Source organism: Adiantum capillus-veneris, chromosome 8 (assembly GCF_014529385.1).
Source record: "Adiantum capillus-veneris isolate H3 chromosome 8, ASM1452938v2, whole genome shotgun sequence".
In the NCBI taxonomy this organism is placed as follows: domain Eukaryota; kingdom Viridiplantae; phylum Streptophyta; class Polypodiopsida; order Polypodiales; family Pteridaceae; genus Adiantum; species Adiantum capillus-veneris.
In genome coordinates this window covers 143157488-143285409 of record NC_140938.1, presented here as the reverse complement: position 1 = coordinate 143285409, position 127922 = coordinate 143157488, and the positions used below count along the sequence as shown (strand labels likewise).

Sequence of the window (127922 nt, the reverse complement as noted above, 5' to 3'; positions counted from 1 at the left end):
AAAGGGAACCACCACTGTTACTTAGAGAAGTAGGAGTTGAATAGGTGCAATGCAACCATGGCTCATGGCTTCTTTCTTGATGCAGATAGATGATGAATATTAGTAAACATGACGATGCACAAATGGGGTTATATTTGGACTCTACAAATAGAAATTTTTGGTATAAGATGCATAAGGGAGCACTTTTGCATCCACAAATGTTTAAAAATATCATCATGGGTCCTTTATTTGAAGAGAGAATATGAGTTTCTCAGCAAAGTACAATACAATTGTGGTAGATTTTTGAGGCTAGGAAAGACGAGTTTAAGTCTTCGTAGAGTTGGTTAGAAAGGCATTACATATAGAGCTTGGAAGTAGCATGACCATGAAGATCCAATGGAGAATCATAGAAAACGACAAGAGCTAAGTTATACACAATAATCTAGCTTCAAGAAATCAAGAACAAAGACTTGTAGGTTTACACACTTCATTTCAGGAGGTTGAGTCCTCACAAAAAGGCCATCATAGAGAGAAAATACGCCAATGATCATACACTCAAATGTACAATGGAAAAAGTGACAGATTAGGGCCATGCTTGCACATTTATAGAGATCATAAGATAGGTAATTAAGAATAAGGTAGCAAGGAGAGATAATGCACCAATCCCAACATAAATGCCCTATCTACTAGGAAGAGGGATCAAGGCTTACCAAGGATTGAATGCTATAGATGACTTTTTGCCATCACTATTGTTAGGGCATGGGTCCCAAGGAGCAAGGCTTAAAGGCTACGAGCCTACTCATGGGGGCCTAACAAATAGAAGCCAACATATAGGGATTGGTCAAGAGAAGTGTGTTGTCTTCACTCTCTACTTTGGTTATAAGACTAGGAGCTACATGGAAAGGCATGCTCCTCCTACCTCTCTCTTGCACTAATATCAAAGAAAGGTCTTCCTCTCAATAGTGGGCAAAGCTACCATAACTTGTCTCCATGTATTGGTATAAGAGTCTATGCACGTGTTACCGACCTTTATCACATGGGGGTACAAGATTTTTTATTATGTAGCTTGGCCTCATAGCCCTATCATGTGCACTACAAGTTCTTTTCTCCTCCACTATGTTGTTGGTGCTGCCATATACTTATTCATGGTTTTTTAATGAAACTTTCACACTAAGGCTATATAATTAAAGCCCTTCAACACAAAATTCTCCAAGAGACCCTTCCCAATGCTTCATATCCTTGGCATCGTTGTGCATACTGAAGAGCACAAAAATTGTGAAAAACGACACAACAATATTTTTTTCTGTTAGCAAGGTATGAATAATTATCGACATACTCTATCAATAAATTTTTTTGTTAGCAAGGTATTGTTGTTGACATACTCTATCGCCTGCTATTCCAATTTATTACAAAATTTTTGGTTCAAATATGTGACAAGGCCGAAGCCTCCAAGCCCCAATTGGGGGGTTTGTGGGAGCAATAGCCCCCTAGGCAAGGGTTCCCCCGAGGATAATTTTAAAGGAATATTTCCAAGATACTCCCTACATGCCATTAGTATAATGGCCGGTGGTGGATCGTGGGTGTTGGTCGATGGCTACTAGTGGTCGCGGATGGTGCGTTGGCATAGTCAATACCACACATGCCACTAACACACAAACACACCTCTACGATTCACCCATATCACTATATAAGGAGGCCATCTTCATGAACCAGAACATCCATATTGAAGGATAACCAACCTCTTGTATTCCTGCCTACTAGCTCTAGTTATCTATATCGCCATCTAAGCTCTACCTTGAGAGCGCATGGGTGGATGATGCCATCACTTTGTAACATTGCTGATTTAAATTTGATTTTCCACTAATCTACTTTGCATCATATCTCTGTCTACTCTCCTTGCTACATGATCCTATTTTGTTCTACATTTCTTACATGGTATTAGAGCATTAGGTGCTCGTAGCTAAGATTGTACGAGAAGTACTTGTATTAATCTGCAAAATCAATCCTTTATTATGTTGGTGTCTTCAAATTTTGTTGTATGTGCTACTCTGCTACACATTCGTCCACCAGCCTTCACAGAAGGCAAGCTTGATGGGCACTAACTACACTCTATAGAAATTCAAAGTTTCTACAATTCTTGATTCGTATGAATTACTCGAGACAATGTTAGGGCAAAATGGGGCTGACATGGAGCCTATTGCATAGCTGATCTGAAAAATCCAAGCCTTGTAATATCTCCAGATGATTCTCTTCTATGTGCCTACAAGAGAAGGAATACAGATGCATTGTGTGCCATCGTCATGTGTGTAAGTGACTTTGTTCTCACTTTGATTTAGCATACCACTAAAGCACATGAATCTTGGAGCATATTGGCTTGCCAATATGAGGCGCACAATCACACCATAAATCAAAATCTAGAAAATCAACTTGCTGCTAAGAAACTTGTTGCGAAGAGAAGGTGGAGGCCTTTATCAAGCGAATTAAGGATCTCCAAGATCAATTGGCTACTCTTGGTGTGGCTATTTCTCTAGAAGATTTAGCTCGACGCTACATTCACACACTTCTAGCTAAATATGATGGTCTCATTATGGCACTCAACACTCAAGTTCATCCAACCCCTCTTACATTTGAAGAATTGAGTGCAATGTTGCTCAAAGAGGAGCAAATAGGAGCTATAGCTCAGGACTAGGGATGACGGGGGTGATACTATTTCACAGCCAGCACAAAAGGCAAGGGGACTAGATAAAATGTCTCTAAGACGAACGAAGACCAAAAAGAAGAAATTTAAAGGTAGTTGTTTCTATTGTGAAAAGAAAGGTCATGCTGTTAAAGTCTGCAGAAAGAAGAAAGCTAACAAGAAAAATGACACCATGAAAGCTTCCTGGAAGGAAAGAGAATCCACCAACAATGTTAAGGTAGAGCTTAAAGTTTGGGCGGCCATAGAAGAGGTATTCTCATCAGCAAAAACTATGTTTGTTGGTGGAGCACCCCAACAGATGACTAGTAAGAAAGATTGGTAAAGTTCCTGGAAGCCTCTATAGAAATCCATTAGTGTAATTGTTGTTATGAAAAATGCATAGCAAAAGAGTCCAAAACAATTTCTTTTCTAGTAATTACAAGTGAAACTAAGCAACTCTCAAATGTATTGTATGTGCCACAAATCAAGAAGAATCTACTCTTGATTGTTGCAATCCTTGATCGTGGTCTTCAAATTTGTTTCAAGCAAATTGGAGCAGAAACCTTGGATTTTGAGGACAATACAATGGAAAAGGTAGTCATGCCCAACAATCTTTACAAGCTTTCTACGCTTACTGTAACTATAGAAAAAGGTATCTCTTAGTTATGGCATGAGAGATTTGGTCACCTATATCTGGGATGATTGCACACATGCCTCTAATCTCAGATATGAAAGAATGAAGTATGTGAGGCTTGCATCATGGGCAAACAACAAAGGAAGGCATTTCCAAGAGACTAATAATCGAGCATAGTCTCCTATAGAGTTAGTACATGCGATTCTCTGCTGTAAAACTTTTACTTCTGCTTCCTGTGGATCTTTCTTCTTTTTGCCTTTAGTCGACAACTTTAGTAGAATTATGTGAGTGCATTTGATTCATGGGAAATCTAAAGCTTTTGGAAAATTAAAAGTGTGGCACAAACTTGTAGAAACTAAGATAGAAAAGAAGGTCAAGAAACTTCACACAGACAGAGGAAGGGAATTCATTTCAAATGAATTCAACAACTACTACAACAAGTGTAGCATCAAGTGTCACCTTACTATTGCTTATACACCATAACATAATGGATTTGTGGAACATCACAATCGGATTGTGGTAGAAATGGCACAATGCATGCTCAAAGACAAGGATATTTCAAATTCCTTTTGGGCTGAAGCAATAAATACAATATTTTATATCCACAATTGAAGCTACACAAAGGCTTTGAAAGGAAAAACGTCTCAAGAAGCCTATTCTGGTCAGAAACCTTTGGTCTTGCATTTCAAAAGTTTTGGGTGTCTCTGTTATGCACATGTTCCTAATTCTGTAAGAACAAAAGTTAGAAGCCAAAAGCAAGAAGTATGTCTTTCTAAGATATAGTGAAGAGTTCAAAGCATACAAATTCTATGATTGGCAGAAGCAAAGAAGATACAAGTTGCGATGTAGTATTTGAAGAAGGGCCACATTAGGTGGAGAAAATAGGTTTGTCCACTTTCTCGTCACATGAAGAAATAACCCAGCGTGTGCCAAATCAAAGTCAAGAAAAATTGAGGACGAGGAGTCATCTGATGATGACAACTCAAACAAAGCATGTTCTAAAGTATATCAAAGGTCCTTTGACCATGGAATTTTATATGGCATTGACAAAAACACCCTAAGTGGCTATTGTGACTCTGATTGGGCAGGAGATTGTGATTCTACAAAGTCACTTGCTAGATATTGTTTCTCACTTTGTTCTGGAGTGTTTTCTTGGATTAGCAAGAAGCAACCAACCATTTCTCTTTCTTCAATAGAAGTAGAGTATAAAATTGCTTGTTTTGTATCTTGTGAAGCAATTTGGCTCAGGAGAGTTCTCACGGACTTACGTGTTCCTATTGATTCAACAACAACACTTCGATGTGGCAACTAGAGCTGCATGTAGATTGCAAAGAACCCTATCTTCAATGTACGCACAAAGAATACTAAGGTTCAATATCATCATGTTCAAGAGCTTATTGAGGATGAGATTGTAGAGCTAGAGGATTGTCCTACAGACAATATTTGTGTCAATATCTTCACCAAAGTTCTTAGGAAAGACCAACCACTTTGAGGGGGGACGTTAGTAGACCTGTAATGCCCACCTAGCAGCTTTTCCCACTATAATGTATGTTGCACAATTTGGAAGGCCCTCATATGAGGAGAAGCCAATAGTGCAAATATATTTTGTGGATTCCAGTTGCACGTTGATGAGGTCTTTATTCGTGATCACGGATGGTATGAAGAAATTTGAGGAGATAGTATTCCTTGCTATACTAAGGCCATATGTGCATGCCATAAGTACTATGGCCGGTGGTCAATGGGCAATGGTTGGTGGCCAATGGTCAAGGAGGGTGGGTTGGTATAGTCAATACCGCACATGCCACACACACTTCTCTATAACCCACCCGTAGCACTATATAACGAGGTCATCTTCATGAGCAACAACATCCATATTGAAGGATAACCATCCCCTTGTATTTTTGCTTACTAACTCTAGTTGTCTATATATCCATCTAAGCTCCACCTTGAGAGTGCATGGATGGATGAAGGCATCACTTTGTAATAGTGCTAATCTAAATTTTGATTTGCCACTAATATACTTTGGATCATATCTCTCTACCTACTTGCTACAAGATCCTATTTTGTTCTACATTTCTTACAAAATTTTGAAACAATTGGCGAGTGCTAGTATCATTGCTCATAATCTTGGATTGCTCAAGGAGAAAAATTTAGAGATGACTCTTTTCTTTTAAAAATATACAATGCACCATGGCTTTAAGATTGCCACTAACTCATCACTTTGACTTTGAACAAGGCTCACCAATTCTTGAGCAAGTTGATCCTCCATTTGTTGCCCACATAACTAGCATAGAATAGGATCCTACTTATGCTGAGTAATTTGATTTGGTCAAAACCAAATACTTTAAAGTAATTTAGGCATATGCAAATGCATAAGAGACATATTTCTTTACTACGGCCAAGTCCCTTAACCCAAAGGGTAGGGTCTTCCAATGAGGAAGATCCATGATAGTATATGGACCCAAAAGAGGCAGCTTAATTACTCCCAAGAGTATGAAGTCCCCCAACATTCGTGGCAAGGAAAGAGATTGCAACAAAGACACGGTGAATAGACCAAATATTTTAAAGTACTTTAGGCATGTACAAATGCATAAGAGACACATCTTTCTATACTACGGCCAGGTCCCTTAACCCAAAGGGTAGGGTCTTCCCATGAGGAAGATCCATTATAGTATATGGATCCAAAAGAGTGGCTTAATTACTCCCAAGAGTATGAAGTCCCCCAACATTCATGGCAAGGAAATAGATTGCAACAAAGACACGGTGAATAGATTTCTCAATAAGTGAGGAGATATCACTTGCACGTGTCATACTCTAGATGTAATCAAGGCACTACAAACAAGCTTTGCACTTGAAGGCAAGACCTAAAAAGGGCATGCTTTCTCCATGAGGCTCATTTGTTGTAGTGTCAGGCCTAGGGTAAGACCGGGCGGCAAGCCAAGCGCCAAGACGGACATGCGGTCAAGAGGGCCCTACTATTAGCAAGGTAGGGCCTATATAGGGCATGGTTCAGGTGGAGAATTTGCATGCTCCAATCCCCTCATTCTCACATTGGTATAAGAGCTCAAGGGAGAGGGGATGGAGAAGGGGGGAAGCAGACACAATGGTCATGGTGCTTCGCATGGCGATGCACGTCTCTCTCTCTCTCTCTCTCTCTCTCTCTCTCTCTCTCTCTCTCTCTCTCTCTCTCTCTCTCTCTCTCTCTCTCTCTCTCTCTCTCTCTCTCTCTCTCTCTCTCTCTCTCTCTCGTGAGGAGTCCCTTGGGGGGATTTGACAAAGAACAGGGGATGCAGGAGAGATCTCTCGCATGGCGGTGGTGGGTTCGATAGGGATAAAGGGCATAGGAAAGCCCCCTTGCATGCAAGAGAGGCCAATTTCGACTTGCATGAAATTAGCCGAGGGTAGACTCATCAAATGCGCACTGAGGAGGGCAAGGCGGTTTGTTTCTACTACAAGGGCAAGGGAACGCCGCAAAAGGGGGTGCGTCGATTATCTACTGCTCGACGTTGTAGGTCTACCATCATCGACAAATAACCAAATATTTTATTCAAAAAAAAAACAATTGGGCGCGCAGGGGTACCCCACCCTAAGGGACAAACCCGATGCAAACTTGAGCATGCACGGGTCCAATCAAGTTGCATGCATTAGCATGCAAGGAGTGCGGGCAACAGGGTCACACCTCGGAGTTTGTAGGTAACAAGGACTTGGAATCGAGGAATTGCAAGTGAGGTCAATTGTTTTGAAGGTAGAGCTTCAAGGCAACCAAGACATGCAATCGTGTCTAGAAAGTGCCGCCACATTTGATCAAGCTCTCAAGGAGGGCGAAATTTGAAGCATGAAGAAATTTTGATTTCCGAGTGATGGCAATTACCTAATTGATGCAAAATCCATGCAAGACATAGTGTTGGTTGTGTATCGTGATAGACATGCAGGTCACGACCAAGTGAGTATAGTCTTCATTGATTTGCGAATTGGGCAAGACCCTAGGCTGTATTCTATGAACCACGCACAAGTATCCGACAAAGAATTTATCCCTTATTTTTTGTATTGAAATGCGTTCGATTATTACGACGGTAAGGCAAGTCGGTATAAGGACTTCATAACGAATGCATGGAATTTCAAGTTATTTGGAAAATTTCTCACAATATGTTGCATAGCCCTGTCATGCAATAGAGGTGAGTGCACTTTAAGCACTCCAAGCACAAGCACGGCTTGTGACCGTTACCATCAATAATTAAAAATTTTGTTGCATACATTATTGGCAAGGACCAACGATTAGTTTGCAAACCCAAATCAAGCACAGCTTGAGTAAAACTCGCCTCTCTAGCATCTCAAGGAGACCGGCATGGCCTATTGCTAGATTTGAGGACGAGTGGAAACTTGCTCGGCATGGCCAACAACTTGTTACAGCTTGAAAAGTGTACAAGGGTTTCTCTATTTTCATGTTCTGGATTTTCATTTTGTCTAGGAAATTGTTCCTAGGCAAAGTTTTCCAGAGGTTCCGTCGCTCAAGACCAATCTATATGGTCAAGGACAATAGTAATCAAGCCCAGCAGTTACGAGATACATACCTTGCAAGTATTTTTATGTTTTTCACTATGTTGTACAATGTGACAAGGTCAAAAATCAAAGGTACATTATGGTACATGTTTGATCTACGGAGCATGGCTCCATAAATTTTGTTGGCCATAGATTTTATTGGTCAATAACCATACCTTTTAGGAGCACGGCTCCATATTTATGTACATGCATTGAGTGCCAACTTGACAAGCAAATGTTGCTTCGATCAAGAGGAGATTGGTAGTTAGATGACATGTGATATTCAAGATTCTCTATGAAAGTTTAGCAAGGTCGACTCTCTTTGCTTTGACATTTTATTGTCAACCAGAGTACCTGTTAGCTACGAGTACCCAGGTTCCGTTCTTTTCATCTTCTAGATGCACTTATCTGAAGCAAGGGCTCATATTGCATTGAGACTTCCCACGTTGGGATATGCTATGAAGCATACGAACTTGGGGGGAACTTGGCAACAACAGGGGGCGGGGACTGGGGGCGGCCGCGTGGCGGGGTCCAGGTCGGGGATAGGGGGCGGCAGGGGTTGGGGATGGGGATTGGGGGCAAGGCGGGGATAGGGGGCGGTGCACCAGTAGGCCATGCGATACGCGGGTCTCGAGGCCACCGTCCACATGGCAGTCCATGTGGACTGCGGGTGAACCACAGTCCACGTGGATTTCCACATGGATGGCAGCCCCCTTGACCCCATGTCCGCGTTCCCCCTTGACCCGTTGCCCCACTTGACTCCTTGACCTCTTGCTTGCGCCACCGTTGACCCTGCCCGTGCCGTGCCTCCCTTGATCTCCTGTGTGCGCCGCTCTGCCCCTACCGCTCCCTTGACCCCCATCCCTGCGTCCACCCTGCCTTGCCCGCCCGTGCGCTCGCCCTTGACCCCTGCCCTTTGACCCCTGCCCCTTGGCCCTACCCCACCCTTGCGCGTGTTGCCCCCTTGACCCCCGCACCTGCGCCACGCCCACCCTACCCCACGCTGCCCCGTGCTCCCTTTGCCCATGTCGCCCTGCACCTTTGACCCCCACCACCGCACCACCCTGCCCCCCTTGGCCACCACCATGCATCTCCCCCCTTTTCTTTTAATTATAAAAGCTCACTCTCTCTTTTTTATTTTTTCCACACTCCTACTCTTTCTTAAGAGTTAGTGATCTCTATCTCTTTGAAAAGCAAACCTTTTTTATTTCATTACCTCACACCTTTCCAAACCTTCTTCTCCCACTCTCTCTCATTTATTTCTCTTAAACCTTCTCCTCACACCTTCAAACCTCTTCTCTTACTTTCACCTTTCAAGCCATAAGCACTCTAATTAACAAACAAAATGCCAATTTTAACAAGAAAGTGGTTCGACTCATTCGCGACCTCTCTCACATGGAGGAGAAAATGTTCATTGCATAGGACGGCAACCATCGGCTCCATGCGTGGAAAGATTGGGCATTGCAGGAGCGGTTGGATGAATTCTCTTCACCAAAGATTGAGTGCACGATTGTGAAGTGCGACCTTACAAAGATGGCGAAATTTTTATTGGTGCTCGGCATGATCAACAAGTAAGTTTCTTCACACTTCTATTGGCGTACTTGATATTATTAATTGTTAATATAATGTTTCATTAAAAAATAGGGTAACGCGAGTCCATGCGCCTCGCACCACTCCGCATGACATATTTATGATGTAAAAAATAACGCTTGCGGACCCACATTTCTTATTACAAAAATTTAATGAAGAAGATAGGGTGAAAGCTTATAGGGCACTTCATAGGACGACAATGAATCGTTCAAAATGGCTTAGACTACCTATATCTTTGCTAACGCAACTACTATGGAAGATAATTCTAAATTTATAATACACATGCATTAAGTACATGGGGTTTTTCTTGAAAATCAGTTTGATTTGGTGATTTGTAATGCAAGAAGAGTTGGATGCAATGTATCAGCTGAAAAGTACGACAAGCACGAAAATGATTACAAGGCAAGCTATGGTTTGGCTGTGAAAGAGACCGACAATTTTTTTGTGCGAAAGGCACTAGAGATAGCAATCATAGTCAATCTCGAGAATGGAACATATTTTTTTTTAAAAATGTATCTTTTTTGTGGGTTGGGAAGAGAAGGGTTGCAAAATGACCCCCTTTAGACTCTCCGAGGTTGCATGGGCACAGATTAGTCATTCGAAGTAAGTACTATCTGCATTTGAAAGCATTATTTGTTCTACTTAATTTATTAAAAATGTTATCCAATGGTAAATTATAGAAAATATCGCCTGATCGATATATTGGCCAAGGGCGATGCGTCGTTAGTGGAGGCATCTATTCCAACGCATGAGAAGCCCTTCTCACAATGGTTGAGAATGCACGTATATTGGTGGCAGCGAATGCACGTATATTAGTGGCAGCTTGAAAGGTGAGCGTACTAACACTAGAGTTTGGGGTCTTATCTAGTATTGCTACATTACTAATACTTAATGTGCAGGGGTGTATTGAGTGTGGCCGAGAAGATGGAGGCCAAGAACTCCACGTTAAAGAAGTTACATGCATACACCGCACGTGATTCTGGCATGTCTCTTGGCAATGCAATGGAGGCTTTTTGAAAAAAGCACTTTGGCAAGGCTTTTGTGCAGTGGAAGCAAACCATACGAGCCACACACAACGTAGAGGAGTAGCCACATTTTGCTTGTACTGTCTGACGCATGCTATACATATATTGAATTGGAAGTGTCACCACATCAATCAGCCTCCCACCGATGCCATTTCTCCTTGTACGACCAAGCGACGTCGAAACCCAAAAACTGCAATGGACAGACCTAAACAAGGTAAGAAGAGAGCATGACCAGTCATAAGCAATTTTTCAGAGTTCTCAAAGGAGTTTCAGAGCGGAAGGAGCGAGCATGAAGGTGGCGGGTCAGATTATGAGCAAGGTGATTCCAAACATCACTTGGAGTCATGGAGGACTAGTCCTTTCCAAGCTTCGAGATCCCAGGGTCCCAAGCGAACCATATCCATTGCTACTGGACAAAGCAAGGGCAGACACCTAGCTTCTTTTCGGCCACCCGAACCACTTGACTCCTTTCCACTAGGTAAGAAATGCCACCATAAACAAATGCTTGTTTTGACAACAACAAAATTGTGGTACCTAACATTTCATTAAATTTTGCGTTTGACACAATTTTGGCTCACTCTAATGCACAAATGGCAGAAATTATAAGTGTTGGGATAGTCCCATTACATCTCGTAGTACTTGCTGATGTATGCCATCTACAGCAGGCTATCATGGATCCAAAGATTTCTTTTGAGTGAGTTTATGACACTTTTGGCATCCACTTTGAACTTGATAAACACTCACTCAATCTTCTTTTGTATGGTATTTACGTATTGTAGGAGCCTTCGAGTGATCCAACGTTTTATTGGGTCTCTCTCACACTCCGGCAAAATGGAGCCTGATGAGCTGCGACTTGCGTGGGTAGACCTTCCCACACATTGCAAACTTGATACCCGCATTCGTGGCATACCCCGAAATGTCTGCTAATGTTTGTGCTTTTGTAAACATGTGGTTGTTGGGTACCTTCACAAAGGTTGGGATGCAGTTTTAGATAGTCTTGCAAGTTGTGGTGGCTTGGCAATGGAGTGTGAGCATCTACAATGACAGTGCATCAGCATTGACCGAGAAAAGAATTTATTTTTGGCACGTATTCAATTGCAGCAGCGGCTTCCTACTGGTCGAGGATCGACTCTTCATGTGGGCGAGGTATCACGTAGAGCACACTCACAGTCACCCCCATCTCCTTTACGACGTCGCCAAGAGTCGGTTGTGCTATTTGCTCGTCCTTCGAGTAGATCTTCAGCCATAGTTCCAAGTTGGCTAAGCTATGGTCAACAGCTCTATCAATCACTATTTCCCACACTGCCCATGGGGCCCCCACCTGCACATGCCCTAGTAGCCCAGCCCCCACAGGATTTGCGGCCACTGAAAACTTAAATCTTGACTTGTATTGATTACTACATATTAACTTATTCTTTATGTAATGGTACACCTGAACTTACTGAATTGGTCATACTATGTTTTGATTTTTTCTTTTGATATCAGTATGTGGTTTTTTTTTTTGCAATCTTTAAATGTTGAACAAAATCAAATTTCATTATTATGGAGTGTTAATCGCTAAAATTGATTTGTTGCGAACATTTTTTGTGCATATATTGTTGTCCGGTTGATGGCATGATGCTTGAATAGAGTGTGTGTGCTCTGCGATGGGTATATTTTTCATGTTTGTATACAAATGTGCATGTGTATGAGTGCTCATAAGTGTGATAAAATAGAAGGACACTTATCACCTTGGCGGTTAATCTTGTTGCCCCACATATATCACAACATTTGAGAAGACAAGTCGTATGTATGAGTGAGAGGATAGTGAGAGAGATTTATAAATTATGAATGTTTGATCGAGAGAGAGAGAGAGAGAGAGAGAGAGAGAGAGAGAGAGTGAGATAGAGAAGCTGATGACGATGGAGCAGAAGAAGCTTGGGTGGTATAATGATAGAACCATTTATCTTTTTTTTAACACGCATACAACCATCGGCAAAGCACACACACACTTGAGAGAGAGAGAGAGAGAGAGAGAGAGAGAGAGAGAGAGAGAGAGGCCGACGGACGATCAAGAGAGGAAATTAAGTTGAGAAGGGAAGAAGAATCTTTTTGAAATCTACTCACCAGATTCCAAAAAAACGTTTGTCGCTAAAAAATACTCGCCAAAAAATTACGTTTGGTCAGCGGATCCTACGTGAACTCTATGGGTCATTGAAACCAATAGAAATATGATGCTTCATCAAGCTAACTGGTTATTAGCCAATGGATTCTATTGGGAAGATGTAGAAGGGGCTACACATGCCTTATACACCTTTCTATCGTGTGCTTCTATAGGTAGTTGTTGGACATCATGTGTGTATCTATGTGTTCATGCATTGGTTTGCTTTAACAAAGGTTAAATTGTTCTAAGATTTTGAAGGTTCTACAACAATCTTGTAGTGATAATGTCGAATATGGATATGTTTTGGCATGGGAATGGCGGTATGTCAAGCATATGCTTTAATTCTTTGCATAGTTCTGGTAGGCAGATTATTGTGGTGTTACATATCATCTCACATATATGTTGGATAGTTCGTGCAAGGAATAAAGAAGGTTTTAGAGTTTCTATGTTATCCTAGGAAAGCATATTTTAGCCACAAAAAATATTTCAATGTGCATCCAAACCAATAGATTTCACCATTTTTATTCATTAAAGCAAATAAAAAACTCAATCTCAATCACAAAACTTAACTTTAATTATTTTTGTAGGCTAGATTTGTGCTTTTAGCTTGCCTACCACCCTCTCACGTTTGTGCTAGGTGACATGATGTTTTTTCAAAGCCTCCATTGCACTGAATAGAGGATATATTTGGGTTGTTTTTAACATTCCTATCTATAAAGAAAATTGCAAATTCACCCACAATAATAGAATATAGGTTGTTCTTATATGCTGAAATTGTACATTCAATGTGATTACTAACGCCCTCTTTATTTTTTTTGTTGTGTGGAATGTTTGCTAGATGTTGCTCAGGTTTAGCTTAGCTCAAAAAAGTTTGCCCGGAGTTTGGATTTTGTTGTCCAAACAAGATGAAGTTTCCTATTGTGGTACGGAGAAGTAAATGTGGGGGACATGTTATGTGCAATAATAGTGTGTGTCCCATTAAAGCCCATGGTGGTAGACAAAGCGAGACAACATGGACAAAAACATTAGTGTATGCAATCTGATAGTCGCTATGAAAACATTCTTAACTTATCCCAAACATCAGTATCTTGCCCCTTAATCACTTGTACCTTGTAGCTGTGGTAACTCATAAAATATGGTAGACATGACTTCTTAACTAACTTAGGTTAAGAAAGCTATGAGAAGCAACATCATCTACTAGGATTCTTTTCTTGGTTTTCTTGATAATGTCGTACCTTGTCACTAACTCATGAGGTCTAATAGGAAACTTACCTTGGTTTTCTTGATAATGCCATACCTTGTCACTAACTCATGAGGTCTAATAGTCTACTAGTCATATAGTATTCATGCTCCTTAGTGTGCAATACTTCTACATTGGCATATTTGGAGGAAGATTCAAGATGAAGGAACTACATCGTGTGCACTATAATTTCCATTCCCATCCCTGTTGAGTTTTGCTTGGAAATAAATTTCCTAATATGTTTTTTGTACTGGCTTCAAAAGAAATAAACTTAATGCATTACTATGATGCAAGATACACCACCAAAACGTTAAGGAAAGTACAAGAGTTAAGAAAAAAAGTGAAACTTGAAAATAGATACAAGGCATTGTGATATTCATGTCCATTACCTATCTTTTATCGTGAGTGAATGTCTTTTGACTTTTAGCTTTTAAAGTCCTTTTGTTTTCCACTTCCTCACGAGAAGACTTCGCTTTCTGTTAAGGTTCTACATATCTTCACTTTACATGTTTTGGAAGAGTTTTTCTTTTTGTGAAATAGTGGCGACCTAATTGGAACATTTTCTATTCGAATGAGTGTCGGCTAAAAAGTTCTAAGTTTTCCCTCTTAGCTCTCTCAAAATCTTTACTGGAGAGAGTTCCTTGAGCCCCCTTGCCTCTGTTACATTAGATTTACCTTTTTCTAATGACTAGTATGAAATGCACATCAAGTGTCAATGATAGTATGCACTTTGCAATGTCTTAGCATGATGATTACTTAGATAATCATGAATGTGTGCATGAACAAGTGCTTACGTAGCCTTTTTTCTTTCTTCTTAATCTCGAGATTGTCCTTGAAATAATCCATGTACTTGATTCAAATCATCTAATCAATCAAATTTTAAAATGAAATCAATGATGAGACCTATACTAGTTTAGTGAACAATGATGGCTTTTTAAACATGAATCACAATCAGACCAACTCTTGTCCTTCTCACTAATAGAATATCCTTGCAAGTCTCGTTTATAGTGCCTTGGATACATCTAGAGCACAATCCATATGATTAAATATCTCCCAACTTGCTGAGGAACAAAATTGTCGTGTTTTGTTTTAGTCTCTTTCCTTGCCACAAAAGTTGGGGGCTTCATACTCTTGAGTAATTCTGCCTCCTCTTTTGGGTCTAGAGACTACATGTGAGACTGGGGGGACTGGAGTATGCAACTCTCCACGTGACCATGCCCTCTATAGATAGGCCCTACCTTTCTAATAATAGGGCCCCCTTGACCGCATGTCCGTCCTGGCCCTTGGCCTACCACCCGGTCTTACCCTAGGCCGGACATTACTCCCCCCTTGGAAAAGCGTTTTTGTCCTTGAAAACAAAAGTGGTTATATCTTCATAAGAACCCTAATGTTTTCCACAATGGTATCCTTTAAGGATCCGAGTGTCCATTTGATCGGAACATGGTGCTGTAGGAGGCTCAATGAAATCAAGCATAACATATTGACCTTCCACATTCTTGTCCCTTTGCAACCGTCTTGTATAACCGGCTCATATCCAACATAGTGTGTAAACTCCATTTAGAACTCACATAAGCATGCTAAACGAGTTATCACAACAAAGATGTACCTCAGAGAGTACCTCTTTTCACTTTCCATGAAAGTAACTGGCTGACGTAACTCGTCAACAAAGTATAAGTCCTTGACTTGTTATCTTATCGCATCAATAAACAACCCCACATTAAATAGTGTTCAAGGTTGAGAACCTATCGCCGACTTAAACGTGAAGAGACTAAACCTAGTCGCAAACATGCTTCACCTCATGGTAAACAAACTCCAACCAGAGTGATACATGCTTTCTTATTGGATTGCTTGGTGCTAATGTACGTGCTTCAGATATCCTTTAGCACAAGATTACTCTTATAATGTGCCTATCCTCTTTGGATAAATGACAATACTAAGGTGTGTTTCCCTATCGTTTACAAATAGTCATCCGAAATGAGTAGTAAACAGGGATCACAGTGCTTGACAACATTGTTGAGGAATCAACAATGTTATGAATAACCATCTTGGTTAACTCGAAAGATTAACAAGTACCCAAACCGAGCCATGACCTCGATTGGTGATTGTCAGAGTTATGTCATGCATGTGTATGCTGCTCCAAATCAACCTTTGTTAAACACTAGGACCCATAACACTTAGTGTGCATGCATTTAGCAAAAATAGATATGAACCTCAATATCCATGATCATACTTGCCAATACTTATGGCGAATGTTATGCTCGTAGCATACATGAAAGAGGAGTGTAAATAATTTTGAAAAGAAACTAAATACTGACTACTTCAATCATTTGCAAGCCTTGCTGAAACGTTTGAACCATAAGAGAATATGAAAATAAGTCACTTCTAGGTACAAACAATCAAACATTTTCATTAAGAACACATAGCCTTTCTAGATGCATAAACAACCATCCGTAAATGTTGTTTAGCAGCACTTGTAACATTAACAAGTTGTTCTAAGTATCAGACAATTTTTGGCCACTGAAATTGTTCCTGATACGACGTTTTGAGAATGGTCTATAAAACGGATTTGATAAGCACCTAGGGACTTTGTCACAAAACATAAGTGAAATAGCGGGCGTCAGTGTCAGTCCCAGAGGCTCATTCTAGTTTCACATGACCTTGTCATGTGCCTGGCAAGAAAAATGGAAGCAACATATACATTCCATTATGGGAACACTTAATCAAAGCATATATAAACATGAAAAACAACCAAAGTTCATACGGAGATGAAGTTAGAAACGTACCGTGGAGTACGAAAGCCTGGCTTCAAGGGGCTCAATACTTACACAACTTGTCAACTAAACACTGAAGAGAAATTAGTGAATAGACACAAGTAGTTACCTGATTAATATTGCCCGCGTCTTGGAAATCTAAAACCCTTGGCAGGTTCCAAACGATATGGTGATTACCTTGTGGTAAATAAAAAGATCTTTCTGTGAAAGTACAAGTGTGAAGGTTCCAAGAATTGACCATCAACACTTAGTGAGTGATTCTCTCTCTCTCTCTCTCTCTCTCTCTCTCTCTCTCTCTCTCTCTCTCTCTCTCTCTCTCTCTCTCTCTCCGCGCCACCCTGACCGCTCGCATAGGGTCGGTTCTTGTGGAGAGAGAGAGAGAGGGGGGGGGGGGGGGGAGGGGGAGCGGAATGATTCACGCGAGAGAGAGAGAGAGAGAGAGAGAGAGAGAGAGAGAGAGAGAGAGAGAGAGGGATGTTAAGTATAGAGCGTGATTTACCCTTGTAATTTTCTGTGGTAAAAGCGCACATTCGTAAGGCCCCCATTATGAGGAGAAGCCATCATGCGTGAAGGAAAATCACTCGCCGGAAACCAAAATTTTCACGACCAAAAATCAGGGGCAACTTTAGGGGCCTCGGGGGCGAAAGCCCCCGAGACTTTTTTTTTTCCCTCGTCGAAATATTCCTTTTCGCCGGAATATTATGGCCGGACGGCGGCCGGAAAGTGGTCGGAAAACAACCGTCGGTTGGCCGGTGGCCGGTAGTCAATGGCCGGTGGTCGGAAGTCAATGGCCGGTGGTCGGTGGCCGGATTCAAAAGCGGACTTGTCTTCTCAAGGGTGGCCACACATGGGCGGATTGGAGGGTCCGATTTGGACTTATCTACACAAGGGCGGCTACACATGGCTGCCTCTAATGAGAGAGGGCAGCCCTTTTGGCCTATAAAAGGAGGCCATTTCTACACACATTTCATAGTGTGAAGTTGATGCAACAAGGTGAGTGTGAGGTGGTGAGAGTGAAGCAAGGCGGGAGCTCCATTAAGGGTATAATCCCTTTGTAAACTACTTCTTGTTTTGAAGTACTAAAGCCATTGAGTGGCTGCTTTCCCGTGGACGTAGCTCACATTGGGTGAACCACGTATATCGTGTGTACTCTCTCTCTCTCTCTCTCTCTCTCTCTCTCTCTCTCTCTCTCTCTCTCATTAAGTAATCTACTCAATTATCTATTTAGCTACGTCTTATTTCCTAACAAGGGAGGGAGGGAGACATAGGGCAGGAGAGAGAGAGAGAGAGAGAGAGAGAGAGAGAGAGAGAGAGGGGGGGGGGGGGGGGGGGGGGGGGGGGGAGAGAGAGAGACATAGGGCGGGTAGAGAGGGGAATGCAATTTAAAAAATAATAATTTTAATATGGATTTGAACAATTATTAGATATTACTAATAACTACTAGGATCAATCTAAAATGCTCTTAAATCCTCTAAACACAGCTAAACACTTTCACTCTCATCTTTTCAATCTCCTGCTTATCTTTTCTACTCTACGATCATGTCATGCACCCTTTTTTCGAAAGGGCTTTTCCCTTTACCAATGGGAAGATTATCTTTGGGGTTAAATATCTATAAGAGCATGTTGCTCCACATGCTTTGCATGTAATAATCATGGTTGGGAGTGAAGAGTTTACGGTGCCAATGGAGAGGAGTTTTATGTTGTGGATGAATCTCTCTCTACAAAGTTCGTGGTGCTAGTCAAAGATGACACAATTTCAAATTCAAGTGGCATGGCTGCTCCCTTGGTGGATGTTTCCAACATATACCTTACTAGTCCAAGAAAGGAACAACTCTTTGGAGAGAAAGCATTGCAAAACTCTATCGAGGTAAGGAGTACAAATAGTATTTTGTCATTTTTTAATGCAATGACGAAGCCCAACACCTTGACGAAGCTTCTTTCAAAGGTAGTGGAAATCAAAAAAGTGTCAAAAATACCAAAGGTGTACAATGGTAACATGGTGTTTGAGTTTCCACCGACCCTAGGAAAGATTCATCCAATGGATGCTATGGAACATAAGTATTATCCACACCATTGGACCAAACCTCAAACCTCAAACATCGCATCTCCTGGAGGGTGTCGCAAAAGTCAGCGTGTAGGTGCTCTAAAATGTCTAAATGAAAGTTGTCCCAAATTGATTGATTTTATTTCAACATCATTGACACACACACACACACACACACACACACACACACACACACACACACACACACACACACACATATATATATATATATATATATATATAGAGAGAGAGAGAGAGAGAGAGAGAGAGAGAGAGGAGCTTGGAAGGCATAAGAGATAAAAATACTACTTTAAGTTTATTAATTTCTAACCACCATTGATAGAGAGAGAGAGAGGGAGGGAGGGAGGGAGAGAGATAGTGGAACTTGAAATGGCATAAGAGAGAAAGAGAGGATCTTAATTTTGTTGATTTCTCACCATCATTGAGAGAGAGAGAGAGAGTGAGCTATGTGCCAGCTCACTCCCGGCGGGATTTGTTACCATATACATGTGGTAGTGGTGTGTGAACACACTTGGGACCGTCAGGGGCATTTTTTTCCTCACTAGGAGGTTTTTTCCCCCGTGCATTGTATATACAGCCATCACTCTAGGGCTATCTTATCTTTCCATTGCACACTAAGAAAACCTCTCTGTAGTGTGTCTTGAGCTTTCTTCGTCTTTTCCAAGCTATGTGTGTTTTCCTACAACCCTAATTCCAACAGGATAAACGCACAAGGTGCATAAACTACATGTGCTAATTTTTTGTAGCGGACATGCATGGCCTAGCTATCAAAGAACTAGTTCATGTGCTACATGACTCTTCTACGAGTGCCTCAAGGTAGGAAATTTCTCGATACACTATGCAAGGCATATCTTCAACAAAACCAAAGAATACCCAGTACGACTAATTTCTTTGGATTTAGTGAATCTTTCTCTTCTTTCAATGGGGAGATATGATTGTTTCAAGATTAAGTTGTGAATATGATTTCAACTTGCGAGGATCTCTTGTTACCATATACATGTGTGTGAACACACTTAGGACCACCGGGGCATTTTTCCCCTCACTAGGAGGTTTTCTTCCCCGTGCATTGTATACGCCCATCACTCTAGGGCTATCTTATCTTTCCATTGCACACTAAGTAATACACTCTCTATTGTGGGCCTTGATCTTCCTTCGTCTTCTCCAAGCTGTGTGTGTTTCCTGCAACCCTAATTCCAACAATTGCGTCCTCCTAGGCTTAGTTGTAGCTCCAACACACGCCTACTCACTTTGTTCGATTTTTGTGAGCTTTCGCAAGCATTAGCAGGTCAGCAAATACTTTGGGATAGTTCGTAGAGCTTAGTTTGCTCATATTTTTGTCATTTTGTGCAAAATTTTTGTCAATGCCGTTTTTGCATAACAGGTCCCTTACAATCTTCTACCACTTGTTCTATATAGCACGTGTTGTTCCCGCTTTGTTTGTCCTCTTTTCGGGTAGTTTTTCACAGTAGGTGCAATATTTTCCATGGCTGACAACAACACAGATGCCGTTTTTTCATAACAGGTCCCTTACAATCTTCTACCACTTGTTCTATATAGCACGTGTTGTTCCCGCTTTGTTTGTCCTCTTTTCGGGTAGTTTTTCACAGCAGGTGCAATATTTTCCATGGCTGACAAAAACATAGATGTGTTCAAGATATTTCCTCCTAAGGATAGACTGGATCGAGACAATTACCCTGTGTGGGTTTATATGATGCAACATATTTTTGTGTCAAAGGGTGCCTGGAATATTATGCAAGGAATTGATGTACGTCGTGGTTCTAAGTATATAGGCGATGTTCGGGATGTTGCAAGTTTTGGTGGTAGGATTGTTGTTGCCAGAGTTGTTTTTCCTATGGCTGAGCAAGCTCGTTGGGATGTAAAAAAAGCGCATGCTCATGATTTGATTGTGTTGTCTGTGAAGCGCACTATTACTCCTCACATTTGTTCAGCAAAATATGCAACACAAGGTTGGGATATTTTGGCTCGTCTTTATGCAAGTCACAATGAGGCTAAAATTGCATTGCTGCGTAAAGAGCTGGAGTCCTTCGTCTTCTCCAAGCCGTGTGTGTTTTCGTGAAACCCTAATCCCAACAACTCTTGCTTTGACTATAGCATTGTATCGAGTGTGTCTATAAAGAACATTTTTTGGGTACAACCTAACTTGTGAATGACAAAATTATTTAATGTGCCGATGGTCACTTTTTGGCCTCTTTACACTTGGGATTTCAAGGAAAGACCTTCTCAATTGCCAAAGGGTACTGACTAAGTGCATCACACCAATCTGTGTACAATCACTATTGGTAGCATGGTAGCCTTTTCTGGTCTCACTTACCTAATGGTTTATGTAGTTTGTTTTTCGAATTTGACCAAGGGGTTCATATCGACAAGGCAACACCAATGGTTTTTCCTAGTTGTGCAACAATGTTGACCAAATTGTTTTGATGTACATGAAAGATTAGAGGTTATCTGGGACGGATTAGAGGTTGGTGTACCAGGTACCTTTTCTGCTAAATTTTCCTTATCCCTATTAAATTTTCTATGATGGAACCGCAAGTCCCCTTTGGGTATTTTTTACTATTTTCGTGGTTACCTCTCTTAACGTACTTGATGGATGCCACATTTACGGATATCAATATAAAAGACAAATTCCACATATGGAGAATATGAGTCTCTAGGACCCACAATGACACCTTTTTTCCCATGTATCTGTCGTGATAGAGTCCCTAGGTGCTAGTTTAATCTATTTATTAGGCCATTTTGAGCACTGGTATTGAGAACAATTTCAATGGCTAGAAATTGTCACACACCTAGTAAGACTTGTTAATGTAACGAGTACTATAAACAATGCTAAAGAAGGGTTGTTTCGGCTTTTTTAGGTTGCAACTTTGCATTACTATTATGCACCTAACAAGGTTGTGTCTTCTAAAGGAAATGTTTCATTATTTGTACCGAGATGTGATTTATGTTCACTTTATTATGGTCGAAATGTTTTAGCAAGGCTATCTCAAAAATGCAAGGGAAAGTATGTCATTCTTTTCAAAGAGCTATTTCTATAAGCATAACATCTATTTCTCTCTCTTCAAACACACTCTCTCTATCTATCTATCTCTTTCTCTTCTCCCCCTTTATTCTCTCTCCCTATATATATATATATATATATATATAGGGAGAAAAGGGAGAGAGATGGGGGGGAAGAGAGGGAGGGAGGAGGTATATATATATATATATATATATATATATATATATATATATATATATATATATATATATATATATATAGAGAGAGAGAGAGAGAGAGAGAGAGAGAGAGAGAGGGGGGGGGGGGAGCGGGGAGGGGGAGGGGGAGGGGGATAGATGAATAGGGAGAGAGAGAGATGGGGGGGAAGAGAGGGAGGGAGGAGGTATATATATATATATATATATATATTCATTTGTTTATTTTCTTTTCCCATTCTGTCTTTTTCTCTCTCCCCCCTTCTCTCTCTCTCTCTCTCTCTCTCTCTCTCTCTCTCTCTCTCTTTCTCTCTCCATCTCCATTGCTCTTTAGTGCAGCCATTTTTAACATAGTAGACAACAATTCACTATTTTGATCATAAATTCTTCATCCAAACCTTGATTTGGGTGATTTATAGCCTCAATCAAAGAGTACGACCCTCTCTATGCATTGATGTAGAAAATTTTAAAGTTATGGAAGGATTTTTTGTAGTAGAATTTTTGAAGTGAACAAGTTTGGAAAAGTTGAATCTCATCTCTTGTTACACTTACAATGTCTTTCGGAACTCGCAACGGTTCTTCTAATTCAACAAGGTCCACAAACATTGTAGAAAATGATCCAAAATCTCCTAAGTGTTAAGATAGCAACACAACCACTTGATCATGGCATACTTGGTATCGTTGCAAGAGACCATAAACAAGCAAGTTGAAGATTTACGTGCACTTGCAATAGAGAATGGCACGCTAAGGGTTCTTGTTGTTGTGAATGAGAATCTCAAGAGAACACTTGAGATGCAAACAATATGTTTGATACAACTTGAAGAGGAAGTCAAAGAATGTAAACGCTCTCTTGTGGAATTGAATGATTTGAAGGAGCGCATAACAAAAGTGGAACATGACCATGTATTGAAAGAGGAAAAATTTGACACCATGAGCCAGGATGTATGCGACATGAAGAATATATGCACAAACAAGTCGTGGACTGATGTATATGGTAGCAATGTGATTCTTAATTTCTCCCTCATACAAGCTATGCCTCAAACAAAGAATGTTGAGAATATGGATGTAGAGGAGTTGAAGGAACGGGATACACTCTAAGTAATACACTCTCTATTGTGTGCCTTGAGCGTCCTTCGTCTTCTCCAAGCTGTGTGTGTTTTCCTGCAACCCTAATTCCAACATCTCTTGCTTTGTCTATAGCATTGTATTGAGTGTGTCTATAGAAGAACATTTTTTGGGTACAACCTAACTTGTGAATGACAAAATTATTTAATGTGCTGATGGTCACTTTTTGGCCTCTTTACACTTGGGATTTCAAGGAAAGGCCTTCTCAATTGCCAAAGGGTACTGACTAAGTGCATCACACCAATTTGTGACAATCACTATTGGTAGCATGGTAGCCTTTGCCGGTCTCAGTTACCTAATGGTTTATGTAGTTTGTTTTTCGAATTTGACCAAGGGGTTCATATCGACAAGGCAACACCAATGGTTTTTTCTAGCTGTGCAACAATGGTGACCAAATTGTTTTGATGTACGTGAAAGATTAGAGGTTATCGGGAAGGATTAGAGGTTGGTGTACCGAGTACCTCCTCTGCTAAATTTTCCTTATCCCTATTAAATTTTTTGTGATGGAATCGCAGGTCCCCTTTGGGTACTTTTTACTATTTTTGCGGTTACCTCTCTTAACGTACTTGATGGATGCCACATCTACTGATATCAATATAAAAGACAAATTCCACATATGGAGAATATAAGTCTCTGGAACTCACAATGACACCTATTTTCCCATGTGTGTGTCGTGATAGAGTCCCTAGGTGCTAGTTTAATCTATTTATTAGGCCATTTTGAGCACTGGTATTGAGAACAATTTCAATGGCTAGAAATTGTCACATATCTAGTAAGACTTGTTAATGTAACGAGTACTATTAACAATGTTAAAGAAGGGTTGTTTCAGCTTTTTTAGGTTGCAATTTTGCATTACTATTATGCATCTAACAAGTGTGTGTCCTATTAATGAAATTGTTTCATTAGATGTCATTTATGTTCACATTATTATGGTCGAAATGTTTTAGCAGGGCTATCTCAAAAATGCAAGGGAAAGTATATCGTTCTTTTTGAAGAGCTATTTCTATAAGCATAACATCTTCTATTTTTCATTAGTCATGGAAATGCAAGCTCAAATGCGTTTTTTCTAAATGCACACACACTAGGTGTTATGGGCCCTAGCATTTAGCAAAGGCATATTTGCAATGACATGCAACCTCATGAATTTGATAGCTTATGAAGCTTTTTAGCACCACATGTGCAGTACCTCTATGGGATTTATTGTGGTTCTACCAACCACCATACACCATCATGGATCTGTATGGGTGCTTATAGCTAGATCGCCTAAAGTTTGTAAGTTTATTCCAATGAAGTGCACTCTTTAACCAAGTCGGGTGTTAACAATCTGTATTGATTATATATATTACCCTACAATTTTTTGAGTAATGGTGAACCCATGTTTATCAGTCATTTCTGGAGGACTGTGTGTAAATGGTTGGGAACACAACTCAATATCAATATTGTCGATCATCCCAAGATGTATGGGTAGCTTGCAAGTGTTCATCAAGTGCTAGAGTGTATGTTAGCGAGAAGCAATTGAATTGGAAAGATTGTGTCTTTAGTTTGGAGTTTGTTTATCATGATGCAAAGCATGTTAGGATTAAGTTTAGTCCCTTCATGCTTATGAATGGTTTCCAACTTCTATCACCAGTTATGGTGGGGTTGGCTAATGATGAGACATGTTAGTAAGTCAAGGACTTTGTCCATGTTCATATGGATATGTTGAATGTTTATCGTCGATGAAATAGATACAATAACTATAATGATGAGATGTTGGCAAGTCAATTTCATGAAAAGTTAAGAAGGGGTATTCTTACGTGTTCCAACACCTTCAAAAAGTCTGAAAACTGCTCATTCATTTGGTTACCTCTTAAGTGTGGTAACTCATTCATCCGGTTTGAATATAAGTCGTTTCCAAAAACGCTCACAAAGGGACAACAATGTAGATAATCAAGATGTTCTTGTTGCTTACATTGAACCTCCTATTGAAGTGGATAGAAATGGAGCGAGCTTTGGAGTGATCTTTTTTTAATATATTGCTCAGCTGACCAAATTTATTAAAAAAGGCTTGCTCTAAAAAGAGTTTTTGTAGCAACCTTTTTTTTCTCCCTCTCTCTCTCTCTCTCTCTCCCTCTCTCTCTCTATCTATCTATTTATCCTCCTTTTCTCTCTATATCGCTCTCCCTCCTTTCTATCTTTCTCTCTCTCTCTCTCTCTCTCTCTCTCTCTCTCTCTCTCTCTCTCTCTCTTCCCCTTTCTCTCTATCTCTCTCTCCCCCTCCCTTCTATCTTCCTCTCTCCCCCTTCTCTCTCTCTCTCTCTCTCTTCTCTCTCTCTCTCTCTCTATATATATATATATATATATATATATATATATATATATATATATATATATATATATATATATATATATATATATATACCTCCTCTCTCCCTCTCTTTCCCCCCCCCTCTCTCTCTCCCTTCTCTCTCTATTCATCTATCTCTCCCTACCTCTCTCTCTCTCTCTCTCTCTCTCTCTCTCTATATATATATATATATATATATATATACCTCCTCTCTCCCTCTCTTCCCCCCCCCTCTCTCTCTCCCTTCTCTCTCTATCCATCTATCTCTCCCTACCTCTCTCTCTCTCTCTCTCTCTCTCTATCCTCTCTTCCCCCCCTCTCTCTCTCTCCCTTCTCTCTCTATTCATCTATCTCTCTCTCTCTCTCTCTCTCTCTCTCTCTCTCTCTCTCTCTCTCTATATATATATATATATATATATATATATATATATATATATATATATATATATATATATATTTCTCTCCCCATTGTGTCTTTATCTCTCTCCCCCTTCTCTCTCTCTCTCTCTCTCTCTCTCTCTCTCTCTCTCTCTCTCTCTCGTGCTCTTTAGTGCATTCGTTTTTAACCTAGTAGACAACAATTCACTATTTTGATCATAACTTCTTCATCCAAACTCGGATTTGGGTGATCTATAGCCTCAATCAAAGAGTACAATCCCCTCTATGCAGTGATGTAAAAATAGAAAATTTTAAAGTTCTGGAAGGATTTTTGTAGTAGCATTTCATGAAAATTTAAGAAGGGGTATTCTTACGTCTTCCAACACCTTCAAAAAGTCTGAAAGCTGCTCATTCATTTAGTTACCTCTTAAGTGTGGTAACTCATTCATCCGGTTTTGAATATAAGTCGTTTCCAAAAATGCTCACAAAGGGACAACAATGTAGATGATCAAGATGTTCTTGTTGGTTACATTGAACCTCCTATTGAAGTGGATAGAAATGGAGCGAGCTTTTTCAGAGAGCTTTGGAGTGATCTTTTTTTCATATATTGCTCAATTGACCAAATTTATTAAAAAAGGCTCGCTCTAAAAAGTGTTTTGTAGCGACCTTGTTTTTCTTTCCCTCACTCTCTCTCTCTCTATTTCTCTCTGTTCAAACTCTCTCTCTCTCTCTCTCTCTCTCTCTCTCTCTCTATCTATCTATTTATCCTCCTTTTCTCTCTATATCTCTTTCCCTCCCTTCTCTCTCTCTCTCTCTCTCTCTCTCTCTCTTTTCTTCCCCTTTTCTCTATATCTCTCTCTCTCTCCCTCCCTTCTATCTCTCTCTCTCTCTCTCTCTCTCTCTCTCTATATATATATATATATATATATATATATATATATATATATATATATATATATATATATATATATATATATATATATATATATATATATATATATATATATATATATATATATATATATATATATATATATATATATATATGCCTCCTCTCTTCCCCCCCTCTCTCTCTCTCTCCCTTCTCTTTCTATTCATCTATCTCTCCCTACCTCTCTCTCTCTCTCTCTCTCTCTCTCTCTCTCTCTCTCTCTCTATCTATCTATCTATCTATCTATCTATCTATCTATCTATATATATATATATATATATATCTTTCTCTCCCCATTGTCTCTCTCTCTCTCTCGCGCTCTTTTGTGCATTCATTTTTAACCTAGTAGACAACAATTCACTATTTTGATCATAACTTCTTCATCCAAACTCCGATTTGGGTGATCTATAGCCTCAATCAAAAGTATGATCCCCTCTATGCATTGATGTAAAAATATAAAATTTTAAAGTTATGGAAGGATTTTTTGTAGCAACATTTTTGAAATGAACAGGTTTGGAAAAGTTGAATCTCATCTCTTATTACACTTACAATGTCTTTCAGAACTCGTAAGGGTTCTTCTACTTCAACAAGGTCCACAAACATTGTAAAAAATGATCCAAAATCTCCTAGGTGTTAAGATAGCAACACAACCACTTGATCATGGCATACTTGGTATCGTTGCAAGGTTGAGAATGAGAATCTCAAGAGAACACTTGAGATGCAAACAATATGTTTGATACAACTTGAAGAGGAAGTCAAAGAATGTAAGTGCTCTCTTGTGGAATTGAATCATTTGAAGGAGCGTATAACAAAAGTTGAACATGGCCATGTATTGAAAGAGGAAAAATTTGACACCATGAGCCAGGATGTATGCGACATGAAGATTGTATGCACAAACAAGTCGTGGATTAATGTATATGGTAGCAATGTGGTTCTTAATTTCTCCCTTATACAAGCTATGGCTCAAACAAAGAATGTTGAGAATATGGATGTAGAGGAGTTGAAGGAACGGGAGTGACGTTCCAAGAACATTGTTATTCATAGAATTCCCAAAGGGAAATTAGAAACACCTCCTTGTTTTGCCTTTGTTATCGAATATTTTTTCAAAACCCACTTTGGCATGTCAAGAGTTATGGTTTACGGTGCACATAGAGTGGGTAAGCAAGGAGCTCCTTGCTCGAGAGAATGGCCAATTGTATGACCCATGGCACATGAGACCGAACGAAATATTATCTTTGATAATAGTTGTATTTATTTGAGCGATACAAAATGTTTTGTATGTGAAGCACACATTATTAAGCAACAAAATATGTGTCGCAAGGCATATGAGGAGAGGAATAAGAAAAACAAGGAGATCTCTCATGAAGAAAATGTGCCCAACAAGGAGGCAAGTCCCTCAAGCAAATAGGAATGCGCAAGCTATGAGGTTGAGTTACAATTAAAAGTATACTTTTGAATACCCATAGAATGGGGGGGTAGGCATAGATGAACTAGCAAGCAAAGCCGATGTTGTACTTCTTGTTGAAACTTGGAAGCCTGACACACAAAGGATTACACTGTACATTCATTAATGTGGTCAAAGAATCTCAAGCAACGAAAAGGGCAAGGAGGGGTAGCATGTATGGTTAAAGAAGGGTTGAAAGATTTTGTATCAAGTGTGAAAGATGACAAGCACAAATGATATGTATGGGCTCAAAATTATGACACCTAAAAGAGAACACATTTTTGTAGCCGTTTGCTACATTCCTTATCATGATTCTCTCTTTTATGCATACGTGAATTGAGATCAACCATTTTTTTATTTAGAGTATAACATTGCTTATTTAAAGGCAAAGCTGATGTTATCGTCTTTGGGGATATGAATGCTCCCACAAAAACATTGCAACATGATACTCAACAATTTGATATGCCATGCATTTCAAGGGATTTGGAGGAAGTTCACTTGCATGATCGTACTTCAATGGATCAGAAAGAGTCAGATCACTACGGAAAGTTACTTATCACACATGTGCAATAGCACAGGTATGCTCATTGCCAATGGTGGAGTGGAAATGATGGATATACATGTAGAAAACACAATGTCCCCAGAATCGATTGAAATACCTGTTGGTGTGGGGATATCCGAGTCCCACAAAATACAAAAACGGTTTGTGTTTGCATCCAGCTTAGGAGGGCAAATGACTTTGCCTAACTGAGCAGCCAACAAAGGAAGAAAATGATGCCAAGTGCGAGGAAAGTCGACCACCTCAACCCAGACGGGACACTTGTGACGAATGAGACTCTGATACTCCTGGGTAAGAGCCCAGGGCAACACATGAGTCAACTGCGTATTGAAGAAAAGAGGAGACATTTCAAGCAGAGCATCCCGAGTATCCATGTCACCCAGCAAGACTTCGTAGAACCCTCGCGCACCAAAGTAAACCCCTCGAACTGCTTGCCGTTTGAGTAGGAAATCAACCCATTGGCCTACATCCTGAGCAGTAGGCATTCGACCCGGGAAAAAAAGAATCACAGCGTAAAGTGCATATGGAGCAACATAATCCATGAGCTCTTGTATAGGGATGCACACTTCCATAACAGGAGCGGATCCTTCCCAGGCTTTACTTCTCGAAGTCCTCATGCAAACATTCTTTGATAAGACTCAAAGCATCCATCTCCGAAGTTTCCATGGCTTTCCGACGCTTATATATACATTGATCAGTGGAATCCATGTGAAGCTCTCACACACACACTCTCTTCTTTTTTTTGGGAGTTTTTGATATATGACTGCTATATACACAAGCAGACACACACACCGGCTAGCTATACAAAAACACACCCCTCTCTCACACACAAGACGACAGAAGGACCGCATGCATGCGAAATCAAACTTCCACCCCCGTTGCCCTGTGAAGGGCCTGTACAGGGTAGATGTTGTGCAGAACAACGTCGCGCGACAGACGAGGACGAAGGATTCACCACACCCAAATCCCCCACAAGCATACACACACACGCACTCGACATAGACACACACACACAGTGCAAAGCTGACCAGCACGTTCTCTCTCTCTCTCTCTCTCTCTCTCTCTCTCTCTCTCTCTCTCTCTCTCTCTCTCTCTCTCTCTCTCACACACACCAATACGGTCAAGAATCAAGTGCAACAAGTTATCCTCCACAAGGTCGATGATCCGGTGACGTCCACGCTACTCGAACAACAACGGCAAGATAGTATAGCTCTCAACGTTCGCATTGGTGGGCTTCCTAGCAACTGGCAAGGTGAGGGGGATCTCAACAACAAGTCTTTTGCCCGCATTCAATCCGCAACCCACATGATACAGTGGGACCTAGTCACAATCAACTCTCTTACACACGAATACCGCACGAACCATGCAATCATCACTTTCAAGACCAAGGCGGACCGAATCAAACTCCTCGAGCAATCGAGGCTTCTTAAAGACACTAAAATCTGGTTTGCAGAAGACCTTACTCCCACCCAACTCAAGCAGAAGAAAGCAGAACTACAAAAGATGCGAGAGGCGCGCATTGCAGGAAAATGGGCAGTTTATCGAGGAGGCAAAGCTATTATCCAGGAGTTTCGAACTCCCAAATCGGCTTCCTCCTCATCTACCCCTCCTTAGGTTTTGGTCATTTTCTTTTTGTTCACCCCTCGATGGACCCTCAGTCCTTAACTGAGATTGTATTTGACAATGTATTGTTTTTATTTGCGGTCCCATAGGTCATATCTGACCTCCATGGACAATAATTCAATCTATCTATCTATCTCTCTCTCTCTCACACACACACATCCAAAATGGCATCCCCCACCACCAAAGCCTCCCCATTAGCGAATAGGATGTGGCACTACACTTCCAAAGGCTCTAGTGGAGTTGAATTCCTCTATCGTAGCTCATTCCACAACACGATACAGATAGTAGCACGCCACCCAAACGCACGTTACATGTGGATGCGGCTTGAGCTATCTGAGGAGCACATCCTCTACATTGCCATTTGCCTTTTTGTTTTTGCAAGAAAAAGATCCTTCCATTAGTTAATAAAATTGTTTGTAAGGCCACAAACCCCTCTACTAAAGAGGGCTACATCAGAAACAAGGGGAAACTTTCCCAATGAGGAAACAAAATATGTACAAAGAGGGCTAAATCACGAGATGGGAGGAGGAAAAAGCCACAATGGTGGCCGGTAGTGACATATAGGCACCATGGACCAAGGTAAGAAAGGCCTTGGGCGCCAAAGTTGCAAGAAAGCCTCTCGACGCTCCCGCATGCGGTCGAAGGTACCCTGAAGTCTCTCACAATGACCCCTAAGTGTCTGAATCAGCTCCAGCCAGAAGTCACAAACAGTCTCTGCCGCCAGTGGGACAGGGCGGGCCTCGTAGTGCGAAAGCCACAGGGCCACCAGATGAACCAAAGTGCCAGGCCCCAGACGTGCTTCCAACACCACTCTCTATCATTGCACCACTCCTGGAGGGTGAGCTTTGTGGCAAGCTGGAGTGTAGGTCGACTCCCCTGAATCACTATCATCCTGCTGGTGAAAGCCAACTCAAAATGGAGCGCAAGGCTCGTAAGACTGGACCAGGCTGCCACGCCCCAAGTGTATTGTCGTGTTGTGGAAAGGGTTGGCATCAACCGAAGAATCCGAAGCCAAACCTGTTGGGCCATGGGGCAGTCCCACAGACACTGACGCTCACTCTCCAGCAAATGGCCGCAAGCCGCACGTGCGGCGGAGAACCCGTTGTGTACTAACCAACTCCCAACTAATGTAGTTATATGTGCAACTAGCCACTGAAACATAGTATCTCTTTTCGGCTGCCTGCTGTCCCACAACCGCTCCGAGAAACCTGACAAGCACTCAGTTGTGAGACCCTCCTCTTGCCAATGAAGTGCTCCAGCAAGACAAGCCTCCCTCCGTGCTGCCAGTATGTGACGGCCCAAGCAAGCTGTGTACTGGAAAAAGAGAGTCTGTCACAAGCCAGGCACCACGTGCCAATAGAAAAGAACAGACTGAACAAACTTTTAGCACTTCAATAACAACTGAACTGAGAGAGAGAGAGAGAGAGAGAGAGAGAGAGAGAGAGAGAGAGAGAGAGAGATAGCGAGAGACGACACACAACACGGAGTGGCAAAACTCCACCCCAGAGAGTATTGGCCCCAAACCTTGGCGCCCCTTTCGATTTTTCTTTATATTGCAACAACTCAGTACAAGCCGGTACTCCTCTGCACCTTCTCCAAGAAGCATGCCAAAGAATGAGCCCATGGCCTCATATTTAAAGGCCGTAGGCCCCAAAAGCAATTTACATGAAAAGCTTTCAAACCTCAAAAGCTTCTTGTCCAAAAGCAATTCCAAAAAGGTGCCAGTGCAGTTTGCGAAATTCTGTACAACTACCACGTCAACAGTCCGCAAAACGTGGAGCATCCGTACAACTACCACGTCATCAATTTGTGTGTGTGTGTGTGTGTGTGTGTGTGTGTGTGTGGAGGTCCTACTTTATTTTAATCCTTTATGTCAATTGGGGCCCCATCGAACAGAGTCCCCATAAGTTGGTAGGACTTCTTCCTTTTTTACTTGTTCTTTTTAGGGTTTAGGCCCCTCGGCCGACATCTGTAAGTTGGCTCCATTCTTTAGGGCTTCGACGCGTCAGCAATTTGTGACATCTCCCCTTCTTGAAAGAGAGTAATCGTCCGTGATTACAGCATATCTGCAAAAAACCTCAAGTTAGCTCAAAATTTTCCGAGGGTCATTCCAAGGGACAATCAATTTGCTCTTTTTGTTAAGGAGTTACCTTCTACTTTTGACTCTTTTGATCAAGGAGTTGGCTTCTCCTTTCGTCCAGATCGAAACTCTAGATATTCCGGCGTAGTAAAATTAGCCATCACACCCAGATCGCACTGATCTTCCACGGGTGTCTTGATGCACTAAAATACATACCCAAGCAATCTCATCCAATTAGGAATATTCAACGGTTGGCACATCACAATGCAACACAAATGCTCACATATGCATGTTATAAGACATAGAAACATAAAGTCGCCAATGAACACTCCTCCCGCATAACCTAACAAGGTCCGGGCCGGAAGATATTCAGCGACTCCCTCATCACTCCTCCCGCATAATCTAAAAAGATCCGGACCGGAAGATATACAGGTCTGTTACACCCAAACGCCCTCTAGACCGCAGCCTGCGTCATTTGGAGGTGTTGAGAGTAACCACTGCTCAGACTTCTTAATACTCCTCCCACATAACCATTTGAGTCCGAGCCAGGAGTAACAACAACAATATTTTTCAAGTATACAACCAAGCGCTCCCCAGACATCCTGTCTGCGTCGTTCGGAGGTTCAAACAATAGCAAAACAACATTTCTCACTACTCCACTCGGAAGTAAAATCACCAACCATTAAAACCAATATTAAAACCAAAGTCAAACATTTCAAATCGGCACCAAGACAAGTTCAAAACAGATACCATTCATTTCAAACAAATTTCAAATTTCATCCACTCAATTAGTATAGCCTCTGTAATATCCTGACACATGCTTTGCACCGCCCTCAAGCCTCGGAAATGTGTGCTCTAAACCTCTTCTGGCAAGCCTAAAAAGTGAATGCGGGCTGGACCCTCTGCCATGGGACCCCAAGAGACGTGAGGCATGTCGCCATTTGCTATTTTGCACCCAGTGGATCCAAATTTGCACAAATTGGAGGAGAGATAGAGGAGTCCCACACACATACTAGGGAAGAAGAGGATGACACACTCACCATATGTATCCCTCAAGGAGGAAATCATGGAGACATTTATGACTTTCACGACCCAAAGCCAATCTCCACCACGGAGCACACAGGGACAGAGAGGACCTCCACAGATACCACTACACCCATACCATACAAACAACACCTAATCCGTTTAGGATCATGCATCATCTCGTTATTTACAGCATGGCGTTATGGCAATCATCTAGGGGTTTGACATGTATACCACCATCACTATCAAGAGATGGCATTACATCATCGGCTTCGCGAGGCACCCCACCTGCTCACATCCTTCACCATACCACCACCACCTATTGGGGTTGACCACGTATATCTTGCTCTCTCCTTCACTAGTCCACCTAAATATACATCACACACCACCATACATTTCACACATGAGCGAGCTAGAATTTACTCATCCCACCCATATGAGCGTATATATACTCTAGATCCCGACACACCAATAACCACGCTCACTAACCAACTCTTCGCTGTCCTACACACTTCAATCCTCAACTGCTTCCCACACACCATTCATAACGGCCGACCTCCACCTCCTCGAACACTGCCCCAAAAGTTAATACGATGAGGAATGCAAAGACCTATATAGAGCATTGGGGGAGATCATGGACAGCGAGAGTAGACGGACGAAGACCATCACATGACGAAAACAACGGGCCTTCGAGGAGGCACATGAGCTTGACCTATGTCACCTCCTCATGAGTACAAACTACAACAACAACATGGAGGATTCTCTGAGAGCCACGCCACGCCACGCCACGCCACACCCCTTGGAGGACCCTCACATATGGCATGACTAAGCAAAACGCCTATACTAGATCCCTGGACAACCATTGATCGCAAAGCCATCAGACCCTCGCCCCACTATCTCCACCTTGTTCACATCTAGTTTGGTGGACAAAACTATTGGAGGCCTACAAAATGGCCGTTCAACAGACCACACTGGCCTACAGAGTGAGCACCTGATCTACACCACAAACACCATGCCCCCCTTGAAAGACTGTCTTTTCAATCAAGACTTGGTTGAGGGACTACCGAAGGAGTGGAGTACGCACACCATTGTGCCAGACCCAAGGAACTATAGGACTATCATGATTGGTCACACATTGGCCAAACTATACGAGGCAAGCTTAGCACATATGCAGAGGCATCAAGTCTAGGAGCACCATGACAAGCGGGTTTCACACACTTTCTCACCTGTCAACCACATCTTCATGCTTCGACATCTGATTGATGGAGTAAAGGCACGGAAAACGAGGCTCTAGATGCTTTGGGCTATTCATTCTCTATATGCATAGGTCACAGGTAGAGTACGACGCCAAGGTGGACTATCACATCCCTATGCTAGCACCATTGGAGTGAAGCAAGGTTGCCCCCTATCCCGGACTCTATTTGGCCTCTATATCGATGGGACATTAGACTACATTTTAAAGGCAAGGGGAGAGGGATTTGACTTGGCAGCTATACCAATCCATGTTATGCTTTATGTTGATGACATTATTTTGATTTTCGAGACACAAGGGTTTACAGAGCCACCTACGAGCTCTAAATGATTTTTGCTGACATAAAGGGCTCACAGTGAACCTTGGCAAGACCAAGGTCATGATCTTCCCTTTTACTGGCACTACTGATTGATTCTCCATGGCCCAAGCAACCAGAGATAAGACTCTGATTTGCAGTGCTGGCTACTCTGGAGCGCAAACGTCACCAAGCCAGACTTCCAGGAACCCCACACCAAGGGGTGCCTCTTTCATACCTTGGTCACAACTGCTATGATATATGCCGCCGCAATATGGGCACCAAGGCTATCAGCATCTCTATGGACACAAATAGAGCGCCCACAAATCATTATGATTTGACTTCACGTTGGCTTCACAACAAACCCTCACTTCCACATGACATCATCAAAGCAGAGTTAACTGCACCACCAATGTTGGTGGAGGCCTTATTTCAAACAATCTTCTTCATCCAACGCATGAGAGAGCTCATTAAAAAGACTTGCACGCACACACACTTGAATAAGGGTAGGTTGGTTACATAATATATGCTCAAGTTGACAACCTAATATATGCTAAAGTTGATTCAATTTTGCTACTAGAGCATATACCTTCACAATCTTGACAGAAGTGTAGGAAAAAGTGAAATTATTGGTGGTTGTGTAGGCCTGAGCACTTGGGATGGCTCTAAGACCTCGTTCAGACTGCCACAGGTGCCACCATCACTGAAAAGGGTCCTCAAATTTTCAAGTTCACACTGCAACTCAGAACCCAACTTTCAGCTACATCGCACGGCTCAGCAGCGGTGGGCCTGGGTTCAAACTGTATCGATGGTGTTCCCACTTCAAGCAGGGTGGAAAGTCCATGCATCCAAGGGGGTAGTGTTGCCTGCTTTACTGGTAGGTCTGGAAAGACATTAGCATTTTCCTGGCCAACGGGTGCTTGCCATAAGAACAATCACCTGTGTCTTAGCTGTTTGCTGAACCCAGCCTAAGCAGTGGACTTGATGTAGCCTATCCTTCCAAAATTGCCCAATCCTCCAAGTTTAATGAACTCTTTGCATATAGAAAACCGCCAAAGCAGGCTTATCTCATGAAACCAAGCAGGCAGTTCCATCTATACTCCATTCATATGAACTCCGCAAAACAGGGGGCTTACAAAACAGAACCCAAAATAATGATAAAATTTTGTCTGCAATTAAACCAGAAAATCAGAAGATTGAAGAGGCAATATACAAGCAAACAAACATCTCATTCAGCAACTCCTAAATTGTATTCAGCAACTCGTAAGGTGTGTGCTCAGACATGTACGATGCTAGAGACAAGGAAGACATGGTGTACAACGCATTGATTTGATTTCGATTATATTACAAGGATGATCGACCCCCCCCCCCCCCCCCCCCCCCTCCCAGAAAAAGAAAACGAAAACGAAAAAAATTAGATACAAACTACGCAATATCGCCAATTCCGTGAATGCCACCAATGCCATGTTATGCATCATCCACTTCAGCTGCTCCACTGCTGAAAACATACCCTCTCAAGTAACTGCAGCGAGGCCCTCTCGCAATAGGGCATACAAGCTCACAGAAAGCTCACACGATATTAATATGATTATCAACCATTCCATAGCAGCCGACTTTTTGTTTTGTTGCACTTCAAGAAAAAACTCCACACTCCTCTGCAGCCATAATCAACATAAGCAACAGAATGCAGCTGCACGTTAATGGCCATAACCTCAATGGAATTTCTATTCCCACCTGGATAGTCTTCAGCTTAAAATTCATGTTTTCAAAGCGGTCAATCATCTCAAATTCTTCCTGAAGATATTCCCATATGGACGCATATCTAGAATCTCGCCATGCAGATTCTGACCTGCATGGAAGGAAACCACAGTAAGCCATGCCTGAGTTTAAAAATTAAGGTGAAATTCTGCAGCTAAGCAAAGCTGAAGAGACCTCTCACATTGGGTCACAACCAACCATGTAAAGGCATTGGCAAAGGAAACTACACACGACCAAAGAGCATCTGTTAGCATTGCAAGTAAAATTTACCTGTCTAAAAGGCGAACCCGAAGAACAAGGTCAGTGAGGGTGGTGTTGGCAGATGCAACAAGCTGAAATAGTTCCTTTTTGGGCATAGTGAAGTCGCCAGTCTCCTCCATGCCACTATTTAGTCTACTAAATATGTTGACCATGCCATCCGCCTGCAAATTAAACAAAACCCCTTACTTATCAATCATAACAGTTACCTACAATTGTAAGTAGACTAGTACCTTTCTGATATGGTGTTCCAAAGCAACACTTTGTGCTAAAACATTGCATACAACCCTTATATTGTCCAGGTCTAGCTTTTGAAGAAAGATGGTATCATAACCTGCCTGACTCCAAGTTGCTAGAGTAGGTCGCACGACAATCTTGTAATCTGCATCCATATGCCAAAAGTGAGAGAAAAAACGGGTGTGCCAGTGATTGTGATTTGGACAAACTCCAAGATTCTCTAGAAAAGACAACCAGCTCAACCTCTACTGCCTTGGTTACCCCAACCAGCTCCTTAGTCAACCTGCCCTAGAGGTAGTTTCTTTGTGAATGTGAATTACATGGCATACAATAACATACCTTTGAGGTTGAAATTTGCAATTTTGTGGTGTTGCATGTCAATTTTATAACAGTGAATGCTTACAGTGCACTCACATCACGATAGCTCGATATATTATGCTATCTAGCTGCGAAATTCTCAGAAACAAGGGCGAGCTGGAATGAAAGCTTCCAATCTCAGAAATGGCATGCTAAACCTTTCAACCACTGTCATACCCTCTCTAGAGTCAAAGGTAGCCATAGTGGAGGTTGCATTGATCAAGTTAACATGGAAGCTGAAAATAACAGCCAAGAAACGGAACAAGCCGCGGAAGAGGATGTCAAAATACGCAACGGAAGATGCAATGAAGACAAGAACTGGCATCCGATCCCGTGGACACCTCGACTCCGATCTGGCTAGACTTTGATAAGATCCTCTGATCAAGGGCCCCCTTGATCTGTTGCCAAAGCAAGTACTTGCTTTATTTCTTGCACAAATGCTGATGTCAAAACGCTAGGTACTGCTGATAAAAACGCCAGGAGATGCTTGATACTGCGGGCACTGCTTGGTGCTACTGTCCTCCTGTGTCTTTTGCCTTCTTCAAGCGCCCAATGGGTCACTTATATAGCTGCTAAAGCCTGGGTCGAGCAGCTCTCCAGAAAGCCCCACGATTTCGCTAGTTGAAAAGTCACTTAATTAATAAACTGACTGCAAGAGGTGGTTCACGCGCAGTTTGGGAGAGTTGATGCGGTGAAAATGCTTATGTTGGGTGCTGGATATTGATGATAATGCTAATGGATTGTGCAATCAGAGGGTATGCAGCTACTTGTGCCTGGACATGCACGTCCTCAGTACAGGCTCACAAAGGTGCCATAACACTTCCTAGGCTACATAAGAGGTAGGCACAGCTTGTCCACATGTACATAGGGTTAGATGTGCACGTGACACGCAAAGATCCAAGTCGTACAAGAATGGCCAACTCCCGCTACGGTACATGATGTACGTAGCTTTTTGGGATTGTGTTCCTATTATCAGAGGTTTATCTGAGGCTTTGCTCAAGTTGCAGGACCACTCCATGACCTAACAAGGAAGAAGATCCCTTTCAAATGGAGATCGACACAACAAGGTGCCTTTGATAGGCTAAAGTATCTATTAAGCCATGGACCTATTTTGATAGTGTCAAGACTTGAGGAAACCATTCGAGGTTCACTACGATGCTTCAGGTGATTGCATTGGTGCAGTGCTTAACCAAGAAGCCCATGCAATGGCTTATGAAAGTAGACCACTTAAGGATGCAAAATTGCATGCCTCGATCTACTAGAAGGAACTTATGACTGTGATTCACGCCTTGTCTACCTGGAAGCATTACCTCTAGGAGCGGATTTTGTGATCAAAACCGATCATCAGAGTTTACGGAATTTCCTTACGCAACGGAAATTATCTGAGCAGATGAGGTGGGCTAACTTTTTGTCCATGTTTCACTACCAGATCCTTCAAGCGGCTGGGAGTAAGAATGTGGCTGCAGACAAATTGTCTAGGCGGACTAGGGTGAATGCAATTACTTCTGTATATCACCAAGAACTAGAATCACTTCCAGCTTTGTGTCCAAATAACCCCGACTTCTCCTCTATTTGGAGTAAGTTATAGAATAGAGAGAATGAATATTCCTATTCCATTCCGGATGGTCACCTCTACCACCACCAAGTAATTTGCGTGGCGGTACCTTTGAGGAAGAAAATTATGAAAGAAGCACATGCTTCGCCCTATGCGGGTCATCGGAGAATTCTCCCTACGACTTTAGCATTGGAAAGATATTTTTTATTGCCAAGCCTTAAAGCAGACATTGATCAATATGTCAGGGAATGTTTGGTTTGCCTAAAGATAAAGTACGATCGGCATAAGACGCATGGGTTCCTACAACCTCTCTCTGTGCCTAATCAACCTTGGGAGAGTATTGCCATGGATTTTATTACGCATCTCCCAAAGACTCAAGACTAGAATCTGGACCATTGTGGACAGATTTAACAAGCAAGCTCACTTTATTCCGATCAAGAAAACGATCAAAGCGGATCATTGATTTTTATTTAATTTTTGGGACCCTCTTTTTGAAGTCACAAATGGCCGGACATTGTGTGGCCAATGTGAACGGTTTTATCTCAAGTTTAATAAGAATAAAGAAATATCGAAGGGGCGCCAGTCTTTGGGGCTACAAGGTGTCATTGTCTGCTTGGTAGCACTCTAGCTGCCAAGCCATGGTTTGTGTGAAGTGCTAATTCTCTAGTCACAAGTTTATTCGTGAAGTTTTCCTCTGTGTCATAAAGTCAAGTAAAGTTTATCAAGTAAAGATTCGGGTGAAGGCTAAAGTCTGCCGCCCTACGGGCCGGTTTCAGAACTACCTCACACTGGTCGGGCACAACCACAAAATAGCTCACACTCCCTAACACCTATCCTGAGAGAAATTGGGACCGACCGGACAAATCCAAAGAGTTGCCATAACTCTGACAGAGTATGGAATGGAAGTGCCAAAGATGAGTGTTTCTAATGGTGAAGCAGGCAGAGAAGTTGTACTCCCTTGAAGTAGAACACTTTGACGAGAACCTCAGGCTCTGATCCTGTAGATAGGTCTTCTACACCAGACTTTGTAAGATGGTTCCATCTTCTATAAAACTTACCAAGCACAAGCATCAACTGGGAGGCATATCTCATGATGGTCGTTTCATTATTTCTGTAGTTGTCAGTTTGAATGTGTTTCTCCCTAATACTATGTTCTTATCAAAAAACACAATCAGTATAATCTCATGTTTTCGGCGTTTTTCTTGAGCATCAAGTGCTTAAAGCAATGCATGTATCCCAATGAACTCGGCGTTTCCTAAGGCTACATTCTTTGTCTAAGTTGACCCTCAATTTTAATTTCAGCTTTCCGTCTCAAAAACACTCTCGGCTTCCATAGGCTTAATGTTGTTTTTTTACCTTCAGAAGCAACCCAGTTTTAAACAATGCATGCGTCATTGTTGTAAATGTTTTATTGCACACACGCATGTGGACATATACACACATGCCCCAAAGTAAATTTAGACCACATTCTAAACACTGGCAAACAAGTAAACAAACAGGTACCATCTTTTCTTGCTTCTTCTGTATGATCCAACGAAGCCAAGCAGTGCTTTTTGACAAGATTAAGATAAAGATCTTCCTCATCTTGCATTCGAAAATTGCCAAGGACAGCTGCTCCATAGTGAAAAACTACCAAAAATGGGCCAGAAGTCCACGATGTCCTGTCCTGCCACTTTACAACAAAATGAGCATCAGATTAGATGATCTTGCAGCCTGCCTGCTGCCACAGGCAAGTGTGTGCAGGCAAGAGTGTGTGTGTGTGTGTGTGTGTGTGTGTGTGTGTGTGTGTGTGAGAGAGAGAGAGAGAGAGAGAGAGAGAGAGAGAGAGAGAGAGAGTCACGTGGAGGATAAGGGGATGATTATGATGATGTGGGGCATGTCCATTAAAACACCAACACAAAAAGCATAACTGCAGAAAAAAATTCAATAGAATACTCTGAATCATACTTACACGTTTCTCTACTTGGTGGGGAGGGCCAACTGAGCAGAATTTGCATCTAGCAACCAGGGTAACACGAGAATAGTTGATAGTTTCCAAAAGCGGCTCATCCTTTAAAGCCTTCAAATCTACACTGGACAGCCTCGATATATCAGCAAACTAAATCTTAAAGCATAACAATGAACTGGGTTCATTATACCTAACCTCATTAGTCTACAAGAATCTTACAAAGAACAATAGCATAACAACAGCAACTTGGCCCCAACTTTTCTTAAGCCCAGACCAATTACTAAGCGCAAGACACAGCAGAATTAAACCAAACACCCCTAGGGGTTCTTAAACATGGGAAGAGCAGATTAATTGGTTTACACAACACACTTATCACTGCTTGTATCAAGTATGTTTTTTTTGGCAAGTGAAACAGAGCTCTCTTATCATGCATTACAAATTATCCAGGATGCTGCAAGGAGCCTGTCACTACGGGTTAGTACCGGATCTGGAAAGCTATCAAAACGGGCATGTAAGAAGAATGTCAGATAGCCACAACCGAGGGTAAAAATAGGACCGCTCATCCAAGCAACAATGCTATCAACTAACCAACTCCATGAGAAAGACTACAAAATAAAGACTCAAAAGTTGGAACTTGGGGGTTAAGGGATCCCAAAACTTGGGGCTCAAGACAAAGGTGAAAATAAGCACGCTAAATTTGGTAACCCAACTTGGAAGTTTGAAACCTTAGTTTAAAACTTAGCTTTTCCAAAAGTCTGCTATGCTCTTAAACTAGTTTGAAACCAACTATGACCACAGCCTCCAAAATTGAATAACAATGTTTTGCCACTGCCTTGAGAAAGCTCAATGTGTCCTAATGACTCAAAAGTGTACGGAGAAAATCTAACCAAATGTTCGGTACGTGTACAAGCAGTAATAGATGCTTCATTGCTAAAGACATGCACGCAATGAGCCTTCAAATGTTGGAGATATATCATCAATAAATGGTGACATCCTCGATTGCATGTCACTATCACGTGCACATCTAACCCTATGTCCATGTGGACAAGCTAACTCCTATTTCTAGGGTTTAGGATAGCCTAGGAAGTTATGGCACCCTTGTGAGCCTATACGCAAGATGTAACAGACTTGGACACTCCAAGTCAAGAATCAATCGCGTCAGCACCAAATAACCACTTCAAAACAATTCACAAATCACAATAGATTTGCACTAGCCCGGCGGAGTTCCGTGCCTAGAGATATGGGCCCCAAAGACTGGCGCCCCTTTCGGTATTTCTTTATGTATTAAAATCAATGTCAAAGTACAAGAGAGCGGTTAGGGTTCCACTCTCAGACTCGCGTCCAGATGCTCTGAGAAGTGAGCCCTACCTAATACACTAATTTAAAAGTTACAAGGGATGCCCAAAAGCAGAGCCCCAAAAGCTTTCAGTTCCAAAAAGCAGTTTCTCTCCCTCTCCCAATGAGAGTCTGTAAAAATAAAGCAATTGATCTTTCTCTCAAAGCGTAGCCAAAAAGCTGCTAAAAATTGCGTCGCTAGGAGCTTTTTCCCCACCTCCACAATTTCCGAAAACTGCTGCCGCGTGGCATTGGCGCCAACTTTTAGGGTTTTTCAGCCACTTAGGGTTTCAGCCAGCAGTTAGGGTTAGGGTTTCCAGAAATTAGGGTTTCTGCAAAATTAGGGCTTCTGGCAAAAATTAGGGTTTGGAGGATTTTTAGGGTTTCTGCTCTGTCGGTAGCCACGTCATCACTTTGTGACACAAGACATGCATGTCCAGGCACTTTAGATTAGTTGCATACTCTCTGATTGCACATGAGCATAGCCAATGTCTACTACCTGTAGGCATTGGGGAGTGTTCCCATACAGTTACATTTGTACCCAGTCTAGGTGTCTATTTGCATGTGAAGCACCTCTTATAAGCGAGTTAATTAACTTATAAGCACTTTAGATTAGTTGCATACCCTCTAATTGCACATGGGCATAGCCAATGTCTGCTACGTGTAGGCATTGGGGAGTGTTCCCATACAGTTGCATTAATACCCAATCTAGGTATTTATCTGCATCTGAAGCACCTCTTATAAGTGAGTTCATTAACTTACTAATAAGTGACATTTTTAGAAATCGTGAGATTTTATTTGGCATTGCCCGACACAGCTTTAATCCCATAAATGAGTGACCCTGGGGGTCACTTCTCAAGCATAAGTCGGTACCCTCAATACCAGTACCCAATACGTGCAATACCATCAGCATCCATGGCGTTTTTGCATCAGCGTTTTCAGCCATGACCAGCAGACCATCGGCGTTTTCAGCCATGAGTGGCAGATTCGCATCGCCATCAGTTTTCAGCCCTAGCATTCTTCAGGAGTTGCAGATTTCAGCCATGTCTCAGTGTTTTCAGATTCAGCCCTCTGATCAGCCAGCCTTTTTCAGTTTTCAACCCATCGCCGACAGCAGATCAGCCCATACCCTCGTCGAAGTCACAGATCCTATTCAGCATCCCTAGCGTTCTGCATTTTCAGCCCTTAGCCTTTGTAATCCAAGCACCTATAGCAAGATCCCATCTGCATCTCAGCATCTAGGACAATTGTAACAGCATTTGTGCAATCTAAAGTAAATACCTCTCTAGCAATAGAGAGGGGCACGAGCTGGGAGTACCTACAGAGCTTATTTGGGGGTCATGGCATTATACAGGTTAGTAGTGGGGCATGTACGCACCTCAGAGGCCTATCTACAGCAGTTCACTCCACTATTGGAGTGAAGCAAGGTTGCCCGCTCTCTCCTACTCTAATTGGTATGTATGTGGATGAGGTTTCTGACTACATTGAGAGAGATGGTGATAGAGGAGCACAGCTGGCAGGGTCATGGATTCCACTATTGTTATATGTTGATGATATCGTGTTGATCTCCGACTCCTCGGAGGGGATGCAATGTCACTTGGATGCTTTGCACAGGTTCGCCCATGAAAGTGGTTTGTCTATTAACCTTGGTAAAACCAAGGTCATGGTATTTAATACCACCCCACAATGGATCAGGAGGTCAACGCCCGCATTCACATACGGCCAGGAGACGGTGGAGTATACAGAAGCTTACACTTACCTTGGAGTGGTTTTCAGTGGACCAGCATTTTCATTGAGGAGAGCAGCAGAGACTGGACTGACCAGAGCCCACGCAACATTGGGTAGATTGAAGAGGATGTGTTCACATGTTCAGTTTCAGGAGCCTCGGACGAAGCTCTGGCTCTTTGACACTCTTGTGGCTTCTGCATTGCTCTATGGAGCTGAGATTTGGGGACCTTCATTGGACCATCACGGGAGGACATGTCGCACTAATGGATGGGGGGACATGGAGAAGCCACTAGTCTCTATGATCTCACGGCTCATTAGAGCCAAGGCTTCAATACCACGGGCCATTATCCGGACAGAGCTAGCTGCCCCCCCAACTAGTGGTAGAGGCGCTCACCAGATCCGTCTCCTTCATACACCGCATGTGGGAACTTCCTAGAGACAGATATGCCTGCCTTGCACTTGAGTGCTCTAGCCAATTAGCCATGCAGGGAGATACAGCATGTTGGTATGGGGAGATGACATCATCGTTTCACGCACATGGGTTCAGTATAGACAGTTTGCCCCCCTTCTAGTACTCACTGGATGCACCCTCTCTGACTCTTACACAGTCCGAGATCACCAGGCTCATCTGCCAAGACCTTGCTCAGCTAGACACCAGGAGGACATGCATACAGCCAGCACAGGAGTTGGACACGAAGATGGCTTTCTACAGAGAGCATCTTCTCTAGCTTACGACGATGTGCTATTGGCCAGATACGCACATCTTCACACCAGCTGCGGATCGGGACTCGAAGATACAGTGGAGAACCGGCAGAGGCCAAGACATGCCCCCTGTGTGACATAGAGCCTGAGACAGAGTTGCACTACACTTGCCACTGCCCTGTCTACTACAAGATACGTGGCCGCTTCCACTACTTGTTCATAGAGGGCTTTGGACCACTCTCCAGAGTCATGCGATACGAGGATCAGAGATGCTTGGGTCTGTTTTTGCTCGAGCTGCGCAGACACAGAGACAGCCTGATGAGGAGAGAGACTAGCCAGTCTCAGAGACGGATCACACACTTCTTTAAAGCAGACACTGGACACCCGGAGGAGCTACTACCACAGGAGAGCTCGTCGCCTCACACAAGAGGCACACTGATTGACCGAGCGACCGAGCTAGGGAGATCCAGACGCCCGGGACTGCAGAGGACTACACAGCATCGACGGAGGCTGCATCAAAGGATTCGGATCACTTTGGCCCGACATGCACAACGCCCAGTCATGCTATTGATCATGGAGGAGATTGATGAGATCCGCCAGCGATCGATGCTGGATCTTTTGTGATTTAGCTATCCCACCTAGCTGCTTAGCTCACACCTAGCAGTTTAGGATTCCATAGTATTTTCTGTCACGTGACACATCCAACCCTATGTGTCCGTGCACAAGCTACAGCAGCACAAGGGTTCCGTCAGTCTAGTCAGTCTAGATTAGCAAGTGTTCTGACACTTTTGTGAGTTTGTTTGCAGACCGTGCATGCCGAGGCACTTAGTGTAGATGCATATCCTCTGGTTGCACACAACATGATCATAAACATTCCTATCAGAATCCGTTAGAATCCTTCAGGGAAATTTTCCAGTGCATTTAGCCTATTTTACCTATTTTTGACATTTTGCACTTATTATTTTAAGTGACTTTTGTTGGAAAGTAGGTAGGGTGTAACAGACTTGGACACTCCAAGTCAAGAATCAAACGCGACAGCACCAAATAACCACTATACCCAAGACCCTCAAGAACCCCAAGACCCGCAAGAACCCAAGTTCCTCGTGAACTTAAGAACCAAGACCACAAGAACCCAAGACTTCAGTGGATGGTCATCACTCGAAGCGGAATAGATACTTCGCTTGGAGGTGATGAGCATGAGAGGGGCGAAGAAGAATTTTCCCCACCAAGAGGTTTTTCCGACCCTCCCCTTCCCCATCTACGCCAAGGATTGCACTAACTCCTATGGAGGAGTTGGAGCAGATGTTTATGGAAAGAAAGTTAGAACGCGAAGAAAGAAAGGCAGAAAGAAAGGCTTACGAAGAACGAAGGGCAACCATAGATCGTGAATACGAAGAAGGAATAACAGCCATAGCGCGTGAGAGCGAGCAAGCACGCTTGGTCAGCACTTGGAAGCCAGAGAAAGACAAGCCAAATTTGATCGCGAGAACAACGAAAGACAAGCAGAATATGATCGCGAGAACAAAGCAAGACAGGAAAAGGGCGCCCAACACCTGAAACAGTTGTGGTGACTTTTTTCTCAAGTATAGGCGTACTTTGCACACAAACAGGAAAAGGAGCCTCTCTCAGTCTCTTCTTCTCCCAAGCATGACATACATGATTTGCATGATGATGATTTGAATGACAATGATAAGCATTGATGAGTTCGATGATAACGATGAGCATGATGATTTGCATGATCAAGATGTGATTTCTCACAAGCATGATGAGTTGCATGAAGAAGATGTGATTATTCACAAGGATGATGTGTTAGTTGATGCTTTTTCTAGCGAAGCTAACCTCGTTGCAGATTCGATCAATCACGAAGGATCGATCTTGGCTCTCGAGCCTAGGTCCAAAGAACCCCTTCAGGAAGAACCGATCTTGGATCTCGAGCCTCGGTCCACAGAACCCTCACAGGAAGTATTATGTGTTCACATGATTCATACGCACGCATTCTTCGAGTGTTTCATCGTGATCGTTTCCTGTATTTTAGTCGGCGTCTTTATGTGATCCCTTTTCCTAGGCATGACATATTGCTCGTTGAGCACGTTTCACTCATGAATGAGCACGAATGTATGCGGATTGTTCATGAAGTATGCATTCAAGGAAGTCACATTCCATGTCTCTTCCTTAGCATGACACATTCATAGAAAGAGCACATGAAAGAATGAGCACCAAGCATGGACATTTTCATTGTGATTTGTCGCAGTTGATTGATTTAGATTAGAAGAGAAAGATTCCATCTCATTGTTTGCGTGTCTATGGTGAACGGCTTAGCACTCCGTCTCTTTGTTCATCTACATTGCATGCAGGGTCTTTGAGGAAGACGAGATTTTTTCCACTCACTTTACATGGAATAGGTATGTTCATGGTTTTGTGTTGGAAGTGGTTTCAAGAATTTTCAACCATGGAGATTCTGGAAGAAGAAAGAAGCATGACTCTCGACGAAGTTGAAGCATTGAAGAAGCCACAGAAGACTTTGTGTCGCTTTCGACACGACCCAAAGAAGCAAGCGTTACAGACCTTTATAAAGTTCAAGTACAGCACGACCCACACATCAGAGTGGGCCGGCGAAGAGTCCCTTCCAGGATTCCGGATGCTATTGGCGATCTCCCTCGACGCCATACAGTTCGGTACCAGTATCTCACTTTGAAAAGGAGGGGATGTCACGTGACACATCCAACCCTATGTGTCCGTGGACAAGCTACAGCACGACAAGGGTTCCGTCAGTCCAGTCACTCTAGATTAGCAAGTGTTCTGGCACTTTTGTGAGTCTGTTCGCAGACCGTGCATGCCCAGGCACTTAGTGTAGATGCATATCCTCTAGTTGAACACAGCATGATCATAAGCATTCCTATCAGAATCCATCAGAATCCTTCAGGGGAATTTTCTAGTGCATTTAGCCTATTTTACCTATTTTTGACATTTTTCACTTCCTATTTTTAAGTGACTTTTGTTGGAAAATAGGTAGGGCAAATTGGGTAAGATACTATATAAGCAAACCAAGGCTAGCACTATTTGGCAGAAGAAGGGGAGCATCAGGCATTCACGTGCAACAGGCCCTCTCGAGACACTTCTTAGCAAGACCAACCCTTGGCGATTTCATCCCCTCGTGTTTTCCCTCCAAGCAAGTCCATCTCAGCCCTAGCGTTTTCAGCAGATACTCATCGCCATCAGCACCCCCACAATAGCGTTTTTAGCAGGGCTCCATCGCCGCAAGTCCCCCCTTTTGCAGGCATTTTGCAGCATATCATGATCGCCCACATCCCTTGCGTTTTCAGCAGTGCATAGCCGCAGATTCTCAGTGTTTTGACAGCCCTAAACCAGCAATTTCAGCAGGCAGAATTCAGCCCACAGCAACGTTTTTGGTCGCTGCAACCGGCCCGTAGGGCGGTAGGCGTTGGCTTTCACCCGAAATTCTTTACTTTAAACACACACACAGAGCACTTTGCAAAGGAGACCTGCGACGGGAATTAACACTTAATCACACACACGGCTCGGAAGCTAGAATGCTCCGAGCAGACACCAACAACCTGTAGGCCCCAAAATTGACGCCCCTTTCAGTATTTCTTTATTCTTTATCAAAGGGAATAAAACCTGTGATCTCCCACAAGCTGCCCCGCACAATCTAGGCTAAGAAACGCCTGTTCGGGCCCGATTTCGGTAGCATAACTGTACTAGGACGCTTCACAGTCAATATCCCCACGTAATAGGTGACTTTCCCGACGCATACGGACACTTTGCAAAACCTGGCGAGAATCTGCAGCACGCTGAATTCTCTGTTTTCTGCCCCGAAAATGCGCCAGTTCACCTGTACAACGGTCCCCTTGCGTCCCCGAACCTCTTGGGGGTATTAGGGTCCGTTTAGGGCCGAAACCCTAAACCTGCAAAAATACACAGCAGGCTGTAATTCCTTGTTTTGGGCTCCGTTTCGCGTGCCGGTCGCATCCGTAGCAAGACCTCCAGCTCCCGCACCTGTAGGGCTACTTGCCCTTTGAATCGGACGAGATTTCTGGCGTGAAACCTCTCCGAATTCACCTGTACCTGCGGGGGATTAGCCGCTAGCTAATCCAGTACCTGTGCAAGAGGCTCTTGCCTCGGCAATCGCACATGAACCCACATAACTGTACATTGGTCAAATGAAAAGCCCACTAGCGGGGCATAACATACTGCTCGTAGGGGAGAGAGAGAGCAGTGTGTAGCGTGCAGGGCATCACTCCTGGCACCACACTGTACATGAGAGGGAAAGGAAGCACTCCATAACTCTTAACCTGTGACAGAAGCTGAAATGAGGCCTCTCCCAGCTTAAAAATCAGCGCCCATTTTTCTGTAGGAGGAAAGTCCATGAAAAACTGACACTTGGCGCATTTTCAAGCATTTTTCCGTTTCGGGTTTGCCACTTAAAAATATCCTGACCGGTTGCCCAGTTGACTTCGCGGCAGAGTTATAAAATGTTCCCCTAGTCATACCGGAGGTAATGACGTGAACACATTTCACGGCCCAAAATAGCAGTTCCCTAAATTTTAGGAAGATGCTTCCGTTGGGCTCCCACTGGTCTTCTGACCATCTATCCTCATTGGAGCCGCATCCAAAAGTGCAATGTGGCCCAACTATCGGATACTTTTTGTTGGTAGTTCCACCTTGACTTTACGCCTTAATTGAGTTCACTTCCATGTATCCACCAACTTGCTAAGTGCGACGGGGGGACCTATATGATCTTGCTCTGAGCCTAGACATCCTCTTACCATACGAATTCCAATGCCGACCACTTCCCGTCTGCGGGTGAATCTACCGTTCACATTGGCCATACAATGTCCGACAATTTGCTACTTCAAAAAGAGGGTCTCAAAACATATAAAATAAACCCCATTGGCAAGAAACCAACAACCAAGGTTAGCAGTTGCCACATCTCTGTGACATGGTTAATAACTGCCACGTCCTCGTGACAGTCGCAGCAAAATTCAGCCATTAGCGTTTTTTGGACAGCAGATAAAGAACCTCAGATTTCAGCCATAGCGTCGGTCTCGTCATCCCTGTCGTCGACATCGACATAGCCTAGACTTGCATCAGTCACATGCATTCAGTTTGTACCAGTTTGTGCAATCAATAGTAGACCACCCTCACCGACGAGAGTGGGGCTTCGGAGGAGGGTTTTACGTCTCTGGTGTCGTATTCTCTTCTCTCTCTATCTCTTAGTCTCATACACTTGCACGCACAGTGTCCATTCACTTTGTTTGTGATCATTGCACTCTCTCATTAAGAAAGGAAGGCTCTCCCTTCCATAAGAACAAAAGGAACCTTGAGCACAGTTCAGAGCACTCATCTTGAGCAAAGTGCAAACATTCATTCCGCTGCTCCTAACATTTTATTTTGTCATTTTTGTTACTCTGACCTTGTATCAGATCCACCACATTGTAACTTTCTGGTCTCATAGGTCACTTTGGCCTTTTGAAGACGTTAATATAACATTTCATTTCATCTCTCTCTCTCTCTCTCTCTCTCTCTCTCTCTCTCTCTCTCTCTCTCATCCTTCATTCACAGCATCGTTCTCTCTTTTCTCCTTAGTCTTTGCGCATCTCTCATGAAGTAAAAGGAACTCTCTCATTCAGTAAAAGAAACCTTGATTACGCACTGAGCACTCATCCTGAGCATTCACCATCAATCACTTCCGCTGCACATTACAGTAACGATTGTAGTACAAGATTAGCCCTGCATATGTTTTTTAGTCCATCACCATTATTTTCCTTGACTTTTCAATGGTCAGTTAATCCCTTTTTCTATCCAACTTTCCCATTTTAAGATGAGGTGACATACTTGTTAGCTTTTATGACAAATGTCATTATTTTGATGATGACACAACTTTTTTATGAACCTGTTCAAGCCTAATGTGGGCACCCCTTATTTTTAGAGCACTTAAATTCCTAAGTATATGTCAGATGCATTGAATTGAGAGAATAGGTGAAATCTAAAATTCACACTTCCACAATTCCTTCTCCTTTCCTTGTCTTCTTTAAATATGTACGATATATTTTAATTTATTTTCTTTTTACTTGTTTTCTTGGGAACCCTTGAAAAGTGCAAGTGGACATTGCATGGCAAATGTGAAACAGCTACGGCCGAACAGGTTTCTCACGTCGAGAGTCTAGGTCGGTCAGTCTGGGACTGGTCAGGCCAGTTAGCACTGAATTCTAATGAGTATGAAAGCCTGTGTGCACCAGATGGGATTTGGGCCACTCGGCAAGTCATTTACAACTTTATAAGTTGGTGGGAACTAGGGAATTAACTAAAAAGGGGCAAACTGGACACTTGGCAGAAGCGAGCAACCTGCAAGACACCTCAGCAAGAGGGGGCGCCCAAATGAGGGTTGAGGCTGATTTTTGCTTCACTGTGACTTACAATGTGTGTGTGTGAGTAGTGGGTGCACGTTCACAGCTTTAATGGAAAGCTTGCCTTCTCCTTTGTCTCATGTAGCGCGAGGATCTGCTCTCGCGCATCTCTCTCCCTCTTTTTGCACATAAGGTAATGCCCCACTAGTTGGGCTGCTCAGATGATCATGTACAGTTCTAAGAGTTGTATGCGCGTTTGCCAAGGCAAGAGCCTTCTAAACTGGAAGTGGATTAGCTAATTGCTAATCCCCCACAAGTATGCACAATTCCATCGTGAAAGATTGCGAAATTGGAGAGTTTTCTCGCATGAAAACTCGTCCAATTTACAGGGGAACTGTCCCATTGCATGCGGGAGCCCTTGGGACACGTGTAGGCATGTTCGCTCTGCAAAAACGATCCAAAACAGAGAATTACAGCCTGCTGTCTTTTTCTGCAGGTTTAGGGTTTCGCGCCTAAATTGCAAGGGAACACCAAGGGAGCCTCGGGAAGGCCTTGGCATGCTTAGACAAGGCTTTGGGCACCTGGCAGTGGCAAAACAGGGAATTACAGCACGCTGAATTTCTGTTACAGCTCACCAAAAAGCTTCTAAATTGCGAGGGAATCCATCCTAGACAGGTACTTTTGACCTACAGGAGTTTTGGCGCCGTTATGCTGCCGAAATCAGGTCGGAAACCTGCGTTTTCAGCCCTCGCCAGGTTTGGACAGCTTTGTGAGAGTTTGATCTAAGTGTTCGGATCGTCTACTTTCAATTGATAAAAGAAATACCAAAAGGGGCGGCAGTCTTTGGGGCCTACAGGGTGTTGCTCTCGTGTGCTAAGTGACATTCTAGTAGCTGGGTGGACGCATCTGTGTTCTCTTTTCTTCACAATGCTCTGTGTGAAGTTAATAGGTAATTTAAATTGTACCGCCCTCTATTGTGTACAAGCCGGTTTAGTGAGACCTAAGTTCTCAAAGCGGAGCCCTATCTCCCTCTTAAAGTATTCAAAAATCTGAAACTTGCTTTGCCTACAACTTCCTGATGCTTGGCCGCTTTTCCACTTATGGTGGAGCACTGAGAGGGCTATTTCTTAGTGATGAGTGTAGCGCATTCCAGAGTCTTGTCCACAATTGGCATAGTGTACAACATGGGCCGACGATACCGAACGGTGGGAGAAGGTCAAGACACTTAATGCTATGGTGAAGCCCATTGTCCACCTACTTCTGGTCATGCATGGATAGCATGCAGCCATGCATAGGCAAAGTATATGAAGCCATGGATCAAATGATTGAGAAGCTCGAGAAGCTTGTGATGGATGAGGACGACAACGAAAAAATCAAGTCCTTGTGTGTTTCTAGGTGAAATCCCTACTTGCAACGACCTTCGTGGTGGACCCCAAATATCAAGGCAAGACGCAAGAGAGTGATACATAGATAATGAATGGGTTCTGCCTTGTCTTGAACTGCCTTGGTCCTAATGAAGACATCGGCCCTCTCTCTCTCTCTCTCTCTCTCTCTCTCTCTCTCTCTCTCTCTCTCTCTCAGCATCGGCGGAGGCTGCATCAGAGGATTCGGATCACTTTGGCTCGACATGCACGACGCCCGGTCAAACTACTTACCATGGAGGAGATTGATGAGATCCGCCAACGACCGATGCTGGATCTCTTGTGATCTAGCTATCCCAGCTAGCTGTGTTCACAACTAGTAGTTTAGGATTCCATAGTATTTTATTGTGACATTTGTCATTTCATTTTTGTCATTGTTGTCATCTTGTTACTCTGACTCTGACTTTGTATCAGATCCACCACATTGTAACTTTCTGGTCTCATAGGTCACTTTGGCCTTTTGAAGACGTTAATATAACACTACATTTCATTTCACCTCTCTCTCTCTCTCTCTCTCTCTCTCTCTCTCTCTCTCTCTCTCTCTCTCTCTCTCTGTGAAAGGACTCGTATGGTACTCTAGATGCACACTTGGATCGCACCAAGATTGTGGTGCCGCTATGGTGGGAGGATTATGGATCAAATGGGCCTCATCTACGGCAATTCATCGTTTGTGTTCTTGGCCAGGCGGAGAGCTCAAGTTGCTTGGAGCAACACTGGAGTTATATAGCCACATGTAAGGTGCAATGGAAGTGAATGTTGAACTTTGCTCAAGATGAGTGCTCCGAACTTTGCTCAAGGGTTCCTTTTACTTACGGAAGGGAGAGCCTTCCGTTCCTTTAATGAGAGAGTGTAAATGATCACAAACAAAGTGTCACGTGACACATCCAGCCCTATGTGTCCATGGACAAGCTACAATATAATCAGGGTTCAGTTCAATCAAGCCAGTCTAGAATAGGAAGTGAACTGACACTTTTGTGAGTCTGTTCGCAGACCGTACATGTCCAGACACTTAGAGTAGATGCATATCCTCCGGTTGCACACAGCATGATCATCAGCATTACCATCGGAATCCATGAGGAGCATTTTCCAATGCATTAAATCTATTTTCCCTATTTTTGACATTTTTCACTTATTTATTACGTGACTTTTGTTGGAAACTAGGTAGAGCAATTTTGCAAAGTTTGTAGACATAGAAACCTAGCGCTAGCACTTATGGGCAAAAGAGGTAGCAGGAGCAGCTTGCTCAACAGGCAACTTCTCAACAAGACCCCCACAGAGGCCTAGCGTTTTTGCAAGAGACAGCAGAACCTAGCATTTTTGGATTCAAGACCAACCCTGGCGTTTTGCACAGCAGATCAGCCCGACGACCACAGTAGATAGCAGATCCCCTAGCGTTATTAGATTCCACAACAGGAAGACAATTCAGCCCTAGCGTTTTTGGATTGCAGTTCAGCCCTTAGCGTTTTGCAGTTCCATCGCGACAAGATCAACAATTAGACCAACGTTTTCAATTTTCGTCGTCGTCGTCGTCGTCATCGAAATCGTCGGCAAGACCATTGTACGAGGATTGTGCAATCAATAGCATAGACCTCTCTCACCATAGAAAGTGAGGCCCTTGGAGGAGGGTTTGACAACATTGTGGTGTCGTGTTCTTCTCTCTCTCCCTCTCTCTCAGTCTCAGCACCTTCATTCACATGTTTATCCGTCAAATTCTAGTCTTCTTTAAAGACTGTGCATGCAATGTAGATAAACATATAGACGGAGTGTCAACCGTTCATCAAACACACGCAAACAATGGAATCGAAACTTGTCTTTCTGATCTAAATCTATCAACTGTGGTAAATCACAATGGAAATGCCGATGCTTGATGCTCAATCCTTCATGTGCTCATTCGGATACTGTGTCATGCCAAGGAAGTGACATGGAATGTGAATTCCTTGAATGCAAACATTTCATCTTTTCATGAGTAATCCGCATACATCCATGCTCATTCATGAGAGAATTGTGTTCATCGTCCAATATGGCATGCCTATGAAAAGGGATCACATAAAGACAGTGACTAAAATACAGGAAACCGTCACGAATGAAACACTCGAACAATGCGTATTGATTAATCATGCGCATACACAATACTTCCTGTGGGGGTCCTTTGGACCTCGACTTGAGAGCCAAGATCGGTTCTTCGTGATTTATCAAATCTGCAATGAGGTCAACGTCACTAGAAAAAGCATCAACTAAACCATCATCCTTGTGAACAATCGCATCTATATCATGCAATTCATCATGCTTGTGAACAATCACATCTTGATCATGCAAATCATACGTATCGTGCTTTGGAGAGGAAAAGACTAAGAGAGACTCCTTCTCTTGATTCTATTCAATCTTCCCCTGCACATTAGAAATGAGAGATTAAGAATGAACAACTTGCTCCCCACGAATGACAATAGGAGTCACTTTTAGCATTGAAAGTAAAAGTATTAGCTGCCCAATCAATGAGAGGGTTATACTCACGAAACCATCGAATGCCTAAAAGCATATCACATCCTGAGAGAAAAGATACTACAAATTTTCTGTGGAAGAACGCTTGTTGATATCACGTGACACATCCCAACCCTATGTGTCCGTGGCCAAGCTACACCACAGCAGGGTTCAGTCAGTTCAATCAAGTCTAGAATAGAAGTGATCTGGCACTTTTGTGAGTCTATTCGTAGACCGTGCATGCCCAATCACTTAGCATAGATGCATATCCTCCGATTGCACACAGCATGATCATCAGAATCCATTCGCATCAGTTAGGGGAATTTTCCAGTGCATTTATCCTATTTTCCTATTTATTGGGATTTTCACTTATTATTTTTAAGTGACTTTCCAACAAAAGCAATTTTGCTAAGTTAATATATAAGCAAATCAAAGTTCACACTTTCTGGCAGAAGAGGCAGCAGGAGCACCTTGCTCAACAGGCAACTTCTCAGCAAGACCAACCCCCGCGACTACTCTGGCGTTTTCTCCACAGAAGACCTAGCATTTTTGCATCAGATCAGCCTTGGCGATTTGTGCACAGCAGATCAGCCCCGGCGTCATAACGACACAGCAGATCAGCCTAGCGTTTTTACATTTGCAGAACCCCGGTGACAGAAGGACCAATTTCAGCCCCTGGCGTTTTTGGATTTCAGCAGCAAATTAAGACCGGCATTATTCACCTAAAGTGTAGCAGATTCAGCCCGTAATGACCATCAGTTTTCAGCCCTAAGAAACCTCATTTTTCAGCCAAGAAAACGCAAGTCATTTTCAGCCACCGAAACAGTCCCGAAATTCAACGATTAGAAGATCTCAGATTTCAGCCATCGTCGTCGTCGTCGTCGTCGTCGTCGTCGGCATAGACCAAGTTGCATAGTCCATTGCATACGCATTGTACACCTTTGTGCAATCAAGACATAGACCACTCTCACCGACGAGAGTGGGGCCTTCGGAGGAGGGTTTTACAAACCTCTCGGTGTCGTATTTCTTCTCTCTCCTTCTCTCAGTCTCATTCACTTGCACGCACAATCCACTCACTTTGTTCGTGATCATAGCACTCTCCATAAGACGGAAAGCTCTCTCTTTCCCTAAGAACTAAAAGGAAACTTGAGCAATAAAGATCACTAATCTTGAGAAAATACAACATTCATTCCGCAGCACCTAACATTGGTATCAAAGCTTTGGAAGTGTTCTGCATTACTCAAGGAAAGAACCACAAGAATTTTTTTTGCTTGTTGAAATCGCACGAACCCAAGTTTACTTGGGCGTGGCGATTCCTAATCGTGTTTTGTTGAAGAGTGACAAGAGTCCCAAGAAAGAAGGGCTTGTCCAGCCTCCCCTTGTGTCTCTTTTCACTCATTGAGAGCGGACTGTCACAAAACGGGAGCGTACACGAGCACTTAGAAAATCTGAAAATTATAATACTTTGCAAACATGAGAGAAGGGAGAAGATCGACACAGTATTGGGGACCAGAAGATGGGTTGGTCCCCCCCCCCCGTTAAGAGTATTCTTTTATTCAGGGAGAATTCGTATACAAGCATGAGAACCCGAGGAAACCCCTCCGTTCTGTAATCTTAGACCCGAAGGTCATGCTTTCCCGTAAAGGGCTTGGGCACAAGGCCGTTCCTTCCCGTAAGGGACTTAGGCGCGAAGTCGTACTTTCCCGTAAGGGACTTAGGCGTGAAGCCGTACTTTCCCGTAAGGGACTTAGGCGTGAAGCCGTACTTCCCCTGAAGGGCCTTCCCGTAAGACGGGAGATTCCTGCAAAACAAACCACACAAACACGCGACAACAATTCGTATGGCGAATCCACAATAGTTCGGTACCAGTACCTCACTTTGAAAAGGAGGGGATGTCACGTGACACATCCCAACCCTATGTGTCCGTGGCCCCACTCTCGTCGATGAGTGGGGCCTTCGGCTTTTCCTTATTGTGCTTCATCTCTTGTGCGAGGGCAATCACTACCGCCTTGTTGAGATCTACAAGGTCGAGGACTTCGACATCAAACCTGATATAGTCGTCCAATCCGAAAATAAAAGCCTCCTCGCGCTCATCATTCGATTTGCGTAATTGGGTGCCGAGGGAGCTGCAAAACACGATTGGAGAAAGACATAACTAGCATACCATTGTGCTTGAGACCGCGCCATTGGTCTTTCAACCGTGCAAGGTATTGTGGTGGCATAAACCGCACCTTGAGCTTGTCTTGGAAGTCGGCCCAATTGAAGGAAAGGGGCGCGTCTCCGTCGACTTCCTCTAGGTACGCGGCTGTCACAAAACGGGCACCACGTGCCAATAGAAAAGAACAGACTGAACAGACTTTTAGTACTTCAATAACAACTGAACTGAAAGAGAGACGACACGCGACACGAAGTGGCGGAATTCCACCCCAGAGAGTATTGGCCCCAAACCTTGGTGCCCCTTTCGATATTTCTTTATATTGCATCAACACAGTACAAACCGGTACTCTAGACTCTGTACCTTCCCAGGAAGCATGCCAGAGAATGAGCCCTAACCTCATATTTAAAGGCCCTTGGCCTAAAAGCCACTTAGAGTGAAAAGCCTTCAAAACTCAAAAGCTTTTGGTCCAAAAAGCAAAGCCAAAAGCTGCCAACGTAATTTACGAAAATCCATACAGTCTTCCACGTCATCAACCAGCACAAAACGCGGAAATCCGTACAACCTACCACATGATCATGTCAGCGCAATTTTCAGAAAACTGCCACGTCATCAACTGCGGGTCCTACTTTATTTTAATCTTTATGTCACTTGGGGCCCCATCAAATGGGGTTCCTATAAGTTGGTAGGACTTCTTCTATTCCTTGCTCTTCTTAGGTTTAGGCCCCTTGGCTAGCATCTGCAAGTTGGCTCCATTCTTTAGGGCTTTGACACGTCAGCTGTTTGTTACATCTCCCCTTCTTGAAAGAGAGTAATCGTCCGCGATTACAGCATGTCTGCAAAACAACTCAAGTTAGCTCAAAAAAAATTCCGAGGGTCATTCCGAGAGACAATCAGTTTGCTCTTTTTGTTAAGGAGTTAGCTTCTCCTTTCGACTCTTTTGATCAAGAAGGTAGCTTCTCCTTTCGTCCAGATCGGCTTCTTAAGTTCCGGCATAGTAAAATTAACCATCACACCCAGACCGTACTGATCTTCCACGGGTGTCTTGATGCACTAAAATTACATACCCAAGCAATCTCATCCAATTAGGAATATTCAATAGTTGACACGTCACAATGCAACACAAATGCTCACATATGCATGTTACAAGACATAGAAACATAACATCACCGATGAACAATCCTCCCGCATAACCTAACAAGGTCCGGGCCGGGAGATATTCAACGACTCCCTCATCACTCCTCCCGCATAACCTAAAAAGGTCCGGGCTAAGAGATATAGAGGCCTTTTACAACCAAATGCCCCCCAAACCGCAGTCTGCGTCGTTTGGAGGTGCTGAGAGTAACCACTGCTCAGACTTCTTAATACTCCTCCCGCATAACTATCCAGGTCCAAGCCGGGAGTCACAATAACAATACTCTCCCAGTAAATAACCACAAGGATATGGGCCATGAATATTAAAAAAAACAACACTTTTCAATCATTCAATACTCCCTCCGCAAATAACCACAAGGGTCCGGGCCATGAGTATGAACAAGCATTCTCAGACATAATTTCTCACTACTCCACCCGGGAGTAAAATCACCAATGATTGAAACCAGTATTAAAACCAAAGTCAAACAATTCAAATCGGCACCAAGACAAATTCAAAACAGATACCATCCATTTCAAACAAATTCCAAACAGGATCACCAAACAAGTTCTCAGACAAAATTCAAACTTCAAACTTAAAAAGCAATCTCAACATCAGCCGAGCTCGAAACCTGCACCAAAAATTAGGGTTAGGCTTTTTCCATGAGGTCGTAGTCGAGCACAGCATGGTCTATCAGCTCTTAGACAGAGAGTGTTTTTGTTGGCGGCGATGGTAGTCCCAAGATAGCAATCGCACTGGATCTCCAAGGTCATCTGATCGTGAAGAGACATCTATTGAGAGATGTCGAGAAATTTCAAGTTATAATCTGCCAGGGTTTCCATGGCAAGCTGTTAGGTGCAACGGAATGATTGTTTGCGTTTTGCTCAAGATGAGTGCTCCGAACTGTGCTCAAGGTTCCTTTTAGTTCTTATGGAAGGGAGAGCCTTCCGTTCTTAATGGAAAGTGCTATGATCACAACAAAGTGAATGGACATTGTGCGTGCAAATGAATGAGACTGAGAGATAGAGAGAGAAGAGAGATACGACACCAGAGACGTTGTAAAACCCTCCTCCGAAGGCCCCACTCTCGTCGGCAAGAGTGGTCTACTTTTGATTGCACAAAGTGGTACAATGCGTATGCAATGGACTGATGCAACTTGGGACTATGCCGATGACGACGACGGTGATGACGACGACAACTTTAGGGCTGAAATCTGTGGTCTTCTATCTGCTGAATTTCGGGACTGTTTCGGTGGCTGAAAATGACTGTTTTGGCTGCGCTTTTATGGGCTGAAAATGAGGTGTATCTGCAACCGACTAGGCTGAATCTACTGCGTTTTTCCTACTGCTGAAATAGCGTTTTTGGAGGCTGAAAATCTGCGTTTTTATCTGCTGAAGAAAACGCTGATCCTGAGGGTGATCGCTAGGGCTGAAAATGCCAAAACGCTGACTCTTCTACTGCCAAGGGCTGAAACCAAAAACGCTGGTTATTTGGGACTTCTGCTGGCGATTGGGAGAATCTGCAAACGCTAGGGAGCTGGAGAGGATGGCGATCATGGGACTGCTCAAAACGCCAAGTGATGGAAATGCCCGGCGATGAAGGAAATCCAAAACGCTTGGGTTCTACTGAGAAGGTGCCTGTTGAGCATGTGCTCCTGCTGCCTCTTTTGCCAGAAAGTGCTAACTTGGGTTTGCTTATATATTAACTTAGCAAATTGCCCTACCTACTTTTGTTGGAAAGTCACTTAAAAATAATAAGTGAAAATACCAAAAATAGGGAAAATAGGCTAAATGCACTGGAAAATTCCCCTAACTGAATCTGATGGATTCTGAAGGGAATACTGATGATCATGTTGTGTGCAACCAGAGGATATGCATCTATGCTAAGTGACTGGGCATGCACGGTCTACGAATAGAATCACAAAAGTGCCAGGTCACTTCTAATCTAGACTTGATTGGATTGATTGAACCTTGATCATGCTGTAGCTTGTCCACGGACACATAGGGTTGGATGTGTCACGTGACACAAGCATTTCAAGGTACCCCACTCTGCCAGAAGTTGCACTCCGAAGGAAGATGTCAGAAACCATATAGCTTCGGGCAAAATTTTTCTTGAAAGCTTGCCAAGTCCTTCGAAGTGTGCGGCTTGGTAGCTGTAGACATCAACATCTGCATGGCACTGCTTTTGAGAAAAACACTGACTTGAAACAAATCTGGATCCTTCTCTTACAAGTGATCTTTATGGCTTATGCTCTATAAGACATGAGCGGTGAAGACGGGAGCGCACCCGATGCGCGATGAAGTAAGGGTGGGAGTGGCTGATAGGCCCTCGTTGGAGGACGAAGATAACTCGAATAAAAATTCCAATAGCTCTGTCTGATAGGTCCGAGTTGGAGGGCGAAGATAACTTGAATAAAAATTCCAATAGCTCTGTCTGCTCTTTTATAGGACCGGTATGCTTTCAGAAAAGCATACACCTGATGCTCTGATACCACTGTCACAAGATGGGCACCACGTGCCAATAGAAAAGAACAGATTGAACATACTTTTAGTACTTCAATAACAACTGACCTAAAAGAGAGACGACACGCGACACGGAGTGGCGGAATTCCACCCCAGAGAGTATTGGCCCCAAGCCTTGGCACCCCTTTCGGTATTTCTTTATATTGCATCAACACAGTACAAGCCGGTACTCCAAACTCTGCACCTTCTCCAGGAAGCATGCCAGAGAATGAGCCCTAACCTCATATTTAAAGGCCCCTGGCCTAAAAAGCACTTACAGTTGAAAGCCTTCAAAACTCAAAAGCTTCTGGTCCAAAAAGCAAAGCCAAAAGCTGCCAACGTAATTTACGAAAATCCGTACAATTTGCCACGTCATCAGCCAGCGCAAAAAGTGGAATTCCGTACAACCTACCACGTCATCATGCCAGTGCAATTTTCAGAAATCTGCCACGTAATCAGTTGCGGGTCCAGCTTTATTTTAATCTTTATGTCACTTAGGGCCCCATCGGACGGGGTCCCCATAAGTTGGTAGGACTTCTTCTCTTACTTGCTCTTCTTAGGGTTTAGGACCCTAGGCCAACATCTGCAAGTTGGCTCCATTCTTTAGGGCTTTGACACGTCAACAATTCGTTACAGCGGCCAACTGTGTCTCTTGCCAGTCGTGGTACCGATTAATGGCATCACCGGCAAGGTACATGGCTGCCGTCAAAACCTTGCCATTTCCTGTCTTCTTAGTTCTCCCAAAATAAGCATTAAATTGATGCAACCAAGAATGAATAATAGTAGCATCCATCTTACCGTTATACTTACTGAACATCAACTTCTCGATGACGGGGTTGTTAAAGTCCGAATCTCAGCTTGTGCCACTTGATGAACCACCAACATCTTTGCCCAGCTCAGGTTTCGAGGTGAGTACCTGTAGGACCAACTCCAAGGCCGCGCATCTGTCTTCGGCCACCACTCGATGGGCTTCGCGTGTTTGCTCACGCTCAAGCTCGGCTGTGTAACGCACAACATGGTTTTCCTCATCAAGTAGCCATCCCGAATGGAATATCCCGCTACTGTCTCCCCATCTTGTATCCGTGTGAAAATGTCTGCAAAATTGTATCTGTGGCATATTGATCGACCATATTCTCGAAGCTCCTATGATGTATCGCGGAAATAGCCAAAACCGACGGCCTTCGAGACAAAGCATCTGCCACCAAATTCTTTTGTCCCTGCACATGGACAATCTGAAAGTGAAACTGTGACAAGATGTTCGCCCACCGCATCTGCTTTTCCAATAGCTACTTCTGTGACAAGAAGTAGCGTAAACTCTAATGGTCTGTAAAGACAGTAAAATCCGCTCCGAGTAATGTCGCCACTAAGTAAGAGCATGGATAACCGCCAAAAGTTCTTTCTCATAAATTTGTGTTGTCAATTCTGGCCTTGAAAACAATCAGCTCTGGTAAGCAATGACATGGCCTTCTTGCATTAAGACCGCACCCAGACTACAACCACAAGCATCACAATATACTTCAAATGACTTCTGTAAGTCCGGCAAAGTCAAAACTGGTCCTGTAGTCAATTTCTCTTTCAATGTCTGAAAGGTTGTCACCTCTGTGGGTCCCCACGAAAAAGGGACTCCTTTCTGTGTCAAGATATGCAAGGGGAAGCAACCTCTGCAAACTTTCTAATGAACCGCCTGTAGTACGAACACAATCCCAAGAAGCTTCTAACTTCATGGACATTCTTCAAATCGGACCAATCACGAATAGTCTCTATCTTGGCTGGGTCCATCTGCGCTCCCGTTGCTGAGACAGTTGTGTCCCAAAAAGTGCATCTCTGGCAAGGTGGTACCAAACGTACTGTACGTGGCGTATATGTACGTACTGTACGTTGTTCCGTACAGGAAAATTTTTTACGTACGTAAAAATACGTACTCTTGTAAAAACACCGCAAAGTACTAAATTTTCTAGGACATTTCCAATAAAAAACAAGAGAGAAGCCAACAACTTATAGAGACATTCAAAGACACGTTTTACAAGACAACCATATACTATGTAACTATTGCAAGAGATTTGGATTTTTATTTTAAATCAGCATTGTACGGGCTTCCTACACACCCCAAACCCAAACCCCAAAAAAAAAAAAAAAAAAAAAAAAAAAAAACGGCGTACGGATCGTTCCATACGGTACGGATCTGTACATAACGCCCGTACAGTACGGAACGGATCAGTACGTACGTTTTGATCCAACCTTGATCTCTGGTAGGAAAATTTCACTTTTCTTTGCATTAATCACCAACTTGCTGATCTCGTAATGCCTAAAAGACCTAAAGCACTTGTTCTCTATGTTCTGTCTCATCCTTGGAGAAAACAATGATGTCGTCAAAGAAAGTGCCAACAAATAGTCTGTACTCTTGAAAAATCCTCTCCATCATCCGGTTAAATGTCGCAAGAGCATTGGTTAGGCCAAAAGGCATCACCAAAAACTCAAATAACCCAAAAGTCGTCTAAAAGGCTGTCTTGTAGACATCTCCCGACGCGATTTGGATCTGATGATTTCCACTTTTCAAATCGATCCTCCTAAAGCACGAGGATCCCTGAAGTCGGTCAAGAATATCATCGATTCTAGGAATCGGAAATCTGTTCTTGATGATGATTTTGTTGAGAGCTCTATAATTGATGCACATTCTCCAAGATCCGTCTTTCTTCAAAACCAACAACACAGGAGAACAATACGGTGAAGTACTAGGCTGGACAAGACCCTTTTCCAAGAGGTCTTTCACTTGGTTCATAATTTCTTCGTTCTGGGCTCAGCTCACACGGTAAGGTGGCCGGTTCGGTGGTGTGCTTCCAGGTATCATATCAATGGTATGATCCTCAGGACGAGCGGGTGATAACTCACCTGGCAGGCCCTCTGAGAAGCAATCGGCATGAGTGTGGAGAAAATCTTGGCGTTCTTTATCAAGTTCAGACAAATTTGTCCTATTCTCATCATTCATCTCTCTCAAAAAGATCGAGTAAACAAACAGACTTCATTAATTTTGAAATGGCCAAAGCCGATACAATAGGGACAGACTCGCCCTTAAGTTTTACATCGAGTACAATGGTTCTGCCCTTCTCTGTAGTCAAAGTCGCTTCTCTCGCCCGATAATCGACCACGGCGTTGTTCTTGTGGTACCAGGGAATTCCCAAGAGGACATCACAACCTTCCAAAGGCATTATGTAGAAGTCCTCATGCCCCAAATACCCCTGACAATGCAACCGAAGTTTGCCAATGACAGGTGTAAGGCTACGTCCCTGCCGGGTGCCGCTAGAACTGCCTCTGCTAGTGGTCCCATCCAATCGGGTGTTATCTCGAGCCACGCCGCCATTTCCGATGAAATGAAGTTGGCCATGGCTCCTTCATTAAAGAAGATCAGGTCTTCTTGGTCTTTCACTTTGCCCCAAGCTCAGCAAAGTTCTGTACTCTCATCCATCGTGCTTGGGTCAGTATCCACGCAATCTGGAACCAGTCCTGTTTTCATCTTGCCTTTTCGTCCACATTCCTCAGCTTCTCTCGAACTCTCAGGCCTTTCATCGTCCTTGTCGTTGTGATCTTTCGGTGCCTTTTTAGGGCACTTCGCGGAGACATGCCTAGTTTCCCCGCATCCAAAGCACTTCCCCTCCTTGATGTAGAGAGCTCTCTCTTGAGGAGTGAGTTTGGGTCGTGCATCCTTTTCTTTCTTTTCTGGGTGGCTCTTCCTCTTTCTACTTTCATTTTTCCAAGTCTGTTCGGCCCTTTGCATCATGATTTCATCTGTGGGGTAGGTCAAACTGCCTGAATGAATGGCAAAACCCCGTTTCGCATGATTCATCAGCTCGTGGAAGCTGGCTTTTAGACTAAGCAGTGATCTCGGATCTCTATAGGAAGACCCCAAGGTAAACCGCTCAATCTGTTTTTTGAACGAGATCTTCTTAAATGAAGAGGCGGGTAGAAAAGAGCTCCAGAATCTCTCGCAATAAGCGTCCACTATATCCTTCTTGGTCATCCGAAGATGGTTCCAAGCAGTTCATATCACGCGTTCATACTCTCAAGTCAGCCAAGAAGAAGTAAAAAGCCTCTTAAATTTCAACCATTTAACTGGCGCTGTCTTGTTTAATAGAAGCGTGGACCACCAAGTTCGAGCATTTCCCTTAAAGTAAGGGACAGCCCTCCGAATCTTGGAGTGCTCTGAGTAACGCCCTCCTGAGAAAGCTATGTCAAACTGCTATATGAAAGACAAAGCCTTCGAAGCATCTCTATAACTAGAAAAAGTGTCAAATTTAATTGATTGTCCACCTTCCTTAAACTCTCGGACTTTCTCGCTTTTATCTTCCAGAAAGTCATACTGGTTAGCTGTCACGTGACACATCCAACCGTATGTGTCCGTGGACAAGCTACAGCACAACAAGGGTTCAGTCAGTCCAGTCAGTCTAGATTTAGAAGTGATCTGGCACTTTTGTGAGTCTGTTCGCAGACAGTGCATGTCCAGACACTTAGTGTAGATGCATATCCTTTGGTTGAACACAGCATGATCATAAGCATTCCCATCAGAATCCTTCAGGGGAATTTTCCAGTGATTTTAGCCTATTTTCCCTATTTTTGACATTTTTCACTTATTATTTTTAAGCGACTTTTGTTGGAAAGTAGGTAGGGCAAATTGAGTAAGTTTGTATATAAGCAAACCTAAACTAGCACTAATTGGCAGAAGAGGCAACAAGAGCACTCGCTCAACAGGTAACTTCTCAGTAGAACCCCAAGCCCTAGCGTTTTTGGACCAGATCAGCCAACGTTTTTGCTCTTGCAAATCCCTGGCGACAGAACACTCAACAAGAAGCCTAGCGTTTTGCATTTGCAGGACATCCGGCAACAGCAGAACCATTTTCAGCCCTAGCATTTTTGATTTGCAGATCAGCCCCAGCGTTTTGCACATTCACCGCGACGGAACACCAAGAAGCATCAGCGTTTTCAGTTTTCAGCGCTTAGACACCGCAGATCAAGTCCCGAACCTCGCAGATCTCACCTTCCCGCAGCAATTCCTCGCCGCACGGTCAGTTTCCGCAAGGTTTACAGTTTCAGCCCGGAAAACGCAGATTTCAGCATCTACGTTTTCAACGCGTTGTCGTCGTACCGGCGTCATCGACATCGTCACCGACATAGAGTCAGAATTCAGCAGATAAAGATTTGCAGATTTCAACCATTAGCAGTTCTAGATTTCAGCCCGTCTCGCCGTCATTGACATCGTGGGCAAGTCCAAGCATTGTAGAGATTTGTACAATCATAAGTAGACCACAGAGTGGGCCCTTGGAGGAGGGTTTGACAACTTCACGCTGTCGTATTCTCTTCTCTCTCTATCTCTCAGTCTCATACACTTGCACGCAAAGTGTCCTTTCACTTGTTTGTGATCATTGCACTCTCTCATTAAGAACGGAAGGCTCTACCTTCCATAAGAACAAAAAGGAACCTTGAGCACACTTCGGAGCACTCATCTTGAGCAAAGTTCAAACATTCATTCCGTTGCACCTTACATTAGCTTTATAAAAATTCTTCTTCTTTGCATAAAAGCTGTTGTCGTCAAAGTCCGAACTATCTGAATACAAGTCCTCTGTAGAACTGTCAACCACGGGGTGAGATTTAGGCTTCTTTGCCTTTTTCTTGCTCTTTCCAAAGCTTTGCTTTTTGCTTGCTTTTTGCCTTTTCTATCTTCTTTGCTCGAGTCAAAGGTGGTAGAAGAACTGTCAGAAGAAGAAGAAGAAGAAGAAGAAGTAGGTACTCCTTCAAATCGAACACGCTTCTTCTATTTTCTTGCCAGACGCAAATGTAGACTGACGACCCAAATAACTCGGGAAGTCAATTCCTTTCTTCTGCTTTTTGTCGTGCTTTTCTACTTTGTTTTGCGCGTCAAAAAGCTGAGCAATTTGAGCATCAACCACCTCTTCTAATTCTCGCTCTGTGTACATCCTTGGAGTAGGAGGTTTCTTTAGTGCCAGTTTGAGGGGTGGTTTTGTGGTCTGCCGCCACTGTGCATGCACCTCGTCGAAGGAGGTCTCGCTCATAAATTTTGCAAATTTCGGGTCCTTCGCAAAATTTAGCATCATCTTTGTTGCATCGCCGATCGATCGTCAACGCTCCATCTCTTCGATCTCCGCCTGAGTAGGCCGAGGCGGGCCGTACTCGCGTGAATCTTCATTGTGATCTCTTCCCGCATCTCCAGATGCAGAGGAAGTCGATTGATCTCTGTATGAAGCCATAAGTGCAAGTGCCACGTAAAAGGGATCGGATTTCCCGGTAGAAGAGAAATCGGTCGTGCTCTGATACCGCGACACCACAAGAATACACTTTAAAACAGTTCACAGTTCACAATTGATTCGACACTGGCCCGGTAGAGTTCAGTGCCTAGAGATATTGGCCCCAAAGGCTGGGGCCCCTTTCGGTATTTCTTTTTGTATCAATCTGTTCCCAAAAACCTTCTGTGTAGAAAGACTTCGGCCCTTGCGTAGATAAAAGCATGGCTTTTCCGTAAGCAATTGCCACGTCAGCATCCCGTTGAATGCGCCGCAAAATCCGGACATGCGTACAGCAGGCCACATCATCAGTTGGCCCTTAATTTCCGAAAGACCAAGCGGATGTGTTGTGTGTGTTCTGTGCAATCAACAACCACGTCACCAATTTGTGACACTACCTCTACAACCAATTTGGTCGGCACCGCACCGGCTATTCTTGTCAGTCCCAAGTGCCTATAAATTCAGCAAGCCCTCTCTCTCTCAGTCACACAGTTGCACCAATGCTAGCTCTTGGAGGATCTGCCGGCGGGAATCTGCAAGGAAACAAGCGAAGCCAATGTGCGAAGGTCGCTTTTCCGCACTTGGAGCGACAAGTACCGATTGTGAATACGCTCTACAAGTTGTTTCGTGTTTGTGCTTGTGCAGGTACTCCGTCACGGAGAAGGAGCAAAGAGGCCTCGGCCTACGCTCAAGGGAAACAAGAATATGTTTGTGGAGCTTCACGCTCCACGTGCAGACGGAAGCGAAATTGGGAGCCCATCTCCCGAAATTTCTCGCAAGGGAAGAAATTGACCATCCACTCTGAGATTTAGAACAGAGGGGTCTCTCCAGTTCTTGTGCTTGTAAAATGATTCTCCCTAATAAAATTTCTCTTCGAGGGGGACATCTTCTTATCCCCAATACTATGTCGATCTTCTCCCTCGTCTCTTTTGGTTAAAAGTTTATTTATTTTCAGCTTGTTGATTTTTCGTGTGCGCTCTCGTTTGTGAGAGTGGTATCAGAGCCCGGATTCCTCTCTCTGTGCAAAGGAGGACAATTCCGAGAAGGAGCGGGAAGAACTATGACAAGCCATGGAAGACCCGTTGAAGGCAAATTTGAGTTCAACTCACGGAATTGCAGCAGCTTCTCAAGTTGCCGGCTATCCAAAAGGTTTTGGAACTACCTCCCTACAAAATACTATAGAGAAGCCCAAGTTCAAGAAAGACAATCACAAGCGTCACCGTAAGATGCAAGTTTTCAAATCCAGTGACAAGGATGTCAAGTTTGACAGTTACATAGGACGGAGAGACATCTCCAAGGCACTGTCTTTCATCAAAGAGTTTGAAGTTGCTTTTGCCAAAGGGAACTTCATCGAAAATCCAAGTTGTGTCATGTTGGGATGTATCTCAAGGAGACGGCAAGCAATTGATGGTTAGCCAAGATTCAAAACTGAATTTTATAAACAATTTCTTCTGTCTAACTTCGAGGAGGACATTCGGAAGGAATGGGACTGGCTCGTCCAGAAGGAACGTGACAAAGTCACAGCCTATGTTGACAAGTATTGGTCGGTTCTTCTGAAAATTACGCCTTTCATGAAGATTTCCGACAAGGAAAAGATGCGGAAATTTGAAGTAGGCCTTCGACCACCGCTTCGAAAGAGCATAAAGGTGTATCTTGTAACAAGGACGGACACCACGTGCCAACGGAAAAGAAAATACTGAACATTTTTAGCACTTCAAATAACACTAAACTGAAAGAGAGAGTGCACGACACACGAGACAGGGAGTGGCGGAGTTCCACCCCGAGAGAGCACTGGCCCCAAACCTTGGCGCGCCTTTCGGTATTTCTTTATATTGCTTGAACTCAGTACAAGGCCGATACTCACGCTTTGCACCTTCACCCGGAAGACTGCAAGAGACTGTCACAACATGAGCGCACATTAATAATCAACAAGCTGAAAATAAATAAACTTTCAGCTAAAAGAGTCGGGGGAGAAGCTCGACACAATATTTGGGACCAAAAGATGGGCTAATCCCCCCCCTTAAAGAGAATCTTTATTAGGGAGAATCTTTTTACAAGCACAAGAACCGGAGTGACCCCTCCGTTCTAGATCTTCCGACCCGATGGTCAATTTCTTTCTCGTGCAAGAGTTTTCTGAGAGACGAACTCTCGATTCTGTTTCGGTCAATTTCTTTCCCGTGCGGGAGTTTCCCGAGAGACGAGCTCTTGATTTTGGTTTCGTCTATTCCTAGAGCGTAAAAGCTCTACAAACCGTTTTCGATCCCGTTCCCGGAATCTCTGAGCATAGGCCGAGGCCTCATTACCAATCTCGACATCAAGCGAGCTCGAAAAGACGACTGCAAAGTAACAAGGAACGGGCGGAACGGGCCCTAACCGTATTGAAATGGTGTTCCAGCCAGGTAAGGGCGCCGAAACGGTGGCGGGAACGTCAAAACGTTTTAAAACTGGAACATAACAATGGAACAGCCAAAATGGGCAGGTAGAACAGGCTGCAAAATTTTAAAAAAACAATTATTTTAAACTTTGAATTTGGAGCCTTTTCGCGAGAGAGAGTGAAAGAGGTGGCCATTTGAGTATGGTTTCAAGCCTCTCAACTTTCAAGACTCACAAAGGGGGGGGGGGGGGGGGGGGGGGGTTCCGTTTTTCTTTAAAAGCCACCCCTCACTCTCAAGCTTGAAGCCACTCTCACCCTCTCTCTCAAGCTTGAAGCCACAAGCTCTCAAGCTCCATCCCTCCATCCCTCTCTCAAGGCTCAAGAGTCAAGCCTCAAGCTCCATCCCTCTCTCAAGCTCCACCCTTATTTTTTACACCCCCCAACCGCCGGCTATTCTGGATCAATCTAATCATCATGCCCTCGACGAAGACTCTACCCCCTCCCCCGGCCCATGTCCCTATGGTCAAAACGAACACCAAAAGAGGCATATCATCCTTCTCCATGAGTTATAACATGCATACATTACTATTACACACGCCTTCACAATCAAGCATATACAAGCATGGTATTTGAGCTCTTCCAAATCAAAAGTGTGAATGTGTCAACTAGCTTACAAGGTTAGCAATTCACTACCAGGTATCTAGGCAACAAAAGACACATTGGCAACAACCTATGCGTCACAGACAGAAACATATCCTTGGCTGGAGCACCATCCGGATGCCCCAGTGTGACAAGTGTCTAAAGTCTGCACAAAGGTTCCCAAGGGATATGATGATGTAATAAGGGAGTTCCACCCGTAAAAACGTTAAGGTCGATCACTGATTAATACACTTTTCCCAAACGTACTGACCCTAGAAATGATGCATAAAGCACTGGAAACGGGATTGACAACTCGCACCTCCTAGATATGTAAAATGCCTTCATGGGTATGGACTGGTCTCCTTTCCGAAGATGCGAAGGACGTAACAACAATCTGTTATGGCCGAGGGCACTCTCTTCAACAATCTTGAAGTTTTGGGAGCTCCGATTGAGTCTTGGGTTGGCAATGGCTGGGCGAGCTTGAGGCTGCAGAACATTAGCAGGGCTCGATGGTGAGTCCATCTCCTCCACGCCTCCAATCTCTGCTCCGCTTTCCAGTATAATGCGGTTGTTGCTGATGGTGGATGCATTTGGCGACGTCATTTGACAGAAGCATCGCACGCGGAAAAGCGCTGCTCTGCTACTGGAAGCAGAAGGCGCATTTGCAACCAGGGCTTGCGCCCTTAATAGCTTACTCACTCGCCTGAGGCTTGCCATCGCTGCTTTGACTGCCTACCTATCATGAAACCCTGGGGTTTAACTTGATGTGCAGAGAGGGATGGAGAGAGAGGGACAAAGGATTTAAACCAGTGGTGCATCGCTTCCAAAAAACTAGGGCACGCCGGAATGGCGGCCGGATTCTGATGTGTGGGTGCTGAGCTGGACCAATACTTTGGTCCGTTCCCTGTCGCGCCAATGCTCCCAAGCCCAATGTTGGGGACTAAGGCAGCGTTCAGACTGCGCACAAAAGAAAGCGGAGCAGGAGCGTGTTGCATGTTTACTACGTTAGCGTAGGACCCAAAAACTCAATTCTGCCCTCTCGTTCGTCCACGTGGCTTTTAGTTCTGATAAAGAGGATCACTAGCGTTAGTCTGACCATGCAGGACGTCGGCGGCAGCTAGCATTGTAACACTCATAGTTGTGTGCTCATATCCGTCCATGAGAGGGTCCTTCAATATTTGGAAGGACTGCGTGATATCGGACTCCGTATTCTCATAAGCAGGGTCGCCAACAACGTTAGATTCCACTTGTGCCGCCAGCGCTGTTGTGCTGCACTCAAATTTGTGCGCTCATGATTCATGGTGTCTGCTAATCAACGTCCAAGTGGGTGACTGGACCTACGCAGTACCTGATCCCCAACGCATGCCGAACCCTGCTTCCTCTTAGCCTGCAATCGCAAAGAGTCCATCTTATATGCATGCATGCGTACCTTCTCTCTCTCTCTCTCTCTCTCTCTCTCTCTCTCTCTCTCTCTCTCTCTCTCTCTCTCTCTCTCTCTCTCTCTCTCTCTCTCTCTCACCATCCCTGTACACGTTGCTAGCTTCCGATCCTCACATGTAAATGAACGCCCTCCATAGCGCTCATTCTTCTCCTGTTTGTTCTCCTGCCTCCGACCACATTCGACGCGCTTGAAACGTTTTAATTATTACTAAAATGGTATACATGTTTACTACGTTAGTGTAGGACCCAAAAACTCAATTCTGCCCTCTCGTTCGTCCACGTGGCTTTTAGTTCTGAACGTTGCTTTTCTTGCGCCGTTCTGAAGGTCCACACAGGCCTCCCTTAACAATTCACCAGTGCGCCATCCCTCTCATCACGTGCAGTGCGCCATTCCTCTCATCACCAGAACGTTGCTTTTCTTGCGTCGTTCTGAAGGTCCACACAGGCCTCCCTCAACAATTCACCAGTGCGCCATCCCTCTCATCATGTGGCACGTGGCTTTTCGTTTTCTTGCGCCGTTCTGAAGGTCCACACATCTGTGAGCAAGCATGGGCCTCCCTCAACAATTCACCAGTGCGCCATTCCTCTCATCACCGACCACCTCGCACGTATCATAGCTCCGCATGGCCAATGCAAAGAGATGGCATCTCTCCACATGCCATCACCTATGCTTGCATTTTGAGGGCATGTGGCACTATGCAACATGCTGATTTGTAGGATTTGCACAACAGGGCCTTACAGGGCAGGAAGTTTTGGGTTGTTTTCAACATCTGAGAAGAGAGGGCATCTCTCGAGATGCAATCACCTACGCTTTCGTGCTTGACACTAACTTGGTCGACTGGTCGACATGTCTGGTAAATGTGGTCTGCCTCAGAAAGAAAACATGTTTAAGGAGCTTCTTGTTCGAAATGTCGTCTCTTGGAGTGTATTGATTGCGAGATATGCCCAACAGGACAGGGCCAGGAAGCTCCAGGCTATTTTCAGCAGATGCAAAGAGATGGCATCTCTCCAGATGCAATCACTCACGTACACTAGCATCTAAAAATCATGCAGCATTACCCAAGATGCAAGGAATCCACGATGATATTTTTAGCCAAAGGTTGTTGCTTGGTGGACATGTATGACATGATACTTAAGATGACTCAAAAAAGTGCTTTACGAGCTTCATGTCCGGAATGTTGTTGCTTCAAACACAGTGATTGCGGGATATGCTCAATATGGACAACTGTGGGCTGTTTTCACCTAATGCAAAGAGATGGCATCTCTCCTAATGCAATCACCTATGCTTGCCGGCCCTTGTTGGGCAAATCCTGCACAATCAGCATCTTGCATAGTGCGACATGCCTTAGAGAGGGCATCTCTCGAGATGCAATCACCTAGGCTTTCGTGCTTGACACTAACTTGGTCGACTGGTCGACATGTCTGGCAAATGTGGTCTACCTCAGAAAGAAAACATGCTTGAGGAGCTTCTTGTTCAAAATGTCGTCTCTTGGAGTGTTATGATTGCGAGATATGCCCAACAGGACAGGGCCAGGAAGCTCCAGGCTATTTTCAACAGATGCAAAGAGATGGAATCTCTCCAGATGCAATCACTTACGTACACTAGCATCTAAAAATCATGAGGCATTACCCAAGATGCAAGGAATCCATGATGATATTTTTAGTCAAAAGTTGTTGCTTGCTGGACATGTATGCCAAATACTTAAGATGACTCAGAAAAGTGCTTGATGAGCTTCATGTTCGGAATGTTGTTCCTTCGAACACACTGATTGTGGGATATGCTCGATAAGGACAACAGTGGGCTGTTTTCACTTTATGCAAATAGATGGCATCTCTCCAGATGCAATCACCTATGCTTGCATTTTGAAGGCATGTGGCACTATGGAAGACGTTGATTGTGCAGATCTTGCCCAACAAGGGCCGGCAGGGCCTTACAGGGCAGGAAGTTTTGGGTTGTTTTCAACATCTGAGAAGAGAGGGCATCTCTCGAGATGCAATCACCTACGCTTTCGTGCTTGACACTAACTTGGTCGACTGGTCGACATGTCTGGTAAATGTGGTCTACCTCAAAAAGAAAACATGTTTAAGGAGCTTCTTGTTCGAAATGTCGTCTCTTGGAGTGTATTGATTGCGAGATATGCCCAACAGGACAGGGCCAGGAAGCCCAGGCTATTTTCAGCAGATGCAAAGAGATGGCATCTCTCCAGATGCAATCACTCACGTACACTAGCATCTAAAAATCATGCAGCATTACCCAAGATGCAAGGAATCCACGATGATATTTTTAGCCAAAGGTTGTTGCTTGGTGGACATGTATGCCATGATACTTAAGATGACTCAAAAAAGTGCTTTACGAGCTTCGTGTCCGGAATGTTGTTGCTTCAGACACACTGATTGCGGGATATGCTCAATATGGACAACTTTGGGCTGTTTTCACCTAATGCAAAGAGATGGCATCTCTCCTGATGCAATCACCTATGCTTGTCGGCCCTTGTTGGGCAAATCCTGCACAATCAGCGTCTTGCATAGTGCGACATGCCTTAGAGAGGGCATCTCTCGAGATGCAATCACCTAGGCTTTCGTGCTTGACACTAACTTGGTCGACTGGTCGACATGTCTGGCAAATGTGGTCTACCTCAGAAAGAAAACATGCTTGAGGAGCTTCTTGTTCAAAATGTCGTCTCTTGGAGTGTATTGATTGCGAGATATGCCCAACAGGACAGGGCCAGGAAGCTCCAGGCTATTTTCAACAGATGCAAAGAGATGGCATCTCTCCAGATGCAATCACTTACGTACACTAGCATCTAAAAATTATGCGGCATTAGCCAAGATGCAAGGAATCCATGATGATATTTTTAGTCAAAGGTTGTTGCTTGGTGGACATGTATGCCATGATACTTAAGATGACTCAGAAAAGTGCTTTACGAGCTTCATGTTCGGAATGTTGTTCCTTCGGACACACTGATTGCGGGATATGCTCAATAAGGACAAATGTGGGCTGTTTTCACCTAATGCAAAGAGATGGAATCTCTCCAGATGCAATCACCTATGCTTGCCGGCCCTTGTTGGGCAAATCCTGCACAATCAGCATCTTGCATAGTGCGACATGCCTTAGAGAGGGCATCTCTTGAGATGCAATCACCTACGCTTTGGTGCTTGACACTAACTTGGTCGACTGGTCGACATGTATGGCAAATGTGGTCTACCTCAGAAAGAAAACATGCTTGAGGAGCTTCTTGTTCGAAATGTCATCTCTTGGAGTGTATTGATTGCGAGATATGCCCAACAGGACAGGGCCAGGAAGCTCCAGGCTATTTTCAGCAGATGCAAAGAGATGGCATCTCTCCAGATGCAATCACTTACGTACACTAGCATCTAAAAATCATGCGGCATTACCCAAGATGCAAGGAATCCATGATGATATTTTTAGTCAAAGGTTGTTGCTTGCTGGAAATGTATGCCAAATACTTAAGATGACTCATAAAAGTGCTTGACGAGCTTCATGTTCAGAATGTTGTTCCTTCGAACACACTGATTGTGGGATATGCTCGATAAGGACAACTGTGGTCTGTTTTCACCTGATGCAAATAGATGGCATCTATCCATATGCAATCACCTATGCTTGCATTTTGAAGGCATGTGGCACTATGCAAGACGCTGATAGTGCAGGACTTGCCCAACAAGGGCCGGCAGGGCCTTACAGGGCAGGAAGTTTTGGGTTGTTTTCAACATATGAGAAGAGAGGGCATCTCTCGAGATGCAATCACCTACGCTTTCGTGCTTGACACTATTTTGGTCAACTGGTCGACATGTATAGCAAATGTGGTTCGCCTCAGAAAAAAAACATGCTTGAGGAGCTTCTTCTTCGAAATGTCGTCTCTTGGAGTGTATTGATTGCGAGATATGCCCAACAGGACAGGGCCAGGAACCTCTAGGATCTTTTCAGCAGATGCAAAGAGATGGCATCTCTACAGATGCAATCAGTTACGTACACTAGCATCTAAAAATCATGCGGCATTACCCAAGATGCAAGGAATCCATGATGATATTTTTAGCCAAAGGTTGTTGCTTGGTGGACAAGTATGCCATGATGCTTAAGATGACTCAGAAAAGTGCTTGACGGGCTTCATGTCCGGAATGTTGTTCCTTCGGACACACTAATTGCGGGATATGCTCGATAAGGACAATTGTGGCCTGTTTTCACCTAATGCAAAGAGATGGCATCTCTCCAGATGCAATCACCTATGCTTGCATTTTGAAGGCATGTGGCACTATGCAAGACGCTGATTGTGCAGGATTTGCCCAACAAGGGCCATGGGGCCTTATAGGGCAGGAAGCTTTCGGTTGTTTGCAACATTTGAGAAGAGAGGGCAATCACTTACGTACACTAGCATCTAAAATCATGCGGCATTACCCAAGATGCAAGGAATCCATGATGATATTTTTAGTCAAAGGTCGTTGCTTGGTGGACATGTATGCCATGATACTTAAGATGACTCAGAAAAGTGCTTGACGAGCTTCATGTCCGGAATGTTGTTCCTTCGGACACACTGATTGCGGGATATGCTCAATAAGGACAATTGTGGGCTGTTTTCACCTAATGCAAAGAGATGGCATCTCTCCACATGCAATCACCTATGCTTGCCGACCCTTGTTGGGCAAATCCTGCACAATCAGCGTCTTGCATAGTGCGACATGCCTTAGAGAGGGCATCTCTCGAGATGCAATCACCTACGCTTTCCTGCTTGACACTAACTTGGTCGACCAGTCAACATGTATGGCAAATGTGGTCTACCTCAGAAAGAAAACATGCTTGAGGAGCTTCTTGTTCAAAATGTCGTCTCTTGGAGTGTATTGATTGCGAGATATGCGCAACAAGACAGGGCCAGGAAGCTCGAGGCTATTTTCAGCAGATGCAAAGAGATGGCATCTCTCCAGATGCAATCACTCACGTACACTAGCATCTAAAAATCTTGCGGCATTACCCAAGATGCAAGGAATCCATGATGATATTTTTAGTCAAAGGTTGTTTCTTGGTGGACATGTATGCCATGATACTTAAGAAGACTCAGAAAAGTGCTTTACGAGCTTCATGTCCGGAATGTTGTTCCTTCGGACACACTGATTGCGGGATATGCTCAATAAGGACAACTGTGGGCTGTTTTCACCTAATTCAAAGAGATGGCATCTCTCCAGATGCAATCACCTATGCTTGCCGGCCCTTGTTAGGCAAATCCTGCACAATCAGCGTCTTGCATAGTGCGACATGCCTTAGAGAGGGCATCTCTCGAGATGCAATCACCTACACTTTCCTGCTTGACACTAACTTGGTTGACTGGTCGACATGTATGGCAAATGTGGTCTACCTCAGAAAGAAAACATGCTTGCAGAGCTTCTTGTTCGAAATGTCGTCTCTTGGAGTGTATTGATTGCGAGATATGCGCAACATGACAGGGCCAGGAAGCTCCAGGCTATTTTCAGCAGATGCAAAGAGATGACATCTCTCCAGATGCAATCACTTACGTACACTAGCATCTAAAAATCATGCGGCATTACCCAAGATGCAAGGAATCCATGATGATATTTTTAGTCAAAGGTTGTTGCTTGGTGGACATGTATGCCATGATACTTAAGATGACTCATAAAAGTGCTTTACGAGCTTCATGTCCGAAATGTTGTTCCTTCGGACACACATTGCGGGATATGCTCAATAAGGACAACTGTGGGCTGTTTTCTCCTAATGCAAATAGATGGCATCTCTCCGGATGCAATCACCTATGCTTGTCGGCCCTTGTTGGGCAAATCTTGCACAATTAGCGTCTTGCATAGTGCGTCATGCCTTAGAGAGGGCATCTCTTGAGATGCAATCATCTACGCTTTCGTGCTTGACACTAACTTGGTCGACTGGTCGACATGTATGGCAAATGTGGTCTACCTCAGAAAGAAAACATGCTTGAGGAGCTTCTTGTTCGAAATGCCGTCTCTTGGAGTGTATTGATTGCGAGATATGCCCAACAGGACAGGGCCAGGAAGCTCCAGGCTATTTTCAACAGATGCAAAGAGATGGCGAATGTAGCTAACGTGGCACTCTAGTTGGCTTTCATAGATTGACGGAAGCAGACTACAAGGTGTTCTGGACCCACCAAGAGAACGGGTGGGCCTCCTCAGCAAGGTGGAGCTGTAGCCGTAGATCTCCATGTCAGTTCCTCGGCTTTGTGTGTTGTGTGAATCCGAGAGGTAGGAAGTTGCTGGAGTAGCTCAAGAGTGTCGTGTGCAGTCTGAACACACCCTAAGTTGGCCATTGTCGCCAATCCTACACATCATCCAATCAACCTACAGGTGTGGATGATACATGTAAGCTTCGCATTTTGTTTTGGGAGAGGCACTCATGTATACTCACTTCTAGTCAATGTCTTGTAGATACCAAAAACTAAGAACATGTACATCTATAATCCCACAGCATAGACCCTTGCTTGTAGCTAGTTGAAACAGGCTCATAATGTTGGGATGTGGTAAATATCAAACAGCATGTGGCCCCTCTTTGCATAGAAATGGCATAACCCCATTTCATGAAGTAAAAATTGAAGATATTGTGCAAAAGGCTCAAAAATTTAACAATCCTCCATAATTTATTGTTTCCATACCATATATGAGAGTAGAAGCAGGCTTGAGTTGCCATCTTTACAACACTAGTGCAAAACTTGACATAATAGATGTCTTAATTAGCATCATAACATGTTGACGTCTCGTAGACACTTGAACGTGCTTACCCTTGAACTTGAAGCCAATGGTTGTGTCTTTAGCATGGGCAGTCAAGTAACCACCTTCTTGTCATGATTATTGAAAACTGGCAAGCAAATTTATGTAGATGTAAATAACAATAGTCATGTAAAAACAACCTAGAAATTTGGTTACCTTGAATGTATCACTCATCTTGGTTTATTGAAAACTATTTGTTACTGTTCATAGCAATTATCTCATAAGATAAACCATCTTGTCATGAAACTTTGTGAGATATTGCTACTTCTTATCCTCTACAAGATACACTTCATCACACATCAATCATCATATGACACAATTAAAGCAAAAAGTATGAGGAATTTCTTAAGTACTTTAGATTCCCAAGCCTAGACGGCAATACTTATGTTGTAATACCTCTATTACACACAAATCAAGCAAACAAATTTTAAAATAGTTTGGAAGTTTTCTTTCCTCGATCTCAATGGGATTCAAGACTTTCAATGGTCTCAGATATCTGCTGGTTTTCATGGTCCTGAAAACAAACCACACATACTTTGATTTAGATGCATTTAATAGCATCATGAAAGACTTTGTTTTTCCATCTCGACAATGAGAGAGGGTGCTTAGTAATGGGGGAGGGGGGACCTTAAAGTGAGTTGCTCACTTTAAAAAATAAGACTGAAAATATAAAAAGCTTGAACTCTTGCCATGGCGCAAGCAACACATGCAATGGAAGAAATAAATGAAGCATCTCAAGCTCCTGCTAGAGTGTTGAAAAATCTCAAGTAAGCTAGAGAAACCCCTTTTGAAACCAATAGCAGGTCATCGCCTCCTCCATCACCACCCAAGAGGTAGCTCTGCAACAATGGAGATGTGATGTGCCTAGAAAATATCAAGGCAAACACTGAGAGAGAGAGAGAGAGAGAGAGAGAGAGAGAGAGAGAGAGAGAGAGAGAGAGAGAGAGAGAGAGAGAGAGAGAGAGAGAGAGAGAGAGAGAGACACACACACACACACACAGAGACAAAGAGAAGTATGTGCACGAGCATAGGTGCATGCTAGAGTAGATATGACTCTATCAAACCTCCTTAAGGTCGCCTAGAGTTAACCGAGTAGCTAATCTCCTTAGATATTGCCAAAATAAATGAGAACAGCTGGAAGAAGGTTATTTTCCATAGCATTAAACATAAATCCACACAAAAACTTTCCTCCTTAGAAGGTAGGGCAAAGACATTCCACTAGAAATAGCATGAACCAAAGAATGATTCCCATTGTACCACTTAATATACTGACATCTTCTATCATACCCCCTTAACTAAAAAAGTATCTGGAACTTTAATGGGAACATGTGTGCTAGTCAATCCCTACTTCTCACAAAGTACTAAAATTTCTACAAATGGCGTCAAATTTCTATGGTAGATATACAACCAAAAGGGTGAAAATTGCTAGAAGCTTGTACAAGGAAATACAATAATGAAATCGTGTGTTATGAATGGTGGAGTTACTCTTGTTTTTTGTAGATGGTGGTTGGGTACCCTTAAAATAGGTCTTCGTAGTCCATACCCTGAGCATCGTAGCGATGTATGGGTGGAGTCTGAGAGAGAGGAGAGCGGTCTCTATCTTGACGATTGGATAGAGAAGCTCCATGGTAAGGAAACATCGAGAGACTCTCCATGGTTTTTGGACTACGCAGATGGCGAATTTACCAAAGCATACAACGAGCAATAATGTTTTCCTTGTTCAACTAATGTGTTTAGTTTGCTATAGTGTCCTCACTTTTTTTTGGGACTTGTAGCATGGCACAAGAAGGCTAAGGATAAGGGCAAAAGTTCTTCCTTACACTACAATGGCTACCTTGCATCATACAAGTCCACATTGGGTAATTGTTTCACCCCAATGCATACTCATGAATAAAATCTAGTAGTATGGTACAAGGCATGGTTATTGACTATTCATGACATCATTGCAGCTTGAAAAAACAAAAAACAAAATCAGCTTGTACAATTTGGTTAGCCAAAATAGCCTCTAAGCCCCTTCCATGAGAGAATGCTTTAAATAGAAATTATACACGAGGATAATGATGGAGCTAAGAATGAGTTCAAGTCAAAATTCTCTAACCATCTATGAAAGCTACAATAGGCTACAAATTTGAATGTCAGGTTTAGAGTTGCAAGAATGTACAAAAGCTTGGAGAACGAGAAGCTCAAGAGCACACAACATAGAACCAATACTTGTGTGGTTAAATAATAATAAAGTACTAGAATGAAAGGTATAGATAGAATGAATGGAAGAAAACAACCCACTAGTAAGAGAATAAAGAATCCACTGATCTTTAGTGTGTGCACACACAAAGAGTCAAAATATATAAAAAAACACTAAAATCAATTAATTTCTCAAGCAACCTAGATAGTTTTTTTGTAATTTGGAACTAAATACATAAAATCTTTCTATGCTTTGAGATGGGTTGAGTGAGTTTTCTCTTGATTTTTGTTGTGTGCATGCTAGCTCTTATTAGTACCTTAAATGGTTCTAGAACATGAGGGAGAAGGGGAAGGGAGCAAGAGTTTTTGTTCAAAAATTAAGTTACAAAGGTCCGCATTTTTATTGTAATGAAGTTTCCTTCTATTCTTGTGCTTATTCTATCACCTTACCTACCTATTGGCAACCTATTATATTCATTTCATTCTGAAATTCTTCTAGATTCCATTGCCTTCGAGCCTTCAAATTTTGAACTCTCACTCTCTAAAAGGGGTACACCAAATTTGCACATGCGTGGCTTGTCGATGTTGGAATTAGGGTCGTAGGGAAACACACACAGCTTGGAGAAGATGAAGGAAGCTCAAGGCACACAATAGAGAGTGTATTACTTAGTGTGCAATGGAAAGATAAGATAGCCCTAGAGTGATGGATGTATATACAATACACGGAGAAAAACCCTCCTAGTGAGGAAAAAAATGGCGCGAGGTCCTAAGTGTGTTTGTACACATCACTACCACATGTCTATGGTAACAAATCCCCCTCTGGAAGTGATGCGGTGAAGGAGACCTGGCACATAGATTATAGGGAAGTGCCATGCTCTGAGGACATGATCAGTCCACAAAGGGGAGTAAGCCCAAAGCTTTGTGGAAAGCTTCGAACTTCTCACGAGACAATGCCTTTGTGAAAAGATCTGCAAGGTTGTCCTGTGTTGGCACATAAGCCAAGCTGATCTCTCCTACTAAGAGCCTCTCCCTGACATAGTGGTACTGCACCTCAATGTGCTTTGTGTGAGCATGAAAAATTGGGTTCCTCGCAACTACCACTGCGCTCTAACTATCAGTGTATATGGTGTTGGCTGTGTCATATCCAACACCCAAATCAGCCATAAGGCGTCTGAGCCATACACACTTAACCATAGCTGTGAAGACTGTCGAGTACTTAGCGTCACAACTAGAAGTGGCCACAGTAGGTTGCTTCTTCCTTAACCATGAGATACATAAATTGCCGAGCATGAAACAAAAACCACTTGTGGACACTTGTGTGTCAAAACAACCAACCCAATCTGAGTGCAAAAAAGCATGTAAATCTGGCGGCAATGATCCCCGCTTGGGATAAAACAACTTACCTGTGAGACTACAACAGAATATTTGGCCTCCAGTTGCATTGCATACATAAATAAGACAACCAATAGCAATTTGGTATAGACCGACATCGGCAAGATCACCAGCATCATGAAGACTCAATTTCAAACCTATTTCCATGGGAGTGGCAATAGGTTTGCAATCCTCAAGTCCAAACTTAGATAGCAATGTCTCTATGTAACTTGTATGACACAAGGCAATACCACCATCACACTGCTTAAACTATATACCCAAGTAATGATGGAGCAGCCCCAAATCTTTCATCTTGAAAATAGCATTCAAATCAGCCTTAAATTTAGCAATATGTTTCTCATTTGGTCGAGTGATCAGCAAATCATCCACATAGAGAACGACAATGAGAAGTACATCACCCTCACGCTCTACATACAACGTGCTTTCTGTTGGACTATTACAAAAGCCTCGTTTGACCAATTGAGTATCAGCTTTCTCATACCAAGCACGAGGGGATTGCTTCAACCCATAAAAAGATTTCTTACATATGCACACTTTATCCTCTTGTCCTTTCTTGACAATAGCGTGAGGCTTCGTTACATAAACTTCCTCAAATATGTCACCATTCAAGAAAGCAGTAACAATGTCTCATTGATGGACATCCCAACCAAAATGAGCTGCCAATGCACATAGAAACCACACAGTAATCATAACACAAGTGGGAGCAAAAGTTTCTTCATAATCTATGCCTTTCTGTTGTGCATAGCCTTTTGCAACAAGTCGAGCCTTATAGTGATCAATCTCACCATTTGCCTTGCGTTTCAACTTGTAAACCCACTTTGTACCAGTGGCCTTTTTACAAGGAGGCAAATCACATAAAGTCCATGTGTCATTTTCTATAAGTGCATCATCTTTAGATTGCATGGCAGCCATCCAATTTTCTGAATTTTGTGCTTCATCAAAAGACAAAGGTTCCTCAACATCACATAAGCTAGACACATCCAAAGCATATCAATCTAATGCATAGGCGAGACCTGAATGAGTACAACTAGACAAAGGTGAATCCAATTTACTATCACGTAAAGTATGCACCATCCATTTTGGCATACCTCTAGCCTGCTCATTCTCAACCCTTTCCTCATCAAGTAAATCATGTACATCTGCATAAGTAAGAGGTTGATCTTTAACATTTTCCAGAAACCCCCATAGGCTGTACATTTTCCTCATTTGAATTTACATTGGAACTTCCACCACTAAAAAGAGGCAACAAACTGTCATAAATGTCATGTAAGCTTACATTATTGTTTCTAGCACATGACAACAAGGGCTGAATAGAATCTTCCACAAACACAACATCTCATGAGACTAAGATATGCTTTGTTTGGGGATGGTACAACCTGTAACCTTTGCATTCAGTACTATAGCCAACAAAAACACATTTGACAGCCTTATCATCCAATTTTATGTGCTGCGTTTGTGGCACCAAAGCATATGCCAAATAGCCAAAAACACGCATGTGATCAATAGGAGGATTTTCTATCATGCCATGCTTCACATGGAGTCATAGACTACAAAGCTTTCGTAGGATGCTTGTTAAGTACATAAGTGGTAGACATGATGGCCTCAAGCCAAAATTAATGCGGCAAAGCTTCACTTTTGACCATACATCACGCCATTTCCGTAAGTGACATGTTTTTTCTCTCTCATCACAACACCATTTTGCTGAGGTGTATACGACACTGTAGATTGGTGTTTTATCCAAGGACTAGCCAAAAATGCATTAAATTCATGAGACATATACTCCCCCCCCTCGATCGGAACGGAGGGTGCCCATAGCCAAAAATTGCTTGAAGCACATAAACACTTCGGACTTAGCTTCAAGCAAATATACCCATGCATGCTTGGAGTAGTCATGAAGTACAGGTAATCGCCCAAGGGTGGAGTTTTCATGGGCCCACAAACATCACTATGCAGAAGCTGCAACCTGCATGTAGCCCTAATTGAACCATCCTTTGGAAACTTTGGTTGAATCTTACCCAAAACGCAACCTTCACAAAATTTTTTGATAGGTGCTTCAAGAGGCGGCAAAGAAGCAACCATATCAGATTTTTGTAAACGCAACAAACTGGCAAAATTCAGATGCCTAAAACATGCATGCCAAAGTTTTGCATCTGCATTAGCCTTTGAATCTACCACAAAATTTTGCAAAATTTTGTCATCACTTGTCATACAAAGTGAAAGTGAGTTTATACAGCCCACATCATAAAATGCCAGATGCAACAATTTCATCACCCAAAATGAGATCATGTAATGTACATCCGTCATCCACAAATTTGACTACAAGTCCAAATCTAGCAAGTGCAGATACAAACAAAAGATTCTTCATGATCCCAGGTACATACAATGCATCAACAATGAAAGCAATTCCATTTGCAGCAGTAAGCACAATCTTCCAGACTCCCTGAACCGGATAAGAGGCCACAAGTGATGAAATTCCCATGAGGGACAGACTCAAGAGAGGTAAAACAAATCACGATGTGAGGTAAAGTGCTTTGTAGCACCACTATCAAAATACCACACATGTGAATTTGTAGCAACTGACATGCATGCATCATTGATAGTAGGATCATAGGTACACTCTACACTAAAAGCCCACTCTGCATCTACATCAGCATCACAATCTCCTCTCACAGAAGACTCTACAATAGTTGCACTTGTATTGGACCCTGCAATTGATCCAGCCTCTTTCTTCATAGCCTCTTTTGTCTTCAATTTTGGAAACTTCTTTATCAAGTGATCATTAGCTTTACAATAATGGCAACGCATCTTTTTTTGCCCTTATCACCATAATTCCCATACAAAGTGCTACCAGCAGAAGCATTAGAAACAGAAGATTTTCCACTTGCACAAGAACCATGAGAGGTGGTTAAATTGCTGTTACCACCCTTTTTTAAGCTTGTTCAATTGCACACTGTTTAGCCCTGTTTTTTTCTTGAAAGTGACTCTTGCAACAACAATGTGCATAATGCATCAAACTTGATACCTTTAGGATTTCCTTGGGTCATAAGTCTCCAAGTACTAGCAAAAGTCTTGTAAGAATCTAGCAAAGCATCAAGAACAGTCTGCACAAGGGAACTATTAGAAATGACCACCTGCAAAAATAAGTTGCTCATTTATATCCTTGACACCAACAAGGAAAGTGTGCATTTCATCTTCCTCATGTATAATCTTCGACTCCAGCTCTTTAGGCAGCAATGCATTTTTTGCGTCATTGAGACTTGCATAAAGACCAACCAGAATATCCCAAGCCTGTTTTGTAGATTTTGCTGAACGAATATGAGGAGTAATAGTGCGCTTCACAAAGAATGCAATCAATGCATGAGCTAGCGCATGTTTTACATCCAATGAGCTTGCTCAGCCGTAGGAAAAATAGTTATGGTAGCAACAATCCTATCGCCAAAACCTACAACATTGCCTACATCCTCAGAACCAGGACGTACATCAATGCCATGTACACTATTCCAAACGCCCTTTGACACAAGAACATGTTGCATCATATAAGCCCACGTAGGGTAATTGTCCCCATCCAATCTATCCTCAGTAGCAAACATCTTGAACACATATGTGTTGTTATCAGCCATGGCAAATACTGCACTTGATGTGAAAATTGTTGGAGAAACAAAACGTGAACAACACGGGCTATATAGCACAAATCATAGAAGACTATAAGGGACGTATTATGCAGAGATCGGCACTGACAAAAATTCTTTACAAAATGATAAAATAGCCTACCCAGTATTGCCAGAGTGGAAACAAAGACTGAAATTACTCCGAATCAAAAATCTGAGCAAAAATCGAAGAAAGTGAGTTGGCGTGTGTTGGAGCTGCTGGTGACTAAGCCCGGGAGGACGCAACCTGATTTGATACCAATTGTTGGAATTAGGGTTGTAGGGAAACACACATAGCTTGGAGAAGAAGAAGGAATATCAAGGCACACAATAGAGAGTGTATTACTTAGTGTGCAATGGAAAGATAAGATAGCCCTAGAGTGATGGGGGTATATACATTGCACGGGGGAAAAACCTCCTAGCGAGGGAAAAAATGACCCGGCAGTCCTAAGTGTGTTCACACACATCACTACCACATGTATATGGTAACAATCAAAGGAACACGCTCAGGCAGCTCTCATAGCCATCCCACAGAGTTGTTTTGCTGCAAAGCGTCACACACACCTTAAAAAATTACAAATGTCATCTATGCCCCCACAACAACTAGTTCCAATCTTGCATCGTGGCCTTTCTAGGCTCCTCATTTGTCCTCGACTCCCCTACCTTGGCTGGTGCCTCATGGCCCTACCTTGAGTGTCGGTTGTCCTCTGTTAACATTGCCTAGCATCAATTGAGATTCCACTTTTTAATGGAATTTATGCCAAGCCGTACCATTATGAATAAAATTTTATGTGTGATGAAGTGCAAACTTAATTGCAAGATTAAATGGAATAATCAAGTGTGTATACATTAAGTTCTCTACCGGGTGGCCATCCCCTTTTTATCAAAGGTTGACTTGGATTCATCTTTAGGATTGTTCATATACACGGGGTCATCACCGATCCCTATGTTGGTCTTTGAACTAGGGTTTGAATTCGTAGCTTTTAGTGATCTCTTCCTTCGTGTTTTCTTCTTCCTTGCTTGGCCAATTGATGCAGCATCTCTCTCTTTGAAGATGTAATTTTGGTTTTGGAGCATCGATCGCGCGAGTGCATTCACTAGTACTACAAGTGTAGCTTGTGGTGTCCTATCCGTAATCTCGATCAAGTTCAATGGTGTAATCTTTGGTGATGGTTTCGTTTTGTTATGCGTGTTCAATCAATTATACAGGATTATGGCAGGGATTATTTGTCACAATTAAGGGAACAGGTTAACCAGGCAAAGGATGCTTGTAGCCGATCAATGCACTTGGCTAATCATTCTTCTCTTATTGATGCTCAAATGACTGAGTTGTTTTCTGCTCGTGCAATATTAAGGTGCAATGATGAGAGGAAATTGGCCAAATGGCAGACTCGAGCTCGTCAACAGGCTTTTGCAGATAAAGGATATGCTTCTAAACAATTCTTTCAGCATTTGCATCACTCGAGGCAGTCTCAAGCTATACGGAGAGTTAACTAAAGATACGTATATGCATCTTTGTACTCCACAGTTTCCTGACCATAAGTGAATGTAGGTGCTGATCTCTTGATCCACTGCGGTGTGGTGTTAAACACCATAACCTTGGTTTTACCAAGGTTTACAGACAATCCACTATCCTCCGCAAAGCTTTGTAATGCATCCAAATTTCGCTCTATACTCTTTGGTGAGTCAGAGATCAACACAATATCATCAGCATACGGGAATACACCAGGCATGGATACCCAATCTTGGGTTAAATAGATGCCACGACTACCATATGCGGACCTCTAACTTAAGGATTTTGTATCAAATTTGTTCTTGGTTGTTTGTCCTTCTCCCTTTTGCAATGGAATTGTTTCTCAACAACTCTTGATTGATAGGCACATGTGACAGGCGGAAGAGACAAATCCGGACTTTTTATATCATTACATCATACTTGCCGACTAACAATGAACATAATGAATAAGACAACCAAAATTTACCTCAGTCATTGTATATTGTGAACAGAAGAAAAAGCTTCCGTAGCAGTTAGATGATAATAAAAGGTCATAGCAAAACTGGTAGCTATTTGAACCAAGAAGCGCGTTAAACACCTAGTTGTTGACTTTTCCCTCGGTGGCAATATTTCCAACCCAACAAATTATTTTGATACTTTCTTCCAATTATATCTGGTAACTAACACCTTTTTTTAGTGTACCATAACTTCAATATATAGCTTATCCCCCAGGCAGAAAAAAAAAGAAATTATTACAAAATACTCCCGAGTACCAATCTATAAAGATGGAATGTAAATCCTTGGATTGTTGACTACTAAGAGTCTCTCTTATCATTCTATGGAGTTATTGGTGTACGCTCTCTTTGGAGATATAAACATCAAGGTCAAAGACTGTGACATTTGGAAATATGCCATCCTTCTGCCATGAGGTCCCATATGAATATGCACTATGTAGGTGGTTTAGATATGATTTCTTGAGCCCGAGTGTGGATCAATGTAGGTTGTACTCAAAGAGATGGGGGCGAGACTAAAGTAGTAGTACATGAATCTACAAATCATGTAGGCTCATCTGCTTGACAATGGCAAATATCACCTAGCCACAATGTCACCCATACACTTAGCTGCTAATTGTAATGAGGATGTCAATGCTAGTCATGGATATTTGTTTCAAGGGAGCTCTCATAAGTTAGGGAGCAAAATAATGGCTTGAACCCCCATGGTGCTGCCCATCTTTGCTCTAATGATCTCATGTGTAGAATCGAGGCCTTCTCTCTCATTGTGCGTGATAACATCATGATCATCGGTATGTCCATGAGCTCTCCGTTTGTTCCACTCACTATTTGGTGCATCATGCTTTACTAGTGCCTTTCTCTTTGTATGGTAATAGCATGATCCCCAAATAGTTGCTCCATTTAGGATTTTTATTGTGACTATAGTATCAAAAAGCCCTAGTTTGTACATGGCTCATGGAATTATATATGTGCACACTACTTCCAATGCAATGAAGTATTGCACTCTGACATCACTATATATGTGCACATTGCTTCTAATGCATTAAAGTGTTGCACTCTGACATTTCTTGCCATACGATTTCCGCCCTTTTATGATTATCCCCAATTATGTACATTGTCCATTAAATTCCATATGCTTCCACTATGAGTCAAATGATATGCAGGTCTTGTCACCCATGCAACTGACAAGTTACAAAGCTTAACTTTGCTTCAGAAGATGTGTAGGTTAGGCATATGGTGGCATGATTAGTGTAGCATTCATAATGAGAAATTAGAGAGAGCAATTGACACTACACAATGTAGACAACCAATAACACTATTTGATTATGAAATGAACAATGAACATTGGAAAGTGTGTACAATGTGTGACCACTCAAGTAGTAGTTTCATATGCACCTCTTGAAGGTCACTAACATCTTTCCCAAGGGTCAAAGGGTATCACCCAAAGGCCAAAAGTGGCTCCACAATAAGAGGGTTGATTTTTACAAGTGGGCATGATTGGGAAGAGCTTTGGACTCTTGTGCAATTCACCAGGCCATGTGTGTGCTAGGCTACGAGCCTTCACATCAGGCCTTCAAGTTGACTCCTTCCCGTAGATTTTGATTAAGTGTATGTGACTCCTAGTCTACATTTATTGAGCTTCAAATGACTCTCAACATGCGAAAGTTGAGAGTCAATAGGTTCTTGAGTTGTGTAGTTCAAATGACGCTTAACATCGTAAGAGAATATATCTTGCAAGAGAATCAACGTAACTTGTAAGATACAATAAGTTATAGTTGCTCTATTTTACTCGTGCATGTATGCTATTATAAGCTCTTCAAATGCTCCACCTTTGCAAGCAAAGGTGTCTAGTTGCTCCAACGGCATCTTAATCCACCTTTTGCTGCTAATCAAAAAAATCTTTCAGGTTTTGCTTCCATTGCATGAAAGCATATGGAAATTCTTTACAATGAAGAAAAGTTTTCACATGCTACAAATACAAAAAGATTAGGAGTAAAGAAATTCATGAAAGACACAACCACACATTGTTTTAATGCTACACACACTTACGTAACCAACATATGATGATTCATCCTCATCGTTCCTTTAATCTGATTACATTGAGGGCAAGAAAATTACATCCTCATTAGTAGATGTCATGAGCAACTATGACTCTCATGTAGCTACTTCAATCCTTTGATCAACCATTAGTGAAGTGGTTGATATGATGCCACTCTTGTTGGACAAACACAAGGTTGAACTAATTCTAAAATTACAATGCAACAACCTCAAATGGGGGAGACCTATATATGATAAAAAATACACCTCAAGAGGGTTGTTGTGTGTGGCTGACTTGTGGGCCAAGGTGCCACCAGAATAGGGATGAAAAATAGCTAACTTGTGGGTTGATCACAATCTAATTTGCTTGACAAAGTGGGGTGAGAATGGTTTGTGAGTAGGTTGAAAAATGACTCACAAGGCTAAAGATTGATTGGATGAAGTGTTGAACATAGGTCCTGTTTTTTGCCAAAATGGGATTGAAGATTGTTGGAAATATCATTGGAGCCACTTTTAAGCCCACAAAAGGGATGAACTATAGGTTGAGTTATAGTGAGCTTGTTGATCAAATTGTGTGTCAAACCAAAAACCAAATGATGACTAAAGTCTCAGCTGAAAAGAAAAACAGAGCAAAGAACTCCTTGCAAATAAATTAATTTGTAAACCTAGTTGCAAAAAAAAAATTCAAAAAGTTGGGCTATAAAGATATATCTAGTGACTTGCAAAACACGTTCTGACATTGCAAAAAGATAACAAATCGTATTAACTAAGTATTTTCAAAAGTACATGGATTTCATGTAAGTAATGGGATCTATTCGAGTACGAAATTCCACCAGTTTTGACATTCCAAAAAGACCAGCTTTGACGTTCTACAAAGCTAACCGATCATGTTAGCAAAGTCCTTTCAAATGTACAGGGATTTCATGTAAGGAATCCCAAATCTAGTTAGGTACCTACTATCAAATTCCGTCAGTTGTGAAACTAGTTTTGAGACGCAAAAATCCCAATTTTCTCTTTTCAACAAGCTAACAGATCTTGTTAACAAAGTGCTTTCAAAAGTATATGGATTTCATGTAAGGAATATCGAATCTATTTGAGTACCTACCATTGAATACTATCAATTATAAAACTAGTTTTGAGACTCAAAAAGCCCGCTTTTCACTTTTTAACAAGCTAATGGATCTTGTTAACAAAGTCCTTTCAAAAGTATATGGATTAATGTAAGGAATCTCGAATCTATTTGAGTGCCTACTACTGAATTCCATCAATTATAAAACGAGTTTTGAGATTCCAAAAATGAGTTTTTACACTCCAAAAAATCAATTTTCACATTCCAAAAAGCTAACAGATCATGTTAGAAAAGTCCTTTGGAAAGTATATGGATTCTATGTAAGATCAAATCTATTTGAGTACTGAAAGGACTGAAAGACGCATCACCTTACAAAATCATGACTCATTAGTCCGATGATGTCCTCCTTGGTTTTGCAAGGTTCCAAATATCATAAAACTTTTGCCATTCTACATTCTCAATGCCATGTCCAAGCAATAAAACACGCATTAATGCTTCAAGTGTTTCGAGATTCAAGAACGCCTACGCATGCATCTTGACGAGATTTTGTTTTGATAAACCTCTTTTGCATGACACAAATGACACAGGAAGAAACAACATAACCTGTCACAACTTTGTCAGATTCAGATACGTATGTATCTGTAGACGGCTGGATAATCACCATGTGGGAATGTGTTCTTAGAAGATGGGCAGCGAATTACTTAGTAATTACTAGAGTAATTACTACAGTAAACCCGAAGTGTATAAATAGGGCCCATTACATTATTATCGGGTTGGCAATTGTTATCACTTGTATTAGCGCTTTGGGCTATAATCGTAATTGGGCATCAGTGGCAGTATTGTCGGCTATACTTTCTCTCTGTAATCATATTCGCTGTAATCTTGATCTGTAATCTCAATCATGGTATATATTTCAGTGATACTTACTTCTCGACCAATCTTCTGAATCTGAATCTCAATTTGAACCTTATTCCAGTCTATAAGTCTGATTCTTATTTCAGTATCCACATTTCAGTCTAGTCTCTGATTTCTGTCTAGTCTGCTGCCTGAAATCTTCCCACACTAGTAGCTGAAATCCTTCAACATTGGAATTAGTTGTCTCAAGAGATCAGCTCCAATTCCATTTTGGCGATCACGGTGGCTCGAGCTGAGTTGACTGAAAGACTCTTCTCCCAGTTTAAGTTTTCAGCAATGGCACCAAAGTCCAATCATGGCCGGAAATCTACCAATCGTGTGGACCCCATTCCTGAGGAGTCAGGAAGAGAGTCTGACCCCAAGCAAGAGAAAATGACTGACACTGAGGCTCAAGAGGAGCATAGTCAGGCTGAGGAGGCGCAGGACTCACAACACTCCAGTCATTCTCGACGCCGACGGGCAGAACGGGAAGCACGAAAGGCAAAGAGTTCCAAGAGTTCTCAATCTCGCCAGAGAGATGAGCATATCAAGGGCAGAAAAGGAAGTCACCGTACTTCTAGCAGACAAAACAGAGAAGATACTGATACTGAGACAGAGACACAGACAGAGATTAATTGGGATGCTAACACTGACAATTGCAAGTGTTCTCAGTCTCGCCAGAGAGATGAGCATATCAAGGGCAGAAAAGGAAGTCACCGTACTTCTAGCAGACAAAATAGAGAAGATACTGATACTGAGACAGAGACAGAGATTAATTGGGATGCTAACACTGACAATTGCAAGAAGGCTCCCAAGCGTCATTCTGAAGCCAAGAAGAGAACTGGTGGGATCAGCAGTAATCAAAATGATTACACAGCTTTCCTGAAGATTTCCTTTCCCATATTCAAAGGAGGGAAAAAGGATGATCCAGATGTTCACATACAAGCTTTTGAGCAGTATGCTGAACTAAAAAACATTGATGAAGATGATTGGGGGGAATATTTTCCACAAACCTTGAAGGAGGCAGCGAGGAAATGGTATTACCATTATCCTGCATGCCAGCTGAGATCATATAACAAATTACTTAAGGCCTTCAGGTTGGAATATTCCGACAATCGAGGGGACGAGCATATTCTCTGTGAATTGGATCAGATCAAACAGAGAAATTTGTCAGTTCGCAGCTATGTAGAAAAGATAAAAGAACTGACCAGGCAGTTGCAAGAACCGCCGTATGAGAAGAGATTGAGGGCATGGTTTCTGAATGGGTTCAGAAGCAAGAAGCTTAGGGAACAAGAAGTACCAGCCCCTACAAAGAAATTCAATGATCTGGTCCAAAGGGCATTAAAGCTAGAACAACAGGATTAGAAAGAAAAGAGCCACAAGAAGCGAAGGACCAGTAGCAGTAGTTCGGCTACTGAACAGTGCGACGTCTAGCAGCTCCGAGAGCAGCTCCAGTGAACGGACAAAGGAGAAATCAAAGAAGGGATCATGGACCAAGAAAATTGAAGAAATGGCTAGGCAGATTGGAGAAATTAGCCACACAAGACAGCCGGTCCGAAAGATGGAGACTTGGTGTTCAAGATGCAAATCCAAGGACCACATCTCCACTGAATGTCCACAATGTACCTACTACAAGGCCTTTGGTCACCTATGGAATAATTGTGGCATCAGAATTCACCATTTTAAGAAAGGAAAGGATCTATCAGTGGTTGCCTACACTGAACCAGTCCAGGTAGAACAAAGTAGCTCAAGAGGAAAGACCAGGTACTGGTCAAGGACGTGGCAGATACCAACCAGGAATGGGCATAGGAAGAGGAAGAGGCAACTTCCAGACCATGAGTATGAATTGCTATACCTGTGGGAAGTATGGTCATTTTGCAGCCCAATGTCCTGATGCACCGGTAAAGACTGCTACTGAGGCTAAGGCACTAGAGCCAGTCCCAGTCAGGGTGGTTACTAGGAGCAAGGGAGTAATGATTGAATAAATTCCAGACATTTCAGAAGTACCAGTCAATCCTAGCAGCAGTAAGTGGGCTCAACAAAGGGAAGTTTAGAAGGCCAAAGGGAAAGAGAAGGTGGTAGATGAGTGGCAAGAGCAGCGGGAACTAGCAGCTAAAATCATAGAGGATTTAGCTAAGAAGCTGCCAGAGCAGCCAGAAAGTTCTGAAGCTAGAGTCATTCAGAAGATACCAACCCAATCGACTGATAAAGATCAGTCAATACCGGCCATGACAGAGACCATGCTGGCTGTAGTACATGGACTAGCTGATGAAATGGGAGTGGATGGAAAGGGTAGAAGTACTGCTAAAGAATGGCAGTGTGAAGACACCAGTTCTTCAAGCTCTGACAATCAGTCTAACCAAGAGCGAGAGGAAATTCATGTGAAAATTTGTGATAGAATCCAGTGAAAAGACTGTAGAGCTGGAGGATATAAGAAAGACCTTGCCTGAGGTGGCCAACTTTATCAGACAACGTAGGAAGACTGAGGCAGAGGCCAGAACAGTGGACCTGACGGTTGTTAGGGATGATGAAGTTCCACTTATTCAGGTAGACTACAAGGTTAGGAAGCAGTGGGAACCTCTCTGAAGCGTCATATTGGATGGAGGAGGAGGAGTCAACATAATGGGAGCCCATCTTCAGCAAAGAATGGGTATCACTAACATGAAACCAACACCATTCAAAGTAAGAATGGCAGATCATCGAGTCGTACAGGCGATGGGTATGATTGAAAACATGCAGATAAGAGTTGGGAGGGAGAAATTCAAAACCAGTTTCCTTGTCTTGGATGTGCAGGGAGCATATGGAATGCTACTAGGCCGCCCATGGTTAAGAACAACACATGTTGTTCATGACTATGCAAACCAAGCTTTGACCATAGAAGGGGCCAGTGGCAGAATCAAAATACAGACTAACAACACCAGGAGCTGGAAAAAGGAACTGAGGCCGAAGGAGTTGTGTCAGAAATACAGAGCCAAGAAAATTGAGCGAATGCTAGCAGCTATGAACATATTTCATTTGGTAGAAATCGATTTGAATGCAGTCCTGCTGAACAAAGAGCAAGCTGAAAAGCAAAAGAGACAATTCCCTGATCAGTTTACTGAAGTCAATGCATGGGAAAGATTAGTTCAGCTAACTGGAAGAATGCAGGAACCAGCTGATACTGGTATAATGGAAGAACCAGTATGTTCTGAAGAGTACCCACTGGATCAGAATAATGATTCAGAAATGAATGGACCTTCTTGGGACTACGCTGAAGAATCGACCAAACGAAAAGGAGGCAGACTAAACTTGTTGCTTCTAGATGATCAGGAAGTAGAGGAGTGGAACCTGGGATCAGAGGAAAATCCCAGAATGATCAAAGTCAACAAACACCGAAAACCGGCAATGAAGGAAAAGGCACGGAAAATGTTCCAGAACTATTATGATGTGTTTGCCTGGGAACATACAGATTTGAAGGGAGTAGATCCTGAAGTCTGTCAGCACCGAATACCACTGAAACCGGATGCTAGGCCAGTAAGATTGCAAAGATATCGCATGAACCCCAACTATGCAAAGAAGGTTAAGGAGGAGATTGATAATCTTCTCAAGGCTGGGTTCATTACGGAAGCAGCAAGCGGTGATTGGTTATTTCCCATAGTCGTCGTTCCTAAAAAGAATGGGAAATTAAGAGTTTGTGTTGACTATAGCAAACTGAATGCCCAGACCATTAAGGATCCATTTCCCTTACCTTTTACTGATATGTTGCTTGATGAGATCGCAGGATATGAGATGTATAGCTTCATGGATGGTTATAGCGATTATAACCAGTTACAGATTGCTCCTGAAGATAGGGCCAAGACCACTTTCATCACTGAGTGGGGAGCATTCATGTATCTGATGATGCCTTTTGGCCTGTGCAATGCACCAGCTACTTTTCAACGGTGTATGATGGAGATGTTTAATGAATTTTTTAATCGGTTCCTCGCCATTTTCATGGATGACTTTATTGTCTATTCAGATGAGGACCAACACCTTTTATTCCTAGAAATGGTTTTTAAACGCTATCAAGAGAAGAGGATTTGTTTGAATCCATTCAAATCTATGTTTCTAGTATGGAAGGGACAACTACTGGGACATGTGGTTTCCCGCAATGGAATAGAGATGGCCAATGACAAAATACAGTGTGTTCAGCAAGCTAAAGCACCCAGAACTGCTTCAGAGTTGAGTTCTTTCTTGGGTTATGTGAATTTCTATAGAAGATTTGTACACAAGTTTGCTGCTCAAGCAGTACCACTATATGAGCTTACAAAGAAGACCAGTAAGTTCAACTGGACTGTTGAGTGTGAGGAAAGTTTTCTGAATTTGAAAAAAACCATTACCAGTAAACCAGTCCTTAGGCAGCCAAATTGGGATATTATTTTTCATGGACATGTAGATGCTTCAGGATTAGCAATGGGGGCAATATTAGCTCAGCCAGATGGCAGAATAGACTATCCGGTCTATTTTGCTAGTCGCAGATTCAATCAGGCTGAACAAGGCCATATGACTACCGAAAGAGAAGCTCTCAGAATGGTTTTTAGCGCTACGAAGTTCAGGCATTACCTGTTGGGAAAATTATTCCATTTTTATGTGGATCATCAGGCTCTTCTGTTTCTGATTAACAAAGTCATTATTCAAGGCAGGCTGATAAGATGGATGATGTTCCTTATGGAATTTGAATTCAGAATTTTCCATAAGCTGGGCCGAAACCACTGTGGAGCTGACTTTCTTTCCAGAAGTACGGAGGGATATTCAGAATCACCTCTGAGAGATGAGCCAGTGGATGCTGAGTTATTTCAGTTAGAAGCAGAAGAATCAGTGGATCGTGAATGGTATGATATTTATCAATTCCTTTCCCAAGGTGCCTTTCCAAAGGATTGGAAACAGAATTAGAAGAAAGCTCTGATTATAAAAAGCCTGAAATTTACCATCATCGGAGGAGTACTTTATCGACTAGGTGTGGATGGTATACTTCAACGATGTGTCCCTATGGAAGGAAGAATGCAAGTGATTTCAGAAGCGCATAATGGAGAGTCTGGTGGACACTTTCCAACGAAGTAACCTACAAGAAGATTATGCAAGCAAGTCTGTGGTGGCAAACACTGATTGCTGATGTCAGAAGTTTTTGTAAGACTTGTGACATATGCCAAAGAATGGGCCGACCAACAGCTGCAGATATGACTCCATTAATGCCAATAAAACCATTAGGAGTATTCATGAAATGGGGGTTGGATTTTATGGGACCTTTTAAGAAGGTAACTCCCAGGAAGAACAAGTACATTGTGATGGCTACTTGTTATGTTACCAAGAGGGTTGAAGCTAAGGCTCTTCCTGACAACACAGCCAAGTCAACTACAAGGTTTCTGTTTGAGAATATTGTCTGCCGATATGGATGTCCAGTAGAGAGTGTAACTGATCAAGGCACACATTTTATCAATGATATTATGGAAATCCTATTGGATATGCTTTCAGTCAAGCATAAAAAATCTAATTCTTACTATCCTAGATGCAATGGACAGGCTGAAAGTAGCAACAAGACACTAAAGACTATTCTCACTAAAGTGGTGCAAAAGAAACCAAACCAGTGGGATTTGAAACTTCAGACTGCTTTATGGGCTTATAGGACAGCTTATACGGTAACTACTGGAATGACACCATTCAGAATGGTGTATGGTACTGAAGCTGTGGTTCCTATGGAGTTTGTCATCCCCAGTATGAGAATGGCTGTGAAGTATGGATTAGACTTCAACCATAATCTTAAGAAAAGGCTGGATGAACTGATGCAGTTAGATGAACTCAGGCAAAGAGCTATATTGGAACAGGAGATTGTTCAACAAAGAAGGAAGCACTGGCATGATCGCCGAATTAAAGTTCGAGAATTCCAGAAAGGAGACTTAGTGCTTCTCTATCAGTCTAGATTGGGTCCAAAGAAGCCGAATTTGAAGATTGCTTGGGCAAGACCTTTTGAGGTCGATTGGGTCTTCTCCAATGGCACAGTCAGATTGAAAGATTTATCTGGACTGATGTTGTCGGGAGTATATAATGGAGCAAAGATCAAACTTTATTATTCAAAGACCAGAGAAACTGGGTGGGAACAAGGTACTAAGGAATTGGAGGTTGTTGATCAAGAGATACTGGAATCAGACGTTTTTTGTCTTTTCCATGTGCAACCAGTTCCAGCTTCAGAACTAGTACCAGAAGAACCAGATCAAGCTGACCTAAGAACCAGTACCAGTATGGTCCAGCCAGAGTGGGAATTAGTTCAGAACCAGTATGGACACACTTTTAAGTGGCCAACGGTCAAGTGGTATGCCAGTGGTAATTATTACAAGGATGGGTCGCAGTCTTGTCCAATGCATGTTTGCCATGACAGCAATGGCCCACACAAGTCTAGGAGCGGCGAGTGGTGGAGCTTTTATGGCGCGAACATGTATAAAAGTCAGGAGAGTTAGCATTTTTCCTCATAAATCTCCTGCGCGACGCTTTCCTCCTGTCAACCATTCGCCATCGCCGAGCTCCGAGGTTTCTTCACTACAGCTACAAACTTCGACCTCTGACGAGATAGCTGACTGTCAGACAATCTTACCGGCGACACCAGGAAACGGCTTCGACACAAGTAAGTCATCTTCTCCTTCGCCTGTTTCATCGTCATCGACCTCACAGTGTATGGGTAGAAGGAAACGCTCAGAAAAGATGCAGGAAACTCTTGAGGAAACCTAGGCTATAGTTGCTGAGGCAAAGGCAAGCCTTCCCGTTCTTCCATACAGTAAAATCCAACGATATGTATTTACTGATCACGCAATGACTCTGTTACAACTCTGGGATCTGCGAGTTGTGTTGCAAGCTACAAGGATTGCTTTTGATTCAGATATCATCAAGCAAGTTCTTGACTCCTTTGATGCTGAAACTAGCAGTGCTATGGTAAATAGTAGGAAGGTGTCAGTGACACCAGAAGCCATTGCATTTGCATGTGGCAACTGCGCAGCAAATAAGTATCGCTCTGAAGGAGGATGAAACGGCTAGAAAGAAGCGTAAGGTAAGTGCTCAAGGAGTTCTAGTAGCAGGACTGGAAGCCTCAGCTGCTTACAGGTTTGTAGCCGAAGCAGTAAGCCTTAAGAACAACCCAACATATGTGTCAGAAAAATTGTTTGCTATGCTATTGGCCAAGATACTGGATCCACAAGTCCATATCAACCTTTGTCAAATACTCTCGCATAATGTACTCCAAGAGACTGCCAAGCTGAAATCTCAAACTGTTTTCAAGGCATGGTATGTCTGGCAATTCCTGTATTGGGCTACTGTTGCAGATGTTAATGAGCAGGTAAAGCAAGCTTGGAGTGAGCAGCCCATTTCTGAACCAAAGAAAATTGAACCGTCCTCAGGCGACGAGGAAACAGACAATCAAATGATTTCCACTAACCTGAAAAGGAAAGCCACTGCAGAAGAAGCTGGTAGTTAAAAGAAGCCAAGAATCACACTGACAAAAAGCAGTGAATTTTTGAAGCAAATAGAAAGCCAGGTTAAGGCAGTAAGCACTGAGAAAGCTGAGATGAGTAAAACTGAGCAGCAATCTGCTCAGAAGATTGTGCTTGATCTGCCAGTTGTCAAAAATACAGTTGCTACTGTATCTGGGAAAGATCATGTCAAGCCACTCACTGTTGAAAAGATATCAAACCAGTCAAGGGACAAAGGCAAGAGTCAAATGGACAAAGGGAAAGGTCCAGCGTTCTCAACTTTGTCTGGTGGAGTTCCTGCCAATCCTGAAAATCCTCTACAACTGGTAAAACAGGATAAGTTGCAGCAAATGCAAACTCAGAAATTAAGAGGGCATCTTTTGCTCAGCAAAGCTGATTATGCAACTTTACCATACGTGGCTCCAGTGGCAATATATGAACCTGTTGATTCTGATCCAACCGCGGTCAAAGACAAATGTTTAGTACTGATACAATCTTCTTGGAATACCATTGTCAGTTGTATGGGACAATTGGTGGAGGCTGTTGGATCAGAAGACGAAGTCAAAAAGCTTAAAGCTGATTTGGCAGAAGCACAACATCAGATTGAAACACTCCCGAAAGCCCAGGAAATGCAGAACATACAACACAGGGTACTGGAAGCTCAATCAGAAAGGACTCAGGAGTTGTTGAACAAAAAGTTAGCTAAGGCTGAGTCTGAAATTATGATCATGAAAAGTCAAAGGAATGAAGCACTGAGAGCTATCGAGCGAGCTGAAACAATGCTCAGGATGAAGCGGGCAGAATTTAGAAAGCTTCTATTGCACCATACAGCTCTGAAGCGTTCGATGGCTGACAGATACATCTACAATAGCTTGTATGAAATTTTATACCCCTTAGGCAATGCTGTTTTTGACATAGAAAATTTAAAGTCCTTGATGGAAAGTATGCAGAGCGATTTGCAAGACAAGGTGGGTGAGTTCAATAATGCTCTGATGAACCAAGCTATAATGGATTATATTGAGCAACAGACTTCCCCGGATGAGGATGAAGAAGATCAAGAAGATGAAGCTGATCAGGAGGAGGATGATCAAGAAACTGGGCATATGAAGGACGATGATGATGCCCCACCACCATCTCCACCTCCAAGACCTGATACTGGTGGAACAGGGCCAAATGAAGGAGGCCAGTCATAGCTAGACCAACCAGATCAGAATGAGGGCCAGTAGGAAGGGCAGGATAAAGAGCACCAGTCGGGTAATCAGCAGACTGAAGAGCAGCAGTCCAGTAACACTGGGAATCAGCCAACTGATCAGTCCATCACAGCAGAGAGGCTAAAGGAAAAATGAAAGTTCAGGATGAGGGACCAGTGACTGATTCTCAGCATTCACTGCAGCTCATTACTCTGAATAAGCAACTGAGACATCAACAGGCTTCCATCACCAGACAATATCTGGAAGATGATGCTCTCTGGACTGACTTGGAAAGATTTCAAAGACTATATGTGGGAGCCAGGGAAATAGTGGAACATTGGAAATCGGCTGCTTTCCATGATAAAGAAGCTTGTAGACTACCTGCGCATCCCAGTACAGTCCAGTTGTTGGAACGAGTTCTGGAATGGATACTCAATGCTGATGAGAAAGTGGCAAACCTGCACTGGCAAAGGCAGTCTATTGCAGATTGTTGGTCCTTGGCTCTAGAATTGGAACTTCTGCTGGGTAACAAACCAACTTACCGCTGCATGAAGGATGTTAGGGTACAACTCAAGGAAGTTCTGGTACAAATGCAAGCTGCCAGAGGTGTTTTGGATCAGAGAGTCAAAGCCATCCTTTAGGACCAGACAACCACTAGCAGAGGACCTCAAACGTGAATGTCAGTAGGAGCACATGAAACTGCTCTCCGAACCCTGTTCCAGCTAGTGAGAATCACCAGAAAGATGATGCAGCAGGAGAACCAGGCTGTTCTCAATTTCCTGGAATTTGTGCCTGATTCTCCAGTTCTCTTGTATGTTGTTCCAGCAAGAGAAACTGAGCTGCCAAGATTCTTTCCAGTGCTGTATCCTCAACATCAAGAACTAGTTGATCAACTCACATATTTCAAAATAACTGATGAGCTTCAGGATTGGTATGAGCGATCAACTGTGGAATGGAAGACTTGGCAGACATTGCTCAATGATGCTCTCCAAATCAATGACATTCAAGCAATGAAAGAGGAGCTGCATAGGATTCAGCTATGTATGGGCCAGTGGAAGATTCAGGTCAGAGGATTGACCAGGATTACTAATCAGTTGCTACAGCTTACGGTCGAATCTTCCAAACTGCCTGAGAAAGACATTGCAGAAAAGCCGGGTCTATCACCACAGTACAGGGAGATGGCTGAGATTCTTTTCGAAGCTCGAGTCAAAACAAATCAGCCTCTTCCAGAAGGATGGATCCATACTGCTTCGCATTGTCATAAGCTGGCCAAAACTAGACTGAGTAAGGGCAGGCGTACACTCTATGATCCTGACACCAAAACCTATCATTCTCTCACGCCTTATGAGGTAGAGATGACCACAGACCGGCGGGATCAGCTTGAGCAGGAGGCCATTTACTGACTGATTCAGAAGGAGAATGCTGGTGCTGGGACTTCTCAGGCACCATCCCGGTCAAAGAGCAGAGGCAAAAGGAAGACGGTCCAATGGAAGGATACTGGGTAGTTCCATCTCAGAATTCAGTGGTGACTTTTCTTCTCAGCAGGCAGGGAGAGATGACGGCTCTACCTTGACTTGATGAGAGCCCCACCTTGGCATTTTCCGCTGCCTCCCGCAATCCTTGGTCCTTCTTGAACTCCTGCACCCCAACACCAGAACCAAACGATGGATTTTTCAGTCTCACATCAGAATCAGACAATGGAATTTGTCAGAAATTTTGGAATCTTGCCAAAATTCAAGAAAGAAGGGAAGGATGTAGACGGGTGGATAATCACCATGTGGGAACGTGTTCTTAGAAGATGGGCAACGAATTACTTAGTAATTACTAGAGTAATTACTACAGTAAACCCAAAGTGTATAAATAGGGCCCATTACATTATTATCGGGTTGGCAATTGTTATCACTCGTATTAGCGCTTTGGGCTATAATTGTAATTGAGCATCAGTGGCAGCATTGTCGGCTATACTTTGTCTCTGTAATCATATTCACTGTAATCTTGATTTGTAATCTCAATCATGGTTTATATTTCAGTGATACTTACTTCTTGACCAGTCTTCTGAATCTGAATCTGAATCTGAACCTTATTCCAGTCTATAAGTCTGATTCTTATTTCAGTATCCACATTTCAGTCTAGTCTCTGATTTCTGTCTAGTCTGCTGCCTGAAATCTTCCCACACTAGTAGCTGAAATCCTTCAACACTGGAATTAGCTGTCTCAAGAGATCAGCTCCAATTCCAGTATCCAATTCTTATTAGAACAAAGAACACACCATGCAACTGACATATTGATCCCCTCACAACCATAATACAAAGTATCGATGAATGATAGTAACTCTGCTTTACAATTTTCAATGTCAACCAAATTTCCAAAATTCTCAAGCAATTTCTCAAGCCATATGGAGAACTTTTTTCTCCCTGGACTTTATGTTTTCTACGATCTTTGTTTTGCGAGAATAGTAATGCGGGCTAAAAAATCTAGCTGCATTGAAGAAATAAACATCTAGAAATTGATCACTTACACATTCTATCACTTTAAAGACAAGCCACTTTGCAAAATTTATGAAACTTTTAACATCACCCCCTTCCTTATCCAATGACAACCCATTTGCATCATTGCCTAAAATTTAACATACAAGAACTGATGGGAAATCTCCTTGCCATCATCACTAACATGCACAAAAGCACGGTCTTTTGTGGCATCCATAAACTTCTTCAAGAAGTGAGTGCCTTTCCCAAACTCTTGCTAAAGAAATTATCGTTTCAAAGAAGCAACAATTATCTCTGTTTCATCACTCCTAAAAGGAATATCCACATTCTTCTTCTAGAAATGAGTATTCAATGCATTAAGATTCCTCAACACATCTTTCGGCATATATATACAAAAGAGGACTTTATAAACACAAATCTTCTCATACCAATTCTTCGCATTGTCTTTCCAAAAGTTGAGAACTGCAGGCATGAGTTGCATCAACCTCTCCATCCCATTAGCTTGTGCAAGCCATCGAACCTCATGAACACTTAGAGCTTCTAAGACTTGCAAGTGCATCTCTTTCAACAGACTTTGGAAACTTGTGTGCCTTACACTAGAACTAGAAATCCATGAATAGAGTTAGTTAGCAGTTTGATCAATATAAGCTAAACAAGGAAAGCATTTAAATGCATCAAGTACAACAAGAGCCTTTGTGTGTGCGCTACAATGAACACTCATGAGATGTGGCATCTCTCTTTTCATTTTTGCAACCAACCCATTGTGGCTAGCAAGCATTGAGTTGCCTCCATCTGTTGCTATTCTAACCAATTGCTGCTTGTTAAGTCCAACTTCTTTAGTCATTTTTATGATTGCATCAAACTTTGTCTAGGCAAACCCATCAAGTACTATGAGAATCTTTTCAAATGCAAATTTAGTTGAGGACCAGCTTGTACCTTTAGGTGCCAAAAAAGAGAAATAAACGATTAGATGCTTCTCTAATATCCATAGTCTCATCTACTATCAATGCATAATAGGGAAATTGTAGCCACTTTTTCGTTTGCAAATCATCCAAATACTATGATATGCAAAAGATGAATTCCTTCCCAGCCATCATATTAGTGTATGAGGAGGAGTGGTGTTGAATGGAAATTTCTTCTACATTCAGAGAATAGGCTTAACCACACAACCCCTCATACTTATGGATAGCCAAGTCCTCTTTTGCATTGAAGTATGAAATTTTCATGACGGTAATGACCATGTGCCTATTTCTTCTAATGACTTCCTTTGCATGAGTCTTCATCCGTTTTCAACCTTTGCTATAGTGCTTTGTTGCAGCCCAAACACGCTTCTTGGACTTATGATCTTTTCTTATGGCACTCTTCATGATTGTTTTACAACCATTTCCTTTGCCCCAAGGTCCCTTAACTTTATACTTTGTACACCAAGCATTCATAAAATCCTCCTTATGAATGACCTGGAAAACAAAGGGATACATATTTACCCATTTTTCACGAAACTTCCTTACTGTTACCTTTCTAGACTTTGTTGGTGTAATCACTTATGTAGTTGTAGAGACATCATTTTGTGACCCATCAGTTGATCGCCTTACACCTTCAATCTCTTCTATAGTCTAGGCATTTAAACTCTTCATGCCAACTTGAAAGTATCCTCTATCTCCAAAATGTCTTCCATCTCACTATCTGAGCCAAATATATCTTCCAAAACTCTCTCATGGATTGCTTTGCAATTTTGTTATCTGTTGCATGAGCTTTGCCATCTGATGCTGAGGTCTTTTGTCCCCTTTCAAAGAATTGAAGCAAGTACTTTGACTCATCTTTGATGGAACTTGTATGCCTTGCAAGCCAAAATTATCAAGCACATAAGTTTTTATACGTCACATCCTTATGAGATACTCTCAAGTCTCTCGTCTACTTTGATACACATGTACAATGCATGCAAAGTCCCAACTCTCTCTCTCTCTCTCTCTCTCTCTCTCTCTCTCTCTCTCTCTCTCTCTCTCTCTACCTTACAATCTATAGGGATGGCCAACATTGCAATCAAGAGTCTCTACAAACAAGTCCTCATGTTAAACTTTAATGAATGCATTTTCAATTCATGTTATTTCTTAAAAAGTGTCTCACATTGTCATACATTAAAAACCAACAAAATAAGTAAACAACCTAAGAGAAAAAGGTAATTTCAAGCTTCAAAACATCCAAAATGTGTGATTCTTTAAATCACCACACCCATCTATCAATCTTATTTCCTAAAAGAAGAACTTCCCATCTTAGTTAGCAACGGAAATGGCACATGGGCATCTCTATCTCCATTCATGCAAGCATGCCTTATTCAACAAAATATCGCTAAAGACAAGTAAACGGCCTAGTAAAAGGTAATTTCAACCTTCAACAACATCCAAAAAATGTGCTTTTTAAAATCACCAAACCTATCTATCGATCTTATTTCTTGAAAGAAGAATTTCCCACCTCAGTTGGCAATGGAAATTGCACATGAGCATCTTTATCACCATTCATGCAAGCACACCTTATTCGACAAAATATCTCTAAAGACAAGTAATCAACTTAGAAAAAGGTAATTTCAAGCTTCAAAAACATCCAAAAATGTGTTTCTTTAAATCACCACATCCATCTATTGATCTTTTTTCCTGGAGGAAGAATTTTCCACCTCATTTGGCCTGGAAATTGCACATGAGCATCTTTATCACCATTCATGCAAGCACGCCTTATTTTAAATTGGGATGAAAAATCTAAACAAACATTATACTAACGATCAAGAGATTTACATTCAGAATGTTGAGATGCACAACTTTTGACTCATCCAAGCTGGTTAATAAATGACCCGCTCAACCATAGAACAATCCACTCACAATAGTTGGTCGATAAAAAGTCCCATTGCAACAACAATACCTTGCTTTACACTATGAATTGTAATGATTTTTTTTTTTTTTGGTTTGCCACCACAAAAATTGAAATTAAAAAAGAAATATGAGTGTTGAAATGTTAAGAACTAAGTGCCAATAAGTATCATTTGTAGTGTTGATATCCAATTCTTGAGTGAGGAGTGAGCCCTCACCTCTAGTGTAGTGGGAATATTGCTAATGCATATGTTGGAGTGGACCGTTGTCTCCGATTTTGGCTGGAGTACCAAACTCTTCATTTCCTACAATCACATAGACACAACAAAACTTCAACAATGTGTCAACATTTAACTCCTTTCCATGCAAACTATAAGCCCATAATCATACCAAGTAAAATATAGTGTCTTATTCTGATGAATAAAACATAAGGAATTCCATGCTTATTTGCAAAGTAAGGAAAGAACCACAAATTTCTCTTTGCAAAGGAAAAGCAAGCCGTCACCACTAATGTAAAGACCCAAACTTGATCCCTCGATGGAACCTCTCAAAATTGTTCAGATTTGATTGTTGACACTCTTCTTCTGTAACTAGCATACATGGCCTAACCTTGATAATACTTTATACACATACAAGGAGACCAGATATCCAAGGGCAGTTGAAACTCTTCATGTGATGTAGCCTATATGGTATTTTCCCAGCAAACACACATGGCGAATCCATGGAAGATTGGAGTCAAGGTTTCCACTGGATCACAATCGAGTCTGTGTTTTCATTGCGTCTTCCACTACCTATACTCACATGGTTTTAGAGACAATGTCTCACTGCTTTGGCTGCTTGGCGTAGACTGATCTGGTGTCGTGTTGGACTTGATTGAGATGGAACAAGCCTTCTATGTTTTTCAACACTATCTTCATTTCGACACTGAGTTCGATATTTTGAGGTAGGCTATGGACCCTCCTCTACAACTTCCCCCATAAACAGGGCTTACTCCATTACTATCAGTCATAAATTACAGACACTTATTACAATCACAACTTTGAGAGAAATACCCATAATCTTCAATAATATGTATTCTCACAAAAAGCTATCCTCATTGTCACTAAAAGCAGTTCTGTAAGAGAACGAGGAAGACACACAATACAATGGTCCTGTTGAGATGGGTTGCACATGAACTCCACAAGGGATAGTCCCACGATAACAAAATGACTATCATTAGTATCGACAAAATAGGATCATAATCATCCTCCTGCTGCTCAACTATTGTCATTGCACCTACAACCTTAATGTGTGCCTTGCTTTTTACTTTCTTAGTGAGCAATTGGGATTCTTTTATTGTATGATTCTGACAACAAATACTAACCACTTCACTCATAATTTCTCTTGATGATTTGGGGGACCATAGGTGCATCCTATTCTAGATTCACAATAGGTATCAATAGGTCTAATGGACCAAAGGCTTGCCAAGATCGATAGAAAATTCTTTTGAACAATGCAAATTATAGACTTTTCAAACTGTCATTAAGGTTCGACCGTTCCTTACAAAAGAAAACCAGTCCAATAACCAATGAATCAATTGAACAACACATACGAGGATATATTTTCCGTGTAAAAACCAACAACACATGTTCAATCTCAAGTATTCATATTAGACATACAATATCTTGCTCAAATAGTAGAAGACCAAACATCAAATGCTATTGATCCCTCAACATCGATCACATGAGCGAGAGAGAGAGAGAGAGAGAGAGAGAGAGAGAGAGAGAGAGATTAAATAAGCCTAAAAAATGTAATGTGCTATTCCATGCACTTTCAAGCAAGGTACACGTTCAAAAAAATCATGGCATTCCCTTAGTCATTTGGTTGACTTGAGTAAGTTTGTCCGTTGCGCAAACTTGTCTAAATACAATGATAAGAATCAAGCTACTCTTGCAGCTCTAGCTCAGGCATCCTCTCAATGATTACCTTTTTGATAGTTTCTTGCTATTCGCTAGGAAGGATGAACTCATCAAATATCAGATACACCTTATGAGAAGAAAAGACCTGCATATCTTCGGTAACTTATTTTGTGTGTTTGAAACTCTACAAAATTTGGGAACTTGGGATCTCTATTTACAACCAACTGATGAACCTCATACTCTAGCTTGTGCTTCTCCAAATCCTCTAAAGGAATATAATATTGCACAAGCCATATTTTGCCTTGCCAGTTTTGCAACAAAGTGAACCAAAACATGGTGGGGAAGAAGAAGTACAAGAAGATGAAGCATGATGAACCACACATCCAAGCAAACAAAAAGGTGTTGGCCTGCCCCAGACTCTAGTGCTAGATGTATTCTATGTTTGATTCTAGTTATCCAAGGTTCACACCGTTGGCAACATACATTTAATTTAAGAGAGAGAGAGAGAGAGAGAGAGAGAGAGAGAGAGAGAGATAGAGAAACTTCATAGACATTCAAACATTTAACTATGGAAAACAATTAGAGCTACCTCTAGAAGCTAACTTGCTAGAGAGCTAATTTGGTAGGAGTTAGATTCTTTAGAGATGGTTGCGCATGAGATAATCACCAGTAGGAGCTCGAGCCACGAGAGTCAATTGAGCAAGATATTTGCGAGAGAGGTAAGTATCATGAGTCGAATCCGTCACAGATGGGTTGCACCCTGTGCATGAGCAGGAACAATCTCCGACTCTCCAGCAAGGAGCAAGGAGCCAGGGCGTGAGCTGTTGAGCGTCAACCACAACCCTATTATTTGGATGTAATGAAGAATAAGGAGTGGTGAGAAATTCTCACTAAGAGCTCCATTATATTGTGTCTCCTCTCCTCTCCTGCTCGCTCCCTTACTCACACTCGCACGCGCTCTTGCTCTCGCACTCATCAAGTGGTATCATAGTAGGAACGTGAGCAACATCGAAGTTTCGCGGTTCACTTCCGATGTGTGCATGGGTTTTGATGTGAGCTAAAGCTCGATAGGTTATAATCAATTTTTTGGACATTAGAGGACGTCGACTTTGCTTAATGCTACAAATTGGCAATCAAAAGGCAACGTAGGCCACTAGATAAAGCTAGCACTTGTTTTTTCAAAGGCTTGGTAGGGCTACAAATTACACAAAAAAAGGGAACGTTGGACAAAAACTCAATAGCAGATAGCACTAAGGCAATAATAACATAGTGCTAGTAGTAAATTACAGTAGCGTTGGTGGTTTTTGTGTGTTTCTACAACGCTACAAAGGGGAAGAGGCAAAGAAGAAGAAAGTACAGCATATCATCTTGCTCATTGAATTCAATGCAGGTAAAGTAGAAGTAGATATTTAGCAGCATACATATATTCAACGGCATGTGGATTTACCTTCAGCATGTTCCAAGTACAGGTTGAGAGGATCAAGGTTCTAGTCTCATTCTCTCATTTGCGCTAATTTGCATTGCCCACAATGGGTTATGGTTTCGTTCGCTCTCATTAGGGATAGATTTGGCCATTTGTCTGAGAAGTGTGTGCACAATAGGGGCAGTTCATTACAGGTTATTTCTAGTAGGTTTAGTGTATCAGGGCGGTAGTCCGTTGTTCTCTTTTGCATGGTCATCAGTGCCCGCATTGGGATATGGATTTGCTCCCTTGCTTGGGGATTCATTTGATCTATTGGACAATAAATTGTCATGCCACAGGGCTGAATATTTTAGGGTATTGCAAGTGGTTCTTTGCGATTATGTATGCAAAGTCGCATGGTCTCCGAAGAGCCAGAGTGTGTTGTACTTTTGAGGTTTTGCTGGTCCTTTGTGTGGGGCTCTGAACCCCTTTGGCTTCAGTGGGAGCTATTTCACCAAATTCTTACAGGGTTTACACCATTTCAATGGGAGGGTTTCGACATCACTCCTATGCGTGTGGTTCATGCATGTTAGCACCTTGTGCGTGCTTGTGCTCTATTAGCGGTTTTCACTCCCCATTGGGAGAGGTATTAGTACAGACTGATTGCACTCTTTTGGTGTGGTGTTTGTGTGTAGATCTTGCTACACTAGCAGTGACTACCGTTACATGCATGTTGAGTTGCAAATATTGTCACTTTACAACGTTGTGGAGCCATTTTTGCCTTGTTTTTTGGCAGTTGCGGTTGTTTTTGAGACTTGGTATGGAAGAGCCCTTTTTGACACTATGGCTAGTCATTGGGTCTGCATAACCTTTTATGAAGGTTGTTGCATGAGGGATTTTGAAGCCAAGCACTACGGGCCGGGCTACCCAGTGTGAGGTGGATTAGGTTGTTGTAGATCCTCATTTGTGGCAACGGGTATAGGTGCTTTTGATACCAAGTTGGCGGTCATCCATGCTTTGCCAGTGGTTTATGCTACCATTTTATGCCAGTACATGCTTTTAGAGCATTTGGCTTTGTTTACGTATTGTCTTACTTGTTTTGGATTTAGATATCGCTTCTTGAACATAGGAAACTGTGCCGGATTTTTCATGCGAGTCGTCCATTCGCATTCTTGGCACACTTGATTGTTCACACATTGATTTTTTAGCATATTGTTTTGAGGTTTTGCTCGTGTTACAAGAGACACTCTATCAAAATTCTCCCAATATTTTGCCATAAGTATTTTGGTCATTCTCTTGAAATATGACTCTTCGGACAAAGATGAGTACTACATTAAGAAGTTTGATGGCACAAAAATGTCAATCTGGAAGCAGCATATGCGTGATGTGTTGATCAATAAGGGTTTGATAGCGCCATTGCATGAGAGAAAAGAAAATGCATACACTGATGATCAGTGGAAAGATTTGAATGATCATGCTATGGTGGATCATTTGCCTGCACCTTGGCGAATCCATTTAGTTCTCAATACTGGATAAGGCCAATGCCAAAGATTTATGGATGCCTTATGTGCCACATGGGATGGTAAAAGTGCCTTGAACCTAATGAAGAAAGTTATGCGCGTGAATATGAAAGAAGGAAGCAACGTTAGCTCTCATTATGAGCTCAACAATGTCTTTTTGTAGCTTACTTCCAAAGGTCTCAACTTTGATGATGAGATGAAGGCCATCTTTTTTCTATGTTTGTTGGCATTGTCATGGGATATATTCAATACAGTCATAAGTAACTCAACACATGGTGGCAAGCTTGTTTTCAGTGACGTTACTAGCGTGTTGCTTACTTAGGAGATTAGACATTAATCTCTTCATGCAAGTGGACATGGTGATGCGTATATGGCTAGTGGCAGGCATGACAAGACAAGGCAACGTGGTTGTAGTCGCGATCGTTCTCAAGATCGCAAGAAGAGTCGTAGCAAGAATTGTGGAAGAGACAAGAAGAACAACGAATGTTACCATTGCCATAAAAAGGGACACTTGAAGAAGGATTTCCGTGAATTACAACATGAAAAGGGCAAAGAAAAAGTGAAGTCTGACACACCTAAGAGCATCGTGAAGATAGAAGAACTTAATGTTGAGAGTGTTCTCGATGTGACTGATGATGTGTTGATTTCACCTCAGATTTGAGTCCTGATTTTGTTAGCTCTTGACAAGTGCTATGTACAAAAATTGGATATTGAAATTTGGTGCTAGCTTTCATGTGACTCCTCATAAGGAGTGGTTCTCCACATATGCTGCTACAGCTTTACAATGAAATTGGGTAATTCTTATGAGCTCGATATATTTGGTATTGGGGCCATAAATCTTTGTATGCATAATGGCACCGAGTTTATGCTTGAGAGTATCCAACATGTACCCAAATTGACAAAGAGTTTGATGTTTGTAGGGAAAATTAGACGATTTGGGTTACACTAATATTTTCGCACATGGTTCTTGGATAATCAAGAAAGGAAACCTGGTCATGCTTAAAGGCCAAAAGTTCGGCTCATTGTATTCACTCTATGTCTCTTCAGCGAAAATGAATTTTATTTGTGTAGGCGAGCTAACATCTACAAAGTTGTGGCACTATCGGCTAAGACATATGAGGAAAAAAGGAATGAAGTTAATGAAACATTTTGGTTATATCCCCGTGTTAGATTACTTTGATTTTTCTTTATGTGAGCACTGCATTTATGGAAAATAGACTCGGTTGACCTCAATGCCTTTAGACAAGGAGTTAGGAAGCCCTCTAGATCTTCTTCATAGCAACTATGCAGACCTATGCCTGTTAAATCTCTATGGGGGGCACTCAGCTTCCTAAAATTCATAGATGACTCCACTAGGAAGGTGTGGGTTTATCTCTTGAAGGAAAAGAGGGAAGTTTTTAGTGTCTTTCAAATGTTCTTAGCAATGGTAGAAAACCAATCAGGTAGAAAGCTTAAAGCTTTGCATACTGAAATGGAAGCGAGTATATCTTCTCTGAGTTCAAGGACTTCTGTAGTAAATGAGGCATTAGAAGATAGTTCACCGCACCTTACACACCTACCCAAAACGATGTGGCAGAAATAATGAATAAAACTATCCAAGAACGGGTCACTAAACTATGTTGTCTAGGGCCACTTTACCTCAAGAGTTTTGGGGCAAAGTTATTATGATAGGTGTTTCCTTGATAAACCAGTCTCCTAGTACACCACTAAAGTATAAGATTCTGCAAGAGATGTGGAAGGGCAAACAACCTAATCTCACATGTGCCAAAAGATCTCAGGCAAAAGCTAGATCTCAAATCACACGTGCATCTTTATTGGATATGGTGTGGACGGAGAGATGGGATATCGTCTCTGGCACCTAGAATCTAAGAAGGTCATATGTAGCTCATAGGTGATATTCAATGAGTCTAAGATGCATACATAGCCAGTGAAAAAGATTGAATATTGCAAAGTAAGGTTTGAGGATGTTGCCTCACCACCAATTACACATAATGGTGGATGTACCCTCCAATAGGACGACAAATGTTGCTCTAGAGAGAGCAAAATCTAGCAGTTAGGCATTCAAAAGATCTACTCATTTATCTCATGCACCTGAGGATTTTCAGCTAGGATTGGACTATTTGTTAGTCACCAACTGCCATGAGTCCACTTGTTATAAAGAATCTATTCAGATGGAAGATAGCATGAAGTGGAAGCAGTCTTTGCAATCTAAGGATAAGTCAATCTTAGCTAATCAGACTTGGGAAATGATAGAGTTACCAGAGGGTAAACAAGGATTGCCTTGCAAATAGGTGTACAAGAATAAGTACACGACAAAAGATTTCGAGCCTAAGTATAAGGCTAGATTGGTTGCTAAAGGATTCAAGCAAAAGAAAGGCATAGATTTCGATGAGATTTTCTTTCCAGTGGTCAAGATGATAACACTCATCTTGTGCTTGGTATAGTAGCCATAGAGGACATGGAATTGGTCTAGATGGATTTAAAGGCGACATTTCTTCATGGGGATCTCAAAGAAGATATCTACATGATGTAGCCAAAAGGTTTTGAGATAAACCGTGAAAAGCCAACCAAGGAAGAATTGGTGTGTAGACTCAAGAAAGCTTTGTATGGACTAAAGAAAGGCTCAAGGAAGTGGTACATCAACTTTGATAAGTACATTCAATCCCAAGGTTATGTATGGAGCTAAGAAGATCACTGCTTTTACACAAGGAGGTTGAATGATGGTTCCCTCATCATTCTAATCTTGTATGTGGATGATATGCTTATAGCCGGGAGGTCAAAAGATGAGATTGCACTTTGCAAGGATGCCTTAAGCAAGCATTTTCCAATGAAAGATTTGTGTGATGCACATCATTTTCTTGGTATGTGTATCAAGAGACATTGTTAGTGTAGAATGCTTAAACTATCACATGAAGAGTATATTCACAAGGTCATGCAATGTTTTGACATACAAGGGGGGAAAGCATTGAGTACCCCAATGGATGCATATGTAAAAATTAGCACTTGAATGATTGACCTAAATCAGATGCTAAAAAGGAAGAGATAGAAAAGGTGCCATATTCTTCGGCAATTGATAGTCTCATGTTCGCCATGGCTAGCATGTGACCACACATTGCATTTTTAGTGAGAGTGGTTAGCAGGTATATGGAAAGCCCATGCATAAAGCATTGGGAAGTAGTGAAGCATATCTTGAGAGACGTCATGGGTTCAGCCAACAAGAGCTTACATTTTGGAAACAGTGATGCATCCATAGTTGGGTACACTAATTTTAATTATGTGTGTTGTGTGGACACTAAGAGATCCACATCTGGCTACATTTTCTTATTTACTTGAGTGATAGTTTCTTGGAGATTGTGTCTTTGAAATTGCATTTCGTTTTCCACCACTGAGGTTGAGTATGTTGTAGTTTTTAGTGCTAGCAATTAAGTTGTGTGGTTATCTCATATAGTGAGAGACCTTGGTATACACCAGACTCGAGTATTACATTGTGACAACCAAAGTGCGATTGCATTGACAAAGGACCCCGTGTTTCATGTCAAATAAAAACACATCGAGGTCATGTATCATGTGATACGAGATATTTTGGCTAGCAAACGCATTGAGTTAGCCAAAATCCACATGAACGAGAACCCAACAGATGCTCTGACAAAGAGACTAGCTTTAGAGCAGTTTGCACATTGCATCGAGATGATGGGCGTAGGGTGAAACTATAGTCACACTTCACACTTGTATAGTTGTACATACTAACCCTTACACTTATAGCCACTTGGGCCACGTTGGCGTTCAAGTGGGACATTGTTAGGGTACAAGCCAACTGACCAGCCGCCCATCACTGAACACTAACCCTATTTTTTTTGGCTATAGTGAAGAATAAGGAGTGGTGAAAAATTCTCACTGAGAGATCCACCATATCGTATCTCCTCTCCTCTTTTGTTGCTCGCTACCTTGGTCTCACTCGCACAGGCTCTCACTCTCGCAGTTATCAAACTATTGTGAAGGAAAGTGATAATTATGTTGATAGCTAGGTCTTCTTTGGCTTGAGCTTGTGCTATGTGACCTACGTTGTTATCTTCAATTATGTTCACCTGCTATGCTCACAAATTAATTTCTCAAAAGTACTCTCATTAATTTCCGCTAATCTCAAGTTAATAGGCCAATTCCATTACATTGGTATCAGAGCATTTGGTTTCTCTTTTCTTGCTTAAGAAGAAAGGTCCTTAAGTAGCCTATAAATGGTTGCTTTTGTTAATTATATTAGGGTAAGTGGAACTGAGATCTATTATCGGTATTGTTGAGCCCACTACATGGGATATGGTGCACACCTCGGGAGATTTGGACTTAATAATGGGGTCTTTTTAGACTTGCCTATGGCTTTACCATTATTGAGCCATAAGAAGTCCGAAAGGAGCCATCCCTCGGCAACTTTGCTATGTTAGACCTACTCCACTACTCTCTATAATTAACCACTTCAAGCCGTGGATGTAGATACTTAAGAGCCAATTTTCAAAGGCTAAGAGGAGTGGCAACTAAGTTTTTGAATTGCCAAAGCATACACTACGTACATACATAAATTTTGTTAACATGACTGACAATAATCAAGAGAGTAGAATGAACATTGATAGCTTTGATTTTGCACATGAAAGTGCTAATGATGATGCCCCCATGTTTGTGAATTATCTCGTCACTAGGTTGCAACAAGCTATGGGCAACCCTGGTTTGCAAGCTGAAGTTACTCAACAACTTCGTGCTTATGAGATTTCCCTTCCTCTCCAAGAGGAGAGAGAGCTTAGGAGGCCTCTTGAAGAGAACCCCCAAAAGAAGACTCTCTCCCATTCGAGAGGAGGAATCCAAAGAGCAAGAAAGCAATGAAACATTAAGTTCCTCTGAAGATGTGGCTCCACGAAGACGGCGGTCTAGACGATCGCCCACTCCTCCCAAGAGGAAAGTATCAACACATAGTCCTTCTCCTCGTCATTTTGAAAGGGAAGAGAGGAAACAAAGGAAGAAAAGGGCTAGAAAGAGGTCACCCTCTTCTCCTTCTTCCTCACCTTCCTCCTCTTTCGACAAAAGCTATGGTTATTCTCCTAGAGAATACAAGAGGAGAGGATATCGCAAATCATTCCCTGCATGGCAAAGGTCACAAAAGCTAAAGAAGTTCAAGGAGGGAGAAAAGAGTATCTCTTTTCTCACCTATGATGGCACCTTTGGTGCTACCAACAAAGTGTTGGCATTCATCCAACAATCTCATGTGGCCTTTGGAGAGGAGGGCTTTACGGAGTCCTCCAAGCTACGCCATGTAGCTATGCACTTTCAAAAATCAGCTTATCAATGGTGGGCTAGCCTTCGTGGCAACGGCGAAGCCCCAAAGACATGGAAACCTCTACGAGTTTCCATCATGAAGCAATTCCTTGCAAGCGATGCAAAGGACAAAGTGCTTACCGAATGGTGCTGCTTGAAGCTTCTCTCTTATGAGTCTATCCACAAGTATGTAGACAGGTTTTGGGATTTACATCTCAAGGCTATTGTCTTTCAGAAGATAGACTTTGCCGAGCAAAGGCAACAATTCTGTGCGGGATTACCTGAAGATATGGCCGAATACATCAACTCTCAACAACTTGGTACTATTAGCAAAGTAATCCATCCCACCATGGTTGCTTCACGCATCAATTTCTATCAAGGAACTAGATAGAATGTCAAGCCCATGGAAAGCAAAGACAAAAATGATGCAAAGGGGAAAACGAGTGTTCAAAATTCTTCCCAAGGCACTTCCAGCAACAACAACAATTGGTCCAAGGAGAAGTGAATTTACAAAGGCAAAAACAAACTCTCTCTTGAAGAGCTTGAAGCTTTTCGCAAGGATCATAAGTGTTTCAAGTGTGGGGAGCAAGGACATGGCTATCGTTCTTGCCCCAAGAAGAATGCTCGCAATGAGACTCCTAGGGCTTTCACCATCGAAGCTCCAAAAGAGGATGTTCATTGCAAAGGATCATCACTTTCCTATGCTTGGGGAAAGGTAAGAGAGCATGATGTCATCATCTTGTTTGACCCTGGCTCTACTCACAACTTCATATCAACGGAGTTGGCCACCAAGTTGGGCAATCATGCTTTCAAGATGGGAGATATGGTAACAGCTGACATAGCTTTCAAGGGACAACAAGACTCCGTTACTCCCTTGATTGGAAAATTGAGGCTTCATGTTAAAAGCTATGTTGACAAAGAAGACTTTTTCATCTCTCCTCTCCAACATGATGTCTACTCCAAGTCTTTGGAGGAAGATAAGCAACATCTCCAAGTGACTTTTCAAGCATTGAGGGAAAACAAGCTTTTTCTCAACCAAAAGAAAAGCGAATTTTTCCTTCAAGAGATTCAATACCTAGGTCATATTATCTCTCAAGGTGGTATCCATATGGATCCATCAAAGTTAGAGGTAATAAAATCATGGCCTAATCCAAGGAATCTACATGATCTAAGAAGTTTTATTGGTATGTGCGCATACTATAGACGCTTCATAGCAAAATTCTCTCAAATAGCAGGACCACTACATGAATTAACTAAGGAAGAACGTTAAGTATGTATGGACTGCTAAGAAGAAAAATGCCTGTGATAAGCTCAAGGATAAACTTACTTCCCAACCAGTCTTCATGCTTCCGGATCTCTCAAAGCCATTTGAGGTCCAATGTGATGCTTGTGGTGATTGCTTTGGAGCAGTTTTGCTTCAAGAAGGGCATGCCATAGCATATGAGAGCCGAAGGCTCAATACAGATGAACGAGTTTTGGGCATTTATAAAGAGCTTTTAGCTGTTCTACATGCCTTAGACACATGGAAGCACTACCTATTGGGGACTCCATTTATCCTACGAACCGACCACCAAAGTCTCAAGTATTTCATGACACAAACTAAGCTTTCCAACAAACAAATGACGTGGGCAATTTTTCTTTCACAATTTAATTTCCATATTGCTCACGTTGTTGGTAAGCACAATCAAGTGGCTAGTGCACTTTCACGATGACCAAAAGTTAATGTGGTGTCTATAGCTACGCACAATGATCTATCCTCTATGATAGATGAGTATGCTACTGACCCTGATTTTAGAGACATAATGTCAGCCCTTGCTTTGGGGAAGAAAAAGGAACCATTCATCTTGCAGGATGGTTATGTTCTCCACGGAAATAGGCTATGTGTTACCCATTCCCTTCGTGAGAAAGTTATGTATGAATCCCATGCTCCTCCCTATGCGGGGCATAGAGGTATTCAACCTACTCTTCGAGGAGTAGAGACGTATTTCTATTGGCCTACCATGAAAGTGGACATACAAGAGTATGTTTCAAAATGCGTTGCAAAAATACCAAATATGATAGAGTGAAGCAACTTGGATTACTCCAGCCATTGCCTATCCCAAATTCACCACGGGAGTGTATATCCATGGATTTCATCTTTGGATTGCCCAAGTCTATCCATGGGAATACGGGAATATAGACAATAGTCAATAGGTTTAGCAAGCAAGCACACTTTGTTCCTGTCAAAAAGACTATTCAGGCACACCAAATGGCAACTCTCTTCATATCTCAAATTTTCAAACGCCATGGATTACCCACATCCATTGTGTCAGATATAGATCCTAGAATGACCAGTAATTTATGGAAAGGTCTCTTTGAAAAACTAGGAACAAGATTGAATTTCTCTTCGGCCTATCACCCACAAAGGGATGGCCAAAGTGAGATAGCCAATATTACGATACTCGATCTACTCAAGACTTATGTTACCAAAGTAGAACAATGCTCACAATGGAAAAAGTACTTACCTCTTGTAGAGTATGCTTACAATAATATTGTACATACTTCTACGGGAAAAGAACCTTTCGAGATCATCGCGGGAAGACCTAAAAGTCCCTTGCTACTCAAAGTACATGGGAAGATCTTTGCCGCCGATGAGTAAAGCCGTGACCTACAAGAATCTTTTCAAAAGATTAAGGAGGCTATATCCATCTCTCAACAAAGGCAAAAAGCTGCTACTGACAAGCACAGAAGGGCCATAACATTCAAAGAAAATGATTGGGTCTTGCTTAAGTTTCCTAAGGCTCAATTAAGGCAAACCATGGGCAAAAATCCTACGGGCCATCAAAAGTATTGTGCTAAGCTAGCAAAAAGATACTATGGCCCTTTCCAAATTTTTAAGCCCATCAGAGACGGCTTACCAACTCAAGTTGCCCAATCATTGGCTCATACACAATGCCTTTCATGTGAGCCTACTTAAGCCCTATAAAGGAGAGCCACCAAGTGAACCAATTATTGGAGAATGAAATGGACTAAAGAGCAGACATGCTTGTGGCAGCTATGTCTCCCAAGCACCAAATGGATTAGTCATCCATCTTGGAAAGATCCTCTACCCGCTAAGTAAAATTGACTAATGACTAAGGCTTTATCTCTTCTACCTCATAGTCGAGGACGACTATGATTTCAAGAGAGAGGTAATGTCATAAAATCTAATATCTAACCAACCCAATTGATTTTCTCATATTAAATTGATCACTTAATGTGGGAGAATAAACGGGAACAAGGGTTAAGATATAGACACGTGCTTATAGTTCTATCTCAACACGGGGATAATGGTAAAGGGGCCCAAATGAGAGATGGTCTATCAAAGAGCAAGGCTAACCAATGGAGCATAAGACCTTAGGGTTAGCTTCGTTGAAGTCCTCCAATAATGAGTGTAAAAGTCCTTTGACCTTAGGTAAGCTAGGGTTGTGCTTGAGGTGGGAACCCGGCCCAAGCTTGAGGTGCTTGTCGTGCTTGATGACTAAGGTACTTGAGGTGCTTGATGACTGAGGTGCTTGAGATGCTTGATGATTGACATGCTTGAGGTGCTTGTCATGCCTGAGATGCTAGGGATGTACTTGAGGTGAGAACCCAGCTCAAGCCTGAGGGGCTTAAGGGCCAAGCTTGTGGTGGGACTCAACGCCAAGGTTGAGTGGATTGAGGTGTACAAAAGTCAAAATTCAATCCCTATAAGGAGGGGGCGAGCCCTACATGAGGGGGGATGATAGAGAACACACTCGCACACTCACACAAGGCATGCCTAGTATAAAGAAAGCAAAGGGGACACTTGTCAAGTTCCTCCTCATGTTGCCCTCATGGTGTACCTGAAGCCTATTGATTGGCCACCCAAGGGGTCCAATGATAATTTAGGAGATTTAATTAATTGTCATTTATCAAGTCCTCTCTCTCAAAGGGGAAAGGGGGACACTTGTCCCAAGGCTACCCTTGTTGCTTGTAATGCCTCTTGCTTGTGATTGGCTAGGCCTGGAGGGGTCCAATGAGCTTCAAGCATGAGCTACAAGGGGGGGTCGACCAAAGCAAGCTAGGGGGTTGCTTAGGGGGTACTCTCTCTCTCTCTCTCTCTCTCTCACACACACACACACACACACACACACACACACACACACACACACACTCATTGTGTGCTATGCAAAATGCAAGAGCTCCATCTCCTTCTCCGAGCTCTTTGAGAAGTTGAGAGCCTACACCAACACTCTTGGCTATGGAGTGCAAATCCAACCAAGAGTCATGCTTCAATGCTTAAGCTTGCCATATTCTCCATCTTCATTACTATGCTATTATGTTTGCTAGCAAGAAGAGTTATGATAAGTGAGGAACTAATTCTTTCTCCTATGAAATGTTTCTTCTTCCTCTTCCCTACCCTCATTCCCTGCTAGCTCTCTCCATCTTCGAAGGTGTTTGAGGTCTTGGGACTGAGGCTTGGGATAGTTAAATATTTCTTCAAAGTTTATGTTATGCTTGTGATGCATGAAGCTTTCCATCTTCATTGCATCACCTAGGTCACAAGGAACACAAAGATTGTATTGTAACAAGTCTCTCTTAATGGGCGAAATCATAATACAAATGCCTATTGGAGGGGGGAGTGGCTCCACATAAATCCGGTCCTCAATGTTGTCATGTTCTCTAAATTCTCTCTCTTGCAAAAGTATTGTTCATGCTAAGTTAACTAATTGCTATGCCTATGTTGTTATCTTCAATTATGTTCACCCGCTATGCTCACAAAGTAATTTCTCAAAAGTACTCTCATTAATTTCTGCTACTCTCAAGTTAATAGGCCAATTCCATTACATTTTGTCTTTTTAAAATCCTTAAACTTTTTCTTGTTGTGAACAATACTCTTGGTGTTAAATGCTTCGAGTGTATCCTTGTCTTTGTGCGAGAGAGAGAGAGAGAGAGAGAGAGAGAGAGAGAGAGAGAGAGAGAGAGAGAGAGAGAGAGAGAGAGAGAGAGAGAGAGAGAGAGATTAAAAAAAGGAAGGTTTGCACTCCAAGGCTCCCAATGTTTGATTGAGGTGTGTTTGTGACCATAACAAAATAATATTAGATTTTTGATGAAAATAAATATTATTGCTCAAGGGATGCTAATATTTAATCGAGAAACTTGTGTTGGAGAATAAATTAAAGGCACAAAAAAATTTGTGATATTTAAGGGGAGAGAGAGAGAGAGAGAGAGAGAGAGAGAGAGAGAGAGAGAGAGAGAGAGAGAGAGAGAGAGAGAGAGAGAGAGAGAGAGAGAGATTGAATTATCGTCCACGGAGGTCATATATGACCTATAGGACCAGAAGCAAAACAGTACAAAGGATTCCATGTGATACATATCAGTTAAGGACTGAGGGTCCATCGAAGGGTGGAAAAAGAAAAAAGGGTGAAAAAGGTAAGGTAGGATGAACAAAACCTAAGATGAGGTAGGTGAGGAGGAGGGAGCCGATTTGGGAGTTCGAAACTTCTGGATGATGGATTTACCTCCTCGATACAGTGCCCATTTCCCTGTTGAGCGCGCTTCTCACATCTTTTGGACTTCAGCCTTCTTCTGTTTGAGTTGAGTGGGTGTAAGATCTTCAGCAAACCAAATTTTTGTGTCCTTGAGAAGCTTCGATTGCTCAAGGAGCTTGACTCGATCTGCTCTGGTCTTGAAGATAAGAATTGCATGGTTGGTGTGATGCTCACGAGCAAGAGTGGTGATTGTTGCTGGATCCCATTGTATCATGGGGGTTGTTGTTTGGATGCGATCAAAGGACATGTGGAACTTGGGGTCCTCCTTTCCTTGACAATCACTTGGGAGCCCACCGATGCGAACATTGAGAGCAAGAGCATCTTGACACTTTGCAAAAGATGGCATCCTGCACTTGAGTCTTGACCTTCTCTATGAGGGTGATGTCTACCTCCGTATTGGGCTTGATTTCCTTCTCTTCCATTTCTCCCTTGTTGGAGTTCTCTATTGTGGTGAGTCGAGACTCGATGGATACTACAAGCCTTTCCTTCAAAGCTTTGTTTTCCTTGCAAAGTCTGTCAACTTCATTTTGCAGCTGGGCCATGCTGTCCACCTTTGGGGGTGTTGCCACGATGTTGGCAAACGTGGGCTTCCCTCGAGATGAGGCTCGAGTGGCCATGGTAGGCACTCGGACAAGAAAACAAGGCTTATTTTAGTTTAAAGTAGGGGCTCGAGCTTGTGCGCACCTGTCGCACGTGTCAATGCAAGGAACTTGCCGATACACTGTGTGCGAGCCACAAATGGCTCTAAGCACGCAACTAGCCTGAACTAGTAAGCTCAAAGATGGCGATGGTGTGTCACTCACCGCTCTACGCTTGCTATCATGGATGATTCCTCACCGCGAAGAAGAAGGAGTCGCCGCTGTGCCGCGCTCGATCGCTTCGTCGCCGCCGTGCCGTCGTCGCAATGCTCGATCGCACTCTCTCTCTCTCTCTCTGTCTCTCTCTCTCTCTCTCTCTCTCTCTCTCTCTCTCTCTCTCTCTCTCTCTCTGAGGCTCGAGTGGCCATGGTAGGCACTCGGACAAGAAAACATGGCTTATTTTAGTTTAAAGTAGGGGCTGAAGCTTGTGCATGTCTATCGCATGTGTCAATGTAAGGAACTTGCCGATACACTGTGTGCGAGCCACAAATGGCTCCAAGCACGCAACTAGCCTGAACTAGTAAGCTCAAAGATGGCGATGGTGTGTCACTCACCGCTCTACGCTTGCTATCGTGGAGGATTCCTCACCGCGAAGAAGAAGGATCCGCCGCTGTGCCGCGCTCAACCGCTTCATCATCGCCGTGCCGTCGTCGCAATGATTGATTGCACACACTCTTTCTCTCTCTCACGCATACACACACTCACAAGCAGATGAAGAAGAAGAAGATGGAGATGGAGCAAGAGCACTCTTCAATTGCGCAAATGAGAGAATGAGTGAATTTTAGGTTTTGTTGACTTTTATATGAGCTCGCCCCATTCACACTTGGGCGCCCATGCTTAGCAAACTAACCCTTGAATGTTCCAGTTAGAGTGTGCCTCTCATCGGCGATCACTCTTACCCTTTTCCTATTGGACCGACAAGCCCGGTACCTGACTCTACCAAATAAATAATACAGCGTCCCCGTCTTAGGTGATAGGAATGTGCGTGAGGGTTAACATGCCCCCCTTCCTGATGTAGATTCCGTCCTTGGAAGCTATTGAGTTGAAGCTCGTTCATCGAGGTGGAAGAACATTTTGAGATGAATGTCCTTAGCCTTCTTCAGTCACTGCAATTATTGGCACAGTAATTGCATTCTCATATACAATTAAAAAGCGGATGCAGTTGTAGGCAGACAATTTGATTGGTAACAGAATTTTAAACCATTTGTCAGTAATAAACATTAAATTGCAATATAATCAAACGCATAAACAGTTGTAAAGGTAAAAAATTAAACAAGTTTGGGGTTGCTAATTTAATGGTCGAAAGGCACTAAAGATCGACTATTAATACCACGGGCAAGCTTCTCAATTTTCTCTGGTCAATTAAGTTGTTTAATCGTGAGAGCCAAGTATTTCATGTCCGAGGGCTGACTAGAGGCTATACGTAGAAGACCTTGTAGTTAAGCTACGATAAAAGGAATTGCTCATGAAATCATCGCCTGACTTATTTCATTTTCTTTGACCCCCCAAAGTCTTTTCACAGTGATTCCATTTTGATGTGTGTGCTTATTTTGTATGCCTTGGGTTTTTTGCTTTTCAAGGAAAAGCGACCACACTGGGAACCTCTAGGGCTCTAGTACCATAGGCGATACATGTGAGTGAAGTACCAAATCAAGCTGAGATTTCTCTTCCAGCTTAAGATTTTACATTGTGGCACTTTGATTTTTTTGTTTGTCCGTTTTCAGCGTTTTAATTTTGTAACTTTGGGGGGTCATATAACACTGTTACCCTCCCCAGGCTCATCACATTAGTAAACTCCCTTTATAATACTTAAGCTAAAGGTCAATAGGGGGACTAATCCCACTAGAAAGCCCTAGTACATTGCACACAATGCTGCCTAAATCGGATTAAGAACCTAAGTAGCCATAGAATATTAGGAAGGCATTTCCCATGGTATTAAGAGAAGATCTCTAACACCTAGCTTGGTCAAACTAGGTTAGTCGGACTGCTTGATTTTTAAACCTAGACAAGTGATTATGACAAAAATTACATTGAATTTAATGTTTTATACTAAGAAAATGTGCTGAATATTATGCTACCAATCACAATTAAAGCAGACAAACATGGATGCAAAAAGATAAGAGGCAACGCTAATGGACAAGAAACACCTGTTTGTGTTGATGGTCGCGCTTGATTTGAAAAGTAGACGAGAGAAAGATTCCATGAAAGTCCAAATCCTAACCACAGTAGCACGTTCCTGTACACACGAGGAAACACAAAGAATACCTCTAGGAGGCACATTAGTGGGAAGAAAGAACTTTGCTAATCACTAAACACTAAAACAGAAACACTCCTATCGTACTAATCTTACCTACCCTCCATCACGCAAGTGATTAGGATCAAAGGTGTTTGATGACATAGGGTTCTGTTTCAGTGTACCGGATGTGAATGTGTAGGTCTGGGTCAATGTTTTGACTTTTATTGTGCATACTCGTTTGCTAATTGCTCTTGCTCTTTATTATTTTTGTTTTTTGTGAGTATAAGACTTTAATATACATTCCCTAAGATTGGGAGATTGAGAGGTCAGGAAGGAAGGTTGAGAGGGAAATAATTCAATAGGCTGACGTGAATGAAGACTTCCCCCCTTCCTTGGGTAGGTCATACTGTTTGAAATGTACTTGTCACCCTTTGAAACCAATTGTTCCAGGTGGTACTAGGTGAGGATTTTTGCCAGTAGTTTTCTATTCCCTTAGGTGCCTCGTCGAGTTGCAAGGGTGGTAAGGTACTCTCCCAAGACCGAACTTGAAGTGGTTCATCAGGTGATTCTTGAACACTGGGAGGTGTGGATTCCTTTGTAGCTTTATGGAGGTCCATTATTGTAGGTGGAGGATGTGGAGAAGCTTTTACCTCTATGGATGCATTACATGAGGAGCTAGAAGCTTCATGGGACTCCCTCCTTCCTAAGCTAGGTGGAACAAATTGTTCTTTCTTTGGTACCCAAACTAGCTCTGGAGCGGGTGTGTAGCATTCTGTGATTTTTTTCTTTCCGCGATTGTTGATTCGTTTTGGAGCTACAGGATTGAGCTCACATGGGCTCGGTGACTAGTAAGAACACAATTTACTTTTTTGGCACCCAGATTTGGTGATTTCCTTTATAGTAGCCTTGGGCTTCCAATAGTATTTTAGGAATCCAACGCACCATTTCTTTGCATTTCTTGGAGTGAGTGGGACGTTTCTTACAAGGTTTCTGTTTTTAAGCACTAGCTATGGTCGCTAAAGAAGCTTTAGGGACCCACTTGTATGTTTCTTCGTTATATTAGGATAAGTCTTGTAAGAAGCTATATGCAGTGCTTCTAGAATATTTAAGGGTACGGGCATTTCATCCCCCTCATGTGTTACCCATGTCGTCCCCATGTTTCCCCAAGTGTCTATGGTTGCTGCTAGGTGGACCCAATCCACATTGTCTGAATCAGTCATCCCATGTATTACATCCATAAGAATCTTCTCCAACATCAATGTCCGCTTTACACGTATAACAATACTGCAATGGGGCCGAGTGAACTGTGGTGTCAGATCTATGATCAATTATAAACCTGTTTCCTAGGGGATGTGCTCGACTAGTTACAAGATCCACTCGAATGACAGAATCTTGGAACTACAGGAAGACATGGTTTTTAGACCAGCCATGCACCATTTTTGCTTCCCTCATGAAAGGACGTCCTAAGATCATCTCCGATGCCATTGTGTGCTTGGAGAAATCCATAACAACGAAGGTAATCTTTATTTTATGTCCAAAGACCTTGATCTTGAGATCTTCTAGCATCCCAATAGGTTTAACAATAGACCCATTGGCCATCTTCACCACTATGGTTGTGGTTGCAAGGTGAGGCCTTCCCATAGTTTCCCAACAATTTTTAGTCACAATGCTAACCCCAGCGCCACCATCAAGGGTTAACTTCATAGTTAATCCCTTAGTAGTGATTGGTATGTTCGCATTGGATTCATCACCCTCAAAGTATTGTCCCAACTTGTTAACAAGTATTTCTATAACAAGGTTCTCATCAAAGTTGGGTTGTGGATCCAAGTGTTCCTCCTCTATTGGCATCTCCCCAGCTCCATCCATCTGTGCAAATTGTGGTAGCCCAAACTTTAGTTCTCCATTGAGGAAGGCTCGAAGAGCTGAGACTAGCTCAGGGTCTTTATATAGTTTGGACATGATGGTGGTTCTAACTTATGAAGACATGAAATCCATCAATTTGGCAATGTTTAATGGCACCTTTTGGGCTTCAGTCCCTCGACATGGGAAAGATGGGATCTCCATTTCTTTGATAGAATCAGGTAGTCCCTCTTTAAAAATTCTTTCCATCAAGAAGTGAGTACGCCCACTTTCCCATGACTTTAAGTCACTTTCTTCTTGGATGACACTAGGTATGGCGTAGGAAACACGGTGTCTGTAATTTGGATCTACCTAGGTGCTAGTTCTAGATCCCTTTGGGTATCTTCTACCAAACTCCTTAATTGCTTGACTCGCTCAATCTCCTTTGTAGGGTTTGGACAAGTTCCTATCTTCTTCTTGGATCCTGGCCATTGTGGCTTAAGAAGATCTTCCTTGTTGGTTTCTATCTTAGTGGTTGTTTTGGTCTCCATGGTTTCTCCTAAATCAGAATCCTCTTCAACATCGTTTATATATACGGGGTCGTCACTAGTCTCTATGTTGGTCTTTGAACTGGGGTCTGACTTCGTTGCTTTTTGCGATCTCTTCCTTCATGTTTTCTTCTTTTTCTGAGATTGAGCAATTGATGCCGTGTCTCTTTCCTCAAGAATATAATTTTGTTTTTGGAGCATCGATCATGTGAGTATGTTTACTGGTACCATAGGTGTACTTTGTGATGGCTCCTCGGTAACTTCAATTAAGTTTAATGGCGTGATCTTTGGTGCATTTGGATTTATTTGGACATTGGACAATCAAATGATCTATGCCACATCGATTACACATGAGTATTGGCATTGTAGACGCGATCGCTTGATTGGTTTGCATTAGTGTGGTGTTCTTTTGTAGCCTAATAGGACACTCGGCTACACGATGTGGACCTCCACACTCATATCATTGAAGAGGTGGTCTCTTAGTAGTGTAATTGATATTTTGGCCTCTTGCCGCAAGAGCATCTACTTAATATACATGTTTGACTTGTCCCCAATAGTCCTCCATGTAGTATTGTGGACTTTCTTCAAGCACATCCATCCCATAGGCAATATTAGGGTCCATATCTTCCTCACACCCTTCCAAACAAGCAGTAGATGACTCACAATCCACTTGATTCACAGAAGTGATTCTCGGATGTGGTGGTTGTGGTCCTAGCACTGGACGTGGTAAGGGTGTTGTTTGAACAACATTTTGGGCCCTAGGGACCATGTGTTGTGACGTTGTTCAAGAGGTGGGACCGACATCAATGCAGGCACTCGAGGTGTGTCTATCCATGCTAAGGTTGGTCTATTGGCCATCGCACGCTTAAATACTATGCAATCCTTAGCTTAATGACCATACCTCCCACAGGCATTGCAGTTCCCATTGAATTTTACTCTAAAAGTAGGGCATTCACTGGTACTATGCGGTCCATAGCATACTGAGCACCATTGTTGCTCCCTTCTTGGATACATATGATTGTTTTGCGGAGCACGATTGTCTCTAAGAATCTCTTGAATAGCCTTGGTGAGATCTGCTAAAGTCATCTCAGATATCTTTGGCTCCTTAGCAATAGGCTTTAGGGTCATTGGCTGATGCCCCGATGCTTGCAAGCTAGTAGATTTAGGCTCAACAGACACTCTTTCTCCTTGAATCATTAAATTATCCTCCAATTGGATCGCATTGGTGGTGACTGCTTCCCAAGTGGTGATAACTCTAATGACTAAGCCATTGTAGATATCCTCATGTCGTAATCCCCTAATGAATCTATCAAGCAATTGATTATTATTGAAGTGCTCATTTGGATTACACCAAGAATTCAAATGCTTCAAGCGACTAATAAAGTCTCTCACCGACTCTCCTTCCTCTCGTTGGGATTTCTGGAGCTCAAAGGCTA

The 127922-nt window shown here is 42.5% G+C and overlaps 1 protein-coding gene and 3 pseudogenes across 1 annotated transcript; all 4 read right to left on the bottom strand.

Moving 5' to 3' along the window:
- Positions 1-36422: 36422 nt before the first annotated feature.
- On the bottom strand, positions 36423-71041 carry LOC147453093 (protein RETARDED ROOT GROWTH, mitochondrial-like). The gene is made up of 7 exons (XM_086518598.1): positions 70468-71041; positions 41029-41149; positions 40581-40749; positions 37162-37310; positions 36941-37092; positions 36647-36761; positions 36423-36567 (listed from the first exon to the last, which is right to left on the bottom strand). Exons 1-7 carry the CDS (start codon positions 70863-70865, stop codon positions 36427-36429), a joined length of 1245 nt encoding a protein of 414 aa, XP_086374724.1. The 5' UTR covers positions 70866-71041; the 3' UTR covers positions 36423-36426.
- Positions 71042-91064: 20023 nt separating this feature from the next.
- LOC147453092 (uncharacterized) lies at positions 91065-102935 on the bottom strand (annotated as a pseudogene).
- A 48-nt stretch (positions 102936-102983) lies between these two features.
- Positions 102984-106572, bottom strand: LOC147453091 (uncharacterized; annotated as a pseudogene).
- Positions 106573-107499: 927 nt separating this feature from the next.
- Positions 107500-107809, bottom strand: LOC147453090 (AP-2 complex subunit sigma pseudogene; annotated as a pseudogene).
- Positions 107810-127922: the final 20113 nt, after the last annotated feature.

Coding starts and splice junctions, on each gene's coding strand:
- LOC147453093 (XM_086518598.1), bottom strand. CDS start 70,865: ATGGCAAGCCTCAGGCGAGTGAGTAAGCTATTAAGGGCGCAAGCCCTG. Junction 41,150..70,467: donor GCATTTTACATATCTAGGAG/GTGCGAGTTGTC, acceptor GAGGCTGTCCAG/TGTAGATTTGAAGGCTTTAA. Junction 37,093..37,161: donor TGGAACACCATATCAGAAAG/GTACTAGTCTAC, acceptor TTTAATTTGCAG/GCGGATGGCATGGTCAACAT.